A 121896-nucleotide genomic window follows, 5' to 3' on the forward strand; every position below is an offset into this window, starting at 1 on the left:
TGAGGTAGCACACAAGTTAACCCTTTACTGCAGGACTATTTTGTGACACATGTCTGTAGATATAAATATGTTTTTTTTTTTCTTTTCTAACTAGATCTCACAAACCATGAAGCTGGATGTGTTGTCATGGAAACAGATCAACTCATAATGGGGTGGTGTTGGTATTGCGCCATTATAAAAATGCACTATACTTTTATTTTTCTTGTGCCTCCTTCAAGTAAATCCTCTTTGAAAATTCAAAGAATATCGAAATAGTCTTTCATTTTAAATTAGCGAACAAAATCCATAATTTGGCGTATATTACAGAAATGAAATCTCTCAGGAGTAAACCTAACTTGGTACTGTATCAAATTACCTGCTAAACAAATGTGAGAAACACTCTTCTCTATAATAGAATGAGTGTGGTTGGAAATGCATATGTTTTATGAAGAAAATGTCTTAAAACCAATGTATTATTTTTAATATAAATGTAGTGTACAATGCTATTATATTTTTTTGTTTTCTGGTAGTTTTTAAAGCCAAGATATGGATAGTGTGTCAGATTGAATTGTGTCCAATATATTTAACACTGTATAAAGAAGAACTGTTTCCTAGTGGTTTTGCAAGTGACAGAAGCTACACCAAAGTTACATTTTTTAGGAACTTCCTATTCTGCACGAAAACTCTCACAAATATCAAGTGACTTATGCAAACAGTGAACCAATGTCAATGCTTTTAATGACAAGGCAATTGTTTTCGTGTTATTTACACCATTCATCATAGTAGAGACAATGACTACTATTCTGGGATGGGCAAAACAAAAAAACAAAAAAACCCCAAAACAACAAAAAAAACTTTCTGAACTGTCAAAGGCCCAGGCAGGCCCATGCTTGGTTGGCTTCATACACTAGGATGTCTTTTGCTAATCCTTCCTCCCACCTTCCTTTTTAATGACTTTGAATGCCAGCAGGTAGTCTCCCATAAAGACAGCTTCGACAAGCTATGAATTAACTCACAATAACAACCACTGACAGCTGCAAACAGCTGTTTTTTTTCTATGGGGACACTCCTTGCCTTTGTTGCAGCAGTCTTCATGTGTGGGGAGGGAGGGGTGTTAAGCAAACAGATGTTATTGGTCTGATCTGGCTTTATCTTCAACTTTTCTTACTACCTTGGGCTGCAAGGTCCTATCCTTTATAATTATTGACTGTGATATACCATGGTAGCAATGTGTAGGAAAGCATCGTTTTTGACTTAATGTTACATTGCATTTCCTTACAAATGTTTGGTTGTTATCGTTTTGAGTTATGCTGATATCAGTTTTCTAGTAAACAGTCTTTCTATAGATGTACTTTAGAATTCGTGTGCTGGATTTGTTTTGGAGTTGTCAGCATTGTTTTACTAGGATTCATCATTGTTTTCTGTTTAAAGTGTTTAACTTGGTAAGCTTGGTACTATTTTACTTGAATGGTAGAAAAGACTAACATTGGCTACAACTTAGTTGTACCAACAATTCAAACATATGAGTGTACAGGAGATTTGTTTATTTCCCTCAAAACTTTAAGATTAATTGAATAACCTATTTTTCTCTGTTTTCCAAAAACACACCTGGGAACTATTTTAGAATCTCTGGCCCAGGTTAATCCATGTTTACAAATGGGCAGATGAGTCAATCAGCCTTTTGCTATGCTGCTGTTTTAAGTTGGAATGACACATGCTGTACTGTGTGTAGTGTTTTGTTTGTGATTGTAACAATGCCTTTGTTCTTCAGGACCCCTTTGTAAATGAGGTCACCATGGTTACAACTCTAGGTTAAATAAATTAATTAATTAATTAATTAATGAAACAGTTAAAGTTCAGACAGACATGGTAAATCCTGGCTGTGTATACTAAAGGATTGTGACGTTTAATGCACATTCATAGTAGAGTAGAATGTGGCCAAAATGTGAAAAGCGTTAGCTGGTAAAACGTTTAAACCAGTGTCTGGATTGCCCAGGCTAATTAATGGGGCTGCAGGTTATGAAGCCTGACTGGGAGGCAGGTGTTGATTTGGACACAGTTAAATGATGGTTCTTGTATGAATTGACTTCCCCCTTCCATCAGCCATTGACAGAGAGAAGTTCCGCCTGGCACTTTTGGAGGTCATGTCAATAAATATCCCCCTTTGCCAATTAACATGAACACTCAAGTTTGAGTTTATATCCTGCACCCGGAGGTGCCTAACAATGTTGACTCAATGTTGAAGTCACTCCAGGAAAAAAAAAAAAAAAAAAAAACTTGTGAGTTTGTAAAATTCAGTGATACTTTTAATGGAACCAGCAGTGCTTTTGTATGATCCCTGATATATTTTACATTTTTAATGGTAAGGCTCTTTATTGAGTTACCTACTATAGAAAGACACCTGAAACCTTTCAGACAGAGAGATTCACATTCTTGCCATGAAAAAGCAGAACTGAAGTGAGAACGAGAGCAGAATTTCCAGCTGCAAAAGCACCAGGGACCTGGAAATACAATATAGGAAATATTACGAAAAAGAGGAGGCCATTGGGCCCACCAATGCTCGCCCAGTTCTTGTAGCCGATAAATCACAAAGCTTTGCATTCTTACTTGAAGCAATTCAAAGCTCATATCAGTTTCACAATATAATTCAAACATTCAGATTGCACGAAACAACACTATCAAATGATATGCTTTAAACTCAGAAATATACCTCAATATATATTTTTTAATTCTACTGCTCCGAGTTCCAGCCTTATCTTAGCTCTGTATGCTAACACATGCCATCTGAAATCACGTTTGAACCTCACGGGACTCCTAGGTCCCAGTCTGAGGTAGTGTAGAAATATATGTAAAAAAAAATAATGAAATTGTCCTCTTCTCATGTATACTCAATAAAGGAGTTTATTCTTCAGCGCGACAAAAATAATTCAGGACTGAAAGGGTTAAATGAGTGCACAGTATTTTTTTGGTTACCACTTTTGACCTATTTTAAAGTGATTTAAAGATTCTCTTTTACTGCGGTGCCATATCCATCAATGGCTCATAACTGACCCAGTGATTGCAACTGAAGATCATGCAATGTGATTGACTAGAGTCTGTGTTAGACCTGCTCTCAATCACAAACACTGTCTGTGAACATTGTGGATTTTACTAATTCTGTAATTTGATAGTGTCCCATATCCACAAGTTCCTTCTAACCCTGTTGCAGTTGACAAGCCGATGATAAATGATGCTTGTAATATGTGTTCAAAACAATGTCACTGACCGTGTACAAGAAGGAGAAATATTTACATTTCTAGCTTTCTTTATTAGATGTTCAAGGTAATGTAGATTGATGTGGTGACCCTCTGAAGTAGGGGTGTTTTACAACAAAGGAAACAAGCTGAGCTTTCTGGGAAATGTTCACAATATCTACTGCTTACCCTAACTTGGCAAATAAATGATTTCTGTTGTAATCAACGCTAATGATCACACAAAAGAGACTGTTAAGCATTGGATGCTGATGGTCATGTCAGCATACAGCTAAAGATCTGTGAGCACCGCTCTTAATAGCTAACTTAACTGCTTTAAAATATATACTTTAAATACATGTAACTATTTCATGTGGCTTTACAGTTAGAGGTAACATAGTTATTAGTTTAAATAGACATGAACAGAACAACATGACCTTTACATATTGTAGGCAATATGAAACTAAACCTCCATTCATCTGTATAAATGAATCCTTTAAAAATGTTTTTCTCCAAGTAAAAAACAAAGAAAAAACAATGAAAAAGACATCGACATGTTAGACAGATGTTAAAAATACAGTATTATTCTTCAGTTTATATTACTATACTTATTTTTTCATGATTCTTTGGGACATCATTTCCTAGTGTTTATCCTGCTCTTAAATTAATTACAGATTGGAGTAAACATAGTTTAATTTGCAATGCATTTCTGAGCACTTTGGATATGAATCCATTAAGCACCAAATACAATGTTCTTTGAATAAATCAGAGCACAATATCTATTTATGTAATCTGATACATTCTAATCAATATTTATTCACAGAAAAACTGCCTTCATTTTGGCTGCAAATTGTTGTGTCCTATTTTAAGACCATTCAAGATAGACATGCTTGTAATCAGACCAGTAACATTCCACGCCAGCTCTGTAGCTCAACACTTAGAAAATAGAGCTTTATCATCACTGTGGGAGGGAAAACACCAAGAAATGTATTATTCTTAGGCTTCAGTTTCTAATTTTATATTGCAGCATCATAACAGCATTGAAAGAGCTATATTTGCAGAATGAACAGTTACATTTAGACTTAACTTTTCTGGTTAACAAAATTACAGTAAGCTATCATAACACTATGGTTAAAGAGAAAATGAAATGGCCTGTCCTCAAATAATGTTGCCTGTAGTGTAAGTACATGGATTTAGGACAATTGACTTCTAGAATGAAGACAAGGACAGAGTGGGATTTTACTGTAGACTGCATAGTGTTCACAGTGTCTAATGAACAAACCTTTTCCTGATTACCTCGCACCTTCTTAGGACACATGGAGGACCTGCAGTTTCAGTTTTTTAATTACCCAAGTCATAATATTGTTTATCTGTCAGGGAGTAGGTATGCCACCTGAAGAAATATATTAAAAGCTTAAAAATGTCTCTACTAATTGGTTAGCACTTGCAAGTCAGCTGGCTGTCCAGGAAAGGAAAAATCAAATGTTAAATAAAAAATACATATCCAGTTTGAGTCTTTTAGAAAGCCATTCTATTTGCAAACACGATCCTTCACCAGTTGTGAACAATACTACTTTACATGCTGCTTCTAGAACACAAACTTTCTGCAGCAAAGTGTAAAAACATCATCCAATCCTTGAAGTCATATATACAAGAGAGACCACTTCGATGAATATGAATGCAAGGCAAAGGCACATGCTCCAGAGGCTGATTACAGTGACAGCAATCGACGTGTGAAACAACAAAGCCATTGCCTAACTCGCTCTGAAGGAGCGCCTACTGACACTGTTCTTCAAGGAAGACAAACGTTCAAAGTCGAAACATGCTTACAAATCATCGATTCATTTATTGATGGGTTAGCAAGATGGGGAAAAGCATACAAAGACATCAATGGTCGATTTGGTTTCTTTATGAAACAGAGTGATGTGAATACCACGGAAATCACAGAGCAGCCTCTCTTTACTAGTGACCTGGACAGAGCAGGCCTCATTGCGGAATGTCAACATTTCAATCATTATGCCTCAGCTGAAGCAGAAGAATTTATATCCATGTCCATCCTTTATTCAAAGATAAAGACTGACAAGCTGGATTCCACATTCCCTAACATTGAAGTTGCTTTGCGAATTTTCTTGTCTATGGTGGTAACAAATTTCAGTGAATGGTCATTCTCGAAATTGAAGCTGATAAAAAAAAAAGAGGTACGCAGTCGTATGCTAGAGTCAATATTGAATGATCTGTCTCTGATGAATACTGAGTCCAGTGTGCTTCAGGAAATTGACTTTTCAAATATAATTCGTGACTTTGCTGCCGCAGATCCAGAAAGTGATGTAAATCAGCAAAATGCATGTCAAACTTTTTCTATGAGCATGATGTTATGTTTTTGGTTCGCAATAAAATTTTGAAGACAAGAATTACTATTTATTTCCTGTTGTAAGGTGGTAGGGGTCCCCACTTACACTCCAAAGTCATTAAGACAGTTCTGATCCCAGGCCATTACAAACAAAGGCTGAAATGGCAACCACTGGGAGACCCTCAGGAAGAAGAAAAATTGTCTTTTCTTCAGGCGCAATTAGCAAGCTTGCAGACACTGTCTGGCTATCCAGCTTTCCCTTAATTTATATGTCAATCAGATATGCTTAGCTGGCTTTGTGCAGGCATGGCAGTACATAAACTGCAGCTGAAAATATGGAATTTTGGCAGCTGGAACCAGGCTAACAAAGGGAGGGCATAACATTCCAGTACAGCTGTGCAGAACATGTTTCCAAACCACTTGGGTGTAAGTTGCTGTATAGTCAGCTCAGGTTGGGTTGTATCAAAGACTAGTCAGTCTGACTGAAAATAGGGATAGTTTATTGGTGAGGGGTATTTTCTCAGCTGTGAATCGGCATTCCTCTTTTCCAGATGTGGTTTTACTACTCCTCTCTGATATGTGTTAATCAGTGGAGGGTGTTTATAGTCAATTCATTACTCAAACAGGTACTTTTAACACAATAACTTCCAGCTGTCTTCCTCAATTTTGGCAGCTTCAGTTGGACTTCAGGAGGAAGTAAGCTCCCTACCCACAAACTTATTAAGGAAATTAGGACTTAGAAGAAAATGTGGTTTGATGGAAGTGGGATCGGAAATTGAGTGCTCTGCATACAGCTATTATGTTAGGTCATAAGAACATTTGTGTAGTTCTCATAAGGGTGTGGGAATTATGTTAGTTTTCTCTTTTGAAACGTTATTAAATACTTATTCCAAAATGTTAAATAAATTGACATTACCATACAGATTTATCAAACGACACAAAAGAAACAATTAGGAGCTCACAGCAGTAATTCTAACAGTTCCCATACCAATGTAGCAGTATTGCAGTATAGTAGTGGGCACGACACTGGTCTTGCAGCAACACATTTGCCCATGGGTACAGTTTACAGGACCACTGTGTCAGAATGAACCAATAATGTTGCTAAGCAGATGAACTTACTGCAAAAATAAATAAATAAACAAACAAACTATGGTGACTGTGGGCTGATCGAATGACGTTCTGAAGTAAATAGCTTTGAGAATCCCCCAGTTTCAGTTCTGCATCCCTTGATTCCTTTTTTTGACAATACTGTAGGAATCAATTTTAACCACCAGAGGGAGTGCCTATTGTAGAAATGGAATAGTGCATCTAACTCAGGATTTTACCAACAAGCACAAAAACAACAGTTTTAGCCTAAATAAAATAATAATAAAAAAAGAATCAAGCAAAGGCATTATAAGCAAGTCAGTTTACTGGCAACAGGAAAATAAACCTTCCAGAGTGCATTTCTGAATCAGGGGAGTTCATCTGCTGAAAAAAACCATTAAAACCCCATGTGTGCAATAAAGCCAGCATGAATGAAACAGCAGGCATGAAGGCACACTTATTACCTGTGCTCACACCATAGTTTCTTAGGAAGAACAACATATTAAGACCAGAGAAACTGAATACCTTTCAATGAAGGAGGAAGACTGTCGATCTGCTAAGCACTGTATATTGAGTAACCACAAAACGTGGGCTTTAGCAATGAAAGGAGTCTCCCTGGTAGTCTGTAAGGTCGGGAATATTAGCAAGAGCCCCGTTTCTACCTTCACTTTGTGTGTCTCAAGGCTGTACTACCCGGGAAGGTGCTTTCATTGCAAACTTCCTTTTGAAATGTCAATGCTAAATTGGGTCCAATTTATAGATCCAAATCTGTGCTAAGAATACCACCATTACTAGCTGTTATTGATTACTGCAGTGTTATTAGTTGACAAATTGCTTCAAAGTCAGACCTTCAAAAGACTGGATGCATTATAAGATACTGTCTGCCTTTACTGTGCACTGTGAATTTCCTTAACACCAGTTCACATGAAGTGCTTAAGAGTTGGCAATAGGGGCTGATTCACTGGCTGACAATTATTTATAAATACAATATATCTGAGTCTGATAACTGTTTCTTAAGATTTTCTAAGGGCATGTCGTTTGAACATGTACAGCTGTTTTTCTAAGGAGAGTTTGGAAGATCTTTGTTGAGACTTGGTGCAATCATGTGTTAAGTGGTTGGACAGGGTCAGGAGTTTACAGTATTTGCAACTTTTTTGCTGTCCTAAGTCACCCTAATATTTCACAATATAAACATCCTAGTCTAATGCAGTTTGTAATAAGGATTGAAGAGATACTCTGAGCACAGTTATCTTAATTGATTTTATTCACTTTCTTTAGATTCACTTGCTATTTCATTTTCTTTTTGTGACTTCTCTTAGAGGTTTGAACATGTATCTAAGTACAGCTGGTATGAATAACCTGTCCTCCAACAACACTAGCCCCCAGTGGTATCCCTAGTAAGAGAAACCTTTCTTTAATCCTTACCCTAACCTTACTCTAACTACACTAACACTGAGTTTAACAACATCATTCGACACCTCTGTCTGTATCAAGGTTAAACGATACATTCAATAATAAATGTTTTCACTTGTTGGAAGCAGAGCAACCAGTATATTTTTTCCAGTTCATTATTTATCAGCATTTTTTGAAAGCTGATATACTTGGGGATGCAGGAGTAATCATGAATAATACAAAATACAGGTGGTTTTGCTGCAGATTTGATTGCACTCTGGAGGTTACAATAGTCTTCCCAAGGGGTATTTCATTTCTCACTATCAGCTGAGTCTACAGTACATATTTAATATATGAGTCAGTCAAGGAAATAAGTGAGGCAATTTTGTTTAAATATAGCTGATACAGCATAAGTATAAAATCAGTTTTCTATTGATTTCACTGTACTTTATAACTGCTTATGTGTCATGTGATATTTGATAATATGATACTGTGTAATGTGATACTTTGTATTGTGATATTTTGTAACAATTGTAAGTCACCATGGATAAGGGTGTCTGCTAAGAAATAAACAATAATAATAATAATAATAATAATAATAATAATAATAATAATAATAATAATAATAATAAATAAATAAATAAATAAATAGCAGAAAATGTTTTTGAAGTTCGTACCGCAGTTATCAAAGTCTTTTTGGCGTACAGCTCTCCATCTGGCTTCCTGACTGCTGCATAATGCCCTTTAGATCCCCGACGTCATATTTGTTTACACTGTCGAGTCGAATCTCAGAAAGTCAGTACACAGTGATGCTGATGTTTTAATCACTATTTTAGTGTTTGGAGTTTCTTTCTTTTGTAGTGTTTTGTGATTCATTTTCTGTTTGGAGCATCTTTCTTTTGTAGTGTGTTTTGTGATTCACTTTCTGTTAAGTCACAGAATCGCTGTTGAGCAGCTTCTTCACATTCAGCCATTTTATCTTCTTGTGAGGAGTGCAGAGGACTAGTGGTACGTTCCTTAGAAAAGGGTCGGGACTGACAGTGATGTGAACCAATCACACATCAGAGGGAGACTATTGCCCAGTGGTGTAGGGATGTTAGGGAAATAGTTCAGTCTATTTTTGCTCCTTTCATGAGGTTTTAACCAATCACAGGCCAGAAATTCCAACCACTGATTCACTCATATATATATATATGAGTCTTTTTTTTTTTTCTCAAAGTGAATATGGCACTGTGGCAGGGTGAAAACCTTGCTGGTGCACGGGTGTGGGGGGAATATTGGGTGACAGAGACGGAGTTAGATTCCACCAAGAAAAAACATGTGGGAATGTGGCTGGAGCTGTAGATGGAATAAATGATTAATCAGGCTCAGCCACCGGTGTATAAAAAGGGTGAGCATGGGCATTAGTTTAGAATTGTGATGGTGACAGTGAAGGTACAGTGCAGTACAGTGGAGTTTTGTATATTGTAAATAAATGTGCACGAGCGTGTAAACTGCAGCCTTCTGGTTTCTGAGTCTCCTTGCTGACGCTACCCGTGCTAACAAAATGTAACACATTTTAACCTTATTCTAAAAATTATATATAGGCTAGAAAGAGAGAGAGAAAGAGAGAGAGAGAGAGAGAGAGAGAGAGAGAGAGAGAGAGAGAGAGAGAGAGAGAGAGAGAGAGAGAGAGAGAGACTTTCACAAATGTAGTTGGGAGACATTTTATTTTGAGGTGCATCGTTCATTTTACCTGCCAATGAATGACAAACTTCAATTAGCAATAGAGTTTAAAGATGGATTAGGCCATTAAAATAAGCAGAGAGGTCTGTGTCAGCTGCTCCTGTGGGTCCGGCTTGTAGCATTTCACTTAAATTTATGACTGGAAAATCCCCTCAGACAGCAGCAAATTGCGAAGACATCCTGTTTCTTTATTAGTTATAACTGGGTCTCAGTCAGTGGTGGCTAGAGGCCAGAAAAACAGGGAGGCATTAAGCCCCATCAACAGTTCTAATTACAAACTTATTACTGTATTCTGACTGACAACACTTTTCATATTATTATTATTATTATTATTATTACATTTATTTATTTGGCAGACAACTTTATCCAAGGTGACTTACAGGTGTGATAGGGCAGTAATGTACAGGGTTACAATGCAACATGCAGCGTATGTTTAAAAATGCAATGTATACAGCATAAATATATAGCATTTAGATTTCAAGACCATGTCATCAACATACTTTGCATAGATTACTTTCTAAACAAAGTTGTTAAGGCAGGAGAAGAAAGGCAGACACAAAATTAAGCACATCCTATCGACTTAATTTACTAAACTTAAATAAATGGCTAACAATTTTTTTTTTTTTTTTACCGTACAGCAGGGCCGGATTTAGGGAGGGGGGCAACCTTGTCCAGGGCCCTGAGCTGTCGAAGGGGCCCGCAGCCCAGGTTAAAACAAATACATAAATACAAATTGCTATTTTACAGTTTAATATAGATAGGGGCGAAAGAGAGACTAACAGAAAAATGTTTTAAAAACTTAGCGGCGCATCGAAACAAAAATAACAATAGTAATAAAAAATAAGGAAAGGAAAAGCAAGCTAGTGAAAAATGCCTACTGGAAAAATATTCGGAGACTATCAAAAAAAATGCAGTAACGACCACAGCAGATGAACCTGAACAACTGGTCAACGAGAGTTTTGGCGGCACTACTGTTCCAAATCACGGGCCTCAAGAATTAGAAAGTAGTTTTTTTTTTCCTGTTTATTTGAACACAATAAACAAAAACAATATCTTCAGAGATAAGGCATAGCCAGGATATCCCGTCTCACTTTTTCCCAGTACCAACATTGGCCTTAGCTGTACCCCGAACTTTCTTCATTCTGTTCTTTCGTTCCTTGCGCAGCTTCCTTGAACTCTTCTTCGTCTCACACAGACCGTGCCTGGCCAGTCTATGTTTGGGTTCATTCTTCTTTGCGTAGTCTAAGGAATCGTAAACCATAGCAAAGCCTGTTGTCTTGCCACCACCAAACTGAGCTCTGAAGCCAAACGCAAAAACTACATCTGGTGTGGTTTTATACATTTTCGCTAGCCTCTCCCTGATTTCTGTCTTCAAGGAGCTCTGCAGGGTCAGGACTGCCCCAGTGTATCTAAAGTTTTACTACAGTGCAGACAGATTTCGTGACGATGTTTTCGCAAAGATTCTGGATACGTTTTCAACAGATTGCTTGTCCCGATCAAAAGCGTATGCTACTTAATACTGTGCATAACTTGTTTGGCTTCCTTACCGACTTTCAGAACATCGCAGAATATGACATAAAAAAACAAAGCTGCTGCATTCGTGCAAACCTATCCTTCAGATCTGGACGAATAGTTCCCATCAGAAATGCTCCAGTTTACTAAATGTGTTTCTGGCAAGGACAGGAGAACAGCGTCTGACCACATTCAATTTATCCTGAATTCTCAAGTGATTTCCACGTTTCCGAATGTTACCCCTGCTCTGCGCACCTATCTTTATGTGCGCTAACTGTTCTGGAGAACGACAATTCTCTTGCATAGGACTCATTAAGAATGAACTGAGAGCCACCGTGAACCAGGATCGCCTAAACAGCCTTGCCATCATGTCTACGAAATGTGATATAATCAGAACATTATTAGCGTCTTTGCACAGATGAAATCGAGAAGATTAATGTAAGGTAAGTGTATAATTGAATTACTCTGCGATATAAGATTAACTTAGAACAGAGGTGATTAGGACAATTTAAGTAACATGCTGTTTAGTTTTCAGATAGATTGTGGTATTGAGCACTTACTAACATTTTAATATTCATAACATTGTCTTTTAAAGGTTATTTTCACATTTAACCAGTTATTAAAAGTTGCTTATTTAAGTCACTAGATGGCACTGTGTAATGCCAAGTCTTTATAGCTAATTCAGTTGTTTCGTGAATGTATTGCGCGTTTGGAATTCACGTTAAAACAATGGAATGCTTATTTGAATCGTGCCAGTCGGGGAAGGGGGAAGGGGGACAAGGGGAAGGGAAGGGGGAAGGGGTCCATGTTTGATTCTGGTTCCGGCCAGGTGAAAAGCGAGTGAACAACTTTTTCTGTGCTGGGGAAAATAAACAAATACTGTTGGGGAAGGGCTAAAATAATATAAATACGACTTCCAACAAACACTAAAAGAGAAAAAACAAAACAAACAACTAAATTTGTCCCCTGAGAAAGGAAGTGGTATCACAATATGAAACTTTGCAACTATATCTCACTTTACTGACGCTTATGGGCATACAAGCGCGCAATGACTTATGGGAATAGTAGTTTATCTGGTAGAAGCTGAAAGGTGTTTCCAATCTCTTTGAAATGCAGAGGAAAACTACAACTCTTGTAATCCACACGTCAACAATTTTGGCTTCGATTAACTTTAGTTTAACGGGGACCAAACAGTCATAGGATTTTCCACGTACTCGATTCAGACAGGCGGGGACCCTCTGGGAATCGATGCCCTTGCCCACAGCTGGCCTCAGGGCTTTTGTTTGCCTTCCCACCTCTGCCGCTGATCTGTCCTTCCTGGCCCAGGAGGATATGGTTTGACGCTCTGAGCCAGCTCATTCAGAGACAGCAGTGGCGAATCCCGCTATGCAGGGACCAGCTCAATCAGGCTCAGGGCCATCTGTGGCACCCAGACCCCGGGTCAGTCCAGCTGTGGGTCTGGCCTCTGAAGGGGAACGCCTGAGTGCCCTCAGACGCTCAGAATCTGTTATAGCTACACTACAGAATGCTAGCGCCTCTTCAACGCGGTCTCAGTATTCTTATTAATGGAAGATTTTGCAGGAATGGTGCTTCGCGGGAGATTGACATTTCTCTTTCAGGGACCCAGGGTTACGGTAAGTAACCTAAAGTTCCGCAACATTCACAAATCTGGGAAGTGTTTAGTTTGTAGACAGGGCAGTCAGAATTATTGGTGCGTGTTTAATTCTGCACATTATCTCTCTTTTGAAAAGCACTCCGTTAACTCAGGCAGAAGAGACCCCAGCAGACGGCGATGACGGTGACAACGAAAGAAGTTGTAGCGAAAATGACACTTTGCCAGGATTAGATGTTAGATTTACCGTCATTCGACAAAGATTTGGTGCAAATTAAAAAAAAAATAATAATAATAATTTGCAATTATATCCCCACACGTTGTTATTTCTGTTATTATTATTAGTTGTTGTGATGGTAATGTTGTTCTTCCTCTCTCTTATAGTACAATTCGTGTTTCTAATCATTAAATTTAATGTGTTCATTTGTTGAATTTTTTTTTGTATTGTATACAGAAGTACAAATAAATATTTTTTCCAGTTCACGGAATGTTTTATTATTATTATTATTATTATTATTATTATTATTATTATTATTATTAACAAAATAAAAATGTGCATAAAGTACAAAACATACCACAATAAATAACAAAGTGCAATAACTTACACTGGAACACATTTTTAATAAAATTTGCAATTAAACAGTAAAATTATATAACTAAAAAGTGCAACCGAAGAGTAAAAAACAGAACATAATATAACAACATATACTTATATCAAACCTTAGAAGTTGTAATAAACAACACTTGATGCACATTCTTTTTGGCTGGCAAATGTGTCCTTCACAAATATAAACTTCATTTCATCTAACTCGAGGCCTCTCTCTACCTCCAAACACTCCTGTCCACCTCCAAACATGCGGCTTCGAAATGAGAAAGGTCTTGGGCAGAAACCTTCCGTGAAAGGCCGTGGTGGCGCTGTCTTTTCTGATTAATTGTTCCAATGGGATGTTGTCAGACTTTGTAGAATGTAGACTTGGGGCTGCTGAGGGGTCCCTCGCTGGTTAGATCCAAATGGGGAAACACTAATAAATGCAATTAATATTATTAAAGTTCTGCTTTTAATAACAACTGACTAGAACTACAGTATTACAAAAATATAGATTGGTAGAAAAAACGAGTTGATGTACGCAAAGTATTTAAGTGATTAAAAAAACCAAGAAGGGCTTTTGGCCGAAACACCCTGAAATGAAATACATTATTTTTTAATAATTTAAACCTTTTGTGTACATCCCAAACCATATATCTAACAAATATATTCTTATATAATATATATATATATATATATATATATATATATATATATATATATATATATAATACGCTAACTACAATTGCGATTGATGTAGTTCAGGCAGGTGCAACGACAAGGAGCCTATGTCTGTGTGATTACGGACATAGGGTTGAAGCACTGTTGGGGGTTACGACCAGTGGATATGCGATATAGGCAGACAATATATTTGATATAAGTCTCTACAAGCCCTGTTGCTGCCTTCCCCCATGCACGCTATACGCTATGAAATGTATCCCAACTATATTTGTTCTCTCTCTCTCTCTCTCTCTCTCTCTCTCTCTCTCTCTCTCTCTGTTTCTAGCCTATATATCATTTTTAGAATAAGGTTAAAATGTGTTACTTTTTGTTAGCACGGGTAGCGTCAGCAAGGAGACTCAGAGACCAGAAGGCTGCAGTTTACACGCTCGTGCACATTTATTTACAATATACAAAACTCCACTGTACTGCACTGTACCTTCACTGTCACCATCACAATTCTAAACTAATGCCCATGCTCACCCTTTTTATACACCGGTGGCTGAGCCTGATTAATCATTTATTCCATCTACAGCTCCAGCCACATTCCCACATGTTTTTTCATGGAGGAATCTAACTCCCTCTCTGTCACCCAATATTCCCACCACACCCGTGCACCAGCAAGGCTTTCACCCTGCCACAGTGCCATATTCACTTTGAGAAAAAAAAAAAAAAGATTCATATATATATGAGTGAATCAGTGGTTGGAATTTCTGGCCTGTGATTGGTTAAAACCTCATTAAAGGAGCAAAAATAGATTGAACTATTGCCCTAACATCCCTACACCACCTGGCAATAGTCTCCCTCTGATGTGTGAATGGTTCACATCACTGTCAGTCCCGACCCTTTTCTAAGGAACGTACCACCAGTCCTCTGCACTCCTCACAAGAAGATAAAATGGCTGAATGTGAAGAAGCTGCTCAACAGCGATTCTGTGACTTAACAGAAAGTGAATCACAAAACACACTACAAAAGAAAGATGCTCCAAACAGAAAATGAATCACAAAACACTACAAAAGAAAGAAGCTCCAAACACTAAAACAGTGATTAAAACATCAACATCACTGTCTACTGACTTTCTGAGATTCGACTCGACAGTGTAAACAAATATGACGTCGGGGATCTAAAGGGCATTATGCAGCAGTCAGGAAGCCAGATGGAGAGCTGTACGCCAAAAAGACTTTGATAACTGCGGTACGAACTTCAAAAACATTTTCTGCTATTTATTTATTTATTATTTATTATTGTTTATTTCTTAGCAGACACCGTTATCCATGGCGACTTACAATTGTTACAAAATATCACAATACAAAGTATCACATTACACAGTATCATATTATGAAATATCACTTTACACATAAGCAGTTATAAAGTACAGTGAAATCAATAGAAAACTGATTTTCTACTTATGCTGTATCAGCTATATTTAAACAAAATATATAAAGTCATTTTTACTATCCAATGTATGTAGCAATCCGGTTTCCTTTTTTAATATTTATTTTCCATTGCTGGCAAAACAGCAGCTTTGAACTCAGGCTTGGTATTGGCAACTCTGCAGACCTTTTTGTCTGTAAGCCAAACATTATTTAAAAATAAAAAAACAGCATTTAAGTAACCCATGAGATACAGTAAAGCTATAAACCAATAGAGAAAATCTCAGTTTCCATCAGGGGGAGCAGCTTTGGTGGTGCAGGTGGTTTTAACCAACTGCTGCAGCAAATTAAATACGTTTCACAGATCTTGTAGGAAGAGATTATGTACAGAATTGAGAGCTAAGAGCCTGCCACTGTGCCATATATTAAAACTTAAACTGTCTATCAACTTACAAAATAAGCATTATTTAGATTTTTTATTGTGAATACATGTAGCAAGGGAATACATGAAGAAAAAAAAAATGGCATGAGGAATTTTGAACGATTTTCCATTATTACATTAACCCCTAGACTTGTTCTCCTCTTTATACAAGAGTGGCAGTAGCTGGATTGAACTGAGAAACAACTTAGTTTGTAGTTCCTTTAGTTTGTTTCCCAAACTCCCCTTCCTCAGTTTTTATGTAACTATTGTCTTCATGAAATGATAATGTCAATAACATGGCGATCTGTTTGGGATGTATTTGCAATGGAAAATGGAAGCTGAGTTCATTGCTGGTTTGAAGAGTCAGGGTGCTCTCTGTACTCAGCACATTGATATTTGGGTGAGCTCCTGCTTCCCTCCAGTATGTCCCTGGCAGCAGTCAGCAAACAGTCTTTCAGCAGTCCCCAGATGTAATAAGCAGAGCCGCAGTGTAGGGCTCAGCTGCTGACTTGAATTCTCTCCACAGGATCATCAGGACTGCAGAGACAGTCCATATTTCAAAGACGAGGATGAAGACTAATGAGCTTATTTCAAGTATTTATTCCTGTGTACCAGTACACTTACCAGATCAGCTTAATAGTTTTACATTCAAATATTTGTTCATGATGTAGGAAAGGTCTCAGCGACAACTAATTCAATGTAATCTTGTTTATTAGAAGAGATAGCAGTTACAGATACATGTAAGAAAGAATTTAAAATTCTCACCTTTTATCCAGGAGTGAGATGACAAAGGCAGCAACTTTGGAATTAGCTGAACTAGCCCCTATTTAGATCTGTAAGGTCTCATGCTTCAGGTCATCTTGCACCTCACAAACTATTTCCAGAAACAATGCCGTTTTCAAAATTACAGAGGATGTTTATCGCACAATAAAAACCACAAAATGTTGCAAACAAGACTTGTGGATAAATGCAGCCTGTTCAAACACTGCAGACAAGACTGACAAGAAGAGCAGCTTATAATTATACATTTGTCTCAAAAATAAGAAAAAGTTAGTCTGGAGCTAGGTTATATTAAAAAAAAATAAAATCATGCAAACATAAAGTTGTTGGCAAATATTACATGTTAACAAATAGCAAACAGCCAGCTTGTTCCATGTTTTGAGAGTAGGTCACAGTATATGAAACTGGTACTGTCCTGTCACCCTTATCTTTTAGAACTGGTTTTTGTTTAAGTTTAGTTCTGCTGTTTTTATTTTACTATAGATTGTGCAGAGGTGCTTGTGCCGGAAGGTGGTATATAAGTGGTGTGGTAAGCGTTCCAAAGCTGTCACATGCATAGCAATTAATAATAATATCTAAGGGAAATCACCACTTAACCCACTTCATGATTGACAATGTTGAGTAGAGGCGTGTGTGGCAGGTCAGTGTGTCTGGATCTGGAGTCTGCTACACATTTTATCAAGCGAAAAACAGATGCTCCAGCCTAGTGATAAATTTGGCTTCCAGGATGCATAGATTGGACAGTAATATGCGATTGGGTGACTGACGGGGTGAGAGGTGATGTTGGGGTACTGTCTATTGCTATAACACAATGGCTGCCTTTAAATTATTATGAGTATTCTTTTTAAACGGTTTGTTTCAGCCATGTACACTATATGAGTTTAAATGGAAAACATCATGAGATGTTCCTGTTGAAAAAAACTGGTGCAAGATCAGTGTGAATGGTATTGTGCTGACTGAACACATGAGGATGCAAGCCTGCTGACTGCAAAAGAAGGTCAATGTGAGGTTAAATCCAATGTAGCTGTCATGTTGGGATGTGAACTGGCAAAGTTATCAGACCTTGAGTGTGTGTGAGAGCATGGCCTTCTCAACACTGAATGTTTTAGAGGCTGTCTGGGAGACAAACACTGCTCCTGTTTTTATGTACACTGCTAACCATAAACTTTTCAACTACTGATGTGTTTTTTTCTTCAGTTTCCAATCTGATACCTCATTTAGTCTACTGAATAAGCAGCTTTGCTGGAACAAGTAATTTCAGTTGCAGTTAATTTGTTCCATTATGTGTCTTCTTAATTATATTTTTTATTGTTTTGGCACAGATATTTGTCATGTGTAATAAAGTCACCATTTAGCTTTGGGGCAGTCAGTCTGAGAAAGCCAAGGTTGTTATTTTTGAATGAGACGAGTATATAGATGACCACTAGGGGTGCACAGTTTACTGCCCAGTGTTCCTACCACCAGACACCTTTAACTGCCTAGACTGTAAAGAATATCAAACATTTCTGATAGTAAAAACACTACAAACATCCCAAATATCTAACTGACAAGTATATATATTATATATATATATATATATTATATATATTATATATATATATCTAATATATATTATATATAGATACTGCCAGAACATGAGTGTAAAAGTCCAAAATCTAAAAAGTGAATTATCAATTTCATTTATTTTGTAACTTTAGACTTTCATTTTGGACATTGATTACTGGCAGTAGAATTTCCATTTCCCAGATATCACTGGCATGGATATGATAGCAGGTTAATTAAATTATATTAAAATATCAATCAGTCTCAAATACCAACTCTGAGATCAGAAGCGCTACAGTACTAAAAGATAAGGGCAAATGGGACCAGTCAAAAGGGCATAGAATAAATCACAAAGCTGACTGTCTACATATATTACAAATAAAACGACATGTATCTGTAAATTGTAAAAAAAAACAATAAGGATGTTCATTAAATACTTGAGAGATTTCAATATAATGCAATGGTTTAAAAAAATAAAATAATAATAATAAATAATAATAATAATAAATAATAATAATAATAATAATAATAATAATAATAATAATAATTTTGTATGCCCAGTTATTTTATTACTGATTTTCTCCCCAATTTGAAACGTCCAGACATCACCGCAGCAATTCCTCACACAGCTCAGCAGAACTGAAGGTTCAGTGGGCATCCTTCGATCCCACAATGAGCCAGCTTCATTTTTCACCCAGGAACTCGAGAGTGGATGTCAGTGAGCTACAGACCTCGAGGACAAAGGCCAGCCCTGTGGGTGTTAGCAGGGTTCGCTGTAGCGCGATGAGGAGAAACAGTGCCTGCCAGCTATGCCTCTCTAACCCAGGGGAGCCCCAGAGCCAATGCGACACTCCCTTCGGAATCCCCAGTGAAGACCGACCACTTCGCACAGCCAGAATGTGAACCTGCGGGCCTGTGTTTGGAGACCCCCTTATAATGCAATGTGAAGAGTAAAATGCATATGAGTCATGATAAATGAAGGCCAGTTAGTTTAGTTCATTTAAAAGAAATGCAGTAACTGTTAGTTCATACAGGGTTTACACACTTTATTAGGAACTCCACTCAGGACTTAGTTGGTCCCCCATTCAAATTATGACTGCTTTGTTTGCCAGTTAGATTTAGTGTTGATTAATATTCATAAAATTTATCATATTAGGTAGGACAGATGCTGAAATATGTTGCTTTCCATATTTTAATTCAGAACTCGAGTGCATTCTGAAAAAATAAATGCAGAAAAGGACTAAGCTTATTTATATGTTTAGGTTCTATGTCATAGATTGCAATAAAAACACTTGACTATTAGGCCTAGTTATTGCCATAGTTGGTTTTGTTTTCTGTTTTTTTTTCATTGTGCACTAATCTAATTTTAATCCACATTAGCATTCTTCATTAAAACCTGGTTGCACATAAAAGAATGTCCTATTGTGCCCTGCTGCACTGTTCTGATGTATACCATAATACAATTCCTGTCCATTGTCAGCAATGATATATCTTGTAACAGAAGACTTTTGCTCCAAGACGTCTATATTATGTAGATTATACTTCATAAACACCAAGCCAATGGTGATAAATCTACTTGCCCTGCTCAGACAATTGCTCTTCAAATGTGCTTCTTGAAATGTGTAACAGAAATGATCTCAACTCTTTTACAAATGGCAAAAAACTAAAAGTGATACATAGAATTGCATTTTTGTACTCCCCATTTGGAATCCAATGAATAACCAAATCATTGTTTAACCCACTGGTTGGAGGCCTTCTGTAACAAGTTAGACAATTAAACAGCACGTAGTGATCACCCAAGTTGAGCACAAACTGTTTGTTGTTGTCTGTATCATAAATCATTAATATTTGAATACTCCAGGATTTAATATTTGAATACTCCAGGACTTAAAATAGTTTCTTTAGCTATTAAAAACATGGGTTTTCATATTATTGCATTTCCAATGTCTTTCAGTCTGACCATGAAAACTAGTAGTGAGGTGAAGCACTGAATTATCTGTCAATACAGTATTCTTCACCTATAGGGAGGTGAAGCACTGAATTATCTGTCAATACAGTATCCTTCACCTATAGGGAGGTGAAGCACTGAATTATCTGTCAATACAGTATCCTTCACCTACAGTGAGGTGAAGCACTGAATTATCTGTGAATACAGTATCCTTCACCTACAGTGAGGTGAAGCACTGAATTATCTGTGAATACAGTATCCTTCACCTATAGGGAGGTGAAGCACTGAATTATCTGTCAATACAGTATCCTTCACCTATAGGGAGGTGAAGCACTGAATTATCTGTCAATACAGTATCCTTCACCTATAGTGAGGTGAAGCACTGAATTATCTGTCAATACAGTATCCTTCACCTACAGTGAGGTGAAGCACTGAATTATCTGTGAATACAGTATCCTTCACCTATAGGGAGGTGAAGCACTGAATTATCTGTCAATATAGTATCCTTCACCTATAGTGAGGTGAAGCACTGAATTATCTGTCAATATAGTATCCTTCACCTATAGTGAGGTGAAGCACTGAATTATCTGTCAATACAGTATCCTTCACCTATAGGGAGGTGAAGCACTGAATTATCTGTCAATACAGTATCCTTCACCTATAGGGAGGTGAAGCACTGAATTATCTGTGAATACAGTATCCTTCACCTATAGGGAGGTGAAGCCCTGAATTATCTGTCAATATAGTATCCTTCACCTATAGTGAGGTGAAGCCCTGAATTATCTGTCAATATAGTATCCTTCACCTATAGTGAGGTGAAGCACTGAATTATCTGTCAATATAGTATCCTTCACCTATAGTGAGGTGAAGCCCTGAATTATCTGTCAATATAGTATCCTTCACCTATAGTGAGGTGAAGCCCTGAATTATCTGTCAATATAGTATCCTTCACCTATAGTGAGGTGAAGCACTGAATTATCTGTCAATACAGTATCCTTCACCTATAGGGAGGTGAAGCACTGAATTATCTGTGAATACAGTATCCTTCACCTATAGGGAGGTGAAGCCCTGAATTATCTGTCAATATAGTATCCTTCACCTATAGTGAGGTGAAGCCCTGAATTATCTGTCAATATAGTATCCTTCACCTATAGTGAGGTGAAGCACTGAATTATCTGTCAACATAGTATCCTTCACCTATAGTGAGGTGAAGCCCTGAATTATCTGTCAATATAGTATCCTTCACCTATAGTGAGGTGAAGCCCTGAATTATCTGTCAATATAGTATCCTTCACCTATAGTGAGGTGAAGCCCTGAATTATCTGTCAATAGAGTATCCTTCACCTTTAGTGAGGTGACGTACCAAACGGAATCTATTACATAGATTATAAGTAGCCCCCTGCTTGTTGAATTTAAATGGTTTTGCTTTTACATTTCGCAGAAAAGTGTAGTAATGCAATGATAAAGTAAAGCAGCATTTGCCGGATAAACTTGTACAGAGGTCACAGTTTTAAGTAGATAATTATATAATTAACAAATTATAGAAGTAATGAAACAATGTAGAAGTATATAAGTAATGAAACAATGTAGACTATAGTTATTTCTTAACACGTAATGTTTTGTTACTTGGCATTTGTATTTATAGATTGATATTGGTCTGGTTTTCAAGGGGTTTGTTTTTTCGATACGCTGCGCGCGTTCAGTTTTTGTTCAGAATATATAAAACAATCTTCACTGCGATGAATACAGATTCAAGTACCTGTTTGCATCCGAACACTTTCACTACATGCAGTATTTCACATGGTTTAGATATGAAATAGCGTCCGCCTTGCACTGAGCACGCGCAGCGGACAGTATTTCACGAGCACTATTTCACATGACACCTGTTTGCAGTGTTGAAAGGGTTAAGCAACCCCGGTACCTTGCTCTTACTTAGTTGCCTCTCTTCACGCTCTATTTTTTTTTTTTTTTTTTTTGGATCCGAGCTCTTGCCAATGCAGTGGGTTTGGTTTGTCTCTGTTGCGTAGTTCAGTTTTGCTGTTTGGTGGAGAGGTGAGTCACAGGCACGAAACAAGCTTGAGTGTTATGTAGCTTGGTTGTGCTGCGGCATCCTGAGACCTTCAACAGCAGCCGCTGCAGCTGCTGGAGAGAGATTATTCTGTATTACGTCGTGAAGCGAAGAAGTACTTAAGAAAAGAAAAAGACCCGCAAAAGCAATATTCATTTTTTCCGATAAAATAACAAAAAATGAACCCTCAGTGTGCGCGCTGTGGGAAGATTGTCTACCCAACTGAAAAAGTGAACTGTCTGGATAAGGTAAAATATGTACTTTTTTTTTCTTTATTATTATTATTATTATTATTATCTATTTTCTTTTTTCAATACCAATACTCGTGTTGCAGTGTCACTGACCACTTCGTGTTAAACATGGGTTGTTTTATTATACCGTATTTGACTGTCGCAGCAATCACAAAAGCTACCATGTCACTTGTCACAGTCATGTTAAAACATTCTAAATTCTAAAAAGCTTTTGGTTTTTTAGTACCCCACGCGTGCTGAATGGGTAGCGGCATATCGTTTAGCGTTTCATATTACATTATTAAACATAGTGAGTGCCACATCCTGTTCTTTTAATGGGAAGTGTTGGTTATGTTGTCTCAAGAGAACAACATTGCGAGCGCGCAAATATGCACAGTACAGGTACCTGATCGGTAAATAAAAACCGCAACGCACAGCTCTGTGCATCATTTGTATATCTGCATAAAAACAATCATGTTTGTCATACTGGTCTGACGGCTTACAGTACAAAGCACATTTACTTAGTTTATGTATTACCATGAACAATATGTTGTTCTTTAGCTTTTGCATTCAAATTTCGAGTGCGCTATTGAAATGCTAATGCTAAACGTTATATAATGAAATTTGCATTATTAATGCTTCCGAGTGGCGCTGTAGCATTCATTTAAAAAGAGAACAATATTCACTATGTAATTAAATAGTAATACATAATATGTTGCACCTCATCCCAAAACGTGTTCTTTTCTTTTTTTTTTTTTGTCAAGGTAGGTTGTTCTAATGTATTAACTTTAAATTGGTGAATTTTTCTAAACTTTTAATTTCTTGTCTGTTTTACAGTACTGGCATAAAGGATGTTTTCACTGCGAAGTCTGCAGAATGACTCTAAACATGAACAATTACAAAGGCTATGAGAAGACACCCTACTGCAACTCGTAAGTACATCAGCAAAGGCACATAAATATGGGGAGGAATTTCACAGGACAATTCACCTGCTCCAGAGTTTAAAGGAGTTGTTTATTGCTTGTTTTGTAACATACAAATGGTATTTATTTCATTCTGGAAACGTGCCTTTGCCCTCACACTCAATGCTATTTAAACAGCCCTGCATAGGGTCCCAGGAAACTGGTATTGTCCCATTTTTAAGCCTACATTCTTTTGTCCTGGTCGGAAACACTGCATTTGTTAAACCGTCCCGGTTTGCTAGTCTGTTAAAGTACAAAACTGCAGCAATGTGCTCAGCAAGCTAACAGCAGAGTTGTTTGTTCGGTTTTGCAAGCGCTGTTCAAAAATAATTCACATTCTGTTCGAGTTCCTGGACCCTGCTTTAGTTTTTATTTTATTTTATCTTGGTAGTGCCGCTATGTCTGATTCAGTGGGCAAGTAAAATAATGCATTAATCCCTAGCACAGACATAGGGTGTGGGGGGTGTGGTGACAGCTGGTTACATGATATAATGCCAGGGTGTACTCAGTTTACACTTCAGTTTTATACCAATGAGTAAAATGACTGTTTTCACCTCCTTGATATTTCATAAGTTTTAATTCCATTGTTACATCATGCATTCACCCATCAATTCATGCTTTTAGTTGTTGCTCTCAAGGCTGTATATACCTTTGACCTGCCAGGTAACACCATGTTTCATTATGTACTTTAGGAGTTACAATAAACATTTTAGTTGCTTTAGTTTTACATTATCTAATGGTTGCAATTTCTCTTCAGCTAAGGCATCAGTCATCTGTTTAATTTGACTTGTATCTTAACCATTCCATGTGGACAAAGCTGACCCAAGCATGCCTGCGCCATCTCCAAACAATCTCCACTTCCTTCTTTTTTTCCCTAGATTTAAATGGTCAGTATTGCCCTTGAAGCAATTAATGTTAAAACTTTACAATGCATTATTAAGACCTCATCTAGTATACTGTGTCCAGTTCTGGTCACTTTGCAACAAAAAGGATATTGCTGCTCTAGAAAGAGTGCAAAAAAGAACGACCACAATTATTCCAGGTTTAGAAGACATGTCATATACAGACAGGCTAAAATAATTGAATCTATTCAGTCTTGAACAAAGAAGACTATGCAGAGACCTGATTCAAGCATTCAAAATTCTAAAAGGTATTGACAATGTTGACCCAAGGGACTTTTTCAACATGAAAGAAACAAGGACCAGGGGTTACAAGTGGAAATTAGATAAAGGGGCATTCAGAACAGAAAATAGGAGGCACTTTTTTGCACAGAAAATCATGGGAATCTGGAACCAACTCCCCAGTAATGTTGTTGAAGCCGATACCCTGGGATCCTTCAAGAAGCTGCCTGATGAGATTCTGGGATCAATAAGCTACTAACAACCAAACGAGCAAGATGGGCTGAATGGCCTCCTCTCGTTTGTAAACTTTCTTGTGTTCATATGAATCTATTTGTGCATGATATCTTATGAACACTTCATATATGTGTGCAGAAATAAAAACTTTCCTACTGTAGTTTTACCACATTATTTATCTTGAGTCAAGTCCCATGGCGAAAAGTTCAGAGTAAGCAGGTGATGGTCATATTTAACAAAAGTCAATTTTCTGGTGCCGGTCTGTGATCCGACAGGATGAGGCAGAGGCTCTGGCCAGATGCCCTGGCAACATAAGCAGCGTCCACAGGGTGCTGAAACAAGACTCAGTTAAGATAGTTAGATTACAAATTACAAAATTTCAGTTATTCAAGTGGCGCTATAGTGTTTGCCCTAATGCCTCAACCTGTGCATTCATATTTTAATAATAGTACAATTATGGCTCTAAGATATATATATATATATATATATATATATATATATATATATATATAGCAGACACCTTTATCCAAGGCAACTTACAGAGACCAGGGTGTGTGAAGTATGCTTCAGCTGCAGAGTCACTTTGTGTGTGTGCGTGTGCGTGTGCGTGACAACACTGCAACTCACTACGATTCGTTGTCCAGAAGTGGAAGTTTATCAAAACGCTTACGTGCTATTTTTAATAAACAAAAAAACGAAATAAACAAAACAAACACCTGCCTCTTTTTCGAGCACTGAGTACACAAACAAGAACCTAACTCAAACAGGACAGCTAAGTTGTTTACCTGTTAAAACAAAATCAACCAAAACACACATAAAAAGGCTTTACACAGTACCTTTGTTTTCCTTTCAAACTGGTTGAAAACCAGGCTTCCTCCGTGAGCATACTGGCTGCTTTCTTTAAATACCCTGCACCTGGCTCTAATTTACAATAATCACCAGGTGCAAGGGATAATTAATAATAAAACGATTAACAGAAGTATAATTAAATTAAACCAATGTGCATTTGCACATTTTTTTAAGCAGGGAGGAATCTGAGGAATCTATATATATATATAACCACTGGAAGTATTCAGGTAACCACAGCTGTTGTGTTCATGCCTGTCAGTATTGTAGTCCTGCCATTCCTGCCATGTGCAGTGGGTGTGGGTGCTGTTGTTCAGCCAAGAAATAAAGATGGCTGCTAATAAGTTCCTCTGTGTCTGAGTCCGTATGTGCAACCCGCAGATTATTACAGGCTCTATTTTCATTAAGAAGTCTGAAAACCCGAATCATTAAACTGTTAAGAATTTTTTGTTTATAATGTTAATAATTCACATCTAGCACAAAAACTTTGAAACAATAAATAGCAATATCAGGAGATGGTGGCTATATGTAATAAAAGGGGATCTGTTGAATAGATCCCATTGATTTCCCCCTTTTAGATTAAATAAACAATTTACTGTACAACAGGCTTGGTTTATAATTTAGTATGTCCAGCCAAAGTAACTTGAATTTGAGATATCTCAAATTGCATTTTAAGATATCTTGAAATATTTAGAGATATCTAAAAATGAAATAAAGATATCTCAAATTTATTTACAGATATTTTTAAGTAATATGTTGCTAGCATGGTGTGCCAAACTGTCATTTAGAGATATTTCGAAATAACTTCACGCTCATTTAGAGCACCCCCCCTGTCTGAGATAGGGTCATACTATACCTATGAAATTTTACTGATGCATTTACTGATGTTAATTGAAAATAATCAAAAAAGGCTTAGCTATCAATGTAATGGATGTGCCTACTTTTTATCACACATTTCAGTGGAAGTCGTTTTGCCGTTTAATCTCCGACGGTAATTGGTCTTGATCGCCATAAGGGCAGAGAATCCAGTCTCGCAAAGGTATGTTGTAGAGAAGGACAGCTGTTGTGTTGACAGCTCCTTTTGTCAGGTCCAGGCACTCCTCCATCCGTTGCTCCCAGAAAGACTTGCATGCAAACTCGTAAGTTAAGCCCATCGTCAGCAGAGTTAAAGGTTCTCCTGCTCAAGCACTGACAGATGAGGGATTGGGAGAGATTCAGACATCTCAGATGGACTGCGTATCCAGGTGTTTGCGTTGTACATTTTGTGAAAATATTTTCGAAGTTGCTGGCTAAGTTGCTCCATGATGTCAGCTTTAACACTCTTGATTCAGTTTTGTTTTGTGTATTGAAAGTATTGGTGCTTAATCCCTGAAAGACAAAATTGGGCTCATTTAGGCGAGAAAAAATGTCTGCCAAGTAGGCTAATGGCTAAAAGATAGGCTAGAGTTCAGCTAAGTTTGTTAAATGGAAAACTACTGTCAAAAACTAAAATAAAATTAGTTAATGGTGGTGCAAGTGCACCAACTAAAAATGCTACATAAAATTATAAAAAAAAATCCAGACTCCAATAAGTGTGCCAAAATGCGTTTTAATTAAGAGTCCAAAAACGGGGTCTGCGTCTGAAAAACAAAACCAATCTAAAACAAAACCAGAAAGCAATTCTCAACAAAAGTCTTGCATTTCTTCCAATAAAAGAAGTCTAGAGAGAAAACAGGTGGGGCGGTATGCATAAAAACATTTGAAAAAGTTACAAATATAGGCTTTTTTTAATTGAATTGATTTTATTTTTTATCAGTGAGCAGGGACATTGTAAAATGCTATGTGTGCCTTGTGCAATATCGAATCTAGCTAGAATAAGCACATTGTTTTGAAGTGAATATTTCCAAAAGCTAATCTGGTGTAAGTAGAAAGAGGATATTTATATCAGGCAGTCAAAAATGACCTTTAACAAAATGCTTACATGTGTTTAGTGCAGTAGCCTGTTCGTGTAAATCATCTGAAAAACAATTAAAGCTTGTTGATGGACACTTTTCCAAATCCCGGGATTTCAGAATTGATTTTTTTTTTTACATCCTGCGATTCCATTTTTGTAATAATATTAATATTGTGCTTTTGCGTTTATAAATAATTACTGGTGTGGAGGCATAAGGAAATGCACTCACACGTCAACTCCTCAATGAATGAATTAATAATGAAGAAACACATACAAGCATTGCAAGTAAAGATAACAGTTGTGTCGCTCCAGGTCCAGCACAGAACAAGTGAGTGATTTCACTGTTAAAGTAGGGCAGCTTATCTGCCTGCTCAGCTCAATAATACTGTTATTTAAAAACGTAAACTTAGAAAAACACGGAACTGATTAAGCTACTAACACTGAACATTTAAACTTCAGAAAGTAAACACTTAGTAAATACTACACATTTTTAAAAGAAGCAACATCATACAATGACTATCTTTGAGGTGTTTTTTTTTTCGCTCACAGACTGTACTCACCACCGCCCTGCTATTTAAATATGTAAATTACCCATGTATGCGCTCAACACTCACTCAGTGTCAGCAGCTGGCTGTGTGTTTATAGAGTTAACCTCGCCCAACACAAAGAAAATGTGTACCAGTATGGCTACGGTTTTATTTGAAAGGAGATTCAACATTGCTGATTCGATTTCTAAATCGCAAAGTACTACAGTGTGGTAAACAAAAAAAAAAAGTGTTATGATTTAATGAATGATTTAGAGATATCCCTAAATGAACAGAAAGTTATTTTGAGATCTTAAAATTATGTAGAGATATCTCTAAATGAACAGGAAGTTATTTAGAGATATCTAAATGAATTAGAGATATTTTGAAAATTATTTCATATCTTAATAACATTTTGAGATATCCTAAAATGATTTAAAGATATCTGAAAATGCATTTTAGATATCTAATTTAAAACCCCATTTAAAGATATCTGTAAATCATTTTGAGATATCTCTAAATGTATTTAGATATCTCTAAATGAAAGATCTCTTGAAATATGTTGAAATATGTGGAATTGATTTAGATGTCTTATATTTTTAGAGATATCTATACATGATAATTTGGCTTGCCATATTGTTCTTCAATGCTTCTGCTAGCATATTTGTCCTAAGAAACCTGCCGTGAGAAATAGCAGCCAAGTACAGATGTCCTTGAAATCCCGGCTGTCATTTGACTCAAGCTGGGATGGGCAGCTTTCTGTAGAAACTGTTTTCTGTAGAAATCACTATATATATATATATATATATATATATATATATATATATATATATATATATACACACACACACACACACACACACACACACACACACACACACACACATACACACATACAGTGCCGAGAAAAAGTTTGTGAACCCCTTAGGGTTTTCACATATTTCACACCTAAAATGTTGTTAGATCTTAATCTAATCCCTAATAATAGATTACGATAAGCCGATTAAACAAATGGCACAAAAAATGATACTTTTTCAACATTTATTTATCCACAAATATCCATGTGTGAAAAGGGTATGTGAACCTTTAGATTCAGTAACTGGTGGCACCCCCTTGAGCAGCAATGACTTCAACTAAGTATTTCCTGTAACTGTTGGCCAGTCTCTTACATCGGTTTTGAGGAATTTTGGCCCATTCTTCCTTACAGAAGTGCTTCAACTCGTGACATTTGAGGGCTTCCTTGCATGGACAGCTCGCTTCAGGTTCTGGGGTTCTTTGTGACTTCCTTGATGATTTTCCAGATTTGTTCTTAGAGAGATTTTGTTAGGATGTCCAAGACTTTGGTCTTGAACTTTCTCCATTTGTAGATTATCTGTCTGACAATGGATTGTTGGAGCCCCAGATCCTTAGAAATGGTTTTGTAACCCTTTCTAGACTGATGAGCATCAATAACTGTTTTTCTGAGCTCCTCAGATATTTCTTTTGATCGTGGCATGACGTGTTTCCACACACCTGTATGGTGAAGACCAAACTCGCAAAGTTTCTGATGTTTATATAGGGTGGGGCCTCCCTAACTCACCCCTAAAGATCTACCTAATTATTTAAACACCTGATTGTAATTATCCCCTTAATTGAGCTGATAAAACCAGGGGTTCACTTACTTCACATACCCTGAATCTTAATTACTCATTATTTGTCTAATTCATACATCATTTTGTTTCAAAAGACATGGACTTAGTTAATATAAACCCTATTGGATATTTAAGAAAATACTTTGATTTTGATTCAAGAAGGCTATATATATATATATAGGGGTTTAATATCCCCCCTGCATAAAGCATGTATTGGTTTTGTTAATTGTGTTGTTAATTAATTGTCACCTGCACCTGGCTACCATTGAAAAGTAGAGCCAGGTGCATGGTATAAAAAGAAAGGAAGCAGTCTATTCGGGGCTGCTGTTTGTGAAGAAGCCCGCTTGGTAGTGTGTTCAAGCGTATAGAAAGAAAAGGTACTATGTAAAGCCCTTTTGTGTATTTTGTTTTTGTTTCAATTTGTGTAAAAGGTAAACAGCTTAGCTGTCCTGTTTTATAGTTTAGGTTCCTGTTTAGTGTGTTAGTCAGGGCTCAGAAAAGAGCTAGGTGTTGGTTTTGTTTATTTCATTTTTGTGTTTATTAAAAATAGAGCATCAGCGCTTGAAATTCCCATGTCAGTGTCCTGGGTCCTACTTTTAAAGGGGCAATGAACCGCCGAGAGTTGCAAGCTCGGTTACTGTATATTTTTATATTTACACACGCGCACCACCCACTCTATCGCGAGTGTCGGGGTCCAAATATAAATCTGCTATATCTCAAGGGTCGTGATATAGCGAGAGACCCATAGAAAAACAAATAGGCTGATAAATACTTTACAAACACTCCCTCGTTTTATGGGGGGCGTCAACGTCCAGTATAAGTCCTCGACACAACCTGCTTTTTCTTATAATTTTTCGTATAAAAAGCAGCACACCATTTTAATTCGTACTGCGGAGGGAAATTGCTTCTCACGACTTCAGTTTCCTATTAGATTTCATGAGTCTTCCTCTCCTTTCTCATATTAAGATATTTTTTATATTTTTATATATATATATATATATATATATATATATATATATATATAATATATATATATATATAAAATGAACAAATCTGATACATGTATTACTTTCTATGCATCAATAATGCAACATATAAGGACGGGACCCCTTTTATTTTGGAATAAGCTGTTTTATACTGATAAAGACACTAGCTGAAATGTTTGTAAACTTATGAATTTTATGTTCATGGTGGAACTCAGTCCACTCATTCAATGTTTTTTTTTCTTCATTATTATTATTTTTAATTTAGAATCCCCAATTATTTTCTTTTATTTTTCTCCCAATTTGGAATGCCCAATTACTATTATTTTCCTCCTTCAGCGCGGCGATTCCCCACACAGCTCAGTCACCCGAGACTCAGTGGGTGTCCTCTGATCCCACGAGCCAATTGGCGTCTTTTTACACCCAGGAACCTGCAGGCTACCGGCCTCTGGAGGACAAAGACCAGCCCAGCAAATCTTCACCCCCAAGCTGGCCTGAGATGATAATTTCAGATTTTAATGTCAAAACTGTCATATATTTCCTAGGTTTTAGGGTTCTGTTTCACAGTTGAGAGGTAGAACAGTCAGAAGTTATTCATGTTACAAAGGGGTCTACAGTAAACCTTGTTTATTTTACAGTCAGTTCACAATAACAGACGACTTCCCAGGGCTCGTTGATTGCATTCATATCATTTGATGTACTGTCGTCAATGTTAGCTTTTCGTTGCTGAGACTGCCTTAAACCAGTGGTATGCAAACTTTTTATATGCCGCCCCCCCTTACTTAGCATGCATTTTGTTGCAACCCCCTGACACACATATTAAAACATCAGAATTAACTTTAGATTTTAACTGGTGGTTGTTTTCCGGATTGAATGTAAATCGCATATTTTTTCCAAGATTTAATCACAAAAAGTCCAGATTTAGCTAAATACATAAATGTTAACAAATACATTCTTAAAAGTTTGAAAATTGTACTTTCAGATATCATTTAGAAACGTTGAAAATGCATATCTTAAATTGAACATCTATAAATCTTTTTTTAAACTTGGCGAGTCAATATTTAGCTAACATTTCTAAAAAATAAATACATGAAAAAAATACATGAAATAAATATTTTTTCTTTTACCCTTCTTTTACGTTTAGCTAACAGATACATCTGAAAAACATTATCGTTCAGCAGTTTATCTGGATTTTCGCTATATATTTATTTTGCCAGCTAAATCTGAAGCTAAATGAGCCCCTATCCATTGAAGCGTTTAATTTGGCATTGTGTGCTGCAGATTACACCCCGAGAGCCAATGTCTCCGCTTCTCTTCCTCCTCAGCCTACCACAATGCCAAAAAGATGGACACATTTCAAAACTTTTAAGACTGGTAACTTTTATGGATTACACTAAATCAGAACTTGTTTGGTTATATATAGGAAAAAATACACGATTTACATTAAATCCGGGAAAAACAATTAAATATTAGTGCTTTTCGCTTCATTTACACTCGCCACTTCAAATATAATTCCCCTCGTTCTGTAAGCCCTAGATTGATCTTCAATGGCTAATTTGAAAGGTAGTAACTTGGATTAATTAGCTGTTATTAATATATTTATTAAATAATTTCTATCCTTTAAAAAAAAATGTATATATATATAATTTTTACAGAACTGCATCTTTAGTCATAGTCACGCCCCCCCCATTGATACATTGATAATATTATAATCCCTAAATCATTGAAACGTTGATAATATTATAATCCCTAAACCATTGAAATGTTGACAATATTATAATCCCTAAACCATTTAAATGTTGATAATATTATAATCCAGTATAATAATTGGGAAATAAAAGTACAATGAGTCTAAATTGAAAGTGTCTCACAGATAGAATATGTGTTCTACAATGTACTTTGTATAGGCCTAGTTTAGTTCTGTTTAGTTTTGCATGGAACTCCTGAGTCAGAATAACATTATTAGAAAGAATTTCCATAATTTCCGATGAGCGTGCCACAGCATTGCTTTTATCACTGTTATACTCAGGCTTCTGTTTGTCTGAAAATAATTATAGTCCACTGCAAGGTAATGGTTTGTCTGTATGTCTGAAATAATAATTGTAGTCCACTGAAAGAGTTCACTTTTTAAGGTTTATTTTTTTTTTTTTTGGGCTTGAGAATCCATGTGAAGCATTTCATCAGTAAGCAGTTGTTTAACAAGGTGTCATTATTTAGACATGAGTAACAATGGGATGGCTCACCTGTCCAGTCCGGTTGTCATATAATAAAATGTAAATGATACATTTCAGCTATTTAATCCACATGTATGTCTTTCTGTTTGTCACACTTCATATAAGAGTAAGGCTTCTCGATACAGAAATTAACATTCTCTGTTGCAAATATGATAGTTTGGCCTGTTGGAAGTCATTATTTATTTATTTGTAGGTAGGATGTGGTCGTTTTAATGTAACAATGGTTTTACGTTCATAATCAAAGGTCAAAAATTAGATTACCTTGCTTGGAAATGCATTATCCGCCAACATTTCACTTGTAAGAATAACCTCTGTCTTTTCAAGCACTATTAAGATTTAAAGGCATGTGTTACATCCGCTGGTATATGTTATGAGAGAGATGCTTTTGTGTTTGAAATGCTACTCAGGCGCCCTGGGTAATTTACACTACTTTACACAGTCTGAAATTGTAACACAATGAGCAACTGCCTGCGGATGGGAAATGCATAAGCATGGGAATTTTCAAAACATTGCCTCATTTGCATCAGGTGCATGTATATACAGAGGGCCTTCATAATCTCCCAATAATTGCACAGTACCAACAAGGTTAAACATATGTATATAAAATCAAGAGTTAATGGAATTATAACCACATGCAATCCGAAACAGGTGCAAAATCCAGACAGTTATCATGACAGACGGGCAGACACGATCCGCGCACAAGGGTCCTCATTTGTTGAACGAGGGCCCTAATAAAAGATGTATATGCCAGCATTTTTTTGTAATGTAGCTGGTCTGTATATGTCATGCTAAATTATTAAAGGAGTAAATAAAAAAAGTTTTAATAATTAATTGTGTTAATTTTAGAAGAGCTTTCTTTTGCTGCTTGTTTGTAAGGCCTACCTTTACTTTGCTATACTTCATAATGTTAGACAACCTAGGACACGCCTACTGTATGCTTTGGATTTGGTAGTTTTCCCAGTGCCTTTGTTTTAGCTATACTAAAATAGATACTACTTCCTATCCTTGGGGTGTACAATTTAATGCTTTGCAGTTTGTGGACATCAAAACCACATGTGCATTTTCTAAAGGGCACTTTAAAAACTTGACTCGACAGGCTGAAATTATAATAAATAACCTACAATTTCACTGTTTTGTGTTTTGCATAATGATAATAGTTTGGAAAGTGTAAACGGCAGCATAGCTAGTGGTGAGGGAATAGTTCTACGAAAGAGAAGGGAACTGAGATAATGAACAGCCTCACTGCATGATGCTGGCAATATTCAGTGCTAAACTAAGGTCTTAGAATCCTTTTCCATAGTGTTTAAGACTTCAGTCTGGACTATGTATATAAGCAGATTTATACTGTAGAAGTAAACGTTACTGCTGTTAGTGTATTGTGTCCTGTTCTGTATTTATCTGTTTTTTGATCTCTAAAAGGAAGACGATGGAGATCCTTACTCTGTGAGTGTAGTGGTTTCTATGTCTGAGCATCAAATGATCTGTTATGAGTTCACAACGAATCCTTATAAAAGCAAGACATGCAAGTGCAAGGCAGAATATAAAAATGAACGAGTTAACAGATATTTAGAAATGCCAAGAAATGTACTTTTTCTTAAAAAGCATATGCAAGAAACGTATTCTATGTCATATTGTTTAATCTCATTCATACACAAAGAAAGACCTTTCGTATGATCTGTGGGTGAAAGTGCAGGATTCCTTATCTTGTTAATTCCATCTCTATCTCAGCTGACTGTATGCTTCTGTTAAAAGCATACATTGTTTTCTATCATTTCTTATATCGTAGCATAAACATTAGTGAACGTTATCCAGCTTATTTAAAAAGCTGCTTCATTGTGAAGTCATATAAACCCCATTTATGGTTTACAACTCTTAAGTGAAACAGATTGCAGTCTGCTTTCAAAGAAAGAGAAGCACTGAACATGACAAAATATTGTTCTTGAAATCCCTTTTAGACTTAACTCTCTAAGCCCTACAACAAAGTCTAAGGAAAGTTACAAACTTCTAAAGATTGTTAAGATTTTTTTTTCAAACAATTCTTTAGGTGTGCATTTTAGTGAAAAGAGGGTGTGTTAATGTCAGAAGCAGAATATATTATTACCAACATTTATATGGTTCCTGGGGCCCTTTTCAAGAAGCACTGTGTTTGATAGATATCCAGTGTCAGTGACTATTACTTTATTTTGCAGTGCAGTTTCTACATGCTTACAGTTATTCCCCAAGTCTTTCCCTTTAATAACTTCAATGAAACTGCCAGCTGCCTGTGAGGTGCTCACAATAGATGTGCCCACCTGAAATGCTACTGCTGTAGTAAAGAAGGTTCTGGAATGCTCATCCTCGTAAGAAAAGCCTGGAGGCTTCGTTTACATTTGGCTATATGTATTTAGGGCAGGCCATATGTAAAATGATTGGAGACGATATGGAAATGAAATGAACTTTTCAAAAGGCAGCAGTATAATAATAAATAAATAAATACAATAAAATAAAACACAATTGCAATGAAGTTTTAAGCTATTTACTCTTTAAGCAACAGAATTATCATATTGCCCAATTCAATTGTGACTTTTCACGATGTGGCAAACTATACATGCTTCATAATGTTGCCTGAACAATATATATAAAAGTCAAATCAATCAGTGAATCAGGGCTTAATTTTCACTGCCAGGACTTTTATTTCAGATCAGAAATACCTCTTTCTTTGCTCTCCAACTCAGATGTTTTGCAGCTTGATGGGGACTGAAACACAGAAGGAAGTCACACAAACTGTGTGCGTCAAAGTTATGTAGGTTTGTAAGCAGTGGAAGTGAATGTTTGAGTTTGGTTGATTGCATCATTAATTTTATCATGAGTAAAATACACTGCAATTACGAAGCATTTTTTAACCTGCACAGTGTCAGCCCTGTTTGAATGTCGTGGTTCTGTCGGGCGGAAAATATAAATAGTTTTCTAGCGTTAGATGTGGTTTAAGTTCAGTCCAACAAGAAAGGAACATGCAGTAGTCCATGCCCCTGAGTGGTTCCTGGGGCTACATGTGCACTTTGTCCTTTTCAGATTCCAATGTGTGTTGCTGTTGAGATAGAACATAAAGCGATTTGTAGTGGAGTTGTTGTTTAAATGGCGATCAGTTACAGTGCAGTTATGGACTGCATGCGTTTAGATCCAAGCTAATGTGATAAAAACCTCAATAGTAGTAAAGGGGAATGTTTTTCACTGTAATGCTTAAGGTTTCCAACATACTGATTTAATATGTTATGTTTTTATTGTAGTTTTAAACTGATGCCAGACTTCTTTAAAAAAAAGAATCCCTTTAAGATTCTCCTTGCTACATGTAATTATTTAGCCCCTGTCAGCATTTTACAGAGCACAGTGGGTGTCCTTGACTGCTTTTTGTTCCATGATAAAGTTTATAATGAAAGAAAGTTAAATGTAGCTGCTGATATGTGTTCCCTGCAGAAATGCTGCATAAATGAATGATGTCTTTTAGAGTGGGGTTTCAAAGTAGCCCCTAATAGTACATGTCTTTAAAACTGTCTTTCAACTATTTGCAACAAAAATTACAATTCATTTTCCCCAGAAATGAATAGCTACTTGTACAGATATGGTTAAAGGTTTTGCATCATCCTATGGAATTAACACATTTTTCTTCATAAAGTCAAATTAAACATGCTGAATAATGTTACATTAACATATTGAATTACACACTGCTTTTTAGTTTTCCATATAATTAATGAAAAACTGACAAAAAATAAAAACCAAATGTGACATTTTGAAATCTAACATGAAATACTGTACTACTATTATTCAGGCTTCTGGTAGACTTTTGCGATATCATTTTGTAGTTTCTTTAATTAAATTACGTTCATATAGTTTTCTGTTTTTAATTATGTCTCAATCCTAAAATTCTAGGTGATGTGAACATTTTGGCTATTTTATATTGTTGTGTGTCCAGCACAAGACAAAATTAATTGACACGTACAGTAGCTTTAAACAAACATTAAGTGCACTTAAAAAAGCTATGGCACATGAAGTAGAAATGTGTAGTCATTTGGGTGAGTAGCATGTACCTATTCCACTGCTTCGTCTGCAGAGAAAAAACCTTTAAATTGTTTAAGTCAAAGCAGGAGCAGGCTGTACTGGTGTGTGGTTTGTGTGTGCATCGGCAGAAATGCTAAATAGGGGTTGTGTTGTATCCACGTGCTTAAAACAAAGTGATGTCACATGTAGAGCTTTTAAGGTTAACATTTACTAAAGTATTTCTGTATTTGTTACAAGATGTTTTAGTTTCCATTAATTTCCTAAATACCCCCCATGTTCTTTTACTAATGTGTTTAACACCACCCTTTTAAATTCTCTTTACTCTGTCAACAGGGGCAGTCCAAACTGATTTAAAACATAAAAACATAATACATTTTAGGAAAGAGAGGAAGTCATTTGCACCATATATGCTAGTCCAGCTGCTTGATCTCAAAACTTGGGTCAAGTTGCGCCTTAAAGGATCCCAGTGATTCAGTATCAAAAACATGACTCGGTAACCCAATCCATACCCTCACCACTGTGTGCGAGAGTCTCCTGTCCCTTGTCTCTTTCCACTTCATTTCCAGCTGTATTCTCTGGTCCTGGTGTCTGTGCCACGCTTTAAGTATTGGTTCGGGTTAACTTTGTCTATGCTGTTTGAGAATTAGGACTTGCATCCCTTAATTCTTCTTTGTTCTAGGTTAAATTTAATTCAGTTCTCGCAGCCTATTGTCATAGCTCGTCGATAAACTAGACTGCACAGGATACTAAACTGTGGATGTTACATAGAGTGAATCACAGTCCATTCTTGATCTAAATATTGTAGTCTCTTAATGTCTCCATTTATTACAAATGCTGATATTTAATTTTGTTAGGAAATAAAAAATGACATAATTTAAGATAACTGGCATGGAGGCTGTTGAGCATTACTTGCTTTTTAAATACAGGTTAAGACCATTATGAAACGGGCAGTGAGTTGTTTTAGTAAAGTGAAGGGCATAGCTGTGAAGGCCCACTCAGTATGCCCCTGTTGCGAGGAGAAGTGATCTGCGGTGGTAGTCAAGCTGTGAGTGACTTCTGAAGGATTTAGCACAGTCCACAGTGGGCTTTTCTCATGAAACTGCTGCACTGTTCAGCACCGTTTGGCACGGCTGGAGGCTGTTGCTCAACGAGAGCTCTTAATTAGTAAGCAGGGCCACTGGAGTAACATCTCGCATCACTTGAAGCCATTCGGATTCACACAGGGTCAGTGCACTCGTGCTATGATACAGGATACTGCTCCAGTTTTAGAGAGGTCCCTTCTTTGAATAGACGGAGGGATTAAATCTCCATCAACAACCTCAAAACTGCCCTTTAGGATAAAAACAAAAACACCACTGTTGAGAAAAAAGAAGTTGCTCAAAACACGTTCAGTGCCAAGCAGTAAACTCAGTGTAAGACTTGGGGTTTGTGATACAAGTACAGTTTATTCTTAACCACTACTAGAAAAGAATCTGGACAATTATGTTTGGTATGAAGTGGTAGGTGGTCCTCATTCACAGTTACATTTCAATTTTTGCAAGAATACAGTAGGAAAATGAATGCACCGTGCCTCTACTGTTTCATTACAATGTGGCTGTTGACCAATAGTTTTGTTTTTGTTCAGTGTGACCTGCCCTTTCCTTTTGAGAGAGACACACAGCTGTTTATCTTGGAGCTGGCAACAGCAGCCATGACTTTCCAAAGTCGCAGAAAAGCTGAGAACATTTTTGCGCATTTTGTCAGGAAGTGTGCACTGCTTTATTGTTTACAAATGGTCAGACATGGTTTGTTGTCAATGATACTGTGTTGAATTGTAAAGCAACAGGATTTATTTCATTTTTTCGTTCACGATCAGCTTTGTTCTTTATGGCGTTGTCTCTAAATTGTGTTGCTGGCCTTGCAAGGACCTTCTGATTGTACAATAATTCTGAACAAAGAAAAGTAGTACAGATGCTAGATAGCTGTTTTTATGCTGAATTACATCATTGAGATTTATGGCAATACTTTTCCTCAAGCCAATCCAGATGGTTCTGCACATGGTAGAAAAACTTTAGGTGTAGTCAGTGCTGCATGCTCCAAAATATCAATTATCTACAGTAAATGATATGCCAGTTCAGAATATAAAACACTATGCCCTTAACAACACTCCCATGTCTTTGTGTTGTATACCAGTTGTTATGTAACTAAATTAGATTGGTTATAAATGTGCATCCTAAAAGTGCAGCTGAGCATACTGTAACCAATAATCTTTTATATAAAGTAACACCCAGTGGTAAGAATCAGACCATTTAATCTCGGTGAAGCAGAATTTTGTAGGACCTTATTCTTCATTACTAGTGGTTCGATGAGCTGGAAAGCTATATATATATATATATATATATATATATATATATATATATATATATATATATATATATATATATATATATATATATATATATATTAAAATGCTCATATTGCAGAGTTGCAGCCAGCAGTGTTTGGTGTGCTCTTTGCTTAATCAAAAACATATTGATGGATTTTGCAGCCTTGCCATCCAAGTAGACACTATCAGAACACTTCTCTTCCTGCTAAAAAAAATATGTTAACACCTGCTGCTACAGAAAGAAAAGTCATCTACTACATGTTGAGTTCAAATCTGGGCCTCGTGAACATGTCAAATCCAGTAGTGAAAATGAAATTATGTTTGAGTTGTTTCTGTCTAGAAATAGCTGTACTAGCTTATCCAGTGTATGATACAGAATATGGCATAGTTATTTAAGTGCATCACAGTTTCACTGTTTTCTGTACATTTCTGTTTCTTAACTGTAATGCATCTAATGGTGTGGATGTCATGTCATGTTAACCCACATTTTGCATTGCTCTCTTAAATGTGCACATTTTTCATGTTTATTCATGTTACTTGGGTGTGGCTGGTAGTCGAATTTCTAGTCATTTCTACTAACCATCAAGCTTATCCTGTGAAACACTTGGCCGCTTGTATTGTGGTCTAATTATTTTCAAACCTCCATAATCCATGTTCCTTTAAGGATACCTCAACCATATGTTGCTTTTTTTTGGTGGCACTCACATTTCCATCCCAAAGCCCCTTATCTACTATAGAAAATCATCTTCGTCTCACTTCAAAGGCAGGACTGGTATTGCTGTTGCAGGCTCCTTTGAGACACGTGCCTTCCGGTACCTGCTCTTGATCACCATTTAGTCTTGGAGCTGGCAGGAATTCATCTTTGCTAATATCCCCTCCTCTTCCCTTCAATGCCTCACGGGACACATACTAATCTTGTCGCAAGGGACAGTAGAATTCCGCGTAACATTCTGGTTGAGTCTTCAGTGGTCTTAGCTGATCCCTAGTGTAGCCTGCTTCCATATCAACAAGACAGAGTCAGTCCCTGTAATAATCTTACCCTTACTGCATTCACACCAAAAGAAACCAGCTTTCAACAGCTGTACACATTCCTAGCCCTTTCTTCTTTTTTGCTATATTGTATTTGGCCACAGATAAGCCACCAAAAGAGTATTTTTTAGTGCTTTCACCCAAAACCTCCCAATGCATTCCAGCAACTGCTTTCATTTGGTATTTTAGGTTTTAAGGAGTTCAGCTAATTTTTTAATTTTTTTATTTTACAATTCTACAGCTGACTTATGTCTTGAGCAAAATATAATTGAAGTAATATTGCATATCAAATTGGGATTCAACATTTAATTGCTTTTTCTTATTCTGAACCGGTACTATTCTTTATATAATGTTCATATATGTAATGGTCATTAACTTCATCATAATAATAGGTCTAGTTCTACAACCATGGTGGTAGTTCTACTGTATGTTACTGACTTAATTGTTTTGAAAGCAAGAGCAAATGTTCTGAAGCAATAGAATCTTTCTTCTTTGCATACCCTTCACTTTACCAAAATCCCAAGGAGGTTATTGTACTGCATAAAGCATTATTTGTTGTAAAGCTCCACACATTTCAATCAACACCCAGTTGATTTAGTATCAAACAGTTCATGGATCATACAAAGCAGAACAGGAGCTGCTTTGTTAACAGTTTGCTGCAGTGTCTGGTTGCTAATAAAGATAGACTTTAGTATGCCTGTTTTCACAGTTTATTTTGTAGGCATGCAAATCTGTCCCCAAAGAGCCCTTGCTTGGGATTTGGATATTTCCATGAGCAAGCACATAATTAAAATTTCCTGAATATATTCTCAGAACTAAATCCTGAACATTTCAGTTGTTTTTCAACCAGTGTTTTTTTCCTGCATAATCATTACACAGGTATGATAATCCATAATCCCCCCAAACATGCAATATTCCACCAGGTTCTGCTCTAGTATCAGAGGCTGTAAAGTAAACACTGTGGATATTTTAGTTTACTGAATACAGCAGGGGGTAGTATTGCTGTCTGACCCTCAGCATTTAATAGTGCACAGACAGACAGAAAATAAAAGGTTGCAAGACAAACAAAACACAGGACACGGCACTTTCGCCAAAGCAAAAAGACAAACAAAACAGACTATACAGACAAAACATGGTGAGCAATATTTTTAACTACTACTATTATTACTCTTCTTATTATTACCTCCGTCTCCAATCCCGTTCTCCACTCACCGAACACACAACCCTGAGTGAGTGAAAACATGCAGCTTTTATGCAGCTGTACCGTGACTCGATTGCTAATCAATCATTCAGTTGGAGTCGCGGTACAACTGCACGTGAATTAATAAAGTGCAATTCCCTGTGCTCACATATTATTACATTTTACTTGCACGTGAAGTTCTGTGCAATCCTCGTGCCTAAATACAAATCTACATTTTAAACACTCGTGTTACACAGACCCGTTTATATCCCGTGTACCAATGACTATACCACAACATACAACACAAAATACACACAGGGGCGGGCACTTTGCCACAGGCAGTAAGACAGGTTTAGTTTTTTAACCCATCTCTAAACCACACATGAATTGGTTTTAATCAACATGCAAGTGGTTGTGTGTCTCTCTTTCAGTTTGCTAATTTAATGGATAATTGCATTGCTGTTGCGTTTTATAAGGTAATAATGGAACTCTCGAGTCAATGCATTATTTGAACAATGGAGTTTCATTATTACCAAGGACCATGCCACAGCACTGCAATTATCACTATCATACTGCAGCTGAAGTCCTCTGAAAAAATGTAATATTTTCTGTTATCGAGTAATAGAAAACCCTGGGAGAGCAGTGTCTGGTGGTTGTATATGTTATCTCCTCAGTAAACCACAACCCAGATTCAAATGTGCTTCTTTGAAACAGTGGGAGAAAAAAAATGGGAAAGCAGTATCTGGTTGTTGTACAATCTACAATATGTTATCTCCTCAGTAAACCACAACCCACATTCAAATGTGTTTCCTTGACCTTGCTTCTCTTGGCACTTTTTCATCTCAGCACTCAATAGATGTACACAACTGCTCAATACTACAATAGGTCAGGTTTCTTCTGAATGGCCCATTGTGCTCTTGGACTGCCACATGCACCTGATAACCAGCTAATGAGATATAATCTTTTGATATATAATTGAATACATTTTCAAAATACTGTGTATATTCATTTAAATATCCACAAAAATAAAAAAAAAAACATATTAGGGTTCAACTTGTGTGTCTTCCTGTCTTTCAGTGGTTGCAGCCAACTCACTCTCTTTCACAACCCTTAAGGTGTGTGTTTAATACAGCAGGGTCTCTTTTAAGATCACATACCGAAAAGGCTTCATGAACTTCATTAACAGTAATTGATGTGTCTGTGTGGAGAATACATGTTTAGAAGATTATAGCATGTTACACCAAGGGACTGGTCTATAATACATGATGTAAGAAACACTGTGTTGCTAAAACAAAGTTTAGCAACAAAATGATAGCATTTAAAGAGAGAAAACAGGACTACAAAGCTGTTGAATTCTAGGCTGATTGCAGACGTTCGGATGTATTTCGGTGGCAACATTGTTTTGACTCTTGAGTATAGCCCTGTGCTCACCTGCTGTGTAATTTGAACTCAAGAGAAAAAGAACATTGGATCGTGCCCTTGGTACTGTCTCCGTTTTTTAAAAAGTCCATGCTTTTTAAATGGAAACATTGACAAACATGGAGAAAAGATACCTGTTGCTATTGTGCATGTTAACACCACCTTGTAGCACTAATAGACAAGCTGATAATCAGCGTTGTTTTCAATGTTGGACAATGCAAGGCATTTTATAATATTTACGCACATATATAAGGGTACCTCAGAAGGTATAATACCCTGAACATTTCATTTCAGTCAGGGGTATCCAATAGCGTACCAAAAAGCTACATTTACACCCAGCGGTCCAGATAAGCTGCGTACCTGACATTTTACTCATTAAAAAATCAGAAATATGCACTCCATTTAAATTTTAGCAGTTGTTCTGCACAGCTTGTCTGCCTCCCCTAAAACTTCCAATAACAACTACATCTCCCAGAATACAATGTCTTCAGTTACTAGGAAACTATACACAAGGTAAACCAACCCAACAAACATTATGCAATCTCTGGCTAGCCCTGTTGTCTCTGCAGCCAATCACAGTAAGAATAAGAATAATTCGAAGCTACACAGGTTGAAGAATAAACACCCCAGTCCAGCTACAAAAATCCAACCGGAACCATCGTCAGAGACAACCTAAAAAAAGGTGCCTATAATATTAAACAAACTGTTTTATAACTTATTAATGCATTACCTTGTTTAATTTTTCTGTATGACCTTATATTGAAGTTTTAACATGTTCACTGAGTTTAAGAATGTAATGTTAAAATATAAGAAATGTAATTAATTTGCAGAGTTACTGCCTTGGACTAATGTTAAATAGAAGTGAGGTATCATATCCTGTTACCAAGTTTTGCATATGAACGAATACATAAATATGTGTGAAACATTAATAGGATTACATGAGAGACCTTTGTGATCCTCTTGTTCTGTATTTGGTAACAGTTGGGCCTTTGTTTATTTGAAGATGTGCTAGAGTGCAAGTTTGTGAAACAGCAGATAGCTTAATAAATGCCATTACCAATATAACAAGAATATATATATTTTTTTGTAGCAAGTAAAATATCAGGAGTTTATCTTGCGTTTATTGTTTTTACATTATTCAATTCAACAATATGCTTTGTGGTAGTACGGTAGTTCATCATTTCAGATATAACTAGAACTGCCAGGCAGTTTTACGGCTCCCAAGCCCCAGTATCAGTACCCGTCTACGCGTGTTTAGTTCTAAATGTGCCAAGTTTAAAATCAGCAACTTCAACTGTTCCACAAAAGAACATTTTGAAAAAATTTGTTTTAAAAAATGCGGCAGGCAGCCATCTTGTTTAACGCAAGTTTCTTAAAAGTCAGTTGTATTGCTACAGTGTCAAGGATGATGCTTGTGAAGTTTCTAGTTAGTCAAGTAAACCGTTTGTCAACTGAGGCAGTTTTAAATTTCAGGTGAAAACATACACCTGGCGGCCATCTTGTTTTATAAAACATAACCATTTTCACATTTTTATATTCCATTGTTACTGGGATAATAACTACCATTTTTGGAGTTTGTTGGTCAAACGGTGTTCAAATAGCAGCAGTTTGCTGTTGAGGACTCATTTCGATAAGATTTTTGGCAGCCATTTTGACATTAAAATTTATCGCAGAAACTTCTGCTTCGCAAACTTGATGCATGTTTGGATGCTGATGATATATGTCAAGTGTCAGATCAATTGCTTCAATGGTTCCCAAGAGGAAGATTTCGAAAGGTTTCTAAAAAAATGCGCAAATGGCCATTTTCGTTTTCACAGTTTTTTCAAAGTCAATTGTATTGATACAGTATCAGGGAAGATGCTTGTGAAGTTTGGAGTTAGTCAAGTAAATCGTTTGTCAACTGACGCAGGTTTAAATTTCAAATGTAAATGTATAAGTGGTGGCCATCTTGTTTTATGAAACATCAGCATTTTCACATATTTGTATCCCATTGTTACTGGGACGATAACTACCAAGTTTGGAGTTTGTTGGACAAACAGTTTTATAACAGCAGCAGTTTGTTGTTAGGGGTGTGTTTTCGATAAGATTTGTGGCAGCCATTTTGACATTAAAATTCATCACAGCAACTTTTGATGCGGGTTTGGGTGCTGATGATATAGGCCAAGTTTCAGATCAATCGCTTCACTGGTTCCCAAGAAGAAGATTTCAAAAGGTTTTATTGAAAAATGCGTCACGGCACCAATTGCAAGGACGCAGCAGCAACATTTTTTCAGCATCTGACAGCCAATGTATCCAGCTTGTTACCTGCCAAGTCAGAACCTGATCAGGCATACAGCGTCTAAGCAGCAACATTTTAAAGTTTTGGGGAAAAAAAAAAAAAAAAAAAAAAAACTTTAACACTATAACAATAGGCTTCCCAGCCTTTGGCTTGGAAGCCTAATAAAGAATATAACACAGTAAACTATGAAAACCTCTTTCAACATCAGGTTATTATAGAACGGATTTTATTTTGTACAGTAAATTGTACTGGGTGTTGCAATAAAAGCTGAAACTTATTTTTTGTGTATTTTAGAAGTTATTTATTGCTTTAATATTATTTGAGACATGTATTCTTACATTGTTCTTATATTGTTAAAGGCTAACTGTCTTGAAATAATATTTGTCTAAATAAGAAAATAGTTTGTGTTATGTGTTGAACACCATTGAAACCATAGCTGTCTATTCTAGGTTTTCTATTTGAAATGCATTAACCTTTACCTGTAGCTTTTTGTGTTCCTCAGTTACAGTGCTTGCATTGGCAGCAGCACACTGAAATGACTCTGCAAGTTATTTGCAATGAGTTATTAAAGAAATTCTGGAAATGTCACTCTGAGTTATTATTATTATTTTTTTTTATTTAGTCCTGTTTGTGTTTTTTTTTTTTTTTGTTTGTCAACCAAAAATCTTAAAGTATGAAATGAAATATACTCCATGTCCCTAACGGTATATTTTGTAATAATGTCCAGTTTTTCACTATTCTGTATATTGTAATATTAGCAATAAGCTTTTTTTTTTAAACATCTTTATTTATTGACTAACCTACAGTACATTGTTACTAGTGGACTGCTTATGAAAGATTTTCCTGAAAACTACAGTATCTCAGGGACATAAAAAAAAAAAAAAAAAAAAAAAAAAAAAAATCAATAGATTTTTACTGTAAAAATTTTATTTATGTTCAAATTACATTGTTAATTCTTAATAAGTTGATAAAAACAGAATTGCTCATTTTGACAAATGTAATTTGCCATTCCCAGAATGTAAAATCAGGAGCCCTAAAATATCAAAACAGGTTAACCTGCTTATACTGTACATTTTTTTTTATACATACAAATCAAAAGTACAATATATAGTTGAGACATATACACCTCTGGACTGTCTTTGATGAACCACTGAAATATCACCAGCTACCCAAAACTCTGTTGCACAAACCATATAGCCTTTGCTTATGGTCCTTGAGATCATAACATTTAAAAAGTATCAAAATATATAAAAGGTACTTCTCTTATTATAATTGTAGTAGTTATAATCTCTGTTAGAAAATGGAATTGATTTGGACTTTAGAATCATCTGTTTCTTGCCAAACATTTTGTTTTAACTTGAAATTAATTTTACAGTGAAGCTATTGATTCTGATGATCACTCTGCTGAGTGGGGAAGGGTAATCGCGCGAAGCACATTAATAGAATATGTTTTTAGTAGCAATAGCCTACACATTAGCACAGCACATTAACAAATCCATTTTGTGCTATTAGGGGATGCTGATGGAAACATTTTACATGTAATTGTGTTTCTGTATTATCATTCTAAAATCGTACAAAGTCATAGTAAACACCCCTTTTAATGCAATTCATTTTTAATTTACAGTACGTTCTTATGATGCGCGACATCCGAACTATTAACATAGCACGTCCTTAGTTTCCATAAAATGACAATCATTTTGACGGTCAGGTAGATCTGATTCAGGAATCGTAGCACTTCAATCACAATCATGTTTTCTTTGTAAGTCTACCCATTGAGGTGTTTTTATTTCCTTCTCATTTTCATCCAGACAATTTAATTCCAATTCCAAGAATGATTTTGTTGTACACTCCAGGGAACTGAGACAAATTTGATTTGCACAACTATCAGCAATTTAGAAACTAGGGAATCCTGAAGTGTTACTGAACCACCTGCAGTGTTTATAAGACACACAGTACTTTTCCTTTGCTCTGTATCCATATTGCAGCAATTTCTGTTTTAACATATTCCCATTTGTTTTGATATTTTTATTCACACATATTAGGCAAATCAACTAGGTTTTTTTTTCAACTTTTACTCAGGGACATTCAGTAGAAGAAATACAGTTTTCCTTCTAAACATTCCAGTGTTCATGTTCCCACTTCATGTTCCCTCCTGCAACAATGCTTGTGCTTTGATTGACGTGAGTGATGTATTCTAGATACACTGATGTCCGTAGAATTATTTTTTATTTTTTCTCTTGGTGAACGTTGTACAATAAATGTTAATTTATGACCTATGATGTGGGATTACATTTTTTCAATTTAAATTAAAAAAAAGAATAATAGTAATATGACTATTTGGCTTTCCTGTTGACACGTGGTTATATATATATATAATCATATTATATATTATAGTATATAGATATATATATATCTATATATATAATATATATATTCTATATCTAAAGTCTACTTTACCAGGCATGAATGGTCCTTTTTTTTGTGCATTCAAAAAAGTAACCTGTTCAAATGCATGGTTTGAGCTTTTTTGAAAAGGCATCACATGACATTCATGTACATTCGATCAGCAAGTATCTATGTGCACTATATCTAACTAGTGATCTAAATAAACAAGAATGGCAAATAAATTATATATTTATGCACGTATATATTAAACTGACAAGATGTGTTTTTAAACTGGGGTTTTAAATCCAGCAATGTGACCATCGACATAGAATACTGTGACGGTATCAATCTTTGCATGCAGACTTTGCTCTAATTTGATTATGGTTGTACTCTAACAGATTGTATAAATTGACATTGCTTTAGTCATGCTGTGAGCCAGCGTTTGTATTTCAGGTATAAGATAAAGAACCCATTCTGTTGCTTGAGGTATCTAGGCTTCCCTGAAAGTTGAGACTATCTTCAATGCAAATCTGATTTATTTATTGTATTCAGTGGCTTTCAATCACATTTATTTTTAAATAGTCGGATCACACGTTTAACCCAATTACCACACATTGATGAGTTACTCTGGTAAACAAGGCTCTTAAACTTTTCCATTATCTTTTGCATGTAAATGTATCCAAGTGCTTGTGGCTTGGTAGGTGTACACTTCCCAGAACTCGCACTCCAAGGACAACCTGCATATTTCCAATGTGTTATGCATCCCTTCAGCACAGGTTGTGCAGCATTGAAAAGAATGTAAATGGCCTTTGTCAACTGTTTGGTTCATAATAGCTGGAAAAAAAATACCATTCATAATCAAATACACATTTTACACAATGTGTGCATCTTTCATATAGAACAATGTGAAATCTATGAAGTCATGGTAGTTTAATAAAAAAAAAGATGATTTGTTATCTCTATGTACTTTACTGCAAGATACTTGCTAGCAATAATTCAGATCACCAAATGCCCTTATAAGAATCTCTCCAAAAAAACAACAACAAAAAAATAAATTAGGAATTTACAAAATAAATAACCTTGCGATTTTGTTATTTTTTTACACATGTACGTTTTTCATTAGACAGGGCTGAAATAAATTCCATTGATTTGGCAGTTTTCATATTCTGTTCCTTTTGACAACTGGGAGGTACTCAGCGGTAAGAGGAGATTGAGCAAAGGCCTGCTATATCTCCTGACATATGTGCTAATCAGGCTGAGAGAGCTTAACAATAAATAAATGATTTGGACTGCATTGGAGTTTAACAGAATTCGGCCCCAGACCACATGGGGACACCTGTACTTGACAAAATATCTGTAGATTAATAATTGACAGTACCTATTGTACATTAACTTTTGGGTCATCAAAATCAACAGACCAAAGCTTTTCAATAGAATGTGGTCTTTTTCAATAGATGAAAGAGAAAATGTAATGGTGCTTTGCAGTATGAAATCTTTGCAGACTTGCAAGTTAATTTTGAAAAGGGGATTCAAATATACGGTAAGTGAAGTTTGGTGAACTGAGATCTGATTTCATATTAATCTTTGATGTTGCAGGAGGTGTCTTAGGGACTTTGAAGGTCCTTTCACGCTTCAATATAAAATATTAATTGAAAATATATTCTTTAGAGATACCTCAGAATGCATAAGTTATTGTTCTAGTAAAAGATTCTCAACACGTACTTCTTGTCAATGAACTTTGTTACTTAAGTAGCTAATCAGTCTTCAGATTATGTTTTTTTTTTTTTAAATTTGTTTCCAGTCATGTATTTTGAAGCTTCACACTGCAACCCACGTACCAGCTCAGAAGAACTGAAGAATGTTCTCATGTTTTTAATGCCAGAACACATCCATTCCACTATTCTCATCTTGGGAACCTAAACAATGGATGTTGCCAAACAAAGAACACAAGAGATTAGCTAGATTGTTCTGGACCAGGCCCCTTATATTATTATTATTATTAGTTTATTTAGCAGACACCTTTATCCAAGTTGACTTATAGGGACTAGGGCGTGTGAGTGATGCATCAGCTGCAGAGTAACATACAACTACATCTCACCTGACTGACAAAGCACAAAGAGGTTAAGTGAAGCTCACAGATGGGAGTCAGTGAGTGAGCTGGGATTTGACCCGGGGACCTCCAGGTTACAAACCCTGTTCTTTAACCACAAGACCACACTGCCTGACTAGGGTTGCTGTGGTGGAACCAACCCCAGCCAAACTCAGGAGAGCTCAAATGCCACACAGACTTGTCTATGGGTACCTAGCCAAGCCATTAAACATGACCAGGTCTGAACTGGCAAGCTCAATTTGCATGACTTACCTGCACTGCACACCACCTCCTGATTCCACATATTTACATTTGTATTAAAGGTTCAATTCTTTACAGTTATTTGTTTGTTATTCTGTACGGCTGATGTTTGGTAGCTAGGTGTTTTGTTTTTTGATATGTGAAAGTCACAAAGGTTTACTTGTACCAACAAGAACATTAAACACCTCCCTTCCTTAACCACCTACTTCTACAGCATAGATCAGTACAACTCAGAATATAGTAAAACCCCTCCAATCCAGAATACAGTAAAACCCATCCAATCCAGCCCCTCTGCAAACCGTCATTCTGTATAATTTGGTATCGTTTTTGGGTTCCGACAAAAAGTCTACTGAAATGAACGTTGTAATCCCCTCTACAATCCAGAACCTGTCTATTCTGGAATCTGGCATGATTTGTAAATCTTGTCTAGCTAAAATCAAACTAAATCTGACTGCAGTTCAGAATCAAGTCAAGAGGTTTTTTCTTTTCTAATTTAATTATCGAGTATGTTGTGTAAATACAAAGCAGTCCAGCATATATGGAATTGTAAAATCCATGTTTACATAATGGAGAAAGTGCAATTGAAATGAATACAACACAAGAGTTACTGGGTATACAGGGCCTATAGAACGTCTACACCCCCTTGAACTTTTTTCACATTTTGTTGTGTCAGTGCCTCAAAGTTTCATGCATTTAAATGAGGATTTTTTTTCCACTTATCTACACACCATACTCCTCACTGTTAAGGGGAAAAAAGTTTTTATTGAGGGAAATATATATATATATATATATATATATATATATATATATATATATATATATATATATATATATATATATATATATTAAAAATACAAAACTGAAAGATCATAATTGGATAAGTCTCCACCCCCCTGAGGTAATACTTGGTGGAAGCACCTTTGACAGCAATTACAGCTGTGAGTCTGTTGGGATAGGTCTCTACCAACTTTGGTCAAATATTGCCAAATCTAAGTGTGCAGTCTTCTTTACAAAACTGTTCAAGCTCTGTCAAGTTCTTTGGGGAGAGTTGATGGACAGCAATCTTCAAGTCATGCCACAAATTTTTGATTGGATTTAGGTCGGGGCTCTGACTGGTCCACTCAAGGACATTTACCTTTTTGTTCCTTAGCCACTCCAGTGTAGCTTTGGCTGTGTGCTTTGGGTTTTTGTCATGCTGAAAGGTGAACTTCCATCCCAGTTTCAGCTTTCTTGCAGAGGGCAGCAGGTTTTCCTCAAGGACTTCTCTGTACTTTGCTCCATTCATTTTCTTTTCTATCCTGACAAGTGCTGTGCCCAGTCCCTGCCGATGAGAAATATCCCCATAACACGATGCTGCCACCACCAAGCTTCACAGTAGGGATTGTCTTCTTTGGGTGATACGCTGTGTTGGGTTTGTGCCAAACATAACGTTTTGCATTTAGACCAAAAAGTTCCATTTTAGTTTCGTCAGACCACAAAACCTTTTGCCACGTGGCTACAGAATCTCCTGATTGTTTTTTTGCATACTTCAAATGGGATTCAAGGTGGGCTTTCTTAAGTAATGGCTTCTTTCTTGCCACCCTACCATACAGGCCAGATTTGTGGAGTGCTTGGGATATTTTTGTCACATGCACACTTTGACCAGTATTGGCCATAAAAGCCTGTAGCTCTTGCAAAGTTGCCATTGGCCTCTTGGTAGCCTCTCTGATCAGTCTCCTTCTTGCTCAGCCCTGCAGTTTGGAAGGACAGCCTGATCTAGGCAAGGTCTTTGTGGTGCCATACACCTTCCTCTTCTTAATAATCGTCTTGATCGTGCTCCAAGGGGTATTCAAGGCCTTTGATATTTTTTTTTATACCCATCCCCTAATCTCTGCCTTTCAGCAACTTTGTCCCGGAGTTCTTTTGAAAGCAACTTGGTGCTCATGGTTGAGCCTTTGCTTTGAAATGCACTAGCCAGCAGAGGGAACCTACAGGAACTGCTGGATTTATCCTGAAATAATGTGAATCACTACAATTTAACACTGGTGGAGGCCACTTAACTTGGTATGTGATTTTGAATGCGATTGGTTACACCTGAGCTAATTTATCCAACCAAGCTATTTCAGTTTTTATTTCTAATTCATTTTCTACAAATTATTATTTTCACTTGGAAGTTGTGGGGTAGACTTTCTATAGGCACTGTACATTTACAGTACCTCTTTAAGCCACACTGTATAATCCGGCACTACAGTACTTTCTGGTCCAAAGCGATGCTGGATTTGACAGGTTTTACTGTACTTACATTAGTTTGTATTAGAAGTCAAGCAGTTAGCTATTCAAACTGTGCCTTCAAGTGTCTTCTAATACAAATTGCCTAGGACACTTTACTGAAAATGAATTGACTTTGTCATCATAGAAAATACTATTCAATAGTTTGTAATCCAAATTGTATGGATTGGAACTTCACTGCCAAGTTGGTAGCTGAAATAATACCGGAAAAGTGACTGGGTTACAAAAAGTGGCATTTAAAGATATTCACGGGAGGGCTAATGGTGCTTTTGTTTCAGTCTGGGAAGAGACACCTTGGCTGCATATGTGGTATCCCACAGAGACTACTATTGTGTAGAAAGAGTACATTACTGGATTGGAGGAACATTCCCATAGTTGCTCATGGAAACACCACATCCTAGAGGAGGAGTTGTAAGCAATGGCCTAACTGATACGAAACCTGTATTGATAGGGGGAACAGCATACATCAACTGCTACTGAATTTCACAGTGAAAATGCATTACATTGGAACAAATAAATGCAGATTATAGATTCTACAAGCCAGATAATTATTAGCTAAACTGGATACTGATGCATCGTGTGTGTGTGTGTGTATATATATATATATATATATATATATATATATATATATATATATATATATATATATATATATATATATATATATATATATAGTAAAAGATCCTTGTACTCTCACGGTTCGTTGCCCTTTTAAAAGCAGACCCAGGAAACAGAAATGGATTTTTATGGCGCTGGTGTGCACTTTTAATCAACACAAATGGAAACAAACAAAACACAAAATAAACACCTAGCTCCTTCTTGAGCACTAATTAAACACACGGGAACCTAACTACCTTACAGGACGGCTAAGCCGTTTATCTGTCACATAAACACAAACACCATTCCTTACTCGACTGCTCGGAAACAGAGCGCACCTTCTGCTTCCTACATCTCAGCAGCCCTGAGCATTTTAGCTGTCTCTCTTAAATATCCTGCACCTGGCTCTAATGTACAATTAACACCAGGTGCAGGGGATTACTAAACAATAAAACAATTAAATCAAGTTGCATTTTCACATGTTTTGGCAGGGAAGGATTTTAACCCCCTCCCTGCCATCTTACAATATATATATATATATATATATATATATATATATATATATATATATATATATATACACACACACACACACACACACACACACACACACACACACACACACACACACACACACACAGTGCCTTGCAAAAGTATTCAGACCCCCAATTCTCTCATATTATTGAATTACAAATGGTACATTGCAATTTCGTTCTGTTTGATATTTTATTTTTAAACACTGAAACTCAGAATCAATTATTGTAAGGTGACATTGGTTTTATGTTGGGAAATATTTTTAAGAAAAATAAAAAACTGAAATATCTTGCTTGCATAAGTATTCAACCCCTGTGCTGTGGAAGCTCCCAGTTTGCACCGATGAAAGAAATTGCCCTAATGAGGACACAATTACCTTACCGTTGGCCTCCACCTGTGAACCATTAAAGTTGCTGTCACATTTTCTGGATAAAAACCCTACTGTTGAAGGATCATTGGTAAGGCTGTGAATCTGAAGGAAAATGAAGACCAAAGAGCATTCTACAGAAGTTAGAGATAAAGTAATACAAATGCATAGATTGGGGAAAGGGTACAAATTAATATCAAAGTGTTTGGATATCCCAGTGAGCACAGCTGAATCAATAATCAGGAAGTGGAAGCTGCATCACACCACCCAGGCACTGCCAAGAAAAGGCCGTCCCTCAAAACTCAGCGCTCAAACAAGAAGGAGACTTGTGAGAGAAGCCACAGAGAGGCCAACAATCACTTTGAAGGAGCTACAGAGTTCAGTGGCTGGGAGTGGAGTAATGGTGCACCAGTCAACCATATCAAGAGCTCTGCATAACACTGGCCTGTATGGGAGGGTGGCAAGAAAGAAGCCGTTACTCAAAAAGTACCATCTGAAAGCACGTCTGGAGTTTGCCAGAAAGCATGAGAGTGACCCAGCTGCGATGTGGGAAAGGTTTTGTGGTCAGATGAGACCAAGATAGAGCTTTTTGGCCAAAACTCAAAGCGCTATGTGTGGCGCAAACCTAACACTGCCCATGCCTCAAGACACACCATCCCTACAGTGAAGTATGGTGGTGGCAGCATCATGAGTTGGGAATGCTTCTTAGCAGGGACTGGGCATCTTGTTACAATTGAAGGAAGAATGGATGGAGCAAAATACAGGAAAATATTGCAAGAGAATCTGCTTCAGTCTGCTAATAAACTGAGGCTTAGGAGGAAATTCACCTTTCAGCAGGACAATGATCCCAAGCACAAGGCCAAAGCAACATTGGAGTGGCTCAAGAACAAAAAGGTGAATGTCCTACAGTGGCCCAGTCAAAGTCCTGATCTCAATCCCATTGAGAATCTGTGGCACTATTTGAAAATTGCGGTCCACAAGCGTTGTCCAACCAACCTGAACAACCTGGAGCAAATCTGCCAAGAAGAATGGGCTAAAATCACTCTGACACTGTGTGCAAAGCTAGTACATACTTACCCCAAAAGACTTAAAGCGAAAGGTGGCTCTACCAAATATTAATGTGTGGGGGTTGAATACTTATGCAAGCAAGATATTTCAGTTTATTATTTCCCAACATAAAACCAATGTCACCTTACAATAATTGATTTTGAGTTTAAGTGTTTTAAAATAAAATATCGAACAGAACGAAATTTCAATGTACCATTTGTAATTCAGTAATATGAGAGAATTGGTCAGGGGTCTGAATACTTTATATATATATATATATATATATATATATATATATATATATATATATATGGAAACACACACAACCCAAAAGTACTACCGAAATAGATTGAGAAAAAGGAGAGACTTATTTTTCTTTTCCATGGAATTTGACCCATTCTCCTGACTTGCTGAAAAAGAAGGTCTTGTACATCTGTAGAGAGTATTAAAGTGAATTTCTCCACAGAGAATGACTGTCTAGTTCCCTGCTGCTTCTTTGGCAAATATGGTTTCAGTCAAATGTGTGAAGTCAGCTAACTCAATGAAAGCCTCCCCCTCTATTTCCACCTCCACAGAAGAGAATAGAAGAACAATTGTCTCATCCTGCACCTTGGAAATGTTCCACGCTGAGCTGCTAAAAGCCTATTTCAGGTCCCTTTTCTGCAAGATCTAAGACACGCTTATTTATGCAAAGGGACATAAAGGCTCAGTTTGTGGTCACTTATGTTTTGATGTATTCATTCCAGGGCATACCAAAAAAGAATGCTAATGAATTACATGCACACTGCAGCCATGATACAAATGCCAAACAGTTTATAGACCATACAGCTGAAAACAGGTTTTGCTGACTGTACATGTGTTTGTACTTGCACTTTCTTACATGCATCCTTTCTGAAGGACTGAGCACCACAACTAAAAATAATACAGAAAATGTAAAGGATATTGCTTAATTGAAACTTAATACTTTTTCAATATCAGTTTTCTTTTTTTTGTAAACTGCATTTTGTCTAACAACAGAAACCCTTTTTTTGTGTTGCCCATGCTTTGGTATTGACAGTATGCAGAGTAAGAATAAAAAAAAATAAAAACCCATATAAGGTACATCCAGCTGCTGCCTGGTTAACATTATCTAAGCATCCCCATGAAGGAAGCTTGTATAAATTAGCAAATCTGCTGTCATTTCTACAACAGCTAATAACTCCTAAACCATTTCAGCTGGCAACTTCCTATTTGTATTGTCATGGAGACTCCACGGGCAAAATGTAACAGCTCAGTTCCCTTTGACCTGTGACTTAGGGTGGCTGTCATATTGGGGTCATATGCCTTTTGCTTTTCGGATGATAATGACCTAAGGCTTCTAGAGATTGGCTTCATGCTTGGTAGTCGTATTTATTCTATGATAAGTTCATTGGTGTTGTACAAGAGAACAGTTCCATTTTGTGCTTGGTATTTTACAAACCTGCCCCTTTGACAAGCAAAGCCTCATACAGTATCTCAGAGACCATCTGATACAACTTCCTATACAAGATTATATAAACAGTGATTGAATTACATTTGAAAATGCTGACCCCTTAATATGGATTGTGAATGCAAATGAGGACCACAAATTGTTGCAAAAAATGAAAAATCCTCATGCCACAGTAAGACTGTAAGAACACTGATATTTTGCAAGCATACCATAATATATCGTAAGACACAGCCACTGTCATACATTTCATTATCGCCTAGCAACCAGAGCACAGCGAAAGGCAAAGAGTCTACAGAGCTGTGCAAGACAATTTGAAACTTAAAAATAGTTCAACATCAGAAAAAAGGTCATATTTCTTTACTGCCATTTTCAATCACATGCTTAGTCTTGTCACATTCCTTGTGAAATGCTGATGTTCAGTGTTTTTGGAGTGAACAACTGCATGCAGTATGCTTTGCCAACACTGGTGCAAAACAAATTGATTATAGAAACACACAAGAAGTGTGATATGATTTGGTAATACGATTTTTAAATATCTTCATTTAAACAGATCAAATGATCCAGGAATGATACATAGGCTAGTCTTCTTTTTCCGATCCCAACTACTTATGTTTGTCTGTTTTCAGTGAAGTAATTGCTAAATGTGTTGCTGACCATGATATTGACCTCTGACCTAATATGGCTGTAATATTGAGGCTGTGTGACTTGTTGAATAGTCACAGCTGTCTTCTTTGATTTTCTTATTTATTTCTTAGCAGACACCCTTATACCAGGGTGACTTACAGTTGTTACAAAGAATTTCATCACAAAGTATCACATTACAAAATATCAGAATACAAAATATTGTATTTAAGATAAGAGCATCCAAGAGGTTATCTTTTAATTCTGGTTGTGCTCAAGGTGCTGCTGCCTTTTTATATGATGTGCACCCAATATTGGAGCCTAGGGGACTGTACCAACTAAGTATAAGATTGCTTAGTTAAGTCCCAATAAGAAACAAATGACTTGTATTCTAGCTGAAATGACTTTATTTTTTATTTATTTTTATTAAACCTTTTATTTTACTAGGAAATCACATTGAGATTAAAACCTCTTTTTCAAGTGAGACCTAGCTAAGAAAGGTAGCAGCAGTACACTAAAACTATTTATCAACCTCAGTACGCACTTTAAGAACCGTAAAAAATAGAAACATGAGTGTGATCTAAGACTGTAGTTACTACAAGCAGCTGTAAAGTATTAATTTATGTGTGGCGGTATCTTACATAGAATAGCTTTGTATAAAAAAATATACCAGTGCTTCAACCTTCGCAGTGCCAGAGAGGTCCAGCCAACCAAACCATACAGCACACAATGATGAGTACTGCAGCTTGAATTAGTAATAGATCTCAAAGCTGCATGATAAATGGGATCCAGTTTGCTTAATGTTAAGGGTGATGCAATCATGTAGACTGTGTCACCATAATCAGTTTGTGGTAGAAATATACAAGCAATTAGCCTTTTTTTAACTACAGAAAAACAAGATTTGTCTATACAGAAAACCTATCATGAATTTCAATTTTTTTGCAAGATGGTCAATATGGGTCTTGTACTCAAGATTACTATCCAGCCAAATACCCACATACTAATAGTTGTCAACTAACTCACTGGCTTTTTTATCTAAAGTAACTAAAGTTGAATCGATAGTAACATTTGTCCTTGTAGCAGAGAATACCATAGCTTTTGTCTTACTAGAGTTTAAGAGAGGCTTGTTGAGTGGTGTCAAAATCAGATTGCACATTTTTGATTCCTAAAGAGGGGGAGGGATTACATTAATATAAAATGGTATCAGATGGTACTTATGTTCACCGATATTACTAATATATAGAATAAACAGTAACGGACCAAGAATTGATCCTTGAACACCCTTATTTAACAATTGGGATTTGACATCAGATTTTTAAACCATCCAGGTGCTTGCAATCCAATACCAACGCTCAATGACCTTTTGTTGAGTATTGAATGATCAACCGTAGCAAAAGCCTTGGAGAGATCAAAAATAAAACTTACATGTTGATTTCTTATCTAAAGCCATTTTTATGTCATCCATAACTTTCAATGCTGCAGTCACGGTACTGTGACTTGACCTAAAACCAGACTGCATATTTTTAAAAATTTTATTTGCATCCAAATAACGTTTCAATTGATTACTGATCAAAGATTCCAAAATTTTTGCCAAAATTTACAAATTGGAAATCGGCCTGTAATTACTTTAACACAAAATCTGGCTGAGCTAGTATTAGCACCTTGGATTCTGATTTCTTGAGGTTTCTGAGTCTAAGTAGGTTTGGGGCATGACAGGTGTTAGTTGCTCCATAGGGTTTTGCTAGGCTAGGATTCCATGATGTTAAGGTATACAGTGACTTGAGCTTATGTAACTGAATTTCTGAAGCAGACCATACATTTTTGTCTGGGTAGATTCCACTAGCCTGGCTGAATATTTGTGTCTATTTTAGTGATAATAAGTTATGAATGTAAAAAGCCCAGGTGGAAAACACCAGCAGGATTATTGTACATTTAAAGGGTTGATTAGATGATCCGTCACTCTTCAGATCATTAAAATAAATCCCATAAAGTAAATGTGGACAAGGCATCCCAGAAAATGAGAAACGCTGTTATCACTGTTAGTCTATACTGCACAACTAATCTATGAAAAATACACATTATCTTTGAAAATGAAACTATGATTTACTTTTTTTTATTATTTGGGTTTTAAAAATTACAGCAAAGGATTTGAATGACACTTGTTTTATCCAGTTTTTGAATGTTATCAAAAACACATTTATCTATAGTATGTGTTTTTGTTTATGTCTCTGTTTTAGACACTATCCAAAGCAATCTTTCACCACAGTGGCTGATACACCAGAGAACTTGCGCCTGAAACAGCAGAGTGAATTGCAAAGTCAGGTAAGGCTATCTTTTCTAACACAGGAGTGAAGCAGTTCAAAATAATTCAAACTTTTTATAGTTATTAGCCTTGCATTTAACTGCAACATGTCATAAAATGCATCAAGGTGAATGCCATTAATTCATTCTGGGGGGAGTAAAAGAAATTAAGGCAAGTCAATGCTGTGATTACTTTAAAGTGGAAGACAGACGTCACTCTGTATTGTAAAATTAAATTGTGACACCATACTGTGGGCCACAAGAAATGCATCGTTTTAAACCTAAATATTTGTATTTTTCAGGAAACACACTTTTTTGTGTGCTTACAGTTTTTTTTAAAGGGGTTACAGTCCCCAGACCAAGGTTAGTCTATTTTAGTTTTCATAATTATGACACATAATTATGACACATAATCTTATATTATACACAATATGAAAGCATTGAAACACATGGACTGCATGAACAGCCTTGCTTATTGCACTAGGAGCTGAAAATAATGTAGTGTAAAGGTCTGTACTGCAAGACGGTTCAGGTGCTAACAACGTGGTCTATAATAGCACATCTGCAGGAGTCAGCTTGAAAGCAGCTACACTCATATGACCGTGAGTAATGAGTTTTATTCTTAACCCTTCATCAATAATGCACTGTTTCCATGGAGTGCTCCTGGTTCACTATACAAGCTTTCAATTATATTTTCAGGACTACTTTTTTATTGTGTTAGAAGTTCAGTAATTAAGTTAAAAGAAACTTTCACAGCAGTAATCTAGTTCTTAAAAAAAAAAAAAAAAAAAAAAATTAAAAAACCTCCAAACTACTGTACTTTTATTGCGTTCTTCAATACTGTTAGATTACTTTCAAAATGGAAGAGGTCAGATGGACACAAATGAGTTACACTTTATGCAAGTGATTAGGGCTGCGTTTCTGAAATCCACTGTATAGTAAATTGTGTTTCCTGCTCTTGAGATTCATGTGACCTGACATAGATTTCTATTTATTGTTTTTTGTTAATTGATGTACATTTGTTATTAACACATTGGATTACTGTCCTCTCAACTGCACTTCCCTACAGTGGAGATGATCAGTGTGGCCATCTGGACAGACTGCTAAAAGCATCATGTGGTCAAACCGCAAACCAAAAACACAACAGGAATCTTCAGTGGGCATTTAAAAAAAAAAAAAAAAAAAAAAAAAAAAAAATAAACAAATACAGCCTGTTACTGAACAAACTAATATTACTCTACCATTATCCACGTTTACATTTTTATTCACTTTCCCTTTGTTTGTTTCCTCCCACATTTGCAAAAGTGGTATACAGTACTCCTGTTAAGTTGGTATCTATGGAAACAGTTTTTGTAAAATTCTATTGTACAAGGACAGGTTGTATTTAACCCTTCAAATCGTTCTTTTTGAAAGGATTAGAGCCTGCCATAGGCAAAATCAGCAATCTCCTAATGGAATATCAAACACATAATAACCATTAATAATCAAGGCAATGAGAACATTATTAAACACCTTCAATTATCACTAAAAACAAGCATGTGTATATTATACATGGGAATGTAATGCAGTGATACAACATGAACATACTTCAACATAGATAAACATGTATTATTAAAAAACAAGGAGCAAAAACTGTAGACTTCAAATACGACTGAAAATACAACCCAGGAAGCTCCAAGTTGTGCACCTGGTTGATTAATTGATCAATGATTGTTCATCAATAATGCACTAATCACTGGCATCACTGGTCATTCTTCGTTTTAAAGAATAAGGGGTTAGAAGTGGTGTGACTTCTACAACATTCTCACCGCCTCTTGCTAGGTGTTCTTCACATTTTTTTCTTTTGAAATGCTGGTGCTTGTAGATTTAGTGTACGTGATGGATGTTTATATTATCATCTTACTCTATCATGCACCATTGAACTCGATCATGTGCACCTCAGTCCTGTCCTGAACCTCCACTGTCATTTACTCCTGTGCATCTCTCGTATAAACTGGCCCAGGTTTAACACTTGTAATTACTCATGGCATTGGGTTATCTGTGATAGGAAATAACTATCACCACCTGTGATGCACAGTATGCATCTTATCTGAAAAGCTGTTACCATGAATGGACTGTGGAAAAACCTGCACTCTCGACAGCCTGTCTCGCCTCTTAATGTGAAAGAAACTATGGTTTGAAATGTGGCATTAAATGCTTTTTCCAGTGTTTTACAAAACCTTACTTGAGTGATAAAAATATCGGTTTAGTGGTTACATTGTCTGTGGCCTGTCAGCCTTATTATAATCAGATACTTTATGCTAATCTCAAAAATTGATACGGCTCCAACCATAGATTTCCTCAGATGGATTCATCACAAGACCCACCGACTGTGGTATTTCCTAACTGATTGATTTCAACACACGCGTCAGAGACATGCACACATGCTGGTATCTGTAAGATAATCCTGCCATTCCTATTCAGTTGCAAAATATAAATATATACATATTAAGACCATTTTACACCCAGTAATAGTTATTATGAAGGAATTACATTGGGGGAGTTTCCTTGTGTGGTTATTTACACGTGAAGTGGCGATGCGCGTGTAGGAGAACAGCTCAACATGATCAGGTTTGTGGACGAAAATAACAGCCACAGAAAGGGATAGGGGAAATCTGATTTACTTGTGAGCATGTCGTTAAACTTGGAAAACCCACTCTCATTTTCACATGGAAACCCGCATTTCACATGAAAACGTCCACTGCTCCCAATCCAGCCTAGGAAGCATGCATGGAAGGTTTTCTGGCACAAATCTCTATAATCCTTTGTCTCCATAGATTTTCAGCCATGGTGATCTGCAATAGCTGGGTTGGACAGTTTCATTATATACCTCTGGATTAATTATTTTCTTTTTTCTTTAATAAGTCATGTGATAAATTTGTTTTAAATATTATTCACTACTAACGACAACCAGACAAGAGGCATTTACAAATCACAGCTTTATTACATGAGCTTAACACTGTGCTTTAAACAGTTTCACTCAAACAAAATTTCATCTGATAACTGTGGATTTCTATGTGAGATTCTCTCATGTACCTGTTCTCTGTGCATGAAAACCACATTTTCCTGAGCTGTCTGCGTAAACAGCACAAGAATGCTATGCATGGCTAATTTGCGTATCAACCTCCTCTTTCCCCTTCATTTGCATGATGTTAGGTGAAAAGAAGGTCTTCTCGAGTAAAATAAATTGAGCCAATGGAAACCCGAAATGTACAGGGTCATTTTTCATTTGGCACGATAACAATGTCTCGAGAAAAATTAGAACATACATGGAAACTCTCCCATTGTCACCTATACAGTATACTCCATACAACGTTGGTACATCTTTAAATTGTAAATAATTCAGACCAAACTAATTATACACATCCACTTCTAATGTAAAACATAGAATGTGTGCATATTTTATTGAGGTACAATATCTTGTTTTTTGTTTTCACAGGAAAGCACAGAATTTAAATGCAGTTAGTACCACTGTGTTTGGAAGTCCTCATATATATTTACAGACGTCTTATACCAGTTTGCATAATTTTAGCATACTGCATATTTCTTTCTCAATTAAAAGATTAAGAAAGTAATTGACTTTAAAAGCCATAGGAAACAGCACACTGTTAAACTAATTTCTGTTGTATACTGCCATCAATAGGTTACAACATTGAAAATGTGCTCTTCCAGTTTACTGCTTGAACGTATGAAGTGAGTAGCAACCCTCCTGTACCGCACCGTATTTGTGCTTTCAAGCGTGGTTACAGAGCAATGTGGTGCAAGTACAACATAAGACCATTTGATCAGGAAAACAGACAGCTGTCAGCACCCCAGTCATCAAGGGCTTCCAAGTGTGTGCCCTGATTCCAGAGCCCTGCTGTGGGGCGAGTTGTCATTGTAGTAGTGGGGTGTCTTGCACTCAGTCATGTAGTAATGCCAGTAACCACAAGCAACCTTAATCTGGACAAAATGTGCCACTTTCAAATCAGAAGAGTTTTCAGACTAATTTAATTTTTCTTGTTTCATGTTTTCTCAAAGGTGCGATCAGGTATTATTTGATCCATTTCAGGGAATACTGCTTGTTTAGCAGGCGTTCTTATCCACATGTACAGTGTAATGTTGCTTCCATTACCCACATGGCACCAACAAGGACAAAAACAAGACATGCTATCCATCTCTGCATTTTTTTGTTAATATTTGGATACAGGACTTTTCATATTGTGCTTTTTGCTTAGCATTTGCAGACAATCCATTTTACATAGAGGGTTCTGATGTTTCCATTTTTTTTTTAAATGATATATATATATATATATATATATATATATATATATATATATATATATATATATATTATATATATATATAATTACCAACAACCAAAGCAAGGAATATTCATTTCTAAATGAATTCTTCATATTTCTCCTTATATGTCTATCTCTGTACACATGTTATAAACACACTATTTTGGTAAATAAGGACTGAGCTTGGCACAGAGCTTGGCTTGGCACAGCAACCTTTGATCCACCTCACCTGGTCTACTCATATTTATCCTTTCTGAAACAGTCTGAACAGCACCAGCTAGTAAAACAACAATAGGAGATGTTTTTGAGTTACAGGACAGTGATTTTCAGAGCCCCTTAATCTTTTTCTTTTATAAATGTTTATAAGAACTTAAGAACATTTTATGTTCTTAAGTTCTTATAAACATTTTAACATTTTAAATCTGTCATTTTAATGAATGTAGTTTCAAATGAATCAATATGAAAAGGAATGATGGCTCTCTGTTTGATTGATTAGTCAAATTAAACATGAAAGTTCAAGTACAATTATGATTCAAATGGTCTATTTTAGTCATAACTGCAATCAGCTGAATTTTCAGTCCTAGGCTTTATTGTGAAGACCCATTGTCAGTTCTTTGCTCTAACCCTTTCCATGTCTCAGCAGCGCTGTGATCCTGTTTACACTCTGAATAGTCAGTACTCTTCAAATGAAATTTCCCAGTCTGATTGAGTTTCCTAACTGAGGGGCCTGTTCTGCAATTTTAAATGAATAACTTGACTTCTTGTCTGGCGATGGCATCCAGGTTCTCTCCTGGCCTCAGGCCACCTTTTGTGACTGAACATTCAGTGTTAGCATGTGTGGGTGGACAAAACTATGAGCACAAAAACTCCAAAGCCTGTCTTTTCTAAATTCAACAAATGACAGCATCATGCGTGGAATGCTGATTGCACTCCTGACACCAGACGTTAAACATCATAACATAGGTATGAACTAATAACCTGAGTAACCAAACCCTACCAACCAGCCATTGTCGGAAGACCAACATATACTGTTTAATATACTGACACTTTGTGAATTTACAGTACAGAGCTATATGTATTGTCACCTGAACTATCTCCTGCTTGTTACTGTAAGGATAACATCTTTAGCTTGGGGTTACAAAGTGGGTGACATGACAAAAACATTTTATTTTTTTTTAAACAGGACTTCCTCTGGTTTCCCTTATCCCTAAGTCAAGACACTGATTAAATAATGAATTACTCTAAATATAATATACATTTAGGATTAAAGACGTTTAAATGTTTCAACCTTAACCCTTTGCGGTCCATTTATTCAGCGCTTGTGAGGCGTGTCAGGTCATGCCTTGATTTAGTCTTTTCAAATAACGAAGATAGAATAACTAAAACAGAGGTCAGAGAACCACTGGCAAACTCAGACCACAACATGGTCTCATTTGAAGTGTTTTTTAAATCCTCAAAAGTAAAGACTAAAGCTAAGGTTTACAATTTTAGAAAAGCAAACTATGAAGGCATGAAACAGAGACTAACAGAAGTAGATTGGAGTAAAATAGAGAAAACACCCACAGAAGAAGGATGGTTGTTCTTCAAAAACGTAGTACTAGAGGCGCAAAACAATTATATCCCTAAAGTAGACAAATCTAAATGTAAAACTAAATTGCCAAAATGGTTTAATAGATCAATTAAAAAAAATATTCAGCGAAAAAAGGCACTTTACAGAGCATTAAAAAAGGACCAAAAAGAAAGTACACAGAAAGAGTACACGGAACTGCAAATGCAAGTCAAAAAGGAAGTTAGAAAGGCCAAGAGAGAAATAGAAATGAACATTGCTAAGGGAGCTAAAACCAATTCCAAAATGTTTTTCCAATATTACAACAGCAAGAGAACATTCAAAGAGGAGATTAAATGTTTAAGAGATACAAATGGCAAAATCGTAGAGGAAGAAAAAAAAATAGCAAATATGTTAAATGATTACTTTTCACAAGTTTTTACAAAGGAAGATACTGACAACATGCCCCACATGTCATCCAGTTCCTATCCAGTTTTAAATAACTTTAGCATAACTGAGGCAGAAGTGTTAAAGGGACTAGGAGCTCTTAAAATAAACAAATCCCCTGGGCCGGATGAGATCCTCCCAGTAGTACTCAAAGAAATGAAAGAAGTAATTTACAAACCGCTAACCAAGATCATGCAGCAGTCTCTTGACACAGGGGTGGTACCGACAGACTGGAAAATTGCAAACGTAATACCGATCCACAAAAAGGGAAACAAAACTGAACCAGGTAACTACAGACCAGTAAGCCTGACTTCTATTATATGCAAACTTATGGAAACTATAATAAGATCCAAAATGGAAAATTACCTATATGGTAACAGGGTACTGGGAGACAGTCAACATGGTTTTAGGAAAGGGAGATCGTGTCTAACTAACTTGCTTGATTTTTTTGAGGATGCAACATCGATAATGGATAATTGCAAAGCATATGATATGGTTTATTTAGATTTCCAGAAAGCTTTTGACAAAGTCCCGCACAAAAGATTAATTCTCAAACTGAACGCAGTTGGGATTCAAGGAAACACATGTACATGGATTAGGGAGTGGTTAACATGTAGAAAACAGAAAGTACTGATTAGAGGAAAAACCTCAGAATGGAGTGTGGTAACCAGCGGTGTACCACAGGGATCAGTATTAGGTCCTCTGCTATTCCTAATCTACATTAATGATTTAGATTCTGGTATAGTAAGCAAACTTGTTAAATTTGCAGACGACACAAAAGTAGGAGGAGTGGCAAACACTGTTGCAGCAGCAAAGGTCATTCAAAATGATCTAGACAAGATTCAGAACTGGGCAGATACATGGCAAATGACATTTAATAGAGAAAAGTGTAAGGTACTGCACGCAGGAAATAAAAATGTACATTATAAATATCATATGGGAGATATTGAAATTGGAGAAGGAATCTATGAAAAAGACCTAGGAGTTTTGTTGACTCAGAAATGTCTTCATCTAGACAATGTGGGGAAGCTATAAAAAAGGCTAACAAGATACTCGGATACATTGTGAAAAGTGTTGAATTTAAATCAAGGGAAGTAATGTTAAAACTGTACAATGCACTTGTAAGACCTCATCTTGAATATTGTGTGCAGTTCTGGTCACCTCGCTATAAAAAAGATATTGCTGCTCTAGAAAGAGTGCAAAGAAGAGCGACCAGAATTATTCCGGGCTTAAAAGGCATGTCATATGCAGACAGGCTAAAAGAATTGAATCTGTTCAGTCTTGAACAAAGAAGACTACGTGGCGACCTAATTCAAGCATTCAAAATTCTAAAAGGTATTGACAGTGTGGACGCAAGGGACTTTTTCAGCCTGAAAAAAGAAACAAGGACCAGGGGTCACAAATGGAGTTTAGAAAAAGGGGCATTCAGAACAGAAAATAGGAGACACTTTTTTACACAGAGAATTGTGAGGGTGTGGAATCAACTCCCCAGTAATGTTGTTGAAGCTGACACCCTGGGATCCTTCAAGAAGCTGCTTGATGAGATTTTGGGATCAATAAGCTACTAACAACCATACGAGCAAGATGGGCCGAATGGCCTCCTCTCGTTTGTAAACTTTCTTATGTTCTTATGTTCTTAAGTTATTTTCCCAACTGCAAAACACGATTTTACATGCGCTGTTTATTTTACACATGCTGTTTAAAATATATATATATATATATATATTTTTTCAGAGCAAAACAGGTTCAAAAGGCACTGAATCGCAAAAATACACTCAGTACTGCATCTCCAACCAAGCCCCATCCCTTGTTCGCTGTATTTTTCACATACCTCTTTATAGACGTGCATACTGATAAATCCTCTCCTGATCACTTGTTTTATCACCAGACTCTTCAATAATGCGATCCAAGTCATTATTTTATTACTATAACATCTCAAAAAGCTCTGCAAATGTCAGTGATATTCTTTGAGCGCTGGATGCAGAAGCAGCTGACTCCTTTGTTTATGTTCGTGTTATCTATGTGGTGCATGGGGCTATCAGATACACCCCCCCCCCCCCCCCCCCCCCAATTCCGTTCGGCTCCTGTCGGTCTCACTTGGCCATTGAAAGGTTTTCTCTGCTTTTTCTGAGGAAAAAAACGACTAGAGACCTGTGCTTTACGTCTTTTTGATGACATCGGACTGGAAAGGGAAAATAGGACTGCAAAGGGTTGACATAATGGAAATTTTTTAAACCAATCAAAAAAGCCGTCATGAGAGGCCCTCCGTTAGAGTGTTGTTACTTTCTTATGATACAGCATTCATGTGGATGAGACAAACGCGTAAAACATTTGTTTTATAAGGATAAATAGTGAATAAATAACCCTACACTACCAATCCTGCTGTAGAAACACTACAACTGACTCTATACACTTGAGACAGAGTATCACAGGATCCCACTTAACCTACCATTCTTCACAAGGCTTTCAGTTTACCTTCCATGGAGTTGCATTACCAGTTTTTCAGAATTCCTTTTGTAGTTGTTCATTCATTGTCGTTTGGAATTCAGTGACTGGGCTGTTTTGTTGTTTTTGGTAATGATACTTTAAAAACAAAGCTTTGTTTAGTTTTCTGTACTGTATATCAGAGGTGAATTAGGATAAGGAGGTGTCGTGGAGCATTTATTCAAGAAGTTATTAACTACACCTGTCATTCATGGATGATTCCAAGCATTATATGAAACCTTTACGCAAAAATTATTTATATTTTATATCACTGTGGCAGGGCAGGGCCCTATCTGTAAATATTGTTTTGTGGTGTTTTGGTGGTGGTTGGCAGGGATGGGGTTAATTTCCTATCCCTGCCAAAATACATGTGAGAATGTGGCTGGAGCTGATTGAATAATTGATAATTAGGCTCCAACCACATGGTATAAAAAAGAGAGAAAATCCTTTGTTGGGTGGAGGGAATTTGGGAGTGAAAAATAGTTTTGTTATGCTGTGTTCTGGAGCCGATTCAGTGAAGGCCCTGCCCAGCCTGAACAGTTCTGTTTAAAACTTTTGTTTTAGCCCTTGAGCTGGTTATTTTTGTTTCTGATTATTGTGCTTGTGTTGTGTTTTTGTTAAACCTTTTATTTTGCTCTGTGAGCAGTGTTTTGTTCAACTTTGATTTATTTTGGTTGATTAAACTGCACAGCCGCACTTACACTGCAGCTTCGTTGTCTCTGAGTCTCCTTGCCTGCTGATACCACCTGGGCCCGCAACGCTATCCTGTCACAATCACATTCTCACAAGTAATTCATATCGGGTCAAAACTGTTTGTATGTGGTGTACTACTGAGAATTTGTTTTTTGCAAGTCAGGCTAGGCACATATAAGTACAAAAATTCTAATGAAAGCAATGCCACATCTTTCCTAACAAGAGCACAATGTGTGTATGTTTTTTTTGTTTTTAGATTAGGACTAGTGGAAAATAAACCCATACAAAATGTAGCTATTTTTTATCTACATATAAAGCCGTGGCTAAAAGTTTTACATCACCCTATAGAATAACTAATTTTAAAATGGGGGTTGTAATAATCTAAAGCTTCAAACTTGGTAATTTACAATAATACGCTGCAGGCCCATTCTTTCACTGTGCATTCTGCTTTAAAATAAGTTTTTAGGAACCAGCTGGACATGCATTAACTTCAGTCAATTTGCACACAGCTGTGCAGTACAAAATCCAGATGGAAGCTTTAAATGTCTTTTATTTGACCTGTTTTAAATTAGCCTTTGATTTCACTTAAACATGTGCATATCCATTAAACTGAGTTTGGCTGTGATTACTGTACATTCCAGGGTAACACAAAGCACCTTGTCTGATTTGGTGTATTAAATGGTATTACGTGTTTTGTATTAATTAAACATTAAGACTGTTTTAAAGAAATCAAAACCAGTCTATTAATATTTCCTGAGTATCACATGTAATTCAGTGCATCACATTAAACATATTTAAGCTTTGTAAAAAAGCCAGGTGTTTACTGCTGTCTTTTCATTCTTTTATTTATTTATTTATTTAGTTAGAAAACCTGTTAATTTTGCAAATCTAGACTCACACGGCTGATTAATCTAATTCTCATAAACACCCAAAGTAGGTTTGCTTCTCGGTTTGGTAACATTAGAGACCGGAGTGATCGCATTGAAAACATAGCCCTACATTTCATGTGACTCTCTTCATGCGAACAGTTTCTGCATTTTCTTTTCTTTTAAGGTGAAGTACAAAAAAGACTTTGAAGAAAGCAAAGGCAGAGGCTTCAGCATTGTGACGGACACACCTGAATTACAAAGACTGAGGAAGACACAAGAACAAATCAGTAACGTATGCAGCAGCTTGTGGTTCATGTAGTGTATGCTGGAATAGAGACGGCTGTGTTTAGCAATGTTAGACCATGTTGAATAGAATGAATAGCTTGAGTGAGGGTTGAGTGATTTGACTGAATGATGTGCACAGTACAGGAATGGAAGTAAGACTCCCATTGCATAGCAGTCTGATCTGTTTCTGGGGCCCGTTTGATAAAAGCGATTTGTGAGGAATCGCAGTAGCAGACTGTCACAAAGATGGCCGTAGTGGGGGACGTCAGACCAGAAACAGGAACCCGGAAATAAACGACAGAGAGGTGGAGTTGGGTGGAGCTGAACGCTTGCTTGCGCTCAGCATTTAATGAATTAACAGACCAGTAAATATAAAGGTTGTAACAAACAAAAAACACAGGACACGGCACTGGTAGCCAAAATAAACAGACAAACAAAATGGACTAACACTAAACAAAACACAGTGAGCTTCTATTTTACTTATTACTATTAGTATTATTACCTCTGTCTCCAATCCCGTTCTCCACTCACCGAACACACAACCCCGAGAGAGTGAAAACATGCAGCTTTTATGTAGCTGTACCGAGACTCAATTGCTAATCAATCATTCAGTTGGAGTCGCGGTACAACTGCACGTGAATTAATAAAGTGCAATTCCCTGTGCTCACATATTATTACATTTTACTTGCATGTGAAGTGCTGTGCAATCCTCGTGCCTAAGTACAAATATACATTTTAAACACTCGTGTTACACAGACCCGTTTGTATCCCATGTACCAATGACTGTACACCAACATTAACACACAACATATAACACAAAATACACACAGGGACGGGAACTTTGCCACACAGACACATCGCATGTTGCAAAATGCATTTCATAAAACTTTCGTAGGGCTGCGATGTAGCAGGTTTTCCCCTGAAACCTGCAAGTGCTAGAGGGCAGCCACAAGTACTGCTTTTCATCGCAAATAGTTTTAGTAGATGACAAGATGGCCCTCATACTACTAGCTTGCTGTCGATATTGCAGAGAGATAAGAAGGGAAAGAATATTTAGGGACCAAGCAAATCCTCTTGATGCATATATGGATGTAGAATTAATATCCAAGTATCGATTGCCAAGAGCGGAAATAATGAATATATGTTTATTGGATAATGAACTAAGAAACCACTACCCGTATCATTGCAAGTCTTGACTGCTCTAAGATTATATGCAAGAGGTAGTTTTCAAGAAGTAATTGTCGACTGCCATGGCTTAACTAAGGCTACTGTTTCTTTATGTGTATTTAAAGGCACTAAAGCTTTGTGTAATCACATTGATGAATGCATACGCTTTCCTGAATAAACTAACAGAAAGAACATAGTGGCTGACTTCTTCCGTTCATGTGGTCTGCCAAGAGTACTTGGAGCCGTAGATGGATCACAAATACCAACCCTGTCCCCTGCTGAGAATGAGCACCTGTACGTGTGCAGGAAAGCTTTCCATTCCATCAATATCCAAGTAATCTCAGTTGCTGTCTAGAGATAATAACACATCCAGTGTCTCACTGTAATAAACATTCACGTATTTATGTAAATATTCTGTCCATCCTTTTTCAGTTTAGATGCCGCTTTAGTATTTTTGATATGCTTAAATGAGTGAAGCAAAGCAAACAACACCAAACAAGTAATAATAATAATAATGCATGCCCCTTAGAATGCCAAGAATAGGTATTTCTGTGTATTGTAATAGCTAACAAAGACATGCTTACTTACTCCAAAACTGAGTCGTCATACATACTAGGGGGCGCTCCGCTTTCTTCTGTCATTCGGCGCATGTCCATTCCACCCTCAATACCAGAAACAGCTACTTCTCCCATTGTGTTTAGTACCAGATTTTCCTCCTCATAGAGGTCTTTTGGTATTCCACCTCCCCCTGTCTTTTTCATCTCTGTTCTCCTTTTGCTTCTTTCACTTTTGTTCTGCTTGAAAGGTCTATCCATTTTCTTCGAACATCGGCGGCTGTTCTCATCCCAACCCCAAATGCATTAGCTTCATCTGTGATCATCTGCCACTTTTTTTCTTTTCGTAGTTAGAGTTCCTGTAAACTTGCCGAATAGTACATTTTTAATCTGACCTACAAGGTCAATAATTGTTGTTATTTCCTCCTTCGAAAAGTTAGTTAGCACACTTGCTACTACAACCGCTATTCTTTATGAAACGGGCCCCAGATTTTGCTACGAGTTTAATAAGACGTACCTGAGCTTGTAACCTATACAACTGGGCTAAATAAGCACATTAAAACCTGGAATGGGTGAAACTGCTGAGCACTATGAGTCTTATTTCCATCTCTGCAGTAGCATGAAAGTAAGTTAAGGGTGCACATTTTTTTTTATTTTTGTTCAAATTTCACACACACACACACACACACACACATACACACATTTTATTACAGGTTTACATCCATAATTAAACTATACCCCTGTATTGTTGCTTAGTATTCACAAGTTTTCTTATGTTATTTTCTGGACCTTTTTACAGCTGCAGGTTTACAGCAATTCTTGCTCAGTTATTTTATATTTTATGTCGTTTGACAGATAATCACAACTAGGGATGCCATTTGTCGCCATTATACAAGGGTTTTCAAGACAAGTAATTTTTTTTACTCACCGATAAACCACAAATGAATTGATTTTAATCGTGTGAACTTCTTCATTAAAAATATTTATTTGTTTATGTTCTGCGTGCAGTGATTCAATCAGGAGAGTATTGTAACAATATGGGTTAAAATCATACTGCCTGAAAATGTATGTGGTAAAAATATAAATATTGTGCAATTCCCTGGGTTTAAAGCCCACTTTTATTTGTTTAGTTTATTACATATTGTTTAAAATGTAAAATAGTTTAAAAAAAAAGTCAAAATAATTTAGCAGTGCGCATTGAATACAAGGGCTTTAAGGCAGCCACTGGATTTTTAAGTGGCGCATTTAAATATTTTGTAAAGGTAATTGTACACACTTTTGACAGTGCATTCACTCATTCTCTCAAATCAGGACTACAACTCTGATCAAAACTGCCACAGTGGTCCCATAACAACCTGAAACAAATGACATTCTATTGCATTCATTGGTTTCATTGGTTTCCTGAGGCAGACTCTAGCAGTACCTATTTAAACAGCTATCCTGTGCCTTTAACAGTGTTACATGGACTCATTGACCTTTGTGCTTAACATGCTTTCATTCTGTGATTCTCTCTATATATTTAGCTCTATTGCTATTTTCACAATTAAACCTCTTTATTTGCTGCCACAACATTTGAATACGCGGGTCTGAAATACAGTACATTTCAGGTTTCCGGTAGGTATTTTATCACTTACCATTATAAACAGTTATGGTTTATTGTAAAGTTAAAAAATAAGGTACTTCTGTTTTGGTAAGGGAGAACATTTTTGAATCCCAACACAACAATTTAAGGAGATCAGTGATTTCTCAAACAACAAGGTAAGCAATATGATTCCATACTAAGTTTTTATCATTTTTTAATTATTTTTGTTATAACACATGTTTTGTGCATTTTTCTGTTAACAGTGTTCTAATTGTGTCTCTTCTTAGTTTGTCACTGTGGAATTTGTGACATCGAGGAGATGTTGAAGTAGATTAAGAGCATTGCAGTGAAGTTTCAGACTGGTGTGCAAGGTGAGTGAATGAAATTACATCAGTCTGTGCATTTACAGTAATATCAAACTGCAGCTGAAAATGTGAATTCATTCTGAGGTCAACTGTTAGAGCAGCTCCTATTATTTTAAAGCTAATCCCACACTTGACAAGACTGTCAGAAAAGTAATTATCACCAAATTCTTCAAGTGAAGGTTTTGTACAGTAGTGTCAATTTTAGCATCTATCACTATGGCTTTAAGTGAAGTGAATGTCACAGATGATAAAACGTATTCTGGTTATTGTGGTTGCATGTGTGCCTCACGGTTTTCAGTGCTTGAAACTGCATTGGTTTATTATGTGCGACAAATATGATTTTGTTTAGAGGTGCGTTCTCAGTAATAATAATTTGTATTATCTTCTGACACCGCTGTATAGTCAGATTACAATACACAGTTGTATTGTAGTGATTCGTAGAGGCATGCCAACAATTTTTTTTCAGACAGCATTTTAGTTTTTTTGACACCTGAAGAGTAAAATGTGCCATCCACCTTTTTGACAAATAACTATCGTCTCTTGTAAGCTGAATCGTGCATTTTTTCATGATAAAATTATAAAACTGCTTGTAAACCCCAATTTGGAGGTTTGCATACCAAGCTCAATGCACTAGGCTAAACAGGCCTGACATCAAAACTATTCAAAAAGATTTGCATTCACGAGCAAGAACACGTTAAAAAGGGACTGAACACAGAATTGCATGTAAATTAGGCTACATTCGCAAAGGTGTTTACGCCAAATTGTCTGTAAGTAGAAAACATCAGTACAATTCTAAAACAAATAAAATACAGCTGAAGACTTCTTTACAAGTCCTTTAACTGTCTGAGTTGTTTATTTCTGGTTAGCTATTTTTATTGTTTGCGCTTTACCTTTCTGAAAAAACTGTGCCAATGACAAACAGTTCTGTAGAGTTACAAGATGTATTCACACTTCATGAAAATGTTATCTTAACTGTTGTATTGTATCATTTTGCACAATAATTATTTTAACATAAGTACAGGTAAACTTAATTTTGAAAAGCCACTACTGTAATCTTCCTAAAACTACCAATAAAGCATGGTAATAACATTTTTGCAAGAAAAATTGTCTTTTGGGCCTGGTTTGCCAAATATCTTTGTTGCAGACATCAAAAGATATTAACAGAGGTATTATTGTTTTTGTTAAAATATATATGTTAACATAGACCATATTTGTGCTTATGGTAATATACATCTTGTAATGTCTACCAGTGTCTCAGTGGTTAGTGTTATTTAAAACACTTGAAACTGAAATTCACATAAAATCTTGCCTACTCTTAAATACCGTCCTAATAACTAGGATGTTTGAGGGAGTCATGATGAATCATTCGTGTGAATACACAGCACAGCAATTTTTTTTAGTAATGAATATATATATATATATATATATATATATATATATATATATATATATATATATATATATATATACACATACTGTGTTTTGTTGGATGGTGAGTCATTGCAGACTCTTTAAAAACAAAATATGACTGTATTAACAAGAATTTTCTGTGTGTCCAGTTCTTAGACCTAGTAGGAGTCAGACTGCAGAGTTGATAGCCAAAAACTACATTTTTCAGCAGTCATACCAGCAGTAAACTTACAGTTATATACAAAAAGAATGCATGTTTTCCGAATCTCATTTGCTAGTTTATTTGATACGTGTCCATTCTGCAAACTTTCTGAATCAGCTGGAGCTATAGCTAAGACTTTGGGAAAGTGTATTGAAGTAACACAACGCTGCTATAATTGTGAGTAGATCCCTTCAATAGTTGGAAATGAGAACAATGTCGTCTTGGTTTTCTTTTCCCTGCAACCACTTACATAGCACAGACATATTTTAATTAATCAATTAATTAATTAATTAATTAATTTTCTTTATTATTTAATGCAACATTAATTATAATAATACATAATAATACAACATGTGAAGGAAACGTGTACAGTGTGAAAGATGTCTACTACACAAAATGAAAGCAGGTACAAGTTCCTTCCTTATGGAAAGTTAGTCAGACCATGTTTGTCACACAGACTAGTGTGTTTCCACGCAGAGGTAATATAGCTTACACAGCGCTTCATTGGGCATTCACCAGTACATCTGACAGTACACGCAGAAGTCAAGTTTTTTTGGCTCAGAAGAGATGCTAATTACGTTTGACAATAATATTGCTTTATTACCTCACAGGTATTATAATAAGGAATTAGTTTTTTGAATAATTCCCTTGATATTGATGTATAATGTTGTGCTAGAAACATCACATAACCTAACTCCCTCCGTTCTGTCCATTACATGGTTAACTGAACAAAGGTAGACAGATGGTAGCTTAATTTAGCAAATGTTGTTTGGTGCCCTGTCCTGCTGACACATAATACTAATGCTTTGTGCGTGTGTTTTACTATTCTGTCTCCTAATTAGTCAGTGTGTCCACTGCAGTTGATTAAGAACATAAGAACATAAAAATGTTTTAAAAAGAGAGGAGGCCATTCGGCCCATCTTGTTGTTAGTAACTTTTTGATCCCAGAATCTCATCAAGCAGCTTCTTGAAGGATCCCAGGGTGTCAGCTTCAACAACATTACTGGGGAGTTTGTTTCAGACCCTCACAATTCTCTGTGTAAAAAAAAGTGGCTGCTATTTTCTGTTCTGAATGCCCCTTTATCTAATCTCCATTTGTGACCCCTGGTCCTTGTTTCTGTTTTCAGGTCGAAAAAGTCCCTTGGGTCGACATTGTCAGTACCTTTTAGAATTTTGAATGCTTAAATTAGATCGCTGCGTAGTTTTCTGTGTTCAAGACTAAATAGATTGAATTCTTTTAGCCTGTCTGCATATGCCTTTTAAACCCAGAATAATTCTGGTCACTCTTCTTTGCACTCTTACAGCAGCAATATTCTTTTTGTAGCGAGGTGACCAGAACTGGATACAATATTCTAGATGAGGTCTTACTAATGCATTGTACAGTTTTAACATTACTTCCCTTGACCAATTCTTAATAAGGAAAACAAATAATTAAATGGATAATGTGTGGCTTGCTTAGGGTTTTTTTTCTGTGTGGCACCTTGAATACCAGTTAACATTTTATTTAACAAGTAGAATTTATCAAAAATATATATGAACCTAAGTAGTTAACAGATGAATTTGGAGAAATTTTCTTGGAATATTATTTGGACAAAGCCATATGACATTTGAAATGCTGTGTTCTGAGTTGGGTGGCTGGTGTTGTGTGGAGGTCTGCAATGCTTCTCTCTTCACTCATGGTAAATTGCTAAGATAAAATCCATCAAGTAGTTTCTAAATTAGGAAGGCAGATAAGGAAATCTTGACCACCACATTCCCTGAGAACAGAATCACACAGTCCCAGTACTGCCGTGGAGCCCCTGAGCAGTTACAACAGAACTCTCCCTGTTTATTCTGTTCTATAAAGAAAAGGTTTTGTTTTCTTGTCTAGAAATTATGAGGCTGCATGTAACTCAGGACCTGGGAGAAGAGGAGCGTGTGGAAGAAGTGGGGGTGGAGGAGGTGAGCTCATTTTTGGAGGGAGGTGGTGTCTTTCTGATGACCTTCATTGGAATAATGTTGAATGGCTTTTCATTTTGCTTCTTCAGGCATTCAATAAGCCCATTGTTAAAGACAGGAACTTGGAGTTCGCCACGAAGTGTAGCGCGTTGATAAGTGATGTAAGTAAATGTATGTGCTTGTTTGCTGTGACTAGACATGACAGAACTAATTTGCATTTTTTACAGGTGTTAAGTGCAAATTTAAGACCTATCTTAAATAAAACCGTATTGGTTTTAGTGACAGGCATTTTGATTAATCTTTTGGTTCACAGCCCTTAATCTGTGGTGAGGAAAATCCTATTAAAATTCCCATTTGCCCTGTAGATGAAAGGCATGGAGTCTGTCTTAAGTATTGGGGGAAAAATGTGTCTTGTTAAGGTGCTTTACATTTCTTCTATTTTTTATTTTTTTGTCAGAGAAAGAGCACTGTGACTGGATTTGGGAATTAAACAATAAAAGTAAAGCAAATCAATTATTGAGTTGTTTAAAAATGGTTAAATCTATACACTATTATACTACATATTCAAGTCACATTAAGCTAATTCTGTCCATTCTGACTAGCAGTATGAAGAGCTTGTTATAAGGCCGTCACAACCTCACTCCCACATCCTTTTAACCAGACGCTTCTATAAGAATGCACTCAACAGAGATTATATAAGCACAGTCGTTGTGGCCCCAACATTTGACTCTATTATTTTATTAATATAGGGATGTAGTGGAGGTGACTGGATGTGTCTGCCTATGTATCTAAAGAACAACGTTTTAAATTGTGATGACACTTGCTAGAGTCTTGCAAAATTTTGGGTATTATCAAATTCTAGGGCTACATATATGGGAGGATCCTACAGTATCAGTCTGCCATACATCCAGAGAAGCTGTTGTTCAGTTGTCATGAAACTTGGTTTGGACACTCTTTGGCACATGGATGTAGTGTACTGTAGGACATGGTGATTTACTTTTTCATGGTACCGATTGCTATAATATTTCATTTGCAGTCATGGCGGGGGGACATATGTTACGTTTACGCAGTAAGACACACCAAGATCTGCTTTGTTATGAAAATGACTCGACTTTGCTTCAAATTCATATCACTGCAAAGCACACCTTGACGTGTCTTTGTGTGATTATAAAGTAAACCATTCCAGAAGAAATGTGTTGATAGGAAACAAAAGCATACTAATAAGGCTAAACAGATCCAACTAGTCTGCTGTTGTCTAACAACAGCACTGCTTGGAATCGTTTTGAGCCAATCAGAGAGCTCTCTACACCCAAGATTTTTATAATCCTGTTCAATGTTGCATTTTAGAACACTGTACATGCAGATATTTCTCACTCTATTTCCTATAATGGTATTCCAAGTTAATAGTTTTGCTGTGATGTGGTCTTAATGAGACTCATGATAAAATCTGAGGAATCTCTGCTAGCCTGCTGTACAGATTGTGGCCACAGCACAGCAACCTCCTGTGTACCTGTCTCCTGAATGCCTCATTAGAGACTTTCACAAGTGAAACTACTCGTTTCATGTAATGCAATCTCAAAGCAATACATGTTTATTAAAGCTACTTAAGGCTAGAGGTACAAATGTTAAGAGGAACAAACATTTGATCGTTTTAAAAATCGTTAGCCCTTCTGGGTAGGGCCCAATTTCCATGTAACGAGGGAGGGACAAAGTAAAAGTGTAAAGAATATTGACACCAGATTGCATGCCCAGTGATTTAGAAACGATTCCCGTAGCATGCTTTTTATTGGGGTGTGTGCGCATTTTTGTTTGTTTGCCTGCATGGTTGTTGCATCTTTGAAGAACACCAGTCCTCCAGAGGCAAATTAGCAGGCAGGCTAGTGTTCATAGAAGTGATCCAAGTGTTTCAAATATACCCTGATGTGTCATCTACCACTTCTCTATCGGTTCAAAAGTTTGACCCCACTGTCCTTGGAAATGTCCAGGAGAAGCACATACAGTGCCATCCTGGTTATCGGCCCAATTACAGAGTGCGCAGTGTGCAGGAGTACACACCAATGAGGCCCGTGTTTTTTTTTTTTTTTTTTTTTTATTTATCCATATGGGTGGCTGTTTTGAATATTGTATCTCGTTTTGTACATACAGTATGTCACTGCTCACTGGTACAGTACTTTATTAATGCTTGCAACCTAGAGTGCTTCTACTTGGTTTTGTCTGTACACTGTTATTTTTCAAGCATACCTGTGCTTGCTTACTGTCAGTTCAGAAAATACTGATTTTGGGTTGTCTGACTTAATTGGCACAACACAGGTGCCACAATTGACAACTTCTTGTTTTAAAAACCCATTTCATGTCAATTACTTTGAACCGTGTGTCAATTTTTTCAGCTTCTTGGCATTTTTTTGTGCTGGTTTAAGAGTAGCTGCAGTGCAAACAGAAGCTTGCACAGCAAACACTTAACCCATCAAAATGATCCAGTAAAATCGGTCATGGCTTCAAAGAGGACAGTTTTGATACAGACCCAAAATGAACACGGCAACTTCAAAAGTTATTTTTACCTTTAAGTAGTATCAGAGCCCAGGATTATCTTTGTCATCTTTAGATTGCATTTGTAGTTGGTCTGATCCTGTCACAAGTTAAATTAATTTGGGGTTTTTAGTTTAGACCCATTGGATATAGTCCACATCATATAACCACCACGCATCTTTCCCAGTACAAAGCACACAGCATGGGAGTGCAGGGTGAATCATTTAAGCATGGCGAACCCTTTCGTGCTGAATTGCCTGTCTTGTTTGCAGGCTCTCAGCGGGCACTGTATTGGCTTGTGCTCTTCCATGTGATAGGGATGGAAATTGTTTTGGGAGAGTTTACCCCCAACATGCTTCAGTAACCCCTGCTGGTCAAGTTGGGCCTCAACAACAACCCTGCCAAGCTGGGCCTCAACAACAGGGTTCAGTAGCTTGGTGACATTCGTTCAGGAAAGGGAAGTGACTTGAAAGGAAGACCCTATTTTCCTCCACCTTCAGATATTGGCATATCAACAGAGATCTGATGTATTTATCTGATGTGTTCAGTTATGCTGCATGTTGAACATGCTTATGTCTTGCACATAAAATTGTTCTGTATCATATTGTTTGTTGTTTGTTTGTTTTTTTTTCTTGTACTTTGAGTTGTCATCTGTCTTTTTTTGTGAACAGGAACTACAGTACATGAGAAAGTTTTCTTGGTCTGGACCATGTTGTAAAAACAACTTTCCCGCCATGTTAAAGCAACTCATGGTTAGCAGGAGAGGCTGGCTAATTCACCAGCCTCTCATTTCTTTTTCTTCTGTGCTTGAATCAGGTCTGAAGTGAACTGAATTCAGAAAAGTTCCAATATAAAGAAAACATTGAAAAAAATAACCATTCCGGAAATAGGTTTTGATTTAAGTTTCTATCATGTAACAATTTAGAATTCAGAATTTTGATGAACGAGTTCTCTTTTTCATTCTTGTAGGTGAAGTATAAGGAAGAATATGAAAAGTCTAAGGGCAGGTGCAGTTTCGGTCCAGACACTCCTCAGTTTCAGCATGTGAAAAATCTTGGTGCTTTCATTTCTGAGGTAAGGCGTGGTTGTATCTGATTGTTAAAGCCTTTTTTTAAAGTATATGTTAACTGTGACAAGTGCCAGTTAATGAGCCATTATGAAACTATACCTTTGTTTACTAATACTTAGTCTGAATAGTTTTTTTCCCCTCTATTTACAGCATGGCATATGCTCTTGATCATCTGTATTTAGCAGGTATGAACTGTGGTCTAATACATGCTGTGGGCAGCATCTTGACTTATTAACATACATTATGTAAGGTGGAAAAGAGCCAACATTATGACATTAGTCATGATGACGTTGGCTTAAAATGAATAGACATAACACATACTGTACTCTTTAAGAAATAAGATCAGTGTTCGATACTGTGAAAATAAGGGAAGAAGTATATAAGCAGAGAACACTTGCTTGTTAATTAATTTGTATTAATGCTGAATCAGATGTGTCAGATATGCAGGCTAATCACATATTTGTATTAAAGCTGCAAAGCCCCACAATCAAGCTCAGTTGTGTTCAGAATAATGCTGTTCCAGTTTGTGTACATCACCAATAGTTTGAGCTTCAGACAGACATCTTTTTAATACAGTCATTTAAACTAAGCAGATAGAAGCAGGAGCTTGGCAATGACCTGTGCAAGCTTTGTTGTGAAGGTACAGGTAATTGTGAATGAAAAAATGAAATGAAAAAAGAGAATGTGTTTTTTCCACTTGCTTTTTTTTTTTTTTTTTTTTTTTTTAAGCTTCGATAATGTTTTCCTGGAAATGTCTATTTTCTCTCAGCTCCTTAGTGATTATATAAGAAGACCATATGAAACCTTAAAGCTCATTTATAAATCTCTCAAGTACAATGAACGGGGTACTTACAAACTTAAAACATATTTACTTTTTGGCTCTCATGTACTCATGTTCTGTGTTTACCAGACAACCATAATTGTCATAGCATATGTGCTGGCTGACCTTTAATCAATGACTCCGCTTGACATTGCTGTGCTATAAGACAGTATATTAATACAATAGGCAGCATATATATATATATATATATATATATATATATATATATATATATATATATATATATATATATATATATATAAACCTACAATATGAACATCACAAAATAGGAAGCACAATAGTTATATATTCTGATGTAATATTCTGAAAGAAGTTAAGCAGAAAAGTCAAATCTTACCAATCTCTTCAAACCAATAAAGACGTTAAAAAAATAAATTAGTAAAACCTTTTTCTACTTGAGTCTTGTGACTGCGACACTGAATATGTGAAACGTGTTAAAGGGCTGCTCTCTCTCTGAGGTAGCTGATGTGCTGTTCAGAGCTTTTCTTGTATCCTTAATGAAACCTAATGATTCTGATGCCATGTAGCTGTTCAGTCTGGTTTGCTGAGAATGTGTGAAAGCAAGCAGAGCTTATTACTAGTATGACCTCCTAAAAGAGAAGGGCATTATCGTAGATACGTGTGTAAGAAGTTTCTCTAACTAGCTGTATTCCCTAGTGGATGTACAAGAGAGCATTTCAATTCTTAAGCCTGTTTTTCTTTTCTTTTACAGAGCAAATACAAAGAAGCTGGCAAAAAAGAATTTTCCAATTGCCTTTATGCACAAATGTCTGAAACCAGTGAAACACAGTTTGCCAAAGAGTTGTCTCAGATTCAGAGTGAGGTAGGATTCAACAGGTTTAATATGTGTGCACTGAAATGTGCCTTTTATATTAAAATGTACACAGGTTGGATGAAACATTGCAAACACCTGCTATAACAGTGCTAAAACCCTACTGGCATTGATCGTTCTACAAGGTGTTTTCATTGGCTGTGCAGGAATAACAAATCATTCAATCATTCAATCACGTGTGGACATGTAAATGTTAAAATATCCTAAACCTTTTTCTTTTTCATTTTTAAGAAAAAGTACAAAGAAGATGGCAAGAGAGAATTTTCCAATTGCCTTTATGCACAGATGTCTGAAACCAGTGAAACACAGTTTGCTAAACAGCTATCTGAGATGCAGAGCGAGGTACAAGTTCAAAATACTCTTTTTAAATTCCATTACCAAGTAATGGATGTTCCACAAAAAATAGTCAAAGGGGACAACTCCATGGGTAATTCTGGAGAAGAGACTTTGCTGTGAAACCCCAAGTTTCTTAAAGAAATTAGACATTTAACTTTTGCTGCCAAGCTAATTGCCAAGCTAAGACACGGTATTTTTGATTTTACAATTAATTAAAAGAGCACATACGGTATTAAACATGTCATTGAATTTAACTATTTAATTATTTTCATTTTTTTGTTTGTTTTTCAGAAAAAGTACAAAGAAGGTGGTAAACAGGACTTTTCCAATTGTCTGTACTCACAGATGCCACAAACCTTACAAACACAGTTTGCAAAAGAAGCCTCTGAGAATCAGAGTGAGGTAGGCCTTTAAGTTCCGTGGGTAAATGTAAGCACTTGTTTTAAAACACATCAGCAATTGCAAGGAGGATTGCGCTGGGGTATAATCAGTGGTTTGCAGAAGTATTCACCCCCTACCAATAAGGTCACATTTTGTTGAATTACAAATAATTTAAGCACAGTTTTTAAAACTAACTTTTTTTATTCAAAGCTGTAGTGGTTAAACTGAGCACTGTTATATGAGGAGGAGGTTAAATGTCAGCAAAGAAAATGTAGAAAATAAAATTTCCTGGTTGCATAAGTATTCAGACTCTTAAGTCAGTACTTGGTAGAAGCACCTTTTGCAGCAATTACTTTTTGGTTAGGTCTGTACTAGCTTTGCACAGTAGGATGGTGAAACTTTTGCCCATTCTTCACGGGAAAATTGCTCCAGTTCTGAGAAGTTTGTTGGGGATTGTCAGTGGACTGCAAACTTCAAGTCTCGCCATAAATTTTTGATTGGATTCAAATCAGGACTTTGACTGGGCCACTCAAGAACATTAATTCTCTTCTTGTTCAACCACTCCAATGTGGCTTTGACTTTGTGCTTCGGGTCGTTGTCCTGCTGAAATGTGAATTTCCTCCCCAGTTTCAGAGTCTTGGCTGACTCAAACAGGTTTTCCTCAAGGATTTGCCTGCACTTTGCACCATCCATTCTCCCCTCTATCCTGACAAGCTTCCCAGTCCCTGCTAAAGAGAAGCATCCCCATAACATGATGTTGCCACCACCATGCTTCAGGGGGGTGAATACTTCTGCAAACCACTGTATAATATGGTACACAGCTGTATTTTATGATTCTTTACAGTAGGACATGTTCGATTATGGCTATCGTACAAGAAAAAAGGGGGTGTCAGTAATTTCACAAAGCTGCCATCACCATAGAAACGTAGCTCTAAACAGGCCTGCAAAAAAAACAAAAAACAACCCAGGGTTATTTCATTGTCCCGGCATTCATCTATGCAATGTGAGAAAGAAATAAAGAAAGGTAGTCTTGCAGTTGGTAGACAACTGTTTTCTATGATTCTTTCCAGTTCCATTGCTGGTGTTATTAAGGGAAAATAAGCTGTATCCATGTCACATTGTTTCAGCCTCTCAATGACAAACTGATTTTACTTGCTTACAAGCTATTGATCAGGATCCTACAGGATGCGGTGAGCATGTGTTTTCATAGAATGCTTTAACCATTCTGCATTAACTTACACTCCAAGAGGACACAAGTGCTCCTCTTCATCTCTCCCGAGTTAGCGGTTGCAGCAGTGAGCAGTGCTGAATAATTGTGGAGTCTGTCTCGATCTCCTGCCTGTCACTCAGCAGCGAATGCACGCACCCACACGGCAGACGGCTACTCTGTCACAAGCATTAATACCCTGTATCTTTCTAAACAAGGGATTTAGGGACGCTCCCTAATAAAATATGAATCTCAAAACAATAAGTGTGTGACTATAGTAATTGTTACAGCTGTGAATGGTATTTAAAACAGGATTTAGTCATCCAACTTTTTACATATCCGCTCTTGCTTTGGTCCCACTGCAGTCAGATACGCGACAGACTCCTGACGACTATCAATCAATCAATCTTTATTTTATATAGCGCCTTTCATAGTGGACCACCATCACAAAGCGCTTTAAAAAATATACTGTATTTGTCAGAGCTGACACAGGTTCTTCATCGAAATGTTATGAAAGCTGTTCCAGAGGCTCTGAGTCAATTTACATTTCAGATAATTTACTAGCGACTGGCTGCATTCACATTGTCTGATTTAGCGGGTAGAGGTAACACGCACTTCTCCAATAAGAGGCTCCTAACTAACATGCTTGTAGCGAATCAGAAAGATCTACTGCAGCACTGTAAGTCTTCCTCTATTAAACGTATTGGGGAATTGTGCCAATAAGACAGGTTGTAATAGGTGATTGAGGTCCAGCTTCCATGCACTCAACATTGTTTACCTCCGCCCACCCACTCAGTCAGTGTTAATGCAGCTTATGAAGAATACATTGAAAGTTTTTACATTGAGTTCCAAAGCCTCTGAAACTTGTGCTTTTTTTATATACTGTAGTCCATGAAATAATGTTTTCTTTTCTTTTGCAGAGGAAGTACAAAGAAGTAGGCAAAAAGGAGTTTTCTAATTGCCTTTATGCACAAATGTCTGAAACAACTGAAACACAGTTTGCTAAAGAACTATCACAGATTCAGAGTGAGGTACACATTCAAATGTTTTTTATTTTTTATGAACTATTAAAATAAACTATTTTTGTATTTTACATTTCAATTTGAAATATGCAGATATACAAACCTACCTAATCATGTCATTGATGTTCAGACTCACTCCAATGGTCTCACTGCAAACAGACCATGTGATCTGCTGTACTGTACACCAGATAACAGGATGCAGCAGTATATATGCATCATTGTATTTCAAATATTCACATAAACGTAAAAAAAAAAGAAAGATGCACCTATAAAAGGGGACTCAGTAATGATGTTACTAATTAGCAAAAGGTTCATGGATTTTAAAGCATTGGTTAGAACTTCACACATTTTAAGACATTACCGAATAGAAATAACTTTTTGTTCTTAATATTTTCAGAAAAAGTATAAGGAAGATGGCCAAAAGCAATTTTCCAATTGTCTTTATGCACAGATGCCACAAACCATTGACACTGTGTTTGCGAAAACAGTTTCACAGAATCAGAGTGAGGTAGGCTTACTGGGTAAAGTGGATTTGATATGAATACCTGACACTTATATAAGGCACAGCAACAACTACAGAAGAGTAAAAAAAAATAGATTTTGGTTCACGCAGTATGCTTCAGGTAATCAGTCAGTAATTTGTTTTTATTGTGTAGATCTTTTTTTTTTTTTTCACCCACACAAAAAGTGCACCTTCCTGTTACTGTGCTTGTGAAATGCCTGCATCCTCCAGGACACATTTGTAAATTGGATATCTTAAGCCACATCTTGATTAACAAATGAATAAATGTATAAATGCAAATCTTAGTCTGCAAGTTAACATCAAAGTACAATTGATATGTTATGCAGTATTCACAGTTAAATTGATATTTCATGTTGCTGGTGCAGCAGCTTCGCAACCTGTCAGGGTAACACACAGTGCCAGCTACAGTAGTTCTTTACAATGTATTCCTGCAGTATGAATGTTAAATAACAAATGCAACAAATGATTAATACTGCACTATTGCTGTGTCTCCTAGAAACTTTATAAACAGAAGTATGATGCTGAAAAGGGGAAATCAGATTATTCCAACATGAAGGAACCACCGGCTGTTAGACATGCCATCGAGGTCAATAAGCGTCAAAGTAATGTAAGTACACGATGTCTTTCAGAAAACTACACTTAGATAAACCTTATGTTATCTGCTGCCTTAACACCAGGCCTCGTGCTTCTCTGCCCTTTAAACAATTGAGGAATACCCTGTACTGCTCTCATTATAAACTATGATGTTTAACTTTACTTAGCCTGCTGTTTCTTATGCTTTACTACACTACACTATGCATGTTTGTATTGTGATAAATCTAAGATGCAAGGGAATGCTTTGTCCATTTGTTGCAGTTGTAGGCATATGATCCTGGCTTTCACTACAATTTGCTGGTTCCTTTCTTTCATATTGAAATTCTTTCTCTGCACACACGGTACGCCTATTCACTGTATCCTAAAATGGTCTGTGGTTTTCCCTTGAGCTGTTTGCTATTTTGGAAAATGCCAGTATTGATTGACATCACAAAGGCAAACCGGGGCATTTCATAGCCTAGCCTGTATCTAATTAAAGTTACCACACCCTGTTTTTTTTGTTTATTTTTTACATCAGAGTACATCAGTAAACAGTGCCGATCTGATGCTGAAGTTAATGGTGAAGTTGAATGTGCAGTTATTAAAATGGTGCACACCACAGAAACAAGTTAATACAGTGGCATGTCAAGGACCAGGACTGTCAATTCAATACCTTTTGATGTAGCTACTGAAGGCATAGGGGATGCTTCGTTTTTGTTCACATAAGCACACATTTCTGTTTTATTTATTAGTTTTTTGTGTTTTTTTTTTTTTATTAAAGGTGTCATATAAGAAGGATGTGCAGGATGTCCACAAATATTCAGGAACGGCTGACAGACTAGACATCCGGAAAGCAACCCAGACAGCAAGACTTGTCAGCGATGTAGGGACCTGTCATTGTTATTGATGTCAGAGTAGAATTATTTGCTTGCCCTTCTTTTGAGTTTGAGAACAAAGCATGAAGCAAACAGCCCTGTTTAAAATGGAAGAATTTGAAAATGGAATTGAGAGTTTTCTCTTACATGAATTGAATATCAATCATACTGGTATTGTATGCTTCAGAAGGGAAGTATATGTGTGACAGAATGCAAACCTCAAAAATATATTAAGCTAAAAACACAATTTCAGCAGACCATGTTTTCTGTTGGTGTTGCATAGTGTATATAGTACTGATAGTAGATACCTTTTTCCCTAAATAACTAGAAAACAGTGTAATCATATAATACCTTCATTTTTTTTTTTAATAATGTACATTTACTTATAGCTGTGTCTCTTGGCCTCCATCCCCAAATCACCCAATGCCATTTTAGGAAAAATTGATTCTCTGTAAAAGTTTATTGCTATTAAATATTCAGCCATTTGTAATCAAAGGAAAACAAATACAGCTGGGCCTAACCTTCCTTTCTGGTGTATCGTCAGATGCCAACACAGTATCTGTAAACAGTTTTGCAACCCAATACATAGAAACATTTAATTGTGAAGTTGATCATTTCTTTGCATTTGGTTTAGGTTGCATACAAAAGCCAAACAAAAGCAGGGGTGTATAATAGGCAGTCAGTCTTGGGAAGATCAGATATTGAGCACGCCAAAGAGGTTTCCAAGCTCTCTAGTCAGGTAAGAGCTTCATGCATTTTAAAAACATCCATGTTGTTATTCCTTGCGTGGAGAACTACTGGTGTATGACAAGAAAATCCAATGCCAACATTCCTTACATTCAAACCTCTACCATTGCTAGGGTTTGCTTACCATGTCTGTGGTCTTGATTTTTGCCAAGTTCTGTTCTTTAAAATAGAAATGGCTTCCTTATTATGGTCATATTACTTTTTTAAGAATACAGTAGTATAAAGTTAATTTTTGTCAAATCCAGTTAGATACTTGCTGTGTTTCAAATTATAAATGTGTTGTTTCTACGATAATCCATCACAATCAACAAGTCTTACACAGAAGACAGTTAATTGTATGTCAAGGGCTCAATTATTGTGTCTTTGCAAGCTTGCATAATTGTACTTCTTTGGCATTATTGTAAAATAACAAGAGTCCACATGATTTACACCTAAACTGCTTTTATGTCATTACACTGGGAATTGCAACTTGCTTTTAATACAATATATGTAGGTGTTTAAGCAGCTTTAGAGTGATTAGAGGCAGATTTTTTTGCCACCTTAAAAAGATTTAAAAGAACATGGTTTTATATTTAACCAGTAGCCCTGCATCCTGTGATCTCAGAGTGCGATTCAGAAGATACAGGGTCAGTAACTCCTGCAAATAACTAGGAGCTAATCACTTCAGGGCCTTATAAGTTAATAAAATTTGAAAATCAATTACATACTCCACAGGATGCCAGTGCAAACATGTGTGTGTGTGCGCATGTATCTTTAAAATACTAAAATAAAGATTTTAATAACTTAAAAGTAATTCTGTGCTCATGTTTCATCCTGTCACATTAGGACCTGGCACCATTTAACCCTAAATATCTCCTGCCAACAGCTTGCATCTGCATTTAGTACATGGTTTCTTTTGTGCTTGTTTCACTTTTTTCCATATACTCAAGATTGTATAAAAAAATAGGTTGCAGTTCTGTGGATCTAGACAAGAATTACAAGTAGTTTTCTGTCTGTTCGCAAGATAAAATGTGAATGTTTTACAAAACAGGTGAAATACAAAGAGAAATTTGAGAAAGACTTGAAGGAAAAGAAGCACCAGTATAACCCTCAGGAGAGCGCTTCTTTCAAACAGGCTCAAGCTGCTTCAGTCTGGGCAAGTGAGGTAAGTTTAGTTGATGCATAAATCTTAACAGTTCAGCATTTGGTTATTTTATCAACACATATTTGCTGTTTTTAGTTTATAGTTTACAACCTTTCCTTTGCATTTAGGAAATCATTTTGTAACTTCAAATGCATCTTTATATATGTATGGACCAGCAGTTTCCATGGTGACTGTGTACAGTTACAAGTTGCAAACTGTAGGTGTTGATTCATGCTAAGCAAGTAACTTTCAATTTTATTACATGATCCCCTTCTCAGTTAAGTTCAAAGACTTTCTGTTCTGCTGCATTTGAAGAGAATTGCTTTAAATATAGCACTGGCTGTATGTCTGTTTATGCAGAAGTGCAATTTGGCTGAGACTAAACCTTGTCTAGTCACATACTTCCTTGACTGTTTTCTCTTCTGTTTTAATCTTTAGGTGTCTTTGCTTTTTGTTTTGACTATGATGGTCGACATTTGATGCAGAAAGACAATTGTATGGATGCTTTGGGCACAATTAATTACAGAAAACAAAACTGAATTGTGAATGACCACTATTTAAAAAATAATATACAAAATAAGCAACAGATTATGTTCAACATCGTGTAGCTACTGCACTTCTCTAGCAACCATTATGCTGACTTTTTTGTTTTTTTAATATATTTTCTGCAGTGGTAAATCCATCTATGTAAAATAAAGTGCTGATATATGTTTATACTGAATTCACTTTTTATTAGTTACATTTTTACAACCAGTTGCTTACAATTTCTTACTAAGAGTGATTATTAGAAATAAATGGTTGATTTGGTAGGTCATGCTGACCTCTATAGGCTAAAGCAGTATACCGAGAGGTATTTCTTTCCTTGTTCAGTTAGCTTTGTTAGTGGGCAGTACAGGAACCTTTTAATTTGGATTTTCTATTCAGTAAGTGTATCTATACTAAATATTGTTGTCACCTACAGTTAGAAGGCTGCACGTTGTGGTGAAGTATGGTATTTTTAGATGCTTTTAATGTTTAATAAAATGTTTTTTAATGTTTAATAAAAAATATATATGTGCATGTGTGTGTGTGTGTGTGTGTGTGTGTGTGTGTGTGTGTAATATATATATATATATATATATATATATATATATATATATATATATATATATATATATATACACACACACACAGTGGTTTGCAGAAGTATTATTTGTAATTTTGTTGAATTACAAATAATTTATGCACAGTTTTTCAAACTAACTTTTTTTTTATTCAAAGCTGTAGTGGTTAAACTGAGCACTGTTATATGAGGAGGAGGTTAAATATCAGCAAAACTTGCAAACAAAATGTACAAAATGAAAGTTATTGGTTGCATAAGTATTCAGCCCCTTAAGTCAGTACTTGGTAAAAGATCAGTACCAGTCAAAAGTTTGAGTACACTTGCCGGAAACGGGGTTTTATTCATAATTGATAATCATATATGTTTCTGTAAATACTTGAAAATGAAAACACATGTTACAATATACAAAACAAAACATAAGGAGTATCAAAGCAATGTTCAAGAAAATTGAAAATTGTCTCTAAATCTTGGATTCCTCAAAATAGCCACCCTTTGCCTTAATAACAGCCTCGCAAACACAAGGCATTCGGTTAACACGTTTCAGCAGGAAATCACCCAACATGTCTTCCCAGCTCTTCTGCAGCAATTCCCAGAGATGTAGGGCACCCTATGCTACCTATATTTATAGTAATCATGGACCCTCACCTGTTAACAATAATTGGTGACAAAGGGTTAATTAGGTAACATGCTAGTTAACTCAGAGAACATCTAACAAAGACACTTTTATACTTAGGCCAGTGTTCTAACACCGTGTTATACACATTTCAGACTTTTAACTGACTTGGGCTTCAGACTGAAATCCTCTTGCTTTGGGTGACCATTTCATTGAAATTGACAAGATTTACATGTTCATTTAAAAATAAAATTTTTGAATGCAATTCACTTATGCTTATCATCTTATATAAGTACACGTATCATACAATGAAATATTAAGTGTTTATAGACAAGTTTATACAGTTAAAAGCATAGATAATCATGAAAAACCTGGTTTCAAGCAGGTGTACTCAAACTTTTGACTGGTACAGTACCTTTTGCAGCAATTATTGCTATGAGTCTTTTTGGATAGGTCTCCACTAGCTTTGCGCAGTCGGATGGTGAAATTTTTGTCCATTCGTAACAGGAAAATTGTTCCAGTTCTGATAAGTTTGTTGGGGATTGTCGATGGACTGCAATCTAGAAGTCTCGCCATAAATTTTAGATTGGATTCAAGTCAGGACTTTGACTGGGTCATTCAAGAACATTAATTCTGTTCTTATTCAACCACTCCGGTGTGGTTTTGGCTTTGTGCTTCGGGTCATTGTCCTGCTGAAATGTGAATTTCCTTCCCAGTTTCAGAGTCTTGACTGACTCAAACAGGTTTTCCGCAAGGATTGCCTGTACTTTGCACCATCAATTCTCCTCTCTTTTTCCACATGTCTGCAGTGTCATCTACATGCTTATACGCAAACTCCATACGTGCTTTAAGATGAGGCTTTTTGAGTAATGGCTTCTCTCTTGCCACCCATCCATGCAGGCCAGCTAGGGACTGGCTTATGGTTGATGTGTTAACACTGACTCCCATCTCAGGCACAAAACTTTGCAGATCTCTGAAGGTCATTGTTGGCATTAGAGTGACTTACCGAACCAGTTTCCTGCTTGACTGGCTGCTCAGTTTGGGAGGGCGCCCTGATCTGGATGGTGTCTGGGTGGTGTGATGCATCTTCCACTTTTTAATGACAGACTTCACTGTGCTGAGAGGGATAATCAGCGCCTTTGAAATTTTCTTATACCCTTTTACTGCTCTGTGCCTCGCTACCGCTTTATCCCTGACTTGTTTTGAATGCTCCTTGGTCTTCATGGTTGCTTTGTTGGATCTTTATATACCTGAGGGAAATTATTTGCACATTAAACCACTTTGAGTACACACAGTCTGAAACTATTTCACAAATTTTGTGACCTTTCAAACAAATCATTTGCACCTGATGCTGGAGCAAAGGGGTTGAATACTTATGCAACTGAGATTCATATGTTTTTCTCTGGTTGATGGTCTCAAGGAGTCAAATAGGTCAAAGTTCAAGTATATTCTCTACTGAGGAGTTATCACTTTTTGATGTCACTACTGTGGTATTTTGCCTTTTTTTTCAAATGGCTCAGGATGCAAATATAGCCTTCATCCATGTATTATATATTAGCTATGTTTGCTGTTATGTTTTAAAGATATGAAATAAAGATTATTGCTTTTATTGGGAACTCTGTGTGGATAGGGACTTGATTTTAATGGGAGTTTCTGTCTTTTCTTCCCTTCGCTGTGGCTATCCACTGGAGGAGATTTTGTATGCAGTTGTCCCATGACGAAGCACCCTGTGCTTGAAAAGTTTTTTCGAACACTTTTGCAGTGCCGGCATTTACATTGTTGTTGTAATATGTATATGTGTGTGTGTGTGTGTGTGTGTGTGTGTGTGTGTGTGTGTGTGTGTGTGTGTGTGTATATCATATATCAGTGCTGTGAAAAAGTATTTGCCCCCTCTCTGATTTTCTGCATTTATGCACATTTTTCACATTGAATTTGGTCAGATCTTTTCGTGGGTTGTAGTAGTATATAGAGGGAGTCTGAGAGAAAAAATAACACCAAAGTTTGGTGCTGCTTTCATTTGTTTGGTGTGCAAGGTAATCAAACATACAATCTTCAGGTGTGAAAAGGTTATTGCCCCCCCTAGTTAACTCAACCCAATTAAAGGGATAATTAGGGTCAGCTGTTTGAATACTTTGGTTAACAATCAGGTCTGATCTGGGCCAGCCCTGCCCAATATAAATCTGACTAACTTTGGCCCTTACCATCAGAGTGAAGTTATCAGCACACAGGTTCTAGAGGCACATCGTGCCACAATCAAAAGAAATTCCTGAAGACCTCTGGAAAAAAAGTTGTTGATGCCTATCAGTCTGGAAAGGGTTATAAAGTCATTTCTGAGGTTCTGGGGCTCCACCAAACCACAGTCAGAGCCATATTGTCCAAATGGAGAAAGTTTGGGACAGTAGTGAATATTCCCAGGAGTGGCCGTCCTGCCAAAATCTCTCTTAGAGCAGGGCATAAAATCGTCCAGGAAGTCACAAAGAATCCTAGAACAACATCCAGGGATCTAAGGTCAGTGTTCATGACTCCACCATCAGAAAGGCAATGGACAAAAACAGATGAGTCAAAAGTGGAACTTTTTGGCCAACATGGGCTTCCTTTATGTCTGGTGAAAAACAAACACTGCATTCCACAGTAAGAACCTCATACCAATGGTCAAGCATGGTAGTGTCATGATTTAGGGATGCTTTGCTGCATCAGGATGTGGACAACTTGCCATCATTGAAGGAACCATGAATTCTGCTCTGTATCAGAATTTTACAGGAGAGTGTTAGGCCATCTGTCCGTAAGCTGAAGCACAGCTGAGTCATGCAGCAAGACAATGATCCGAAACAAACAAGCAAGTCTACATCAGAGTGGTTGAAGAACAAGAAATTTAAAGTTTTGGAATGGCCTAGTCAAAGTCCAGACCTAAACCCCATTGAGATGTTGTGGCTGGACCTGAAATGAGCAGTTTATGCTTGAAAACTCACAAATGTCACTGAGTTGAAGCAGTTCTGCATGAAGGAGTGGGCCAGAATTCCATAATGGCGCTGTGAGAGACTGATCAATAACTACAGGAAGCTTTTGGTTGCAGTTGTTGCTGCTAAAGGTGGCGTAACCAGTTATTGAGTCTAAGGGGGTGATTACTTTTTCACACGGGGCATTGGGTGTTGCATAACTTTCTTGAATAAATAAATGAAATAAGTATCAAAATGTTGTGTTAATTGTTCACACAGGGTCCCTTTTATCTAATATTAGATTTTGGTTGAAGATCTGATAACATTCATTTTCAAAAATAAGCATAAATGATGAAAATCAGACAGGGGGGAAATACTTTTTCACGGTTGTGTGTGTGTGTGTGTGTGTTTGTGTGTGTGTGTGTGTGTGGGTTTCAACTCATTTATTAATTAATCTGCTTTTTCTGACTCTGTGTATTTTTTAGGTACAATACAAGGCTGATTTGCAAGAGCTACATGATCCTAGCTCAGACTTACCAAATTCACTTTATCTTGGACATGCATTACAAGCCAGCAAACTGCAAAGCATGGTAGGCTTTCTGCTTTTACAATATCAGCACTTCTTTTATTTCTATGAATAAACTACCCCAGAGCATTCCAAAAGTGATTGATAAATGGGGGGGGGGGGTAATTATGAGGGTCCGCCTCATCGCATGAGTGGATTCAGGTGTCCTGAGTCGTTGAAGGTGCCCTGGGTCGTTGGTATGTGTTGCACACGTCTGCGGGAGTTGTGATTTCTGGGAGTGGTTGCTGTTGCCAGTCCAGGAATAGCCAGGAGACACAGTGAAACACCCACTGTCATGTCCCTTTTGAACTCACTGATACCCTTTTGCTTTATCATATGTATTGCTGGCTAGTTGCACAAAACTCTCACATGACTTATAAAGGTCTGGTGGAGCTCATGAGATGTCACTTGACCACCTTAGCATACAGTGCACACTAGGGGATTTTCTAAATGGACTTACATTCTCTTATTTTTTGGCCAGTCAGTGAACATGCAAAAAGTTTGTAAAATAAATACCATATGGCTGCACCATCTATTATTGTCTTGGTTTTAACGTAGTTGATAGCAAATCAAATATTCTGCTGTCTTTTTATTTAGTTTGAATATAAGAAACAGTATGAGAAATCCAAAGGGCAGTACCACTTAGCTTTGGACACAGCTGAGCGGCTTCATCACAAAGAAAACATGATTCTTCAGAGTCAGGTATGTGTGAATAGTGCAATAAGCTCAGCTATCATACCCCTTAGAAACAATGTGTTAGTCAGTTCTTGTTTTTTGTTATTTTTCCACAGGTGAAATATAAAGAAGATTATGAGAAATCCAAAGGAAAGTCAATGCTGGAATTTGTAGACACCCAGGCATACCAAGTTTCAAAGGGAGCGCAGAAGATTCAAAGTGAGGTAACAGCACTTTTTTTTTCTAACCATTTAAACCTATTTGTATTTGCAAAGTAAGAAGGGTGTGGCTGCCTCCTTCATGTAGCCCTACTCTTCAGAGGTAAGCATTAATGTCCCACGCAGAAAACAGGACATCTACAGTAGTTAAGACAAGAGCACTTAACGAAAGACAAGGCCAACTATAGAGCTGGTAATGACCACTGTAGAGAATGTTATTGCTGCTGGAAAAGGAAACAGATGTTTTTGTCTTTTTATATTAGAACATTTTTTAAATTAGTTTTTAGGTTTAAGTTGGTAATATTTCAATATAAGTGGTCTAATCGCCATTGTATATTTACACGTGACTAGTGTTTAATAGACAATGAATATCATAAGTGGACAGCTTGAAGATGTAGAAACCTTTGGGGAAAGTGGATCAATATCAAATAGCCATCCTGATTCTCTGCAGGGCCCATAATGTTATGTGGAAAAAATCAATATCATTGCGTTGTTGTAAAACTAATTTTTTTCTTCTTCTTCTCTAATGCCAGAGTTATGAAGCAACTATTATTATTATTAATGAACTTGGCATTTTAACATGTGTGTTCAAGCTTGCATAGATTATATTTTTCTAAACATGAGTTGTTTGTTATGAAAACTGTTATAAAAACGATTGAATAATACTAGATCCCCATTCAGACTCAACAAGCTGAATTAAAGAAATGCAAATGATCTTAGGTTACACAAATACATGTTAAGTGTCAATATTCTCTAACTCTTAAAACCATTAAAATGTATCCATTCAACATTAGGGTTGATAATTTAAAAAGACAGTGCTCATAACACTTTAGCGTGAATGCGCCTTTTCTGTCCAAGAAAACTGAGGCAAAAGCACTGTTATAATATTTTTAAGTAATTAAAAGTACAGTTACTCCAGTGTCATTTTTTAAAACTGGATTATGTTTGGTACAGTAGTCTTCTCATGTGCAGGTGCTGATAACAGGAAATGTTGAGTAACCTATTTGAATTCTGAGTTTGATTTGTGTTACCCCACAGAAAGAATACAGAAAAGAATATGAAGAAGGAATCAAAGGAAAAGCAGCTGTGGATTTAGAGATGACTCCAGGCTATTTACACGCCAGGCACGCTACCAGCCTTCTTAATGAGGTTTCTGCTTTTTTATTCTTATTCACTAGGGTGACCGTCAGCAAACTTACCTTCCAAAGGGTTTGACTCGGAGCTGCACTAAACTAGGATTGGAGTTGTTTTCTTAACTGTATCAGACTCTGAACTTAGATTGTAATATCTGGGACTGGGATATTCTTAATTTTACAGTTTTGAAGGTTGATGATCAGCATGGAGGGACAGTAACCCCTGTTAAGAGTAGTAAAAGTGAATAACTAAAAACTGATTCTGTCTGGGATAATTCCCAATATAATGAGGTATATATTTTTTGAGTTTATGAAGGAATTTATTTCACAGTATACCGACGATCTTATCAGCAGTGATGCAGTGCAGTACTCAAAGCATCCCTTACTTTAATTATAATCTCATGCATGGGGAATTTAAAGGAAGCGAGGGTCTTTTTCACTATTGCATCCCGACACTACTGACAAGATCACTGCCTTATTGATTAGATATAATATAAATTCATATGTGATTGGATTTGATTGGAACCTGGTAGCAGCGATCACATAGTAATGCACAGTTGTCTCTAGGGTATGGTAATACACAGTTGTCTCTAGGGTGATAAACCACGGTGCTGCTATCCCATAGTAGCTTTTAAAAAGTACCAAATAACACAAATTATGATTACTGTGTGCAATATGTTTTCCTAAAAGTTTGCTTGAAATGCCAGGATCTTTTAGTTATCGTTTTATCATAGTTATCTTGGCTTTTTTATACTTTAAAAAAAAACAATATAAGGCATTTGTTTAAAACTTCAAAAATGTAATTTATTTTTTATAAATATTTGAAAAACACAAGTAGACTTTAGTTGTGTTATTTAATGGAAAATAAATCTGGAAAGCTTTGGTCTCACATTGTTGCCAAATGTCTAATGATCCACACAGCATGCGAAAGAAAACACACAAGTACACGAAGCATCAAATTACATTCTAATAAAACAGCTCTGTTACATGGTTCGAGCAGTTAAGCTGGTTTTACATTGCCAGTGTATGCCTTCTTTAATACACACACAGCAGCTTTTCCAAACAAGTAGTTAAATCCCAGCTGCCAGAATACACTACCAGTTCAGTGGATCAGTGTTTTCTAGCTTTTCAAATGTGTTAAACTTGCATTGTTAATGGCCCTGAGGTTCGCCAACAGCTGCAGATAACAGCCACTTTGCATGCCATTATTGCATTCTTATGTGTCCATCTGATTTTATTTCAGTTGAAACAATGACATAATTACAGAAATTAGGTTAATATCACAATAAGAGCCAATCAAAAGTGAATATGTGGGTATATTTTGTTGACAATTTACCGAACTTGTACATGTTTACAGTAGGTGGTACTGTATGTTCCCACGCTGGTGGCTGTGAGTATTTATTTAGAGCTACTGCACTGTACTTGACTTCCATCAAATCTTATCACCTAAAACATATAGCTTCTATCAGTTAATACTGTATAGTGCGTTATATTCATAATTTATTCATTAAAATAAAATGTGATCATTATGAAACTGTTCATGTATTGCTTTTAAAGAAATCAGTAACAGCCCAGAACAGTTTGACATAACTTTTATATAATACAGCATTTCAAACTTTATGAATAGGTTGTATTGAACCTGGGATATTAGAGGACTTTTTTTATTGCAAAGAATAAAATCAGTATGTAACTACACAGGGACTGGCTTTCTGTATTCTGGGAGGCGACAAACAGACATTGCTGTGTATCAATATTAACTCAGCACCAATTTTATTTTTTGCGCCTGTACAAAACAAACAACTGTGACACAGATAAATGATGTTTTTGCCGTGTTATGCAGTGATAGCAATAAATTACTGCACACAGCTATACTTACTGAATCCACCAATAAGGATAAGACTCCATAATTAAAAGAGAATTGTAAGGTAAGTAACTTTGCTGAAGGACAACCCTAAAATAACATATTCAACAGTTTCTGTCTACTGCTGAAAAAAATGTATATAAATGTATAAAATGTATACAAATGTATAAAATGTATGTAATAATATATAAACAGTATATTAGATCAGTTTACTGGTCTGCTGTTTTGAATGGCATCAGTATAGCATGTCTGGAGTCCATTAATTTCAGTGCACAGTATATAACTAAATAAAAAGTCAGAGAAAAAGTCTGACCATCATTAATTCACTGCTGCTTTTATACTGGGAGGATTAATGCATACAGTACATAGCTCTGAATAAATCAAAGTTTAACACCAGACAAGAAATAGAAGTGGTTTTGCCTTTCACGATAAGTAGTTATAAAACTGAGAGAAAAATTTAACTGGTTTTGCTGTTCCTTTTAATGGCTGATTGAACAGAAGTGCAAAATTATTGTAATGGATGCAAATGTGGAAAATCTATTTGGGGTGGTGGTAGGGGGTCTTTTATTGCACCTGGGGTCTGCCATAATTGAGTTTCACATTACAGCTGCCAGGTTTCACAGCAGTTCAGGACATGTCTATCAACTTGAATAGAAAACGACTGGTATTTGCAGCCAGTCTCACAAAAGCATTGCAAATGAAGCTGGAAGTCCTGCATGCATAAATCTCACTTAGCCTGTGTCTTGCTGTAAAATGAGAATGTGACAACTCATTATCGGTTGTGAATATTGTCATTATTATTTTGTGGAGCACGTTTTGAAGCCTAAATAATGGCTTTACTATTGCTGACATAACTCCCTGTTCTAAAAAAAAAGTCATTTAAAGACTTTAAAAGTCATCATACAAAGTTATGTTGTAACTGGCCCCTGGGGAGTGCGCTGGTTTAGATCAACGTAATAAATAGATCGTTTATTTTCACCCTTAAACTTTGAAATAGTTTGGAAGGATCTTAATTGCCTGTCTTGATGTGACCACATCAAAGAAGATGCTGCAGTCTGTGTCAGACAGTCCAATAATTTACTACATGGATCAAAGCTTGGTGTAACATTGAAAAGCAGTCTGTTGAACAGTGGAGTAAACACATGGAAAACGGATATTTAAGCAAGATTAAACAACCGCTTTTAATAGACAGTAAGAATTTATTGCCATTATCAGCCTATTTGCTTTTGAAATATGTTGAGGAGTTAAACTGTCTAATTTAGTGTTATGCTATATTCTACAAATATATAGTGTCTACACATCCAAATTATAAACATAACCAGAACAATGTGTATTTCAGTAAAATAAATACATTTAGCTGATATTGGTGAGGATGTCTTTTTTTATTGTTGTTGATTAATTACACAACTGAAATACTGTGGGTGCATTATGGGGGAAGAAATCTTACCAGTATGTGTGAATCGCATTTAAATTGTTATGTTGTGTGATGTCTCCCTCTTGTGGCGAATACTAGTGAAAGCATGACATTATCAACTTCAAAGGAGTCAGATTTTTTAATTTTTTTTAAAATTGATATAAAATAAACAATGGCTGTCATGTGGTACATACTGTAATGATACTATTCTTAGTTTATAGTTCTTGTTGCTTATTTTTACACTGGACTGTAAGTTCTTGTCTTAAGGTTCCTCTTTGAAAGTGTTACATGTATGTGCCTGAAAGCCCAGGAAAGAATAGTGAAAGAACTGGTAAGAAACAGAGGTAAATCAAAGAGCAAAACGAAATTTAAAATTCCAACATACTCTTGCTACTTTGATAATGTATGCAGTCCTGCAGAGTATAAAGGATAAATGACCACAACTCCTCTCTTTTCTTACTGTGTCTCTTGTAGAAAGAATACAGGAAGGACCTTGAAGAAGGTATTAAAGGAAAAGGCCTAACGCTGTTGGAAGACACTCCCGACTCAATCAGAGTGAAGAATGCAGCTTGGATATTAAGCGAGGTACTCTCTTTACATTGTTAGTGCAAAAAGGTGAGCACATAGTACTGCCTACTGTGTGAATGGTGTGAACCTCTTCATAAAAACAAACCAATCGGTCATTTACAGAAGGAATACAGGAAGGACCTTGAAATGGAAATAAAGGGAAAAGGAATGGAACTCAGTGCTGACATTCCTGATATCCAAAGAGCCAAAAAGGCATCACACATGGCCAGTGAGGTGTGTTACAATCATTTACAGACGCTGATCTAACAGCTTGGCATGCTGCTTGAATAAGCAATGCTCAAACCCTCTTCCAGAGTAGGTATAGATCAGAGGTTCCCAATTTTAGTCCATGGTCTCTGAGATATCCTCAAAACAATGCAACAGGATCTACTGCATTCTGAAACAATTCGCTGGTTGTAGGCAACTAAATAATTCTGATCTGTCATACACTTTGTTTTGCTGTATCAGTCTCAAATGTGCTGTTTTCAAAGGAATGTTGAACTATTTTCATTTTAAAACATCTGGTAAACAAAATGGCCCCTGACCCAATCAGTGCCTTCTTTCCCATCGTTTACCAGTCAGCTGCTTCCTCCTATTGACTGACATGCTTTGCAGCCAGTCTTTGACCCAAAATACCGTGTGGTGAAATGACCTAGGAAGTGAAACAGTAACAGACTACCTAAAAGTATATCAAGCAAACCAAGAGCTTTTTGTAACCTACTGCTGTATAAAATGAACGGACCCTCACTTGGAAAACATTGGGAACCACTGATTTAGATGAAAACCTAGCATGGCATTTATCACCTACAATGTATGTATTTAAAGGTACGGTAGTGTTTATTTTTGACATAATTCTACTAATTTGTGCATCAAAGGCTTACAGACTAATGGCTTCTACCCAGCTTTACACAATAAGAATTTAAAAGCACATGTTTAAAGCTTGTTTCCTGAGCGTCTTATTCTATCCAAAGAACAGATAGCAGCACTTTAACCTCTTTTACACCTTTCTGATAATAATGCCATTTAACTACTACAGCTTTTGCTACAAATTAACACGTATTTTCCATTTTCCTTTTATCTATCTACTAAAACAGCAGTACATTACCTTCATTTTATACTTCAAGCAAGACCAGAAAAGTTGTTAAAATAATACAAACTAACAGGATTTGAATGTTGCTGTTACAGAAGGAATACAGGAAGGATCTTGAAAATGAAATAAAAGGCAAAGGAATGCAACTCAGCACAGGCATTCTTGAAATAGAGAGAGCAACAAGAGCCACCGAGATCAGCAGCCAGGTCAGAGGAAACTGTTTTCATCGTTCAACAGACTCCGTGTTTCCTGGTTTTGTAAATATTCAACAAAATCAAATGCTAGCGTTTCCAACTCATCCCTGATTTAGTTTCATCTCACTTGTTTGTCACCAGCACAATAACCATTTTCTTAGGATTTGACCTGTCACCAACATTTGGTCTTAAATAGAAAGACAGGGGGAAAAAAAAAAAAAAAAAAACAGTAGATGCTTGTTTTTAAAATCCTTAATACAAAATAGGATGCATATTCAAATTCTAAGCAGTGCCGGTACTTAGATCGCCATTGGTCAATTTACTGGTTAGCATGAATTGCTTTACATCTTCTGTCAGTAAGGGTATTGTGTATAATTGTACAGTAAGCAAGCCAAACATTGTGTTCTTTTTATGTCTAGGTATCGTATAAGCAGATGTCAGAGCTGAGACAAAATACATATGGTACTGTTACAGACACACCTGAGATGCTGCATGCTGCGCACGTGAAGGACATATACAGCCAGGTAATATGTGGTGACAACTGGAGAGCTTTCAGCCAGTAAAATAAATGCAGAGCTGTTAACTTTTAACTATTCTTTCTTCCCAGAAAAAGTACAGAGATGAGGCAGACAAGATGAAGTGTTCATTTGCTTCAGTAGCAGACACTGTAGATATTAAAAGAGTAAAAAACTCCCAGAAAAACATCAGCTCGGTGAGTAGATCAGCTTTACTAACCGTCAGAATGCTTTGCAAATATATATACAGTACCAGTCAAAAGTTTGAGTACACCTGCTTGAAACCAGGTTTTTCATGATTATCTATGCTTTTACTGTATAAACTTGTCTACGTGTACTTATATAAGCTGATAATCATAAGTGAATTGCATTCAAAAATTACATTTTTAAATGAAAATGTAAATCTTGTCAATTTCAATAAAATGCTCAGCCAAAGCAAAGGGGTTTCAGTCTGAAGCCCAAGTCAGTTAAAAGTCTGAAATGTGTATAACACGGTGTTAGAACACTGGTGTAAGTATAAAAGTGTCTTTGTTAGATGTTCTCTGAGTTAACTAGCATGTTACCTAATTAACCTTTTGTCACCAATTATTGTTAACAGGTGAGGGCCCATGATTACTATAAATATAGGTAGCATAGGCACAAGTTTGTCATTCCTGAATGTAAGGGAGCAGAAAATGGCAAAATACGCTCAGTTAAGAAAAGAAAAAAAGACAGTCTATAATTACTTTAAGAAATGAAGGTCAATCTTTAAGACAAATCGCAAGAACTTTGCAAGTGTCTGTAACTGCTGTGGCCAAGACCATCAAACGATTTGAAGAAACTGGCACTCATGAGGACCGAACAAGGTCAGGGAAGCCAAGGGTGAACTCAGAATAGGAGAACAAGTTCATTAGAGTCACAAGTCTGCGAAACCGGCAGTTAACTGCCCCTGAAATACAAGCTCAGCTAAATGCAACTAGAAGTACAGATGTTTCAACATCAACTGTTCAGAGAAGATTGCGTGAAGCTGGCCTGGAAGAACTGCAAAGAAACCATTGTTAAGAGGAAGAGACTTACCTGGGCCTAAAAACACAGAAACTGAATGTTTGAGGAGTGGAAGTCGGTCTTATGGACCGATAAGTCAAAATTTGAAGTATTTGGGTCCAACTGCCGAGTATTTGTAAGACACAGAAGGTGAGGGCATGAGTTCTGCATGTGTGGTTCCCACTGTCAAGCATGGAGGAGGCAGTGTCATGGTCTGGGGTTGCTTTGCTAGTGACAGAGTTGGTGATCTTTACCAAGTCTACGGCAAGCTCAATCAGCATGGCTATCATAGCATACTTCAGAGGCATGCCATTCCATCAGGATTACGGCTAGTTGGGCAGTCCTTCATTCTTCAGAAAGATAATAACCTGAAACACACCTCAAAGTTGTGCAAGAACTATCTGGCGAAGAAGGAAAGTGAAGGACAACTCAGTCTAATGACCTGGCCTGCCCAGTCTCCATACCCATAGAACTTGTATGGGACAAACTGGACAGAAGAGTCAAAGCAAAGCTACCCACAAGTGCCCTATATCTGTGGGAATTGCTGCAGAAGAGCTGGGAAGGCATGTTGGGTGATTTCCTGCTGAAACTTGTTAACCGAATGCCATGTGTTTGTGAGGCTGTTATTAAGGCAAAGGGTGGCTATTTTGGGGAAGCCAAGATTTAGAGACAATTTTCAGTTTTCTTGAACATGGCTTTGATACTCCTTATGTTTTGTTTTGTATATTGTAACATGCGTTTTCATTTTCAAGTATTTACAGAAACATATACGATGTAAAACATTGTTAAATAAGAAATAAACCTAGTTTCCAACAAGTGTACTTTTGACTGGTACTAATATATATATATATATATATATATATATATATATATATATATATATATATATATATATATATATATATATAAAAATGAAAAAAAAGAAAGGATATTTTAGGTACTTAAAAAGGTAGAATAATTGATTACAAATCAATTATCTGGACGTTTCGGACTATAAGTCCTTCATCGGCTGAATACAAAAAAACATAACTTTAAGAAGTTGATAAAAAACAAACAAGTAGCCTGTTAAACAAAATTCCAGAATGTTGATGATGTTAATGATCTCAGAATAGAATGTTCATTCCAAATGGCTCCAAAGTGCCCAGTTTGAAAATAAGTTCACATTCTTTTTGCTTCCTGACAGCATTAGTTTCCATGATAATTTTACTTGCATGCTTTTATTAATGAGGTCTTGCTTCACAGGAATTAAATATTTCATTTGATGTTAGGTATTTGTTAAGATTTTTAATAACACCACTGTTTGCGTTAAAGTGGTATTGCATTTGTAGTAATTAACTGTCAGGTCTGTTCATTACTTTTTTAACGAATGTGTTTGTAGTTACAGTACACAGCGGATTCAAAATTACTGAAAGGCACGGTGTCTTCAGTAGCAGACACTCCAGAGATTATCCTTGCCAAAGAAAACTCTAAAAGGGTTAGCAGTGTAAGTGATCCTTTCATCTTACCCTGCATCATAGATCTGAAAATGGATTTCTTTTTTTTATTTCTTTTTTTTTAGTAATGAGCTTCTTCCTGTTTCAGACTGAGCATGTTTATACTTAAGAAACTGTTTCTGGGTACAAAGCAGAGGGGCTTCCTTGCAATCTGCCAGCATATGTGTTAGAGCAAGTATGCCCTTTGTAGCTAATATACTGGAAATCATTTGTGGATGTCAAAGTTTGCTATTAAAGTGTGGTTGATAGATTATTACCAAATAGTTGTCATTGTTTATACGTTAATCTTTTAATAAACATGCAATTTATATTACAATGAACAGAACTTGGATGAAAATCTACAGTGAAATCTCTAAAATTGTTTATAAAGAGAGCACTTGAGAGAGTCCTCTTGAAACATCAGTCATTTCTGCATGTTTTGGGGTATAGAAGAACCTTCCAGAGCCCCTACTGTCAGCCATCTATCAGATCATTATAGTATTATACTGTGGTCGTGGTGTTTTTGTTTAATTCTGCATGATTGTTCACAGAAAAAAGTCGCAATTACATGAGAAACAAATGGTCGCTTATTGATTGGGAGAGAAGAGCTACGTGTAGTATATTGAAGCGCTCTGTGGAAAATGTGACTGTTAATTGTGTTTTATTATATGAATGAAATATAATAGGCAGTCTTTGCAGAAAACTGTTACTGTCTGTGATGCCATAATTACAGCTTTGGTCTCTTTAAATTGGTCTTTATCTGATAATGTACTTATAACAGGTCTCTGATCCCTTGAATGCAAGCTTATTGATAACAAGCAAACATGTAATATGTGAAAGCTTTGCTGTTTTGCTTTTGAAGATACACCTAACGTAACTGTCCTGACTTTCAAAGGTGTTCTACAAGGAGGGAGTTGGAACTGGAATAGCAGTGAGAGAAACTCCTGAGATGGAAAGAGTAAAGAAAAATCAGCAGAATGTTAGTATGGTAAGTGGTCACACACAGCTGCACTATTAGAGCATTTGAAACCATATCATTAAAATAGGAGATACTTTCTTTACTAGTTGCTTATCATGTTTATTCCAAGCTTCCCTGTTTTTTTAGTATTTTTTTGCCATACTTTTCTATACCGATCTTCCCCTATGCTCTTAATTTGAGTTCGCCGCAGAACAAAATGTTACTGCAGCTATTCAACATGTTGTATGTTGTTTTCTGTGCTTATCCACAAGGAATAAACTGACCTTGTGATACACTTGAAACAACCTTTAATCTTCCCATTTTTTGTCTGATGGTCTGGTTCAAAAAACACCCAATGCACTGAGCTGAGAAACTGAAAGGACCCCTTTAGATCAGCTGTCCTGTTCGTTAGGTTACAAAACTGCATTTGAAGTACTTGATATGATTTGGCAGATTTTTATGTCTTGTGAGCAATCAATCAAAACACTTTACTGCCTTTTCATGAATTATAAAATTCTCTTTCAAGTTTATACTGCTGTGTTCATCAGTCACTGCATGCAACTTTTGATTTGAGTTTCTGTTTTTTTTTTAAACTCTGGTCTTTAGCAGTTAGGTTCCTATATATTTCCATATGACCTTGCTGAAAGAGTAAACTATAGTTTGTATTCAACAACAAAGCTATCAACATGAAAGGGGTATACATTGATTCTTTCTCACAAACAAACCATTTTCTAGAATGATTTAAAAGCCCACTGTGGTCCTTTGAAGTAAAATAAAATAACTTTCAATGTATTAAACTCACTAGAAACTACCAATCTTCTGAGAAAATATTCATTTGCTTTTAGCTTCAGAAGAGGGTACATGAGCCAGTTTATAGTTTCACTTGAATCCCTTTTTGGCGTGTATTATTATCTCTCCCAGGGGGTGCATGTGCTGTACGTGCTTAATGTCACACTTCATGGTTTTATATACAGAACTGCTATCCAGTTGTTTTTAAAACTTGAAAAACAACATTTACTAGAAGTTACCGTAAGTATTTGAATCTGGGAATGTTTGCAGAAACCTTTTTATATGTCCCAGATATTTGTACCTGCAGTTATATTTTTAGTGAGACCGTGGGGGGTGGTTTGGAGTGCAGAACCAAGGGCTCCTCTCCTACAGCTTGCTATTTAAATGCCAGTTCAGTCCATTTTCACTGCCTGTGCCTGTTTTTCTCCTCTGTCCTCTCCTCTGCCACCACTAAAACTGCATCACTTTCTCAAGGGCAGCTCTCAGTGAGCAGGGGGACCTCTGGAAAGAAGCACAAGACAACCCGTACACAAGCAAGACAACCCGTACACAAGCACAAACCAATCTGCTTCTGCACTGACATTGCTCCTGTCCAGTGAACGGGGCACTGTGCATATTTTCACTGTGATGGGGCCAAACATTAACTGTATGTTTCTTTCACTAATTGTTGTGCAGGTAAAATATAAGGAAAGCATTGGACAGGCAACATCAATCCCGGACCCTCCCGAGTTAAAGAGAGTGAAAGAGAATCAGAAGATAATCAGTAATGTGTGTGAAGAATCCTGTCTGTCTGTCTATATGCAAGTCAAACACTCTTCAGCATATGACTGTGATTTCAAGATTACCCACATATGGCCACATATACAGTATCGTGATACTCTGTTTTGGGGTTCTATGTGCAGTGGAATTGTATGTTCTGTATGCAAAAACAGTATATACTTCATTTACTTTTCAGTGACAGCTTAGATTAGTGGTTCCCAACCCTGGTCCTGGGGACCCACTATGTCTGCTGGTTTGCATTCCAACTGAGCTCTCAATTAATTAACTAGACCCTTTATTGAACTGACCTTTTTAATTGATTTCAGCTCTTTACAGCCTGTAGGTCAGATTACAAGGTCAGTCTACATGTGAGGTCGGATATTATATATATATATATATATATATATATATATATATATATATATATATATATACACACACACACACACACACACACACACACACACATACATACAAACACACTCCCCGTCAAAAGTTTTAGATCACCCCCATTTTTCCAGTTTTTATTGAAATTTAAGCAGTTCAAGTCCAGTGAATAACCTAAAATTGTACAAAGGTAAGCGGTAAACTGCCAGAGGTTTAAAAAAAAAAAAGTTTAGGTTACCAAAAACTGAAAAATAATGTACATTTCAGAGTTATACAAAAAGGCCTTTTTCAGGGAACAAGTAATGGGTTAACAACTTACAGCTGTTCTGCAGCAATGAAAGTAAATTAAGCCAAGGTGTCAGTGAGTACAGTTTCCCATACCATCAAAAGGCACTTGGAAACTGGAGGAAACTCTGACAGGAAGAGGTCTGGCAGACCCAAAGCCAAACAGAATCACAACAGAGTCAACAGCTCAGAAGACAAGTTTCTGAGAGTCAACAGCTTGCAACTGATAGAAGACTTCGGCTAGCTTAATTTCAAAGTCTTCATTGAGGACATTTAATTTGCGCATGTCAATAAATTTTTGACCTTTGGAGGTCCACAAATTTTGACACTAGTGTAACCAGAGAGAGAGAGAGAGAGAGAGAGAGAGAGAGAGACAACAGCTTCAAGCACAGCTTAACACTGGTCGAAGTAAGCAAGTCTCAGTTTCAAGGAATGCAACTGTAAACAAATATAACAACAGCAAGTGAGTGTGGGTTTGTGTTAATCTTCAGAACACAGTTTGGCATGCTTGGCCTAGTTGCTGGCAAAAACTAACCTGGTTCACACTAAGGTTACATTTTAAGGTGGATTAGATGGGGTTCTGTAAATTCAGCAGTTACTCACGCACCAGGTAATCTGTACATTTGGAGAAGTGTCACGTATCGGCAAACCAGAGAATATAGCTGATTTATAGTGAACCGCTTCATGCAGGTTCGGCCACACATTACAGGCTGAAGTGAACAGCAGACATCAGTTAAGGCAGGCATTTTTTCTCCATTTTTTTAAAATGACTATTTTTTTTCTCCTTTTTTAGTGTTTGATTTTGTCATTTAACACTTTCAGAGCTTAGACATTCTGATAGGGACAGTGTAAACGTTTAATTTCTATATTTCATAAATCACAAATGATGAATGAAAGAATTTGGCCTTGACTCTTTGGTAATTCACTGTGCCTTGTTAATGTTATCCATTGACTGTGTCTGTACAGGTGAAGTATAAAGAGCAGGCTGGAACCGCAACCACTGTGAGCCTGACTCCTGAGATGGAGAGAGTTAAGAGGAATCAAACAAATCTCAGCTCGGCAAGTCTTCACCTGTGCTGGAAGAATATAAATATCCTTGAAAGCTGTCATATTCTATGTGAAGAGAGCCTAGGGGTTAATTATAACTAGATGTTTGCTCTTTCCACAGATATTATAAAGTCTTCAATTAATACTGTTTCTGTTTACTGGTATTGCTGGAATAAGGCATCTTATAGCTTACAAAATCGCTGTTTACATTTTTTTTTTTAAACTTTAATTATGTTCACATGATTGAAATATGTATGGCAAACCTTTCTTCAAGGCTTCAAGACTACTAGTGCTACAAGTATATGACATACTGTACTTCACAACAGGAAATATTCGAATTCGCAAAAGTTTCAATTCGCAAAAAGAATCATTTCAAAAAATAATAAAAATAACTTGCAAATTAAACGTTATCCCTAAATATGTTCCCAATTGGAACTGTCCGTTTTAAAAAACGTGTTATGAAGATCTGAGGCTGTCATCAGTTTAGCCCTGTCAAGCACCCTTTTTTTTTCTACTTGCCTTTTTGATCATGTAGGTTAAGTACAACAGTGACCTGAAGGAGCTGAAAGGCAAGCCTTGTGTGATTGTCGACACCCCAGAAATGCGACGTGTCCGAGAGGCCCAGAACAACATCTCTATGGTAGTATGAAGGAACACAGGCCAGTGATATCACGTCCAACCTCACTGCCAGTGACTGCACTCTACAGTTGGTGGGGAACCACGTGGAAATAGCACTGCTGCATTCCACAGTGTGACTAAAAGCATATAATAACTATCTTTAAAATGTACTTGATTGTAAATGCAATGTCAATAAAATAAAATGTAACTTGTTTTTTGTGTGGAGTTTTTTGCACCTACACTAATCTATTAACAGGATTGCACCCTTGACACGTTGTGATTGTGTGGTCTGTGTGTTTTTTGCATGAGCACCGTAATGAAAGTGAAGGGGCATGTGTAAATAATTTATTTTGTGAAGCCATCAGTGCAATAATTATCATGTGTTTTCCAGCTTACAAAATGTTAGCAGTAACATTGAAGTATTTTTGGTTTCAGGTCAGATACCATGAAGATTTCGAGAAGGCAAGGGGCAAAGGCTTTACCCCAGTAGTGGATGATCCCAATTTTGAGAGAGTCAGGAGGAATACCCAGGTCTCCAGCGATGCAGCTTATAAAGGGGTTCACCCACATGTTGTAGAAATGGACAGAAGACCTGGTATCATTGTTGGTAGGTTCTTCAATAAACAGAAAACACTGAGTGCTTTTTTTATGCTGTGTACTTTTCTTTCTTATTTTAGCACTGGCCCCACAATATTAAACATGTGTGAATCTTCTATGGGTATATCTGTAGCTGTAAGGTGGGAATAAGGCAGTACTGTAAATCTGTAATTTGTCATTTTCCTACAAATACCAAAAAACTTGTTAGCATTGAAACAACAATACAAACTGCCGAAGTATCACTGACCATATCACCATTGACCAAAAGTATTATTTTTAATAATGCTGTTATACAGAACAAATGTAAGGGTAAGAAAACACACCTTGACAAAGGGATACACTTCAACATGCTTTTATAAATGCTGCTGCCTTTGGCGTGATAGTACTATAAGTGATGTGCTGGAGGTGGAATTTACAAGCATCACACACTCTACTGGATTGCAGACTGGGTCGAATCGCTTTATTGGAGCACGACACTGAACTATAGCTTGTGCTCTTTTTCTCTGCTGTAAAATTCCTTTCTTTTTCTGTGAAAGACCTAAAAGTGTGGCGTACTGATCCTGGCTCCATCTTTGACATTGACCCGCTTGAAGATAATATCCAGTCTAGAAGCCTTCATAAGCTTTCTGGTATTGCCTCTCGCCGCTTCTTTTTTCTTTTTTGTTGGGTGTTGTGTTGAGGTTTTGTTTCTGCCATGTTCTGGTGGTTTGTATTTTTAAAGTCTTACTAAAGCAGCAATGCATATTTTAGAAGAAATATAATTTGGGGGAAAAAAAAAAAAAACGATATTGTTTTACTTGATACATTTTGTTCAAGCAGCAGATTAATCTTAATCTTTCAGCAGAACTGATGTCTTTTAAAATGCAGATTGTTATTGGTACTGAAAGGAATAGAAATATTTTTTTTTACCAAATTATTATATTTGAAAGACCACACAGATTGCAGTAAAGTCACATATTAATAATAGAGTCTCCTAAACAACATGCTTTCTTTTACTTTTCTATTGTCTGCCTTTCCTTATGTTATGCTTTCCTTTATCACTTTCCTTCCTATTGCTTTAGAGAAGGCAAGCCGTTATAGTAGACAGCTTTCTCAGACTCTAAGTACTGTTGGGATGAGTATGGGTGATGAGAGGTCAGAGGGGTCAGAAAAAAATCTCAGCCTTTCCTGCTACAGTGTGAACACAGCCAGAACATCTGAGGATGGAGGTACAACTGGGGTCCCTGGTGCACGCCTACAGTAACTTCACTGCAGCAAGAGGCGAAATAACTTGCACGCAAGCAGAAGAGTTTAGACTGTCACCTGATGTGCTGCTGTCTGCATGGAGTAACCTTTGGTTTCTTCACATTTCCAAACAAGTCTGTGGAACTGAACTGTAGTTAAGCATGATATCCATCTTAGTCCTCCTCTAACCCTGATATATAGGCTATGTGCCATGTTATTTTATTAGATGTAATATAAGTGAGTGGGTGTGTGTGTGTGTTTTCTTTTCACAGCAATTTTGTAAGCAACAAAAACTTGTATATGGTTGGAAAATCTCTCCCCAACATTCCAGCCTTTGTTGAAATTTGTCGCACCAGAAGCCGTCGACAGCAATATATTATCTAAAGTTAACAATACAGTATCCTGCTTTAGGAGCACAGGTCTAAAATATCTCAGTTGTCTTACATAATGTATTATTCTTGCTCAGAATCATTTTGTATACCGTTTTCTGTTTCAGTCAGTACATCCTGGTGACTTTAAAATTCAGAAGTTCAAAGCAATCTGTGGCCTCAAAAATCCTTTCAAACATGTCGTCCGATTTAACCCCCCCACCCCTGCAATACGCGGGGGGGGCACATTAATATACAGTCTGGTGTACCGGCTGAACACGGAGGAAGACAATGATGCATTTTTTAAATTTTGAGTTTTAAAAGTCACCGGGATGTGATGACGATTAAAAAAAAAAGTGATATTCTATACAAAAAGATTCTGGTCAAGAATACATTAGTTTAAACAGTTGCAATTCTTTTTTTTTTTTTGTCCCTTTGCTGTTTTTTCTCCACTGCCTAAGCACTGTTAAAGCGTCTTTATATTCTGACCAACTCCACAGTCCTGGAACTTGAGGTGAATTCTTCCTGGTGGGATTGACAACATCTCTAAATTCAAAACAGTGATTCAGTGACAGATAATGCTTCGTGGGAGATGGTGTTCGCAGTGTTTATTTGTACTACATTATTTTTCTGTTGCTTAATTCTTTTTTTGATTTTTTTAAATATTATTTAGCCCCTGTACTTCCTGGAGCCTATCATCAAGGGGGTCAATCTCCAGGATTTGGATACATGCATCAGACCAGCATTGCTTCCATGAAATCAATGCAGTCACCACCACATTCTGCAACCATTGTGAGTAATGAAGCTTCATTATTTTAATGGATCAGATCTACAGCTATGGCCAAAAGTTTTGCATCACCTAAAATTTTAGGATTGAGACATATATATATATATATATATATATATATATATATATATATATATATATATATATATATATATATATATATATATATATATATATTACATGCATATTGTGAAATCAGGCATTTCGCAAAATGTCTGAAAATAGTAGAAAATAGTAATCACTGGTCATTTGTTATTATTTACTCAAACATTTTTTGCTTTATTTAGTTGTATCCAGTATGATGTTAAAGTTGTTCCCACATCTTCCCCATTACAAATTTAATAAAAACGAATTGTGCTATGCGTCCATGAATTCTATTTCCTAAAATTAGAATCTAATTAACCTTTAAATCGGTGAAATAATGTAATAGAATGTGCTTAACGCCAGTCATAAGTTAACATAATTTAGATATTTTATTTAATATCATGTAATCAAAGAAACTACAAAACGATATTGCAAAAGTCTAGTGGAAGCCATAATAGTAGTACTGTATTTCATGTTAGATTTTGAGATGTCACATATTTCAATTTTTGTCAGTTTTTCATTAAGTATATAGAAAACTACAAAGCGGTATATAATTAAGTATGTTATCATTATTCAGCAGGTTTCATTTGACTTTATGAAACAAAATTAGGCAATCCTATAGAGCGATGCAAAACTTCTGGTCATCGCTGTATACACTTCATTACAAAATGAACCTGTTAAGTGTAACAGGTTATATAGTGTTTGCTTTGTTTGAAAATCCTGGGTTGGAATCCAGGCTGAACTTCTAGAGGTGGGATGGTTTTGTCAGTAACAAACCCAACTGTATCACTACATAAACTTACCAGAACTTATTTTAAGCCTTGAGCTAAACACTGTTTCAATGATCTAAAAACTTGCAAGATGAATACAGTTAAAGGGTGACAGCATTTAGAGCTCAGTGTTTACAAGATCATGCAACAGACCCCAAGTTCTTCTTGCTACAGAAAACTGTTTTTGTACAGTATTTAACACTAACACTTTAATTTTACTCATGTTCCCATTATTAGTACTAATAGAATTTTTTCATTTCATTTATTTCAACACCTGCAGACCTTTTTAAACACTAAAGACCTCTGCTTGTCCTCTGCTAGTCCTCTTATGCATTCTTTTCATAATGATAACGGTGTTTACACCTAATTATGAAACGGGAAGCAGACAAAACACCTCCCAAAAGCTCATATATTGAAAAAAAACTACTTTATTTTTTCTTAACAGAGGACGTACCGAGCAATCTATGACTATGCAGCACAGGACCATGATGAAGTTTCCTTCAGGGATGGAGACATTATTATGAACGTGCAATCCATTGATCAAGGCTGGATGTATGGTACTGTGCAGAGAACTGGTAAATCTGGGATGCTTCCTGCAAACTACATTGAGACTTTGAACTAAAGTGTTTCCATCTGCTAAGCCTTTTTTAATTACATACAAATAACCTAATAAAGGGGAGTCTAATCAATATATATTCACTGTATTGTATATTAAGCTGTTCTCTATGGTATCTCTATACTGCTGTATGTGATTTCTCATATTATGGCACAAAACATTTGTAAACTGATTAAGTACCTCTGTAAATGGCATTCAAAATAAATACAGTACTATTTTTTCTGTTGCTAATGCAAAGTCATACTGTGGGCTATTTTGTAAGTCTGGCTTTATGCTGGTGATCTTTAAGCAGTAGGACTGTGGTTGGTAAAACGTGTTATCTACTCAAAATTGTACCAATGGACAAAAACACATGTAAGCATCTCATTGTTGAAAACCTTCACATAGCTCTATGCTTAGCCTGTAGACAGCATCCGTGGAGGTTGTATTTGTCCATATTTTATTCTTGGAGTTAATACTATTGAATGCATTTTATTTAAAAACCTTTTGTGCATTTCACAATTTTACTTTACATATAGTCCAACGTGATGGGACTTCACATAGCAACATTGATTCTTCTGATGTTTAGTAATGTGTCATGCAAAAAATGTGTTGATATTTACTGTGTCTCAAGTGCAAAAATGAATAGCACGGCACGTGCAGGATTGTAGTTGATTAAATAGCACAGATAATTATTTTTGCAGAAGTGTATTTGCATAATTCTAAAGGAAAGGGTGCCTATTTTATCAAAAGGGAATACATTTAAGAATGTTAGGCTTTTGATATGCAAATGGTTTACTAATATAAACATATACCAATATTTCATTTCTCATTATGTGTTGTTCTTATGCACATTCTTGTTCTGCACAGTGAAGTTGAACCCTTTAGGATTAATGTTGCAGGACAAAACCTATCCCCAATTTAAGGTGGTGCTTTCAAATGAAAAGATGACAATATCTGAATTGCAGTTGTGATAGATATGGTGAAAGTCTGTTATTACAAGGTGGTTCGAGTCAAGCATTTAGTTGGCCCAGGTTCTCAATACTACCATGTTGGCAGGTGAGTGAGTATTTGAAGACCATCAATCTGTGATCTGATACTGTATCTCACTGCAGAGGGCACCTTTGATGTCAGCTAGTACTGAAGGATGAAAGTTGTGTATGGGGTTACATGTCTAGCCTGATGTAAGGTGCATAGCTGATTGCATGACAGCTGCATTAACATTGAATAGATTACAGGACCCACAGGCACTTGTACAGTAACTGATTACTGAACTTAAAAAAAATAAAAAAAGCAGCCTGATTCTGGCAGGCACACATTTTGTTTATTTTCAATACAGAAGTTTGCAGAGAAGTGGGACAAATTATTGTATGTAGATTAAACGTGTGTGTGTGTCTATATATATATATATATATATATATATATATATATATATATATATATATATATATATATATATATATATATATACTTTATGAAATAGACCCCTTTGTTTAACTATTCTTGTCCCAATTAAATTGTACTTGTGATGCCACTGTCATTATAATTTACATACAGTAATCAGTACTGTAACTGTTGCATTTAAGAATCTTCCATAAAATTAAACTATTTGTTTGGCATGTCTGTTTCTCCTCAAATTAAATAATACAATCCTTGGAATAAAGAGGTTGCAAATTTGTCCAAAATGATTTATAAAATTCAAACAGTATTGATCCCTATGGTGAATATATTTCACAAAAGTTTTGTATATATGTATGTGCTGAACAAGTTTACCAATTGTCCTTTTTCCCCTGTCCCTGTTGCCTTGGACACATATGAGTGTAATAGACCAGCAGTGTGGGGCTTGTTGTGCCTTGACTTGGTGGTTGGGTGTGCACGCCCCATTGCAGTGTAATGCTAAAATCTGAGCGTTGGATTAGTTTATGTCAAATAAAAGACTATCCACTGTGTGTGTCCTTTATTATAATTAGCATTCTCACTTTTACATTGAATAGAACTAAAGGGACTTTCTTTTGTTTTAATTATATAACAACTGGATGCTGCTCTCCCATTCTTTTCTTTGGAGGCCAGCCAGGCTTTATTTGGAATTCCATTATTAAGTAATAACAGAACGGCTGACCTTCAAAGAAAACAATGAGAGTGTAGTGTCCAATTGTTCTATAATGAAAGTGGAATAAAAGACAGTTCTTCTGACACAAATAACTTAGCTCTCAAGTTAAATAAAGAACTATAATAGTGATAAACTGATAATGGCATTGCTGTGGCTTGTTCATCGGCAATAATTATTACCTCAGGAGTTCCATTATTACCTTGTAACAAGCAATAATTATCCGCTGAATTATTTTTTTTTCTGATGGCCAAATTTTATTTTTATATATATATATATATATATATATATATATATATATATATATATATATATATATATTTATTATATATATATCATATAATATATATATCTATATCTATATAAATGGGCCAGTTTACTCTAGATAGACAGAGATATCTATTGAGGTCTAATACTAATAAGTTTATTTTTATGTAAAATGCTATACAACATCCAGTGTAAAGCATTTTAAAATAGTGTCAACATTTGATTTAATAAAACAATTTTTGGTTACTTAATGATAAACCGCACTGTAGAAATTGTGGGTAATAATAAATAAAACCTTCAAATAATCATTAAGTATGATTACCTAAAGACTGAACTTGATTAACATACCCACTTCATTTTGCTATAAAATCTCCATGGGGTAAAGGTCAGCAGTAAACTGGGAAGTCCTCCTTTGTTTAGTATTGGGATTGGTGTTTTTACACACCAGAGGGTGCAGTTGGACTGCATATTGCACATTACATTCAGAGGCTCAGCAACACTGGCCATGGTGTAGTAGAAACTAGCTAGACATTTTGTACTCACACTCTATACTTAAGCCCTTTTGCCTCAAATATAACATCTGTATTGTTTAACAGAACAATAATGAGAGTGAAAAAAACACCATCAGTGTAATAATCTGAATAGCAAAGACTCCACTTATTCCATAGACTAATATTTGTGATCTTATCAAGGCTTACTTGTCTTCTAAACAATGTATCGTATTACATATAGAAGACAGACGCAACCTTTTAAATTCAGACTGTTAGCTGGTGTTTCTCCCCCTGCGCTACATCCTGTCTGCCTGAATATGATCCACATAAAACATTTATTTTTTTTGAATGTATGGACACGCAGCAAGTCAGTTTATTTTTAAAGCAAAATACAAGGTTGAGTAATTTATAAACTGTCACAAACCCGAGGTGGAATTGTTTTCCTGTAACTCACTGAAGAGGCCCATCTATTATTTTTTATAATTCATGGAACGCCTGCAAAGGCGGAAGGGGAATGGAGTGCTTGTGAGACTTGGGCGACAGAGTGTTAGTGACAAAGTGGAACAGACAGGTCAGGTCCCGTACTGCTTGAAGATCTGCTAGCTGCTTGAGCGGTTGTGGCAAGTAAGGGACAACATGGATAGGACCTGGCAGCTTGTCTGGTGGTAGGGAGACCCCCCCAGAAAGGTCCCGGACCTGGAAAGGAAAAAGATTTTGAGAGGTCCTGTCCGTAGAACTGACCTCCATCAGGCGTGAGTCCTGAAGTGAGGGCCGCGCACCCGCTGGATGCCCGCGGGACCTGGAGGAAAATGAAGGGTTAAGAGAAAGGCGTATAGATTAGAGCTAGCTGAGGCTAAAGCGCACGAGCTGCGAAAGAATAGGTGTGGCCGGGGGTCCCCTCTGACCTACGAGGAACCTGGGTGGTGGAGCCAGGCCCGGCCGGGGGAGTGAGACTCACTTCTTCCCCAGAGGGAGCCCTGTGTGGACAATGCAGTGAAGGAAGAAGAAAAGAGGAAGAGGAGGAGGAGGACCAACACAAAACAAAAGACGAGCAGGAAATAGTGCACAACTTAAATAGGGAAGAAAGGGAGATTGACAGATGGTACAGCCAGAGGGGATCCCGGCGCTGCACAAACCCCGCCCAGAAACAGGCAAGAGCACAATGCCAGTTATTGGGAGCAGCTGCCGAGTCACCCCCTGCCCGAAAGTGGATATATCGAAAATGAGTACGCTTCCCTTCCCCCAGCCGAATATCATCAGTAAGGACAGGACGGCGTGGTTTCGGGTTAACTGGCTGAGAAAGAGAGAGAGGAAAGCAGGTGAGGGCCTTTTACGGCGTTCCCCGAACTACGCCATAAGGCTACATCACATGGATAACCTTATGATGCTAATATTAAATAAGATGAGGTTCAGCAGTACAGTTGGGTTTTTATGTAGTGTTTCAGTGCTGTATAGGTGTTCTATGTCATTATCCGTTTGTGCTTCAGGTTTATTTGGATGATTGCCTTTACCTTGTTTTAATTTTCCGTTCCTCCCCAGTTTCTGTGAGATACAAATGTAACAGATTTACATTTTTTTTTTTTTATGTATTCTTATTTTGTTGATCATTAATGAACATTTCTTTACTGTGGGTGTTGCTGAGTGCTTGAAAATGAGACATTTTGTGTTTGAATTGAAAGCGATGGTCTCAAAGAGTCCAACGGGTCAAAGTTCAAGTGTATTTTCCTCTAGAGGAATTATCACTTTTTGACGTCACTACTGTGGTATTATCCATGTGGTATTATCCATGTATTATATATACATGTGTTTTATATATATAGCTGCATTTGAACATAATATTTGAAGGATAAGCATGGTTATGTTTTTTGAGACTTAAAATAAGGAACATTATGTTTTGCCGTTTAGTAGTTTTATATGCAACATTCATTAAAGAAAAAGGTGGTTTCTAACAGGATTCTTCTTTTTTGTTCTGCTAACAGTATTAGGCTAAATCTACAGTGCACATAATCTGCTGCAAGCGCCATCTAGTCACAGTAATTGTATAGGAATCCACGACATAAACAAAGAAGTAAGACTAAGTCTAAGGAGACCACCCTTTGTTTTCTATTTCTTTTAACAGGTACCACTCCATAAAGCTGCAATGTTAGTACAGTGATAATGTAACTACTTTGTAGGGTATAGCCCAGTCCAACAGGACTGGAATTGAACCCTCAACAGCAGGTTTATAAAGGGACTTTCTTACCATGGCACTACCTGTTGTCCTTTAAGAACACTTTATGTCTGAGCACTTACACCTCAACACACTGGTTGGTTTCTGTTCATAAAACATCAAATAAATATTTGGCAACACCGTACTGTCAGCAGTCTCATATTTTGAAGAATAATACAGGTAAAGATAGATCAGCACATAATTACCTTTAAAAAAAATACCTGCAAACTGGGCGTTCATGAAAGCCTGTTCCTTGTAATTAAATACATTTAATATAAATGGAATCATCACTCTGTCATCTACCATAAATAATTGTTTTAAATATGTGCACGCACTGTGACAAAGTGTACGGTACAGTGTGCTGTTTATCAAGCCAAAGCAAATCTAGTGCATGACAAGATTGTAAACAGAGCCACTATCAACATAATGAATGGTAATCGGCAATACACAGTGGTAATTCATTGCAGTCTGTGCAAGCTGCATTTTAGATTTGCCATTTTTTTGTAATACTGTAGTATTTGGCTGATTATTCTGCAGAACAATGGCATTATGGTATACACATTTTGTAATTTTTTTGTTGCTTTTCTGTAAGGGATTAAGGGTTGATTTGATCAACCTATGACCAGCCGAGATAAGACTCAACTGTATTTATTTAGAGCATTTTACAGCACCAGGGAATCCTCCTAAATGTCAAAGGGGTTTCTGGGGGAGGGGAGTCCTGGGATAGCCACAGATAAGGTAGGTGGTTAATGCAGTCCAGGGTGATTTGCCCAGTGCAATAAAACAATCCAACACATTATCCTGGCAGGGCACTAATTTGATTACATCAATGACTACAGTATGTCCAATACATTATGTGAAACTAATTTTACAAAATATCGCAATCTTGTGAAATCCTTTAATGAAATTGGTTTTATGGTAAATGTTCTGTTTTTTCAAGGAGTTTTCTGAAACTAATATTCAGAAAACCAATTAGATCTGAAGCAGATTGCATGAGGTGCCTGAGCTGAAGAATCCACTGGTTAAGCTTTGATCAATTCCCTTCTGGAATTGTTTTTTTGAAGAAAGAAAATGAATGGATAAAATATACACATATACCATATAGCATCATTTGCATCACAAGCACAAACGTTTACCAGTATTTTGCAGATTTCAGTGAATGACTTTCAAATATCAGTATTTGCTGACATGGAGATAAGGAAAATTGTGTTCTCAATATTATCTCTGTGCTGTTGTGATAATGAATCCCCATTGCAGCCAGCTCAATTTATTTACTGGTCTATATTTTACTCTACATCCTGCTATTTGAATTGTGTTGGATATCTTATGGCTTTGAGGTCAACATTTGCTACATAAATGATGATGTCAGGTGATAATTGATGTTTGATCTGTCGAACTTTGTGTAAACACATAGGTCCGCCAAGAAGAGTACATTTATATTGAAAACAGAGTTTTGGGGAAGTAAAAGAAAACAAACTTTTTGTGCAGTAGTTCTTTTCCAGTTAATGAGGCTCATCTGTGCCCTTCAACTACTACACTATTACTAATTGCTCAGCTTTTTGTAAATTAGTCTCCCTGATGTGCAATATGTTCAATAACACCAGCAATCTATGGAAGGTCTTTTGACCTTACTGTAGATAAGATTAATTAATTGTATTTATTATTTTATTATTTTACCAGAAATAGACCAATTAAGACCGAAGCCCTATTTACATCAGTATCCTGGAAACCAACAGCTGACAGCAGTGGTTCCAACACATAATAACAAATCCCATGCAATCTAACTACAAGAACATGATCATGCTGTAGGGGCACTATAACCAAATGCTGATAATACAATAACCTCTCACACAAGATACACCAATGTATGACTTGAGTGTACAGTACACTGACTTACTGTGCTACACACAAAACCAATCTGTTTGCCTTCTAGATTGTGACAACGTCCACCCTTCAGTATCCCAGAAGCAACCCCCCCCCCCCCAATACCTGTTTTATGAATCAGTGGTAGAAAGATCAAGTTTATCATTGACACGTCCCAGCCACAGAGGTGCAACAGGATACCTGGAGCAGCAAACAAGTCATTGTTTTATTTATGCATGTATTTATTTTGAATGAAAATGTTACAGTACATATACTATGTACAGGGTACATCAGTGCAATCCAGGGTGACTAGTACTCAAGTCTGATCACATGGCTGTGAGTGGACTGCGTATATAAAATATAAAACTGTCAGTGGTTTGCAGTATGTACAATTATTTTTCAGTCATTTGTCAATTCAAAGGTTTGATTGGCATAGAAGATTACTACCCAGTTGCCATCTAAAGGCTAAGATACACTTGTGTGAGGAGTAAGAGGAAGTGCGTATAGTCCATCATCCATGGACTTACACTTCTATTAGTGTGTATAATTCTAAAGTGTTCCAATGACACTAAAGTTAAGAGCGTGTTTAATGAAATGCAGGAATCTAATGAGCTTCAATAAAGAAATACTGTGTGTAATAACACATAATGGCTCTATAGTTAGTGTTTATTTCATGTTTTTAAAATGCTATGTGATATTGAAGAGTCAACCCGGTGCCAAAAACGTTTTTAATTTTTTTTATTGTAGAACAAACTCCTTGGCCAACTATTAGTATCCTTCACTTTGACCTGTAGATATATAATGACAGCCACTACTGTATTCTATGATTCTGTTATTCCTTCTAAAAAAATATACCATTTACTACCGTATTGTTCAGTAAATAAGGTGGTGGTTGTTATAGTGCAGTGATAATTCTAAACAGGTTTTCTTGACAAAAAATCCACATTTTAAATATATTCTGGACCATTATTTTGCTGCACCCCTAAAGCAATTTTGTAATGAACATGATAGACCTCTGAATTTTACAGTCCATTCTCTTTGGGAATAGGGTTTATTGCCAACATTCAAGGCAATAGCTAAAGGCTGTATTTCAGTAGGTGCAGACAGTGCAATTACAATAGACAGAGG

General features: G+C 36.5%; 1 protein-coding gene across 6 annotated transcripts; it reads left to right on the top strand.

The window, feature by feature from the left end:
* Positions 1-22274: 22274 nt before the first annotated feature.
* Positions 22275-115778, top strand: LOC121312582 (LIM zinc-binding domain-containing Nebulette). Of its 6 annotated transcripts, XM_041244300.1 has the most exons (33): positions 72819-73391; positions 73503-73586; positions 77063-77133; positions 77220-77291; positions 80626-80730; positions 82279-82389; positions 82630-82740; positions 83026-83136; positions 85243-85353; positions 85742-85852; positions 86364-86474; positions 87222-87323; positions 87950-88054; positions 89093-89206; positions 94322-94426; positions 94999-95103; positions 95193-95300; positions 96333-96443; positions 100177-100287; positions 100393-100503; positions 101455-101565; positions 101973-102077; positions 102161-102265; positions 104470-104574; positions 105459-105551; positions 106986-107078; positions 108708-108800; positions 109324-109428; positions 109842-110013; positions 110540-110632; positions 111065-111211; positions 112269-112387; positions 113682-115778. In XM_041244300.1, exons 3-33 carry the CDS (start codon positions 77068-77070, stop codon positions 113856-113858), a joined length of 3399 nt encoding a protein of 1132 aa, XP_041100234.1. In that variant the 5' UTR covers positions 72819-73391; positions 73503-73586; positions 77063-77067; the 3' UTR covers positions 113859-115778. The 6 variants fall into 6 exon arrangements, with proteins under 6 accessions (XP_041100258.1, XP_041100263.1, XP_041100234.1 ...); XM_041244306.1 differs by lacking the exon at positions 72819-73391 and having other exon boundaries at positions 73431-73586; XM_041244311.1 differs by lacking the exons at positions 72819-73391; positions 73503-73586; positions 110540-110632; positions 111065-111211 and having other exon boundaries at positions 76960-77133.
* The last annotated feature ends 6118 nt before the right edge of the window (positions 115779-121896 follow it).

This window comes from Polyodon spathula, chromosome 3 (genome assembly GCF_017654505.1).
Source record: "Polyodon spathula isolate WHYD16114869_AA chromosome 3, ASM1765450v1, whole genome shotgun sequence".
In the NCBI taxonomy this organism is placed as follows: domain Eukaryota; kingdom Metazoa; phylum Chordata; class Actinopteri; order Acipenseriformes; family Polyodontidae; genus Polyodon; species Polyodon spathula.

Bases quoted from the DNA above. Each gene is read 5' to 3' on its own strand.
- LOC121312582 (XM_041244300.1), top strand. From the start codon at position 77,068: ATGAGGCTGCATGTAACTCAGGACCTGGGAGAAGAGGAGCGTGTGGAA. The intron at 86,475-87,221 runs GTAAGTACACGA...TTTTTATTAAAG, and splicing joins TCAATAAGCGTCAAAGTAAT to GTGTCATATAAGAAGGATGT. The intron at 102,078-102,160 runs GTAATATGTGGT...CTTTCTTCCCAG, and splicing joins TGAAGGACATATACAGCCAG to AAAAAGTACAGAGATGAGGC.